Source organism: Nuphar pumila, chromosome 2 (assembly GCF_984573655.1).
Source record: "Nuphar pumila chromosome 2, dmNupPumi1.hap1.1, whole genome shotgun sequence".
Lineage (NCBI taxonomy): Eukaryota > Viridiplantae > Streptophyta > Magnoliopsida > Nymphaeales > Nymphaeaceae > Nuphar > Nuphar pumila.
In genome coordinates, this window is record NC_143250.1 from 147742487 (window position 1) to 147886665 (window position 144179).

The following is a 144179-nucleotide window of genomic DNA, read 5'->3' on the forward strand; positions in this document are numbered from 1 at the left end:
TTATCCATTGAATTTGTTAGATAGTGGTTCAGCCCAACAGTGGTTGTTATTTCTGTAGGTCTGATAGCATTAGATGTTAGTGCTTATTTTAATAGGTTATTGTAGCTAGTAGATTTCCATGATTTGTGCAACTTGCGGTTTGGCTTAACATCGAATAGTCTTTTTATTTTATGCAGTATGTGTGGCTGTAGCTTAGGACAATTCTTAATTGTTTTAGTTAGTTTAATGTATGTTGGGTTCATGTTAGTGATTTTAGAGTTATAAATATTATTTAGTATGCATAGGTAGTTAATCACCAATAGCTGATTGCCTTTTATTTTTAATAATTTGTGTTTTATCACGCATAGGTTAGATTATTTCATTACATAATTCTGTAATTTAGTGGGCACTAGGTCCAGCAGGTTCTGTTTGACTCACACGTTAAGTAATTCAGATTAGTTTTATTTTTTTTATTTGCAAGTAACATTAGATGTAGTGTGATTCAGATTAGCTTAGTTACTATTAGCCGATTCTTTTTTTTAGTTCTTGTTCATGTTATTGACTTGTTAATATTAGTTTAATTAAGTAGTTTGTCATGTTCAACTGAGTGCTTTCTTGATCTTTAGTTTACTTTTTCTTCTTGAAATCTTGTTTTCTTGAATTAGTCAGATATTGATTAGTTTGTTAGAAAGTTAGTTCTTGAATCCTTGTAGTTAGGTAGTTTTGCTATTTTGTCTTTTAGTGCAGTTTATTACAAGTTGATTTCTTGAAATAGTTTAGTTCATGTTTAGTTAGTTTAGTCAATTCAACTTTTGTTTTTGTTAAATTCTTTTTATCATTAGTTCATAAAATTGTGTTAGTTGTCTGCGTACTGCTTGTTTTGTGTTTTTGTTTTTTGCAGGGAAGTGTTGGAACATGCGGTAGAGCCCTTTTTGTGCCCTAAAAGCGCTCTTTGAGGTCCCTAAAAGGTCCTCTCAAGGGACCCTCAGACCTTCAGAAAGACCCCTCAGGGAGCCCACAGAAAAGCAAAAGTTCAAGAAAACATACATTACCTCAAGAAGGGACAAGAAGACTCGAAGCACTGAAGCCTTTTCTTTTCTTTTTAGATTAGGGTTTTATTTTATTTTATTAATTAGGTTTGTAATAAACCTATTTATTTATTTTGTTTAAGCCCTCTGCGTAGGGTCGTACTCCCTTAGTTAGTTAATTATTGAATTAATTCTTTTTAGTTTGGCAATAAAGAGTAGTTTAGCTTGTGTGTTTGAATACAAGTATTTCTCGTTCCCTGAGATTGACCCAGACTCCACCACTCATGTGAGCCGGTTTTTATTATTTGGTGTATGACTTTCACACTAGTTTTTATCAAAAATACTGTTTTAAAAATTGTTTTCATAAAACTCACACCAATTCTCAACAAAGGAGGGAAATTAGTTCGTTAGGCCCATCGATATACATAAATCTCCCTTTTTTTTTGGATTCTCATCTCAAGCACTACACAGAATTGAACCGATATTTGATTCCTCACTTGATTTCAAAAGAAGAACCGTACCTCAAAAATCCATGCTTTGGAGGCGATTGATGCAGCGAGAGGAAGGTCAGTTGAGCTTCGACAGCGCTGCTCTGAAGGGGCGATCGGGAAGGAGAGCAAGAAAACGGGGGAGGAAGACAAAATGAAATCCTACTTGTTCCGGCGAGATGTCGGTCATCGTCGATGGCTTGCGCAGAGGGAGACGAGGGCTTCGATGAAATGGAAGGTGACGCGGCTTGTCGGTTTCTAACGAAGCCTCACGCAGTCGAGAGAGAGTGCTTCGAAGGCACGGTTGGGCTCCGTGTCGACTATACAGACGACCTCTGCAAGCGATAGGGGGAGCGACGAGTTATGCTCCTTCCCAGGTGTCAGGGAATCGGGAAGCTTCTCCTCCAGTGGTCTCTGGCCATCGGAGGAATGCAAGTTGTGGTGGTGGTGGCGGCGAAGGCAATGTCGTACGCATGAAGCCGAGAGGGAGGAGAGAGAGGAGGAGGAGCAGGTAATGTCAGTCCTCTCTCCCCTCTCCATTGCTCTTAAAGAGCTCGGAGGGGGGGGGGGCGATTTGGGAAACCCTCGAAGGGTTTCCCTTTTCAATTGAGGGGGAAAGAGGAAAGTAGCACGGAAGAGGGGAGAAGAGGGTCTAAAATAAAACCCTTGACTCCCCCCTGTGTGGAGCATGATAACCCTAACGGGTTATTGGATCCGGGTCAGATCCGACCTGGGTCCGAAAGTTTTTTTTCGTTCGTTTCACAGGCACGGGTCAGATCCGGGATCCCGACACAGTCTGGTTTCTGGATCTGTGGCATCTTTGTGAAATGGATCCGCAGGTCAGATCCAACTTCGAATCATCACGCAGTTATATATATATATATATATATATATATATATATATATATATATATATATATATATATATATATATATATATATAAGAGTATACATATATATATATACAACTTCCACCTATATATATATATATATATATATATATATATATATATATATATTGGCTACTAATGAAGGTAAGGAACTAATGACTAGAAATCACTCTTTTATTCAAAAAATTTCAATTTTTTGTAGATCCTGTTAACTGATGTGATCTGCATGGTTTGTTTAGTAGGAAACTTGTTTTGAATCGTGAGATTATGACTAGTAATTAGTTTTTTAAAGGGGTCCAAAAATCAAGGGCTTATACTGTGTCAAAATTTCATCACTCAAAAAGCACATTTTTATTTTAGAAAAGCATGATCCTTATCCAACACATCTACGTGGTTAGATTGAGTCGATACAGCTTTCACCTACTATTTCTAGCTCATTAGTTTCATACCTTCATTAGTAGCAAATATTTTTCCTATATGTGTGTGTGTGATGGCTAGTGGCCAAATTTTTTTTTTTCGTGCTATGCATGCACCACAATACGTGTGTTTCTTTAAGGTTCATATTAGAAGGCTTGTTTAACAGTGGCCAAAATTTTTGATGTTCTTGTATATAACAAGTAGGATTTTCATGGTACAACGTGACATTAGACCTAAAATTCCCCATAGTTTTGATGACAGGAATAGTTTTCCCTAGCAATTACGTTACGTGAGTAAAGATTGTGTAAGTATGTTATTAGCGCTAGGGGTGGCAATCGGGTCGGGTTGGCGGGTTGGCGGGTTGGCGTGTCAGCATACCTCAACCCGAACCCGACCCATTTATTAAACGGGTCAGCTATGGCAAACACGAACCCGACCCGTTTAATAAACGGGTAACCCGACACGACCCGCCAACCCATTTAATAAATGGGTTGGGTCGGGTAAACGGGTTTTCAGGTTGGCGGGTCGGGTTGGCGGGTTGACGGATCGGGTTGGCAGGTAGGCAGGTTGGTGGGTCAGGTTGACGGGTTGACGGGTCGGGTTGGCGGGTTGACGGGGTTACACGGGTCGACCCGTTTATTAAACGGGTTGGCATAAGCCAGTGGCGGAGCCAGGGGTGGGCATGGGTGGGCGGTCGCCCACCCTAGAATTAGAAACCGAGTCGACTCGGCGGCCGAGTCAACTCGACTCAGTACCATCACGCAGACGCAGAGAAGAGTTCCAGCTTAGAAAAATCTGGAATGACAAGTTGAAGACTGAGGCAAAAGCACGCGGTGTGAAAATCAGCACTAAGCGACAACCTGAGGGTCCAAAACCTGGTTTTATGGTGGAAGCGGCGACACTGGAAACTGTAACCCCAATCCCACAGTGGCGGAGCCAGGGATGGGCGACCGCCCACCCCAGAATTAGAAAAGTGGCGGAACCACTTTGAAGCCAGGGTTGGCAAGTGCCCACCTTTACCAGAAAACCCCACCAATAGGGAGTTAAGGTCAGGGTGGGATGTGTCCACCCTGATCCAATGAAAGACGGGTTAGTGCCCACCCTGATGAGAGATCGGGTCATGGCACCCACCCCAACCTCTTTTTCGTGGCCCCTGCTTGACCCTGATTCCCCTCTCTCTCACCTTTGTCGTAGTTTGCCATTCAGTGGGCATCTTCGGTGCATGCCCCTGGTGGCTGATCATTGGGTCATCGTCTTCATCTTCTTCTTTTCTTTTGTTCCTTTTTGTTTTTTTCAAATTATGATGTTTGTTAGGGCTTAGGTCTTTATTTAGTTTTTTAATTTAAATAACATGAATGTTTAATGAAGATTTTAAAGTTTTTGTATTTTTTAATTAAGATTAGGCATGTAATGAATGCTTTATTTTGATTAGAATATTAAGGTTTTTTCTTTTCTTTTTCGGTTAGCATAAATCTATGAATGTTTTTGGACTTATGGTATTGATTTTAGATTTTTTTTTTCTCAAAATGACGTGAAAGTTTTATTAGGGTTTAGTTTTTTTCTTTTCAATTATCATTAAATATGATTTCATGAGTGAAATGCTTGATTTTAGTTTTTTTTTCTCAAAATGATGTGAAAGTTTTATTAGGTTTAGTTTTTTTTGTGTTTTTTTCTTTTCAATTATCATTAAATATGATTCCATTAGTGAAATGCTTGATTTTAGTTATCACTTATCAAACCCCTAAATCTATGATTTTTGTTAGGATTTAAGTTTTTTATTTTTATTTTTGAAATAAAATGAATATTTATTAGGTATTTTTGTGTTTCTTTTTCAATCAACATTAAAAATTATTCCATGAATGCATGCTTGACTTTGGTTAGAATTTTAAGGGTTTTATTTTTTTAATTAACATATGTAAATTATTTTTGTTATGATTTAAGGTTTTGAATTGATTTTTTTTATAATAATATAAATGCTTGGTTATAGTTTTGGAGTTTTTTAAAACTACCACTAGGCATGAATCTATGATTCATAAGTGCTTGTTTTTAGTGGAATATTAATGGTTTTTTTTATCAATTAGGATAAATCCATAATTTATGATGTTTGTACGAATTAGGGTTTCAATTTTTTAAAATTTGTATGAACGTTTAATTATGGTTTTAAGGTTTTTCTTTCTCAAATGCAGAAATCTATGAATAATGAATGTTTGATTTTGGTTAGAGTGTTAGGGATTTTTTTTTATATCAATTAGCATATCCGAGAGATATGTGATCTTTATCAATTACTATTTTTTTATAATTAAAAATAAATCAATTATGAATTATTTTTCAAATATAAAAAAATGATGATGTCAATTGTAAAAAGTATATTTTAAAATAATTGCTTGATTTTTCTAAAACATATTATTATTATTTATTAATATTTTTTTACTATATATTTTTGCCCACCCTAGTTTAAACTCCTCGCTCCGCCACTGGCTTAAGCCCAACCCGAACCCGCCTAAGAGGCGGGTTGGCGGGTCGTGTCAGAAATTGCCACCCCTAATTAGCGCTAAACATCTTCGATCTGCATATTATATGATTTTGATATTACAACAAACTTCTACAAGGTCCAGCAATTATTTTATTGAATGTGTCACAGGCTAGAGGCATCAAGTGCTATGATTCAACGTTCAATTTCCACTGCATTCGTAGGTTGAGGCTGTGAACGATATGGGGGTGGAACCGGACAAAGATGTGGTCCTATTCCCACTTCCACTCCTCTGTACACGGATCTAGTTGACCCGACCCGGTAGCAATGCAAAGTTGAATGGACCTTGGTAAGGGCAGATCAGGCTACCATCGTCCATCAGTAGGCATCTCAGCAATCAGTGGGCCAGGGGTGATATCATCAAGTGCCATTTAAAGTGGGTCCAAGTGAATGCTGCAGTGGATGGCCGATTGTTATTAGCCAAAATGGTGGAGAAAAATTGGAAGAAAAAAAAAGTTGGAAAGACCACCCCTCTTACTATAAGGGCAAAAAGTGTAATCAATCCCTTTTATGAAATACACTGGTATAGTAGGAGTCCTATGAAATCTAACGCAGGGGAACAAACCGTCCCCCGAGGGGACCACTTCGTCCTGCGTTTCAAACGTGGGACAATCCTGGGAGGGGCTGCATGTCCCTGTCATGTGGGATTGTCCCACAAATCAAACGTGCCCTTAACATTTTATCTCTTTGGATTTGTAACTGAGTTGTTCGGGTGGTTCGGTCCCAACTCGTTGGATATCAGCCAGAGTTTAGCCCCTGTGCTTTTCAGATCAAAGGAAAAATTATGATCCAAAATCAGCCCATGATTGAACAAGGCCAACCCACTGGCGTCTGGCTGCCTGACCCGATCCATTATATTGCTTCTGACCAAATCTGGATAGAGACAGAGATCCGTTTATGGCCCCACCAGACCAACCCACCCTCTCGGTGATGTCAGCACCATTGGGGCACGGCTGGACCGGAGGCCAACCAGGGTTCTCTGTATGATCGGATCGGACCTACACTGACCCGAACCCATGCGGGAGTCACAATGATCAACGTACAAAACAGCAGCGACTTCTGGACCACGAAAATAACGAGATTTTGCAGTTATTTATTTTTCTCATGTTTTTATTCGAAAAAGCTTAGCAAAAATAAATACTATACTACAAGAAAAATAAAATTTAAATAATTTGCAATAATTAAAAAAAAATCTTTTCTTAACTTTTTGCCTAAAAACGTAGCAATACAAATTTTCATGTTTTATGTGAACAATCGTGTCATGATAATTTGAAAATAACACGTTTTCAGCTGCGGTGATTAAAAATATCAGCAGGTTTTTCAGCATATCGTTGATATTCGTCATATAGTTGCGAAAATGGGATCCTGACAAATTTGAATATAACCGTTTCTTTGCAATATTGAACATGATCCATGCACGTGTCCCTAAACAGGTTGGATTCGGTTTGGATGTAGGCATTACTAGGGATGTCAATGAACCAGATTTTATCCTATATCCGACTGAATTCAATTCAGTTAGTTGCATTTGGTAATCCTAAACAATATCCAATTATAATCTAATGCGGGCATGCATGGTTTTTATTTTTTGCTACCCAAATCCAAGAAATATTCCAATTTGATGGATATCCGAATCCATTTACATGTAAAAAGGCAGATCTCGTATGAGCTTGTAACCATCCGAATTTGAATATGTTATTGGCCACATCCGATCCTAATCTGAACCATTTACATCCCTAGGCAATACTGAACCCGACCAAATCAGATTTTGCATATAATCTGATTCAGAGTCAGAATTGGATTCTTGTGGGTAAAGCTAAAACCGAATCTGGATCCAACTGGCTTAAGTAGCTAAGTGGATATAAGATCTAAATATATTCAGACTCCGATTCAGATTCAATTCAGGATTGAATTAGGGTTTGAATGTAATAATCTATACTTAACCAGGTTCCGATTATTAATTAGATACTAACCTTACCATATCTGACTAAATGGATTCAGGTCCTGTCGAATGTCCAATCCAAGTCCGAACAGTTGACATCCCTACGTGGACCGGACTGCGTGACATTACTTCCCTTTCCATATAAAAAGGTCCATGTCCTAGCAGTCTTATTAGTGCCACATCACGGGTAGGGCTGTCAATGGGACGGGTACCCAACCCATTTAGTGTATATTTGAACCCTCCCAAATAACTAATCACCGGGTTCGGGTTTCAGGATTGGGTTCGAGTTTTGTCGGATCATGAAAATGGAATCTCAGACCCAGACCTGCATAATTTCAAAAAAAAAATTAACTAAAAATACATAAAAAAAAATACTTAGGTCAGGTCAGGTACCTAACAAAAAATCATGACCCAAACCCAGCCTGCATTTTGCTTGGGCCAGGTTTCGGTCAACCCAAAAATTATTCGGGTCGGCATCTTTCATCCCCATACCCAGGAAGTCAGGTTCGGGTCGGATGGGGTACCCGCTACAAACCCGACCCTTTGACAGCCCTAACCACGACAGGTGGACGGTCCATACTCTATATCTCGAACTGGTCGTGATATTGAATAAGACCGGATCTGTTCTGTTCTCCTGCCCCGGTCCGAGCTGGCGCGTTGAATCCCGCGGGAGTATCCTTCTGGTTTCGGGCTGTACCTTGACCTCTAACGGAATTTCCCCCTCCTCCTACCCTTCTTGTATCCCCACCACAGTTTCTTTGCTCCTCTTAATTCCGGTCAGTTTCCGGCCTTTTTTCTGGCTTTTCCAAAACCTGCCATCTTTTAATTTCCACTCCTTTTTCCGGTTAATTAGCCGGAGGAGCAGTTGTTCGGCTCACCAAGTCTGCTTCATTCCCTTCTTTCTTTGCTATACCACCTTGCAAGAAATATCCAGAACTTCGGGAGATCGGGTTCTTCTCGTGTAAGTTGGAGATTTTTCCTCAGTTTCTACCCAAACACGGGTTTTCCAATATCTTCTTTTTTTACAAGTACGTGTCTGGATGTTGCACTTATCTCTTTTTCTTGGAGTTCATACCTTTTTTTACAAGTAAGTTGGGATATTGTGTATGCTCCATGGGGCAAAGAATCCCATCTTCTCACATTTTTTTTGATAAGTTGGTGCTTTGTTAAAACCTTTTGAACCCAACTTTTTTTTTCACAGAATATCTCATTGCGGCTGTGGATGTAGGCAATTCTTGCCCAACCATGTAAATGCTTGTTCTTCTTGTGATTGATTTTATTTCTCTTCTTCCTGTTTTTTTGTTTTTCCCCGTCTATTGATAGTGCGATCTATCAATAGGTTGTTGAATTGTTTCCTAACAAGCTGGAGTTTACGGTAGGCCTAATAGTCATGGATCAGTTCCTCCGGTGCTCGTTTGGAATTGAGTGAAACGGGACCAAGTTCACAGGCTAAAGCATTTTTGGTGGAAACTGTTAAGAGTTTGTGAACTTGGTCACGATTCACACAATGCCAAACACGGTTTCTAGTGGGAGGCAACCCAGCTTCGTCTGTACCAATTATATCCTGGTGTTCTTAGTGAAAAGAAGGATTCCTTAAAGTTCAGGGCCCATAGAACCTGGATCCGGATCTGGGCCTACATGCAACTGGTTCGTTTAGGGCTCTATGATCTTGTTCGCAATGGCACGATAAGAGTCCAATATCATGTTTTTGACGGTTGATGATTATTGTCCCTTGACTTTCACTGTTTCTGAAAATCCAGATGTTATTTTGGGATTTTTCAAAATCTTGCCTATTTCCAGAGAATCCCAAGAACGAGATTTTTCAAGTATGGTTTTAAAATAACAGGTTGATATGGTTCGATCTCAAAAGAGTATGAGGTTGGTTATTGAGATTGATTAACGTAGGGACCAAGTAATAACCTAATTTGGGAACTAAGTGATCACTTTCTGCAACCGCCAAAACGGACCTTGAAGTCACAGCGACTCTGTTAGGAACGTGTTTGGTCCTTTCTCAGTTTCTTGGAACATGACTTCTCAAGAAAAAGATTTCTTGAGGCATCCATGACCAACTTCGCTAACTCCACCTTTCTGCAAGTTACAAAAAGTCATGGGGTTCAAGAACGTAGTTCGTCTTTTGGTTCGATTCCTCTGTTATGATGCAAGTTGTTTCGATCAAATTTGACCTTATGAATGGATTCAGCAATGTTCATTCAATAAGAATCGACCTTCGTTGGTTGAAGCTGGGTGGACAGGGGGACCTCAAGGATTTTAACAATCTGAGGTTAGCCAATGTGCGGTCGTTGATGTGAGGGTTTTTTCTGGGATTATCCCCAAAAAAAAATTGATCTTAGGATAGTATTTTTTATGTAAAATATGATTTTTCAAAATCATAAAATTTTGCTCAGAGTACTTAAAATGCTCAGAGTACTTTGGTAATTCTCTTTATCGTTGACTGTCTTACTCAGGTGTGAGCGGTAGCCTACCGTCATCATTTACCGGCGGTTGTTTCGGGACGTTGTCGACTGGTTCCGGCCGGAATTCTGCCTCCACCCTACTTGTCCGCCTGAAACCCCCTCCCGGTAATCTCCAGCGTAGAATGGACCGTCCGGGGGGGCGGGCCAGCCAGACCGCTGCAGCAATGACGTTCGTACAGGCGGAGCCGGCGACCTTCCGCGACGTGGTGCGGCGCCTCACCGGCCCCTCCGACCAGAACAAGGCGGAGTCCGGCGAGGTCTCGACTAAGTCCGTCGGCGTGAAGAAGCCGGCGTTCAAGCTGCACGAGCGGCGCCAGAGGACGAAGCTCGAGATCAAGCCCGGGGTTCGCGTCAGCAAGGCGGCTCTCCTCAACCTGAACCTGCCGGCCAGCCCCCCTCAAGGCGGTTTTCCGTCGCCGCCGTTCGGGACGTCGTTCTCGACGCTGAAGATCGCCGATGGCGAGCGCGATGCCATCGGGTCCCCGTCTCTGTGCCCCGGCGAGGAGGAGGATAAGGCCATCGCGGAGCGGAGGTTTTACCTCCACCCCTCGCCCCGATCCAGACCCGATTTCGTCGAACCCCAGTTGCTCACGCTCTTCCCGCTCACTTCCCCCAAGGCAAAGGAATCGTGATCCGGAACGGATAATCCGATCCTATCCATAAACTCCCCGATCAGGCTGCTGTACTAAAAAGAAAAAGAAAAAGATGCTTTATTTTGGATCCAAAATAATTGGATTTGGATTTTTATTTGAAGACTTATCTTCCGAAGTCCACAAGCATACCTAAATAGGATGAGATCTCTCTCACAAATATCAGCACATTTAAAAGTGGTAATATTTTTCTTGGAAATCTTTAATATTCATATGGCATGAAAAGCATGAGATGTACCAATATGTAAATTGTTATCATTAGGGCTGGTAAAACAGGCAGAAGTGTTCAAGCTTGGCTCATTTTTGTGGTGGACCCAAGCCTAGTTCGAGCTCATAATCAACCCGAGTTTGAGTTAGAGCTTGCTTGTTTATAGAAAAAATACATTGTTTTAGAGTTTAAACATGTAGAATTATAAAAAAAAATACATGTAAAATATATTTCTTACTACCTAACGAGCTTATACAAGTCAAGCCAAGCTGAGTACTTATTGTTAATATTCAGCTTGTCGAGCCTATTTTATGAGTTTGAAAGAGTTATTTGCACCAGCCAAGTCACAAGTGGTTCAGCTTGTTTCGCAGCCCTAGTTACCATTACTTCTCCGCCTCTTTAGGAAGGCCTGGTAAACTAGTTGAATGAACTAAACAAAGGGTGTTCAAGCCAGCTTATTTCTTGTGTTGAGTCTAGCCGAGCACAAGTCAGCTCATTATTGAATTAGCTCATTTACAAAAGCAATAATTATTTCAAACTTGTAAGCGATAGGATTTGAACGCTTAAATTATTGTTGGCAAGCCAAACACTTATTCTATGATATAAAAAATGTAAAAATTTATTAATAATTAATGAGACAATATGAGGTAGATTAGTAAGTTAAAATATTGGTTGTTTGTATTCTGTTTGCTGTGCCTATTTCATGAGTTGGAACAAGCTCTTTACAAGCCTAACATGATGAGCCAGCTATAAGCAGCTCATCTCGTTTCCCAGCTCTTAATTACTTCAGGTATAAAAAATTTTAAATATATGGGAATAGTAAAATTTGGCAAAAATATGAAATATTTTCATACAGAAAATTTTTCTCTCATTTGAAAGTGCATGGAAAGATTTGTTTTCCCATTTTTGTGCAGATATTTCACAATTCTCCCACTTGCGAAGCATGCCTTAAATCTAAGTTATTCATAATCATAGAGTTTGGTTTTCAATTAAGGAATGTTTGATTCAGCCCCATGAAAATCACTCTCATTTGTACGAGAGAGTGATTCTCAGGAGATTGAAAACCTACCCAATAGAAAACCTCCTAAACCTATCCAATAAGAAACTACATTTATCAGAGTTTTGGTGTTTTTTCGAAATTCTGACATTACAGATGTGATCTATGCACTAGTTTTTATGGGAATCGGTTCTTGGAACATTTGGTTCCAATGGGTGGATATGCTTTTATAAGGTTTCAAAAATCAACGGCCTACAATTTTATCAAATTTTTAGGCTCCAAATACCATTTTTTTCATCCAAAATGCATGATTCAAGTATTGATTTATAGTAAATCAACCCAATATCCCTGTAAGGTTAGAATTTCAAAAAAACACCAAAAATCTGATAAATGTTTCTTATTAGGTATTTTTGAAGGTTTTCTACTGGGTAGGTTTTCATTTCCCGTGATTCTTGTATTAACCATTTTCTCATGACCAACCAAACATGAGAAAATGAAGCCCATGATTTTCAATCAAATGTGAATCCAAATCACCCCTATCCCATGAGAATTAGAATCCCACTGGGTTCTAATCACATGACTGGAATGTTTAACTAGAATACGTAATGCCACTAACTTATCACGAATTTATAGAAACTGCTCTACATTTTTTTGTTTACGTTCCAATACCCTCTTTTTCTAATGTAATTCAAACCACTGCATAAAATTATCTTTTTTTACTTTTCACAATGGAATAACCCGTATTTTGTTAAGGAAACAAATGTTCATGATATTTTAGATATTGTAAGTAGGGTGTCAATGGGTCGGGTTTACCCAGGCCCGACCCAAACCAAACCCTATAGGGTCCGAGTAGGGTGATAAATAATACGACTCGATTAAGACCCAGGTCCAGACCCAATGGTCTGATTAATACATAGACCCAGGTGTAATTTGTGAAATTTTATACCAGATAATACCCACATTTTTTCAATGTAAAAATGATAAAAGAATATGGTTTTACCGGTCTGGTTCATGTAGTTCTTATGGAGTATGGTTTTTCTTATAGTGGGCCCGATTAGATTTAGATACAGACCCGATACCATACCCGAAAACTGGGTCCAAGTCTGGTTCCACCTGGGTCTGAACCAAACCGGACCCGTTGACACCCCTAATTGTAAGTGATGATCAATCTGTTTAAGGACCATGTGTCTCTATAGGAAAGATAAACAGTTAAATGTGATACTGAAAAAAAATGAGCGGGTATTGTAAATTAGTGACAAGATTGACAGTTTTTCGTGTTTTACTAATCAGCCAACAACAATAGGATTGTAAAATCCCAGCTTATCTCAAATTTCTGGATAAGTAAGTGCATCTAAGCGCCCTTAGCCATGGTCTTTATATGAGTCTGGATTGGGACCCTTCCTGATGATCCGATTGGGTGCCCTAAGAAGGGGTGAGAATGGATCAGATTAGGTAAAATATCTGTTCTGATTCCAATACATTATCCTAGTATTTGGATCTTAAAATAAGATCCTAATGTAATTTCGGATCAGCTATGGACTTACATGATCAAAGTTTCAGCATTTTCAATTGGATAGAACTGGTTCGAACTGATTGCACTTGTTACATGCAAACGATCTTCTTTTTAAGCTTTTCCTATCGGATCCGGTATCGTCGTATCAAATTTGTATCTGGATTCGACTCTGCCATATTGGTTCTAACTCAAATCAAGTTCAGGGCAAGGATCTGCTTTATAATGTTTGTATTGGTGTTCGGATCTAGTATGATTCGTCCCATGCTGAGGGCTCAAAAGGTTGTTAATGGATCGGATATGGTTGGATGCTTGATCCAAGTCCAAATGGTATTTATGGATTTGAATCCTTTAAGTAAAATCCGACTGTGCATTCAGATCGGATTTGGATTTGCTCAGTCTGAAATTCAAATTGATTGGATACGGTTGGATATCCAATCCGAGTCCAAATGGTATTTCTGGATTTGAATCCTGTAAAATCCGAATGTGGGAATTCGGATCTGTTCAATCTGATTACTTTGGATTCAGATCACTATTTTATTTCGGATCTGATATTGATCCGAATCAAAATATGATCCGTTTGCATTTTTTTACATGTAAATAGCTTGTTTATTTTCTATTTTTCTGGATCCAGTATTATTATTTTTATTTGGGATTTGGATTCAACCTTTCCATATTGGATCTAATTTGGTTCCAGATTTGGGTACGGATCTACTGTTTGTATTTCAGTTTCGGATCTATCGGGATCCATTCCGAATCCGACCCGTTTGCACCCTCAAACGCCCCTCCCTCTCTCCTATAAATACCTTCGTTTAGTTTTAGGTGGATGATGATTGGGAAGAATAGCTTTCTGCTTTTGTTTATTTCACTTCATCCTCTCATTGACCTTGAAAGTTAATTCCTTTAATTTACCCTTTTTTTATATTCAAGGCATCAAAAAACCCTGTTTTTCTTCAACATCCATGACCCAACATCTAAAAAATCTTCAATATGGCAATCTGAATATTAATTGAAAAGAGGAAAAAAGGGGAAGAAGAAGAAGAAGGAGAAGGAGAAGGAGAAGAATGGCGTTCTTAAAGTCCGGTCCAATCCAATGGATCAATGTTAAGGTCGTTGATCCTTTCTTGCAGATTGTTCGAAGGTATAATTTTCGCTTTTTATTATTTTTCCTTTTTTTTGTCGGTTTAATTTGTTGGGTGCGTCTTAGTGTCGATTTTTATTAGGGTTTAGATCTTCCTTTGGATGTGTTTATTCTTCATGTATTGAGATTAATTCTGTCACAAATGCGATTTTTCTTGATTGAGTTCGTAGTGTAATATTGGGAACGTTTTGATCGAGTTTTTGGCTTTAGTGATCGCTCTTGGTGTTAGCTGCGGATGGTTAACGTGTTTCCTCTTTGCTTTTCTCTTTTCAATTTGAAAATGTGGCTGTGGCAGATGGAGGATGCATGTTTTTCATTTCTTTATGGTAACTAGGCTTCCATATGGCTGAATATTTTGTGAATTACTTTTTTCGGATGCTTTTTTCGATCGAGTTCATTATGTTATGGTTTTGATTTTATGGTTCATATATCATGTCATATTGGTATTCCTTTTGTGTTTTTCTAATTAAGAGATGGAGAAGTATATTGTTTGTATTTTGTACATGCGTGATTGAGTTTTTCATATGTATAAACTTTTTTTGTGCTATCATATTTGGAAATTTAAGTTGATATGTGTAAAATTCACAATGCTAGCTGCATATATATACTTTTTTTTTCATTTGTTTGTTTTTTTCCTTTTTTTTAATTTCATAGGAGCGCTGAACCTAAGCAACTCGCATTTTCTGCGGCTCTTGGAATCACATTGGGTGTATTCCCAATATGCGGTATGTCCATGCCTACATGTTTATGTGCGAGTTTGTTCATACTAATTGTTGGTACAATTTTTGCAATGCCTTTTACTTTCTCAAGCTTCTACTTTCTCACATGTGACCAAGGCAAACAAATGTAGAGAAATTTCACAAATTTAAAACACTCCAATTTACAGTGGAGAGAATAGCAAAGTTGTTGCAATGCCCTGTGATTCTTGGAATGCTCACCTTCCTGCGATTGCAAATCACAATCACAGCACTTTCTCAAGTTTAGTGAAGCCTGAGAAAGTGCAAGTTGTGATTGTGATTCTCCCTTGAATCCTGCAAAAGTTTGTCATAAGACTGACGTTGTGACCAACAATCACAGCTTTTGGATTCTCAGCTGTGATTGCTCATCCCACCTGTGATCAAAGCAAAGGTGCCCTAAGGATAATCAGCAACCAATGTCTGCAGGAAATGCCCCTTTAGTTTGGGCATAAGGTTCACAAATTCAAGGGGTTTTAAGTTTAAAACTTTTTATGTGGAAGGTGTGGGACATGCGTTGAATAAATGTTGCAAGAAACGTTGGAGAGGTGAGTTGATTGGTCATAAAAATAAGTGACAATGTTGACTATACAATCAAACAGGAAATAAGGAGATGCATCTCATGGTTGTTGGAGCAGTTAAACACCAGATTTGCTGTTTACACCATTGGAAGTGGAGACATGTTAACTTGTGATTGTTATTATTTGGATTCATGCACTAACAGGGAATGAATGGAATTACAAAGGGTTTTGTTGGTCAAACAATCTAAATTTGATCCAAACACTTATTCCAAGGCCATCCAAGCAAAAAAGCATGTCACTGCCAGTTTCTATTCATGGCAAGGCTAGATACTAGCACAAGGAGTGGCACTCTTTAACAGTTTAAAGTGGTGCAAACTCCATTTGTTTGCAGCATTATTGTGTCCGAAAGCCATTTGAGTGTATTAGTTGTAATATACGCTCATATGTAGAACATGAGCATAGATGTAGCCAATATGTTGAAAGTAAGACTGTTTGAGGGGCAGTGTCGGAGAGGAGAGGAGATGAGTGATGGGAGTTGAGAAAAAAATAGGTGATGAGACAGGAGTTGTCAACTACATCCTTGCGAGGATGTAGTTGAGATGAGGAGACGGGAGGTAATGTCCACTTTGGATCTCTACTCATCACCAATCACAAATAGGTGTTCATGAAATGTTTTTTTAATGATCTTCATTCTTTATTTTGAATGCATTTAAATTTTCTTTTAATTTATCATTGATTACATTACATTTCAAGTTTCAACTTGGATTTATTACTTGATGTTTCTGAGCGTAGTGATCTAGAATTGTTGTTCAAGAATCTGCACATAAGATAAATAATGAGTGTGGCCTAAATTGATGCTGCTGTAGTTCTTTCCCTTCTGATGGGGAACACCACCATGACCCTCTGTATTGGTTATTCAGCTGTGGGATGAATGCCCACTATATGATCATTCTTACTTTGTTTAATGATCTTGCCCTTTTCATTCTAGATGTTCTTCACTTTCTCTTTCAATAAGTGCCTTTTATGAGTGCCCACAAGGGCCACACACACTTGGCTAGGTGGGTCGCCTTAAGGCCTTGGGACAGTGAGTTTTGGGTGGGACATGTCTCACTCTAAGTTGCAGGAAAGAGGGGGTGACAATGAGAAAGCTTGGGAATGCCTTATAGCAGTAGTCTTCCGGCCATTCAAGCTGAAGAATATCAAGAATTCAATATGTGTCCTTTGCCGCAAGGCCAAAGCATCTGGCTTCCTGGTCAGTGAGGGGGGGGGGGGGGCGTCTGAGGGGTTTTAACTGCCTGGGGATTGGGCCATATGGTAGGGCATCATTCTCTCAGAAGCCCCACCAGCTGAACTGGGATTTCCCCTCATTAAATGTCAAAAAACAAAAAAAAATGTGGGTTCCATGAGTGGAGCATTGTGGCTTTCATGCGTATCTTTAGCTTTGTTTTCAGATGTTATTGTGTAGGGGTATGCGTAAATGGGGATTTTGTGGCTGTCACTGATCTGAGTTGTTCTGAAATAATCAGGTGTCACAGTATTTCTCTGTGGGATGGCCATTGCATTGCTTGGCAGTGTTTGCCATGCTCCTACGTTGATGCTTGCTAATTTTGTTGCCACCCCAATAGAATTAAGGTACCTTATTGATGCAGCTTTTATACTTATTTCTGCTCTTCATCAAGTTACTAGGGTGCAAGGTTGTGAAAAGATTGCCAATCATAGTTGCTGGGAATCCTTGTTTTTTTTTTTTGTTTTGTGTTACTGAATCCTTCATTGTTAACCTCCAATCTAGTGAGATTCAAGTGACAAGTTTTGGCTCATTTTGTGAGTCTGTGACCTTTAGAGATAGTATCCCAGCTCCTGTTAGTATTCTGTTGATGCTTTTCTCATTTCTTTTTCTTTTCCTCCTTTTTCCACCCAGTCTGGTGGTTCCCTTCTTGCGCTTTGGTGAAGTTGTTACTGGTGGTCCCCATTTCCCTCTAACCACTGATGCACTACACAAGGTTATCACTGGTGAAGCTTCGCGTGATGTTCTTATCAGCATCTTCCATGCGGTAATGCAATTTTTTTACTTAGATTTTGACCTGGAAACTTGGTGTGTCTAATATATGCAACTAGACTCCTACTTGAAGACTTTCCCCAGTCACAGTAGGCTTGGTTCTTCAAGTCTTCGTTGTCCCTGAGATGGACTTGAACTAGGGATCAACTCCCATTCTCAGACTTTTCTTATTCTTTTATCTTCTCTTCACAAGTTTCTATCAAATAACACTTGAATTCCAAGTTCATGTTTTTTGCAGTTACTTGTCTGGTTTATTGCAGCTCCTGTTATCCTGGCTGCACTATATGTACTTTTCTTCCCGTGCTTCAAGCTCCTTGTTCAGAAATCTAGGACTCCTCTTTCAGGTCCAAAGGCACCACTTATATCTCTCTCTCTCTGAAATCTATGTCAAAGTAAGAAATCTCTATCATATTGTTCTGCTTAAGGTATGTTTATTATATTACCTTCTTGGGGCAGTTCCTTTTTGTACAAGATCCATGTTGTACCATGACTAATAAAGTTCCATTGATGAAAGTATTGAAGCTTTCACGTTGCTCATAAAAAAAAATAGAAGCTTTCACTTTGCCTTGTCTTTTATTTTGTGAGCGTATATCTGCACACCACTGAGAGAGAAAGAGAGAAAGAGCCGAAAGAAATACAACATTACCACTCATGAAGATCAACAAAATGTTGAACCCATGAACTGGACAAGAGCAAAAGCCAAAACAAATAAAAGAAAGCAGAAGAGAAAAAGAACATCAGACAGTCAAAACGGGCTCACGCAGGAGCCGTTGGCCCAAAGGACGGCAAAAGAGGGAGAGTGTCAACAGGAGGCAGCGATAGATCACTAAGATGCATACGCAGGATCGCATAAACATTCACCAAGATTTTATGCACCAGATTATGAATGTTAACTGAAATTTGACGAAAATGAGCATCATTGTGTGCCATCCAAACAAACCACCAAGAGGTAAGCAATCACGTCTGCCAAATCAACCTCCACCTTGTGCTACGCCTAATACAAACCGGGCCCAAGATAAGATTGAGTGCAAATGACTCCTCCTTAACCAACACTTCTGGATGCCTCCAGGTCTTGTTAAAGAGTCCCACAAATATTGGGCAAGACCAGAACAAGTGAAACTTAGATTCTTTCGCAGGTTGACAAATCCCACACCAACTTGGTAGCTGAAGGCTCCACTTCTTTAAATTATTGTGGGTCTGAATCCTATCGTGCAAAATTAATCAAGCCAGGACCCAAGAACGGGGAGAAGGGCCCTTAGCCCAAAGCACACTCTCGGGCAACCAATAGAGAGAGAGAGAGAGAGAGAGAGCATTTGTAAGATTTAGGTTTCATGGGAAAGAAATTTCCTTTCTCGTGGATAAATTTTTCAACCTATGGCTCTTCTCAACCTTGAATGGGCAAAGTGTTTTGTGCCCCTTGTGATTTTCACCCCTCGTCTTTGGGAAGAATCCATGCTTTTCTATTAATCCCTATGAAGCACCTGCGCGAAAACTTTTTCAAATGCTGGAAAATATTTGATTTCCTTTGCCTTTTTGTTCACTATGGAAATAAGAATTATTCTTGGGTGTGTGTAAAATGGATGAATTCATGGTCTTCATTTATCACCTTTTCTCGACCATGCTTATGCCAGACATTTTGTTCACTATGTGTCAAAATGTCAATTCTACAAGACTGTTATCCTCTTTGGACAAAATGCATGTGCAATGTAAAGTTTACAAGTTTTCTCAAGTTCTCTTTTTGTTGGAAAATGCCTGTGTGGTTGCACTTTGCTTCAAGAACATGCCCTGCCTTTCATTTCTGGGTCATATTCCTGCATGAAATATGCCAGGGGAGTTAGATTCAGTCAGATCCGGAACAGCCAAAAATTGCAAAACTGCCATCTTGGATCCGACCCATTTGCATCTGGATATATCAGTGAATATTGTACTATTGCCATAATTCAAGACAAGTAGCTTGCAGCTTACCAATGTAAAGGTAGGACAGGCATTGGGGTTGTCCCTTTCAAACTGGTTCATTCGAGGCAATGGGCTTGCTCATTCTAATGCTCATTTGGGGCTTGGGCTTGTTGCAAATTGCAATCTATGGAGTTCATGTGTCTTGTTGATTTTGCCTATACTAGCGGATGTGCAGCTCAATTGGTGGTCGTCCTTAGCTCGGACTGAACCGGACTTAGACTCAGCCCATCCCCATTTATGGGCTGGGCCATAGCTAACCATAAATAGCTCATGCACGTGACACAACACAAAGCAATCAGTCGACATGGGCACATGCAGTCACACTTCCTAGTCTCTTAAGCTCATCTATCCAAGTTCACATGGATAAGCACTAGTTGCGCTCGCATGAAGCATCTCTGCATATGTCACCTTGGCATTCAAGTTTGCTTTGATAAACACTAGGGGTGTCAACGTGTAGAGTTTGGTTTGAACCCAGGTGGAACCAGGCCTAAACCTGATTTGAGATGATGGTATCGGATCCGGACTTGAGTCTTATTTGAGATGATGGTATTGGTTCCGGACCTGAGTCTGATTGGATCTTTTTCTTTTTTTTAAAGCCCAGCTGGGGTTAGGCAGACCCCTAACAGAACAACAGCCACCCCATGTGGTAGAGGGATTAAATCCTGGGCCTTCAGCTTGACATCGGATCTATCATAAGAGAAACCATACCCGGACCATACCTAATAAAATGATATATTTTTTATCATTTACATTAAAAAATTATGGATCTCAATTGAAACTTGGGTCAGGCCCAGGTATGGTATGAAATTTCACAAACTATACATGGATCCTATAAGGATTACATGAACCAGACCCAGACCATACTCGGTAAAATAATATTTTGTATCATTTATACATTGAAAATTTCTGGATCTTAATTGGAACTCAGGTCAAGCCTAAGTCTGGCATGAAATTTCTCAAACCATACCGGGCTTCATATATTAATCAGACCTTCAGGTTAGACGATTTTAATTGGGCCTTCTTATTTATCACCAAACCCTGATCCCCCACAGGGTTTAGTACGGACCCAACCCATCTAACACGCACTAGTTTGGGAAGGCAAACATGAGAGAGAGAAATTTGGTCAGGTCTTCCTTTGGTGCCATCAATGCTTTACACTACTTTTTATGTACTTAAATAATTGAATGCAATGAAGCCAATTATCTGTATGCTAAAGGTCAAAATGGTATAATTTGTTGCCAACCGTACTAGAACAGACTTCTTGACCAAGGTGACTATAAGCAGTAAGATTGATTTCAGTATGCCAGCCTTGTGCAGCTCTACCTTTTGTTGGCACTGAAGTCACCCAAACTCTTTCTAGCACAGCATAAAACGAATCAGATTCTACTCATATCGGTAACAGAGCATATTTAGTTATCCATACTTCCAGAGCCTCTTCAACCACAGTAAGTTCATATAACAGCAAACAATTCAAAAATCCATCTTGGGATTTACATCGCTCCTGATAATCAATTATAACAAGATTACGATCATTATGTTCTATGTGGTGGATTATGTTCGAGTAAGCAAGTTAGGCAGTACTCACTAGAGGGACGATAAAATTATTGGCATTTTCCTAGGAGCCGTGTAAATATTTTTTATTGTTTTATATGAAAAAATTATACATGTTGATTTTGATAAAAAAAATTTATTGTCAATAGTTACCAGAAGCTTCTTGCTACGTGGAGAAGCTCACTTTGAAAGCAGAAAATCCCTTGCTTCCCTAAAAATAGGAGAAGCTTGGGGAAACAGGCTTACAAAATATGGGAAACTCAAATTCCTTTAGTGTGAAACCTGCTTCCTAATCTTTCACAAATTGATCTGATTTCTTGACATTTCTCCACTTCCATCTCACTTCTTATGTTTTTCATATTTGAAATTAAATAAATTTTTTATAACAAGTTTTCATGTTGTGTTCATGTCATTTCTTATTTGCTTCTGCTCTTGATATTGGTTTCTATGTGTCTTTTTTGGTCATTTATCATGTGCTTGGGTAATTGTTTCAGAATTGTATTCGGTTTCTCGCTTTGTACTACTTTTTAACGGTCACTTTTTCGGTCTCGCTTCACACATTACTTCTCTTATTCATTTCAATTCAATTTTTAGAGAGAGAGAGAACACCACAAAGGTAAAAATATAAAAAATGGGATGTGCTTGCTTTCTAGTTTCCACTTGTAACCAAGTCAGGACAATTCTTTGGCAGTCATTGCTAACACCAAGAAAATGTCTTGACTCTTGACCTAGTTATTCTTTACGCGAACAGTCATGTGACATGTCCACCACCTTTTACATAAAAGTAGGTTCGGGCCTTTGGGAAGTAAAAGTGGTTGGAGGAAAGAAAGCAAATCAGTTGACAAAACTAACCACGTTGAATCGAAAATGACCTTCTAGCTACGGAAAGATGACACTACTAAGTTAAATACCGAATACTGGGTCCGGACCCGGACCCGTTTACCCTCAAGAGGTGAGCGAATCATCTGACTAATGTCATCCCCTTTCAACAGACTGCGAAGACTACAAATAAGAACGGAATTGCAAGCAATGCAAGAGATGAAATGTGGTTAGGGTCAAGGTGCAGCTGAATACGACCTTATTAGATCTAATATTATTGGACCTGAACTAGGGAAGGAACTATGTTACCGATACCAACCCTGGATTAGACTAGCTGTGGACATATTTTGGAGCCGTGGAGGGGCTCATTCAAGTGTCCATGGCTTGAAGTTGAATCATGGTTACCAGGAAACAAAATGAATACGTTAAGGTGAAGTGGAAGTGTTAAAAAGTAGCATGAATCACAAAGCAGGATTTGTTTTGGAAGGGACTGTGAATACGTGTGAGAAGCGAGAAAGGAAACGATGGATAAATGAGTTGGGGGAGGGAAGGAAAAATAAAATTTTAAATAATAATATGAAAAACACAAAAACAAAAGAAAAGCGAGGGAAGCAAGGAGAAAACAAGTGTAAAGTGAGTGAAAAGAGAAAGGGAAACGAGTGGCAAATAAAAACGACCCTAAAAGGAAGAGATTTGCAAAGCAAATGGGAAGCGTACTTACCTCAAATGAGAAGTTTCTTTTATTGGTGTTTTCCGTTTTGGAGGCGTGCTTGGAGGGTGCTTCCCTTAACTATGGCTTCAATTGCATTTATTGATACTGAGATGAACTACATCGAAAGAACTCCTGACTTGATCTCAATTCTTTTAGCCATAACCAGACTTAGACCCAAGGTTGCCAAAAAAAGGAAACAGAAAGAGAAAATGTCTTGCAAAATGAAAACGGAAAACAAGATTTTTCATGTGCATGCGAAACGGAAAATGAATGGAAAACGTTTTACAAGAAAAAAAAAATGTACCATAGGCGGAGCTTGGGGGGGGGGGTTGTAAAAGTCCAGTCCTAGCCCAGCCCTGATTAGGGATGGCAGTGGGGCGGGGGACAAGGTCTCCACCCCCGCCCTGCCTCAAGATTTTATCCTCCACCCTCGCCTTCATCCCCGTTTCATGTCCTCCATCCCCGGTTCAAACGGGGATGAGGCGGGGCGGGGATATTACGGGGAAAAGTGGTCGGGCGGGGACGGGGCGAGGCGGGGAAAAGTGCACGTCCATCCCCGCCTCCACCCCCGGACGGGGATGGATTTTAGCCTTAGTACCTGCCTCCATCCCCGGTCCAAACGGCGCGAGGCAGGGCCCCGCTTTCCCCCGGTCCACTGCCATCCCTAGCCCTGATTCCATATGAAATAGATTTTTATCCATTTTTTTAGCCCAGTCCTAGCCCAGCCCTGACTGCAGCAAATATGATTTGTCCATATGAAATAGATTTTTATTAATAATTGTAGCCATTTTTTATTTTATCTCCGACAAAAAAAAATCGGGGGCGCTGCCCCCAACCCTCTACTATCAAAACAGTTTTTTTGTTTTTTTTTTTCTACACTCCCAACCCCCCACACCCGACACACACACACAAATCCTAGCTACGCCACTGCCAGAAAAACATGTATCCCACAAAAGAAAAATGCATGTCAAAGCGTGCCCGGGAGCAGGAGGTAAGCCCATGGAGTTTTACACTGTCGGGACAGTGATCATAAGTAGGTCCAGCAGAGCGAGCGCGACTAGGTCTCTCTCTCGAGGGTGGTTTCTTCGTATCAATATAAAAAAAATGTGAGAAACACATAAAAAACTTATTTTCTACTATATGGGAAACGTGTTTTTTTTTGTGTTTCCCACGCATTTCTGTAAGCTGTGTTTATAGTTTTGAAAACGGTTTCTCGGAAACGCGTTTCCCGTGCTCCTATAGCGTTTCCGGTAACCCCGTCGGGGCCGGTCACAACCTGTAGGGTCCGTATTACTGTTAATTTATCAAAAGTTCAAGGAGGCTTCCGTAATTTCACCACACTTGTCATTTTCTCCCTTTTAGCCGTCTTCATCCCCTCTTTCTGATTGTCTGCGTTTTCTCGACCCTTTTGTCCTTGTTTTAACCTAGTTGGTTTCTCTCTTCTCTCTCTCGCTTGGTTCGCGTGTCTATAATTGGATAGTCCTTTTTCCAATCCTTTCAAGATATTTCTTGCTTTCCTCAATTGGGTATTTTCTTAGTGTCTTCAATCTCAGAATACAAAGCAAAGGATTTTTCGTTTTGTTTGCTGAAAGATCTTGGTAGTGTAGCCCTTGTTTTGAACCGTCTTACTTTTTTCTTTCCTTTTTCTGTTTGGCATTTGATTCGTTCATATGATTTTCTTACGAGTTCTAATGCAGTGATAGAGATCTGATTAAAGAATTTTGAGGTCTAGCAAGATATCATAGATTTTAGAAACCTTTTGGTTTCTCTTTCTCATAGCAGAAAAACAAGAAATCAATATTTTGGTTTTAGATTTTTTCTTCTGAAAAAGTATAACATATTCTGATCTTGGTTGGTAGATGGGTTTTCCTTCTGTTAGAGTAACTTGGGTGTAGACATTAGCTAAACTTTGCTCTTTTAGACTTTTGGGTGTTTTGAATTTTGGTGATATGTCCAATAACACTGCCCCACCGGGCTTCCTAGACGTTTCTCCGGAGCTCAAACTCTACCAAGCGTTCGTTTTCTCGGTGCCCATTTTCTTCACGTTCATCCTTTTGTTTCTGTTTTATCTCTTCTGTCTGAGGCGTCAAAGGGTCGATTGGTCGTCGTTGCGCAACATGAGGACTTCATACCAAGCTGGAGGGCTTTTCTCCGCTGTACGTTATCTGTTTCTGATTCCTCTGTTTGCTTGTGTGGTCATGGAGTTGTGTTCCTTTTCTTTTGTATTTCCTCTGTTCTTTTTTTCGACGACAACTGTTTTCTTTTATTGGTTTCTCAGCCTTCGGGGACGGGATTGAGAAAGGAGTTCAGAGAGATGCTTCCGATAGTCGTTTTCAAAGAGAGCTTCTTGATAAGAGAAACACAGTAAGTGATTTGTTGCCGTTGTGGGTATTGAGTTTTTGTGAGAATTTTATTGTAAGTTTGTTGTATGTGGCTTGTTCTCTTGATAAATTGAGATTATCTGTGTTGGTTGCCGTAGAGGACCCAACTTGAACCCTAGTTCGTTTGATCGAATGCATACTGGTGTTGTCCAATTTGTTAACGGTGTTCTTTCCAGGTTATGAAACAATGCTGCTTTGACTCATTTTTGCTTTAAAGTACTGACTGTTCAATGTTTCCCATCTGGTTTTCTCTTATGATGGTCACATCCTGCTTTGGTGAGTGTTGGTATTGTGTGTTTCTTTCTTTTGAGGGATTAGATCGGTCACTTTTTTTTTCAATTTATAACCGGAAGAAACCGCACCGGACATGAAGACCTGGTCACACTGGCTTAGCCTGCCATACCTACCGTCGTCATGTCAGGGGGCTTATGCTAGGCCTCAGCATGTGCAGAGGGGTGACACCCATGGGAATCGAACCTTGACCACGGCCAAGGCCCCACCCCACTACTCCAACCCCCCTTGTGACCGAAAGATTGGTCACCTTGATGACCTTGCATCTGGAAAAGAACTGCAAAGAAGTAAGCAATCTAGATTGAGTAGCTCAAGCTTATGAGATTGGTAATCTGATATCTTTTGCTCATGAATCAATAACGAGTTTTCTCTTTCCCTGCTTATTGCACTATGAGGGTAACTGATGTTATAACTGAACTGTCAAGCTCAGATGAGTCGATATCAGCATATAGGTAGCCAATTCGAACAACATCAGCCTAATTGTATTGTTCTGAATTGGTGGACTTAACTTTGCCCATGCAGCTGCTTTCTGAAATTCCAATAAGCTATATTCCCTTAGCTAGTTGACACATTATGCTGCAGCAGTAGCAGCCTTGTTTTGATTTCAGTTGTTCCCAACCAAACCGATGTAGGAGGCACAAGTGTACATCTGAAACATAACGTATTGGAATTACTGTACGTTGACCTGAAAGGAAAGAGATAGATGGGATGCTTGTGGACATCTGAAACAAAAAACTATTGTTAGGTTAATATTTCTCTTACGCATTGTCCATCGAAAAGCGCAATCCCTCTTTCCCAGCAGGCTGCCTTTTAGGGATGCCCCATGTGTCAAGGTCCTATCCTTTCTTTTTGGTTGGTGGCAAGCTGGCGGCATATTCCATGTCAACCACCAGCAATATCAATCAATGCTGATGCATCTGGTCTCTTGCATTGTGGACTTTATGAATCACATTCTCCAGCTTGTATCCTCAATGTGGTTTTAGAGTGTGTTCTAGGATTTAGGATTACCTTTAGCATGAATCCGAGTTTTTAGGCATATAGGCTTGGTGGCATTATTTATACCCTGAAATGATGCTCTCTTTCCACTGCAGATTTACTATCACCATAGTTCATGTTGAGGCACCAGAGGATGCTTCATGCTACTGGTATTAGAGTCATGACTCATGACTTTGTCTTTACTGACCATATCTGGGTGCATACCCAACGCAAGGTTTACAAATTAGCTTTTGATGTAGGTAAGCTAAGATTGGCGGCATTTTGTAGTATCGGCGGCGATGTGGCTTTATACCGCATGCATTACATCTCTTAAGAGGACTTCTTGAAGTAAAAAATTGGGGTTTCTCACATTGTTCTTATGTCTTGGAGCCTCTTCTTAGGCTTCTGGTAAGCGGTAGCGGTGCCTTGGGATGATTATTGAAATGGATTGGTGATATTTGCCCATGACTGATGGCGTGTGAACAATGAAAAGGTTGTAAAGGTGCTCTGCTATAGCTTTATAGCAGCGTTATCCAAGTTCTATTCAGCTGATAGGTGTTCAGTAAGCTGAATCTACTAGAGCCAAAAATGCAGGAACATGGACCAACTGAATTGAGATGAAATATTGAATCATTTTTATTAACTGTTGATGTGATGCAGGAGCAGAGCAGAAGACCCGGGTTCATAAGGATCCGTTTGATTCACTTTGATGTTTTTGAATTTTTTATCATTTGGATCATTTTATAATGGATATTGGATCCGATATTTAGATTTTATTAGATTAAGTTAATTAAGAAGAGTTAATTTTTTAGGAGTTTATCGGATTAGTTAATTTACTTGGATTGGGATTTGGAAGACATCATCTATAAAAAGATGAGACGTAGAAGGGGATGAAAGCTTGGTTGATTAATCATTCTGAACTTTCTATGAACTCTATTTCATACCCTCTTTTTCATAGTTGATAGTGTAAATCGTAGATCGTAACGTAGTTTCTCGTGAATCAAGCAACCAGTTTGCATCAATTGGTATCAGAGCTCAAGTTCTCAGTTCGAGGATCTGCGATGTCACAAGATTCAAAAAGCAAATCAATTGAGGCTATGAAGACACTTGTTGGTTGGTTGGACAACGGCGTGCATGAGATGAACGTGAACGTAAATCTGAGGCTCAATACTTTGATGTGTGACATGACGTCAATGATAATGATTATGGCGCGGTTAGGGTCACATACTGAACATCAGGGTTGCAACGGCTCTGCCCTCATCAATTCCACATCTAACAACACTGTTGAGAAGGATGCGCCCACGAACAACCCGAGCCTTCGGGGGTTTGAAGTCATCGACGCTGCCAAGACCCGGCTCGAGGCAACATGCCCGAACACAGTTTTCGTGTGCAACAACAGGCGGAATGCGAGATTATCGAGCGATAGGTCCAGATCTTTTATTCATGAACTTCTTCATATTGGATCAAACCAGTCTTAGAGTCATTCAATTCATTTAATTCATATCATAATTGGGACTCATATGACCATGGATGGTTTGGGAAGAATATGACTGGCCTTCCAACACATATTCTAGCAGTTTGGACCAGAGTTACTAGAAACGTCCTATGGAGTGGGGAAGCGTGAAAAGTCGTGCTTTCGAAATGTGTTGGGAAGCGCAAAAAAATTTTGAGCACGCTTCCCAATTTAGGAGAAGCTCGCTTCTTTTTTTTTATTTTATTTTATTTTATTTTTCTCTTTTTTCTCTTCCCCCTCGCTTTCGGTTCGCTTTTAAGTCGTCCCACGCTTTCCGCTTCCTAAAATTTTAAAAGTTCCTCGCTTCCGCTTTCTGTATCGCTTCCCGCTCTCGCTTTCTTGACTGGCAACTCTGGTTTGGACCATCGAATTTGTGGAGCAACACACAGATTCTATTCTGTATTGTGAGTCCAAAACCCACAAAGTGGAATAAGATTGGAAAAAGTACAAGCGGGATCCAGACTTGAGGGCAATTCTTCTCCTACCCGTAGAGAATAATGCAAGAGCAAAGCCGAAGACCCAGGCCCATAAGGATTTGTTGGATCCACTTTAATGTTTTTGGATCATTTTTATCATTTGGATCATTTTTTAGTATTTGGATCATTTTATAATGGATCTTGGACTTGACATTCAGATTTTATTAGATTAAGATAATTAAGAAGAGTTTTAATTTTTTTAAGAGTTTATCAGATTAGTTAGTTTACTTGGACTGGGATTTGAGAGATCTCATCGATAAAAAGATGAGAGCCCTATTTTGAAGGAAATGCCTGATTGATTAATTATTCTGAAGTTGATTTCTCTTTCCCTTCTCCCTTTAAACTCTAGTCCCTCATTTTTGCCTCTCCCTTCACTCTCTAAACTCTATTTTTTGTTTTTTTTCGTAGTTGATAGAGTAAATCTTTAGGCGAACGTAGATTTTTGTGAATCGGGAAACCGATTTGCATCATGATGGATACTTGAATGCCGCCTCGCCTACCTACGGTTTGAACCCACAGTTTGTGATGATTCTCATTGTGAACTTGATCTGTGTAGCTCTCCAGAGTCCTGACAATTTTCGTCGAAACACTGCATCCTGTGGTTGAGTTGGTCTCAGGGACTTGGAAGTCCAATGCTCATGGCATCTTTCTTCTTGGATTGTTTCCAAGTCGCACCTGTGGCGCTCAAGTACAGTGTTCTCATGCAGTTCCCATTTAAGAATCGTAAATTGTGTGTACAGAGTTTAGCATATGTAGTATCCTTGCACCATATTGCCACACATTACTTTAGTATGTATAGTAAAATACATGTGCCATTCCACCTAGCTTTTTCCAAAACTGCGCTGTGTATGTGCGAGTGTGTATACTTGGGCCACTAAGACCCCTGAAGAGATGGTGCAGGTGGTTGTGTGGTTGATAATTGACAAGATTGAATCATCTGAACTTTTGGTTACGAAAACCAACAGTCTACAACTGCATGTGGACATCAATAGTTATGCCTTTCCTGATCATTGTTTCAACTGACTGCTTTTGACGAGCTCATGTAGGCAGCATGAATATAAACTTGTGCCAGAGGAGACTATGATTCCACTTGCATTGTGTCAAGAATCTTTGTCTTGATCAAAACTATGTTGAATCTCTGCAGATGCTCTGTCTGTCTTGTGGACTATGAGTCCAATGACCGGCTCCAGCAGATACCATCTTGTGGGCACACATTTCACATGCAGTGCATTGATAACTGGCTCACTAGGAACACAACATGCCCGCTTTGTCGGACTTCACTCTTACCAGCATCCAAAGCCATGGCACCTTCGGCGTCAGATGCTGCTGAAGCTGTCAATGTTGCTGTGGAGAGAGAAAGCGGGGGTACTGCTTCTTCGCAGAATTCTGATAGAGTTTCACATATTGTGGTGAGCAGCATTGAATGTACTGATCAGATTGCACGGTCCTGAGCTTTATAAAGATTCAGGGAGGTCCTATAGCTTGCTGTGGTTGAAGTCCCTGGGCCGATTGACAGAAGTTTCTGCACCTCAATTGAGTCTTCTCACATTCAAATCCTAACGTTGGTTATCCCTTAGCTTGGCCCTCAAAACAACCATGGTCCAACCTGTTTCTTTGCATGCATTTATGCAGCATGCTTGTGAAAATCTTTCTTGTATCAAATGGAAATTATGGAATTCAGGTTTGTTTTCGCAATTGTTGCATGCCAAAATCTTGTATAAGTTCAGCGTGTGTGGGGTTTACCTCGCAGGGAGGTGGGCCCAATAAGTGATCCAGTTCTCAGCGAGGGCTCCTCATCATAAAAAAAAAAGTTCACACAAAAAAAAAAATCAGTGCATATGCGTGGACCAAGTGCGGCACACACACACACACATACAGGGGCATACCAGCGCTAATTGAATTCCAATGCCTGTGTCATGTTTGTATCTGTGTTTGTATCCGTGTGACGTTGATCCTATGCTGTTTGGGCCGAGTCTCTTGGAGCATTTTCAAATAAGGCAAGTCAAAGGTCAGGGATGATGCTCAGCTTGAGATTTTCGATCACTGTACTGACCCCAGATACTTATCACAGAGACACAAGTATCATGCTTCAATGACACAAGGCAATCTCTAATATATCAAACAATAATTATGGGAGATCCACTCTTCCTCAGGCCTCACCTCAACCAGCCCCTTCTTTATCCCCAAATAATCTGACCGGTTCAACCTCAAGAAACTCATAGGATACATATTCACAACGGTAGGATCTCTCTCTCCTATATATATATATATGAAAATGAAAACCTACCCATTAAAAAACATGCCAAACTTAACCACCATACGTTTTATTGGATTTTTTATGCTTTTTTCAAAATTCTGATCGTACAGATGTGATATACATGCTGTTTTTATAGGAATCAGTTCTTGGAGCATTTGATTCTGATGCATGGATAGGTTTTTATAAGTTTCAAAAATCAATGGCGTACAATTTTCATAAATTTTTGAGGCTCTAAATACCATTTTTTCTATCCAACATTCATGATCCAAGTATCGATTTCTAGTAAATCAATTGTGTTGAACACATTTGTACGGTCAAATTTTGAAAAAAAAAATTACTAAAAATTTTTCATTGGGTAGGTTTTGCATATTTTGGAGTGTGTAGGTTTTCATTTTCCTATATATATAGTCACTAGAATATTAGAACTCAAAATATGGGCATTTTCAATACTTTTTTTGCAAATTCAACATGTGGATATGCTTAGCGTGGTGAATTTGCTAGGAATCAACCATTGGATCATGCATTTTTTATGAAAAAATATGATTTTTGAATACTTGAATATTTATGAAGATTATGAGCCATTGATTTTAAAGCCTTAAAAAATCTCATTTATGCATCAAAATGAGATGATTCAAGAACGGGTTCTTGTAAAACCAAACATGTAGATCACATCCATACAATTAGATTCAAGAGAAAAGAAAATATATTCATGAAATCACGGTTCACACATTAGTTCTCATATTCTAGTGATTATATATTATATGGCTACTAGCGTCTTGCAAGTCCCAACATGACCCACAGTTACCTACGAGTTCCCTTAGTTTTTATGTTTTGTCACCAAGGGAAAGCCTTATAAAAACGAAAGTCACTTAATGGGGGCCCGCGTTATAAACCACCCAACTTTTCATGCCCACGTTAGGGCCTGAGTAGGCATGTGCCCATCATGGCCTCAAAAATCCCCTTTTAACAGTACCGGATGGTGCACTATAGTATGATTTTAAGATTTTTTGTGTTTTTTTTTTTTGCAATTGTTTGACCATTCAAATATTTTTGCAATGCAGACATTGAATTGATATTTCGTACTTTTTTTAATATTTACACGGACCGACCTTCCTTGAGATCAAAGGCCTAGTCGTCGTGCTGGCTGTGACTGCCGTTCTTACAATCAGTGTCATGACAACATGAAACTCTGTGAGCTTACCTCTTGCCCTAATGGGAGTACTAGAGATTTATTTTATTAATGATTTCATAACTATTTGATTTTTTAATATATTATTATAATTTATTAGTAATTATATTTTTCTTTTCACTGTGCATTTGTGCCCACACTAATTTAAATTTTAGGCTCCACCGACGGCAGGAGCTCCCTTATCCTAGTCGATATCACTATGCCGATAAAACAGAAGTTGGTATGATGCTCACAGTTGTTACAGTATAAAGGAGTGAAGTTGCTTTTGAACATTCTAAAGGACGGCAATTTATCCCCGGACACGATTCATTTGATTAATTAGTTACCAATAGAATCGTCGGAAATTATTAACACGGCCAAGAGTAAAACATCCACACATAATAAAAAGATATTGATCTGCACACAACTTTCAGTGAACCCAAATAAATGAAGGGTTGCTACCATAGTTTTCTCTAATCGAGTATATAGTAAGATTATATGAGCATTTAACTACTGTCCAAGTAATTAATAATCAGGTTTAAGTTTGGGTTTTTTGGGTCACGAAAATAAAATCTCAAATCCAGACCCACATAATTTTAGAAACATATTTTTATTAAAAATATATCTAAGATTTGAATCGGGTCAGGTACTTGGGGGTCGGCACTTTTCATTGCCATTATTACCTGAGAAATTAGGTTCGGATCAAATCGAGTACCCGACACAAACCAAACCCATTTACAGTATGGAGCCCAAGGCCCCATTGCAATCTCCTTTAGTCCGACCCCTACCAGTTATACAACTATATCATTGGATGGGTTTTGAAATTGCAACGTCCTAACACAAGGTGACGTGTACTAGGTGCTCCTACCAGACAAGCTGAGCTCCTGGGGTAAATGTCAATGAATCCTTATACCATAGGGCCCATCTTATGTCATATGACCCGATCTGTGTTGGGAAAGGGGCCAAGGTCCAATGTTTATCCATTAATGCGTTCCTCTCTCTCTCTCTCTCTCTCTCTCTCTCTCTCTCTCCTTATTTCATGAGGAAATATGTAAGTTCCTTGTTTCATAAGGAAATAAATAAGCCAGTGACTTACATGAGTAAACCATCACATACAAAGATTTTGTTCTCTAAGGCTTGAACCATTCTAAGAGGGCTAACTCTGTGGGAATTCGGAGACAGCCCAAATACATGGATATTCGGATCAGGAACAGACAAAATTTGCAAAAAAAACATCCTGGATCCAACCCATTAGTTGCACCCCTATGAATGACCGATCCAATATTGCCAGCGTCACATAAAATTCAAAGTATGGATTAGGAGGAAAGGCTTACCATGCCCAGATCCGATTTGCTTAAATCTAAATTTATATACACAGTCTGATCTTGTCAGATCCTTTATTGGATTTGGATTTGGACTATTGCAAAATCACAAAACAGTACCCAACCTGATCGACTAATCAGATACGATTCTTCAAACAGAACCTGGCTAGACGGACTAGAGCTCGGTTGGATATCCGACCCAACCCGTACCATTTACATCCTTGCTCCCCACAGGATGGGCCCAGCTCATTTAAAGTACCCAGTTGGAACTGGGCCCTACGAGAGCGGACCGAGTAAATCATGAAACCTGTCCTTTGTGGTGGGGCCCATTAGCTTTAGTATGCAAGCAGCATGATTACGACGCGGACGCACGGCTGCGATGGCTTGTTGATTGTTTCAAATTGTAGATAGGGGTGGACTTGGGCGACGACAAACTCCATTTTTTTTCGTTGCGGCATTTCGTCGAACAGTTTGCAACGACGGAGTACGCCTCTCTCTCTCTCTCTCTCTCTCTCTCTCTCTCTCTCTCTCTCTCTCTCTCTCTCTCTCCATTTTCGGAGATCGTCGTCCCTGGTGTCAAGCAGAGTTGGACGGCTAGTAGTCGCAGGTATGGAAATGAGCCCCCATCTGTCCTTCCCTCACCAAAGAAAAAGTCTCTAATATTAGTCGGGTTTCTCGTCAGAAACAGTTTTCCCGGATTCCCCCTCGTTATGCAAACCCGTAGATAGCGGGGAATCATCGGGGAAATCGAGGGTCGACGTCGTTTCTTTTTTTTTATCTCCTCTTTTTCATATTTGGAGATAACCTAAAACGTTCCTTTCTTGGTCAATTCTGGGAAAAAACTTGGCTTGTTGGTCTCATGGGAATTTTCTGTTAGGGAAATAGAGAACGATGGGAGTTTCGGTTTAGGTGTTTCTTTTTTGAGGTTTTTGAGCCTCTGGTTCTGAAAGGCTTGATGGGTTTTGATGAGAAATCGAGAATTTTCATAATCGAGTTCTCAATTTGATCAAGGATTGTCATTTATTCCTGAGTTTTGGAATCCCGCAAACTGAAAAGGTCAGTCCCTACAATCCATTGGGACTTTGCTTTTCTTTCTGGGATTTGAATCCCTGGAAACCAAAAGGATCGTTGAGTTTTTTTTCATGAGATTTTGGAACCGAAGAATTGCGGTTCCTTAGTTTTCTAGGGCTCTAGATGTAGAAACTTGCGGTACCCATGTTGGGATTTGTGGTTTTTGTTAAACCTTCTGGGAGATTCATGGGTAATTCGGATTCCCCAATTTCTCTTTTCTTCTTTTCCTGCCTAAACTGAAGGCGGAGAATTGGTTGCGGTTCTCGTTTGTATCAATTCTGCAATTGAGGATTTTGAAACCCGAGACCAAGATTTTAGAACGAATTTTTGGTTCATTACGAGGGCCTAGAAAGAGAGAAGACCCAGCCTTCTCCTTTTCTTTCTGGAGATTTTGTGCATCAGGATCAGAATCTGGAGATTGTAGTTTTCTCCTCCTTCCTTTGTTGGGCATTAACATTCCTCTGGGGTTTATACAGATGGGTTCCATCCCGAACACTGTCTACTATTGCTGTGTTTCTAAAGAAACAAGAGTTCTTGCTGCATATAGCCGCGGAGATCCGGAGATTGAAAAATGGGCACCTCTGTGCTTAGAGAAAACGCCTCCCTTTCATGCTTGTTACTTCCAGACGGTCCTGAACCGAATCTTTGCATTTCTAATGGAAGATGAGCATGTTTATTTCGTGATTGCTGATGAAGGCCTTGGAAAATCGGGTGTCAAGGAATTCCTCGAACGCGTAAGGGATAATTTTAAGAAAGTATTGAAGAAAGGTGGAAAGGGTAGTTTGCGCTTGACATCTTTATGTCTCCGCCAAGAATTGGTTCCGGTTCTTCGCCGCCTTATTTCATCTCTAGAAGGTGTTCCAAGAATGGATTATGATCGTTTGAAGGATCCTTATTCAAATCAATGTGCTACTCATGCAGATTCTGAGGATCTGTTTTTGAATATCCAGATGGATGGTTTGGATGGCAAGACCAATTTGCAGACATCTACGGAGGCGCCATTGTTAGGAAAAATCTGCAAGTCTGAGAAGTTTCCCAGGGAGCTAGCAGAAGTTAGGAAAGATATGGCAGAAGACCAAGAGAAAACAACAGATAAAGGGCGTAAGGTAGATGTGGTGGTCGATTCGAACAAGAACAGAATTGTTTTACCGGTATTTTCTATACAGAAGAGCGAAAACACCAGGGTCAGAGCTGAGCAACATGCGCGAAAGATGTGGTGGCGCCACGTTCGAATAGTTCTTGTTGTTGACATGCTGTTGTGCTTGATTCTGTTTGGAATTTGGCTTGGCATATGTAATGGATTTCAGTGTGTCAATGGCTGACAGGCAAAGTGGACAAGTTGGAAAGATGTTGCAGGAAAATCTGCTTATACCAATGGATTTTCTTCAAAGGATGCCTAGGCCTTCACCTTCCTCGAGGTCTTGTTGTAAATATTTCTCCAAGGATTTCTTCCATAGAAATCTCAGACCATTCAACAGATGAGATCTCAGAGGGTCAGAAACCATCATTTTCCTAGGCATTGTCTGTACCAGTAGTTTTGGTCGGAGTTGCATATCACATGCTTTGCTTAGAAGAGTTGATCCATAACAACTGAAGCTGTAAAACACACACCATAAAGGTAAATACAATCACTTGGGCTGGTTGCACAGCGGCGGGGTCAATAGGTCATCATTGTAGAGAACCTGGTATCTCTTGTTCTTGGCTCAGTCTCATGGTAGAAGTGATTTTCAGCTATTACTTTTATATGATCTTAAGCTTCATTGTCAATATCTTGTTCTTCTTTACCACCATCACAGTAACTTCTGCAACTGTTTCTACTCAGTGAAGGATGAAGTTTCTCTACGTTTAGTTTGTTTCCTTCTTTGTTCTCAAATCATATACATCTATTGCTGCTTATATTTTACAACTGAAACATCTCTTGAGCGATCTTGTATGAATGAGGCAGGGATATCAAATTTGATCTTGATTTTTGTGCTGAATTTCTTCCATGGAAAAGCCACAGGTGAAGAGTGACGACAGCTAACTTTTCTTGATTATCATAGTAGTTAGTTTTAATCTGCAATTTAAGGCATGTTTGTCTGCATCTCATGTGATTTGAGACTCACCTGTGATTCTATCTCATGTGATTCAAAATCGCACGGTGGACAATGTGATTTCGAATTGCATGAGGGCATGTTTGATATGCCTTCAATCACAATACTATCTCAAGGTTAGTGGAACGTGAAAAAGTATAATTTGTGATTGTGATTGTGATTGTGATTGTGATTGTGATTGTGATTGTGTTTGTCTTGAATCTTGTGAAAGTTGGTCACAAGCCTTGTGACCAACAATCACAGTTTCTTTCTCACCTGTGACCAAAACAAACATGGAAAAGTTAGTAAAACGGCCCCTAATGTGATTTCCAATCGCATGGGAATTCCATCTCATGCTTGCTTCCACATTGAAAAATGTGGCGAATGAGAATCCTTCTCTTATAATTGTGATTGAAGGATTTTTATTTGGAGCCAAGCAAACTTGGTAATCGAAAGAAGCATAGCCCAGTAAAGACTTTCAATGAAAATTGTTTGTTTATGGCTGCTTGGCCAATATAAAAGTTCACATGAAACGTCACCTGAAACCAACCATTTTGTTCCTTTGTGCATTAGCGGCCCTGCAGGATTTTGGAGCAAGAGTCCATATTCAAACTTGATTATTCTACTGGATATGTTATAAAATGTGACCTGAATGAACACTTAACCTAATGTTGATACGTTGAGTCTTTGAGCATGTACTGTCGCGTCTAGTCTCTCTCATAATCTCTGTTTTCTTATGATGCATCTAAAAGATGATTTTCAGTCTCTTTTTAACCATAGCACATGAAGACAAAGACATGAAAATAATTCAATAACTACCCCCAAGAGGATAGTGCAAGACCTGATGAAAAAACAATTAAGTTATCGGTTGTATCATAAAGTCACTCATATTTTATCGCCATCCTCTCCATGAAGGAATATGTGCTTGTGGAGGACCTTTTTTGCTAGCTGGTTCTGTACATGTGATCAGCTGCTACAAAGACAAATGTAATTTCTAAATGCTGTTGTTGCCGAACCAAGTATTTTTATTTTGCTAATAGAATTCCAGTCCTTTTTAGCCTCAAGGGCAATAAATATCATATCCTAATTGAGAATGTTGTTTCCAATCTGATTCTGACACCAAATTATGCAAATTACTAGGGACTGATCAATACTCTGTTATTGCTTTTGTGCTGGTCTTAGGATCTGCCTGATATTGATATGGGCTTGTCAGAAGTGATACAGTTTTTTTTTTTGGATAATCAAGGAAAAACCACCTTGTTCACCAAATTCTTTAGTGTAAAAAAATCCTAAGACCCCTTGCCCACCAGGGAAGGGAGCACATGTAGCTTCAGCCTCGCAATAACTGATGCACGCGCACCTGTTGGGTTTTGAACTCATGATGTCATGTCAACGTAGTGATATTCATAAACTCACCTGTGCCAAATGAGCAATCACGCTAAACGGATGACCAAGAGTGTTTTTCTTTTCAAAAGTTTTATCGAAACAAATTTTGTTGAGACAGTTTGCTAACCATTCTCTTGATTTATCTAATTTAAAACAATTTTCTGGAATTTATTCATTCAAGCATTTGAAGCCAGATTGTTGCATTTTTTTATGAGCTGATTTGATCCAGGGCACATTTAGGGGGCATTTCATCCGGAACAGGCCTGGACAAGGACACCCTGTCCTGTTCACAGACAGACCTAGACAAAGAAGGTAAAAAAAAAATCAAAAAATAACTGTCCTGTCCTTCCCTGTTCCCAGAGAGGACAGAACACTCCCGAGCACAAAAACACCATCCCAGAGGGATGCTTTTTCAACATTGTCCCACGCATCCGCAGCACCGTCATCAGCATGATCAAATGCCCCCTTATGGCAAAGTATCATCGTTGGATCATAAATTTTAAAATTATGATAAATCCAACTCAGACCTGGACTCCACCACTGCTTTCCCACAGTGGGAATTTGTTTCAGGGCCCATGGAAAAGAGGGTCAATTTCATACTTAAATGTCCTTTATTTGTCATGTCTTTTTTTTTTTTTTGGGGGGGGGGGGGGGGGGGGGGGGTGCAAAGGGCATGTTTGAAAGCGGAAAATTGATAGCACAATGCAAGTAGGAAAGAAAAACTGTTCCAAATGAGAAATTTTTTTGAAAAGTTTTTCCAAAAGGAGTGATTTTTATAGAAAAATTTCCTCCACATGGGGGTGGAGGAATTTTTCCTATCCAAAATTCTTTTTATATCAAGGCAATCATTCACCCACAACACCTCTCGTATCATGGGCTGCAAGGAGAGCTTCGTTCGTCTTCATCACACCCACCACCATTTCCAGGTCTCTCTCTCTCTCTCTTCCCATCCTGTTTTTCTCATGCTACACAAACAAGCAAAAAATCACTTAGAAAGGTTATCATATCAAAACTTCTCATAAACCAAATGGACTCTGCTTGTTTGGTAGGAGCAGCTAGTGCATGTCACCTTGTATTGGGACATTGCAGGTTCAAAACCCAATGGCATAATTGTATAACTGGTAACCCCAGCTTGCTTTTAAAAAAAACAAAACTTCTTTTCTTTTTCAGTTAGAACTTTTCCTATTCTAAACATGCCCCAACACAAAATAATTTTCAAGCCTGCAAACTGAAGAACAAACAGAATGCCTCGCAAAAACATGGTTGCAAACAATGAGAGAGAGAAATATTCTTTTATACATACAATCTGCCAATGTATCAAAGTCAGGCTTTCAAAGAACCAAACATGAACCCTCACCCAAGGTTACAAGAAGCTTCTTAGGTAGGTGGAAAGTGCTTTTCAAAAACTCGCTTCAGATGCATGATACTCACTTCCAAAACTTCATGAGCAGATGCGTGATACTCACTTCCAAAACTTCATGAGCAGATGCGTGATACTCACTTCCAAAACTTCATGAGAAGCTCGATTCCCTCACACTTCTTACACACACATGGTATGTGTTTCTTATGTGCTTCTCACATTTCTTTTCATGTATTTCCTTCCACCCTTCCACTCACTTCCCATGGACTTTCTCTAAATTGATAACAATCATTGTTAGATTTTAACAAAATATTAACTCTTTTAATGAAAAATCATGAAATATAAGAATAATCAATTTTATTTTAGTTTTTATTTGCTTCCTATTCAGTTGCCATGTTTTATTTTTTACTCATGTTTCGCTTTTAAATTGATACTTTGTTTCCCTTTTCTATTAATTTCAAAATACCTCACTTCTCGCTTCCGCTTCCTAGTTTGACAACATTGCCCTCACCTGTTACCATAAAACTGTCTGGATTTTAACACTAACCCCATGGAACCAAACCACTCACCAAAGGAGGCCACAACAGTCTTGAAGAATCGCCAGTCTACATTCACCATCACTCCAGCCAAAAAAAGAGTGGAAACTAAATCTGAAACCTCAGCTAAACAAACTGAGCAGGAAACCACGTATCATCTCTCCCACTCTAATTCTGGGTTCGCGAACTCTTTGTCTACAGATTTTGAATGTTTTACAGAGTGTAGACTTGAAAGGATTCGCAAGCATTTGGTTCTCCTGGACACTGATCAGATCCCAGCCCATAATGTGTGGCAAAATGTACTGCAAATCACAAGAGCTACATACTCCGAAGTAACTAGAAAATGTAATAAAAAAAAAAACATGAAAAGACATCAAGTTACAAATCACTACAAGACTACAAAAGCAGCATAGGAAATCACCAAGCATACCAAAATAATTAGTTCTACCATTTAGTTTAGTAAAATGCAACAATATATCATGGGCACTCCATAATATTTTAGATGAAAGAAAAAGTGTTCATTGCCACAGCTTCTAGCCCAACGTACAATATAAAAGCAGTGACGGTAAATCAGGCAATCTCCATTCACTCTCAAATCTAAAAACCAAAGTGATTGCAAACTGGGATTTGTCAATTAAGCCAAGCAATAAGTTTATCATGATCATCTACTTCATCATTCCCTACTTCCAAGTCAACAGCCTTGGTAATGATGTCACCAGCTATCACATCAATGCAGAACATATTGAGTTGAAAGTACCCTTCAAGAATGACAGCTAGCTACTCTGTCTATTCACCTACAGTAACAAAATTCTTCCAAGTTGGCAGGGATCAATGGCATGTTCTGCTAGAATGATTAATTTGGTATGACAAAAATGGTGTGGTTTAACAAAACAATAGAGATGATAAACTAAACCTTGCAGTGTACTTGCTACTTCCTGCATCGAGAGTAGTTGAGACGTTATAAATGGATAATATCATTTGGTCTAGAGCCCACAATAGTTCTGGTGAGGCCTGGTTGATCAGTCAACCTTTCAAGTTGCATCATGTCTAGGCTAAATTAGTTGATTTTAGCAACCTGGATCCAGGTTTGGAGGGGTTCGGTCCAGGCAAGTTGGCTTCAGTTGGATTGTCAGGCCTTGGCCCATACGAATGAGAAGGGTTTCCCAGATAATGTTTCACATTGGGTATGGTTTCAGCTAAATTAACTCCATCTTAACAAACCTAGATCCAGACTTGACAGCGTTCAGTCCAGGTTCATTGGCTTGGAGTGGATTCCTGGGCCGGGCCCCACTTAATCCTCACTAATTTCATATATGCTGTCTTACAAGTCTCTCTCTCTCTCTCTCTCTCTCTCTCTCTCTCTCTCTCTCTCTCTCTCTCTCTCTCTCTCTATATATATATATATATATATATATATATATATATATATATATATATATATATATATATATATATATATATATATATATATATGATCAATAACTTACAAAACAACTCATGGAACCAAAGGCTTAAAACAGATGCTGATAAAGCAGACCATTTATCATATCCAGCATATCAGACATTAATACGGTAAGTTTCCTCTCCTTCAATCTATCTACCAACGCAGGGACAGATAGGATTTGAAACAAATATGACTCCAGACAATAAGATTCTGGATGAAATGTAACATGGTGGTTCTGAACATACAATAGAAACAACTCATTAACACGCAGCATCTACCCACTTGTAATGTTCTAAAAGGCTCCTAGACTTCTTATTTTCATATCATGCCTTAGAGAGAGAGAGAGAGAATCTACAAGAACAAAGTCAAACCATTCAAGAATAAAAATATAAACACCAGTGAGAACATACACTGCATGTACGTATCACTGCAAACTCGCCCTTCGATACAGGAACTGAAAAGTGATCATTAGTTTTCAGAATGCTATTGGTCACACCTAAGAGGAAGAGAACAGTTATGGAATAGTTAGGAACAAATTAAACCAAGAAAAAAAAAGTTAGAATCACACATACACACAAATGTTGTGTAGAAATGGCTTACAAGGGAGAAAAAAGGAAAATTATGCGGATGATGATGTTGGTGTTCTTGCTTTTTGTGGTAACATGTTTTTTTTTACTTTTTCCCCCCTTGTAAGCCATGAGGTGTATATATTATTTCCCCCAAGTTTTTGACTGAATAAAGAAGACGTTGAGACGACATGGAGGCCTTTAAGTTTGTTTGCATGAAGGCAATTGCAACTTTTATATGCAGGCTTCAGTAATACCATTATGGGACAGGCCACAAAACTCATATAACTCAATATTAAGAATGGCCCAGGACAAACATAAATGCTCCCGAAACTAAAAATTACAAAAAAAAGAACTAAAATTCAGGCAAAATATTATGGAAATATAGACACTAGATACACACTGAAGATCAAAGAACATAAAGCCATGAGATAAAGCTGCTCTAGAGATGATGGCAATTGCTGTCAATATGCTTTACATTCTTATGAAAGACGTCATTCAAGTTGATATCTGCAACACTTGTTATCACATAGAGGTGAGAACTCAGCATTCAAATTGATATCTGCATCACTCCTGTTATAACGTAGAGGTGTTTGACAAAAAATAACATCTGTATCAGACAACAAAGAGTGAACATAAATGGGTTTTTTATTTTTTATTGGATAGTCAAGATGGGTCAACCCCAGCACTCCTTGAACCCAAGATCCAGAGGTGAACATAGTGCAATCCTAACTAAGCCAGCTATCTTATTTGGCCCCAAAATTGAATGGGCTTGGTTGTGCCAAATGCCAAAGCATGCATGTTGCTGGTTGCTACCTCCTAGATCTCCGTAAAATTAATCATTCACCCTAAGAAAAAAATACAGAACCACTACTAAGTGTGAAGTCTGACCAGTCCAATCAGCATTAGAATAGATGGGGACCATAAAAAAAACATACTCTAGAAGAAAAATGTGACAGCTAAAGCCAAGTACCCATAAAAGGAGATTATGCATTTACAGATTCCTTCACTATAATGAGGACAACAACAAAGCCCTCAACAAGTTGTTACATTCATATATGCAAATTAAGGAGATAGATTTCTTTTTCTCAGTACGCAAGCTGGGGGATAACACCATGGGATTCAAATCCGAGACCCCTCAGTTATGATAGTGCGACCTAACCATCCAGCTATCTCCTTCACCCCCTCTCTTGGCAGCAATCTTGTTTTCATGGTTTACCAAAAGGCAGCAAAATGTAACAAGACTAATCATAGTTGCAATGAGAGCTTAGGCTCACTATAGGAGCCTCATGTTTATCTTTGGACAAACAATTGGTGAGGCATAGTGGTATCATCATATCAGATGCCCATTTCCCATCTCCAGGAATCCAACTCTTTACAGCAACACAAAACACATCCAGATGGACAATCAATTCATTCATTAAGTCATTAATATATGGAAGAAGAGGAGAGATTAAGCTTGTTTCCACAACATAGTATGTTGTGTAGACATGTTTTTACAAAATTGAAGCTGAATGCAGATAATTCTTAAGGCAAAATCCTTCTGATATCACTAACTGAGCAAGATCTTGAGGTGGAGTTGCAAACGAAGTAAGCACTTAGCATCTAATCATAATCTGTTCCTTATCAAATTTGACTAAGACTCAACTTCATTATAATCCTGTTTTTCTTCCATTTGCCAATATTATTATAGTTTTTTTTCGACAGAGAAGGCTGGGATTAGGCAGACCCCTACCAGCTATACAACCATACCAATGGGATTCGAACTTGCAATGTCCCAACACAAGGTGACTTGCACTAACTGCTCCTGCCAGACAAGCGGAGATCCCGTTGGTGCCATTACTATTAAAGTTGGTATCAGTGTTATTAAAAACATGCCTCAAGGCGTAAAAAGCGCACCTCGCCTTGAGGCGAGGGGCTTTATGCCTTGAGGCCTATGTCACATGGGTGCGAGTGCGGGTGCGGATGCGGGTGCGGGTGCGGGTGCGGGTGCGGGGATTCGGCACTTCCAAAAAACCCGGGTGAGGGGGTGCGGCAGGGGAAAAAATGTAAATATATATATATATATATATATATAAAAAAGGGGGTCTGGGGGTTCCCCCGGTGCGGGTTGGGAGTTTGTTTGAAGACTCATTACCCACGTTCTGCTTGTTGTGTACTTTGAGGCAATGGGACAAAATTGATGAAACGAAAGGATGGGCAATCCCAACCTGCTGTGTTCTGCTGAATGTCATGATTCAATCATGTCTGAAACTCCCTGGTCTTCACGAAAAAAAAATATAAGCGCAAGGTTTGATGTGGTTTGTTGGAGAGAGAGTCTTCATGAGGCCTACCATTCCACTGCCACGCCATAGGATTTTTCAAATTTCATTTTATATACAACTGCACAGAGATGACAGCTAAAAGAAATTTATTGGATTTTGACATGTGAAAAAGAGAGGTCTACACAAGGCTACAGCTGGAGCACCGAGATACTAATAGTTTTTATTCTACACAAGGCTACATCTCGTCAGGAGAACAATGAATACTAATAGCCAGCAAGTCTACCACCATCATATTCATATAGCTTTGGCCCATAACCAAAAAAAGAAAAAGAAACCATGCTGGTTACATGGTCATATCATTGGTAATAATGGTTGGCAAAATCCGTAACTCAAATCTGAGAGCAACCAAAGTTGACATATAAATTGGAAAAAGACAAACATTTAGATAAAGACTCAACCAACTCGACTGAGTGAATGATAGAACTAATTAAGTTAATCTTGTATTATCATACCCTACTACTATTTCAAGAATGGAGCCTGCTGATAAAATACGAATAAAACCAGAGACTTAAATCAAAAGCAGGTTGAGTGTTGTTGCAGAGTGTTGTTGCAGCACACGATGGCACGACACAATTAACTGGACCGTCCAAGCAAATATCAACAGATAAAAGCAGAGAGAGAGAGAGCAACTTTCCATCACCAACCCTTCTCAACCACTCAACCAGGAATCCACCCGGTTGTTGAGGGCGCGGGACAGGAACTTCATGCAGATGGGTGGGTTGATCTTGGCAAGAGAGAGTATGGAGGCGGGCAGCGTCCATATCCCGTCCCCACATATCAATCCCGACGCCACTGCCGGCCCGAACGCCTCCTCCTTCGCCTTGTCCGTCCTCTCCCAAACGTACAGTATCAAGCTCCCCACACACATGTCGATGGTGAAGTAACCCCCGATGTAGAACGGGATGGCCATCGCCATCGGAATTGGCACGAACTTGGCCCACCTCTCGGGGAGGATCCTGTACTTGAGCAGGTCGATGATGACGGTCAGGGCGAAGAAGCCACAGCAGAGCTCGAAGCAGTGATTGGCAGCGCCGAGAAGCCCCCCACCCCCAGTATGGAGATGTTCCTGTAGAGCGTCGCGAAGGGCGCTTGGTACTCGCTATTAGGATTGCCCACTTTGAAGGCCTTGTAGAAGAGCCAGAACACGCTCGGCCCGATCACGCAGCCCATGGTCGTCCCCACCACTTGGCTTACGAACATGGACCGAAAGCTACATCTCGTCAGGAGAACAGTGAATACTAATAGCCAGCAAGGCTACCACCATCATTATCATTTATTATGGAGAGAGAAAATCCTTTATGAAAAAGAACGATCTGGATGGTTTTAAAAGTAGCAGCTGTCAACAGATTTTTTTTTTAAATTCCGCAGCCCATTTCACAGGGCAAATTTTAAAAAAAAAAAATCAAAAAAAAAAATGGACCGAAATGATCCTGGGTGCGGTCAACGCACCCAAGATCGGGTTGACCGCACTCGGTGTCGTACCCGCATCCGCGTCGAGTCGCGTCGACGCGGGTGCGGCACCCTGCTAGCCGAATCCCTGTGACATAGCTTGAGGCGCATATATAAAGCGCAAAAGCCCAGAGGCGTGTGCCTCATACGCCTTGAGGCGAGGCGCGCCTCAAGCCGAGGCGTATAAGCCTCGAATTTTTTGGTCAAATGAGGGTCAAAGACCCCTTTTGACCAAAAATTAGGGTTTTTCAAGCAGTTTTAAGTTAAAACTTTTAACTAATTAGGCCGATTTGCCCTTGCCGCTCCTCCTTCGCCTGCTTCATCTCCCTCTCCTCTCCTCTCTTGCTCGCTCTTCACGTTGTTCATTTCCCGCTTGCTCTTCACGCTTCGCCACCGTCACCACTGCGCCTGCTGCCACGGTTGAACCTTCACGCTCCTCCTTCGCTACCGTCACCACCGCTGCGCCCGCTCGCTCTCCCTCTCCCGGAGGTAAGGTGTGCTCTTTCCCCCCTCTCTCTCAATCGTTGATGCATTTTTGGTCATTTTTCTATTCGAGATGGCCCTGATTTGGTGAATTTTGTCAGTTCGATTTGTAGAGGGATATCTAGAGTTCCAGTTTTTCTCAACAACAACAACTACGCCTTCATCCCAAAACAATTGGGGTCAGCGATATGAACCAAAAAAGAAATTCATTTTGGGTCTTCCACAAGAATCCTTTTCCTCCAATCATTTCTATCCAATGCCATGTCCTCGGTGAGGTTAAAAGCATTCATATCCTTTCCTATCATCTCCATCCAAGTCTTCCTAGGCCTACCCCGACCTCTTTTAACTAATATATTTTCCCATTTCTCCAACCTTCTAACTAGAGCATCATTAGGCCTACGCCGAATATGTCCAAACCACCGTAAACGATTCTCTCGCATCTTATTTTCAATGGGTGCAACACCTACCTTCTTACGTATCTCCTCGTTACGAATCTTATCTTTTATTGTATTTCCACACATCCATCTAAGCATCCGCATCTCAGCTACACTCATTTTTTGAATATGATGTCTCTTGGCAGCCCAACATTCCGTACCATATAGTAAAGCGGGTCTAATAGTCATCCTATAAAACTTTCCCTTCAACCGCAATGGCATTCTACGATCGCACAGCACTCCAGTTGCACTTTTCCATTTCATCCACCCAACCTTTATCCTATGATTTACATCTCCATCAATTTCTCCATAGTTTTGAATGATGGATCCCAAATATTTGAAATAATCATTCACCGGTATTTCTTGCTCACCAAGCTTCACTACACTCCCATCACTACTTCGTTGCTTACTAAACCGACATTCCATATATTCAGTCTTACTCTTACTCAACTTAAAACCTCTAGCTTCCAATGTCTGTCTCCATAATTCTAACTTAGCATTAACCCCAACTCTAGACTCATCAATCAAAACAATATCATCAGCAAACAACATACACCACGGTACATTTTCTTGAATAGATCTCGTAAGCTCATCCATCACTATCGCAAATAGGAAAGGGCTTAAAGCAGATCCTTGATGTAACCCAACCGTTATCGGAAAATTGGTTGTCACCCCTCCACAAGTGCGGACATTGGTTACTACTCCTTCATACATATCTTTAATTATACTAATGTACTTGAGAGAAACACCTTTCTTCATCATTGTCCACCAGAGAACGTCCCTAGGTACTCTATCGTATGCCTTCTCTAAATCAATAAAAACCATATGCAAATCTTTGTTCCTCTCTCTATATCTTTCAATAAGTTGTCTAAGAAGATGTATAGCTTCCATAGTTGATCTTCCAGGCATAAAACCAAATTGATTCTCCGATATCATGACAACCTTCCTCAACCTAGACTCAATCACCCTCTCCCAAAGTTTCATAGTATGACTCATGAGTTTTATACCACGATAGTTTGTGCAATCTTGTATATCACCCTTATTCTTATATAAAGGCACCAAAGTACTCTTTCTCCACTCCTTAGGCATCTTATTTGTCCGCCAAATCTTGTTAAAAAGATTTGTCAACCATTCTAAACCATTCTCACCCAAGCATTTCCAAGCCTTGATAGGTATACCATCTGGTCCAACTGACTTTCTTGATTTCATTTTCTTTGAAGCCTCTGCAATTTCTTTCTTTTGAATCTTGCGCATGAAGTCACGATTTATCTCATGAAAAGGAATGGAGAAGTCTCCAAGATCTTGAGCATGACTATCATTAAATAGCTTATCAAAATAGTCTTTCCATCTCTCCTTAATCTCCTCATCTTTGACTAAAACCCTTTGTGTTTCATCTTTGATACATCTAACCATACCCAAATCCTTCGATTTTCTATCTCTCATCTTTGCAAGCCTATAAATATCCTTCTCGCCTTCTTTGGTATCCAACTTGTCATAAACCTCCTTATATACCTTAGCCCTCGCGTTTCGAACAACTTTTTTAGCTTCCTTCTTTGCTATCATATACTTCTCCAAATTCTCATTATCACGACTCTTACTTAGATTTCTATAACACTCTCTTTTAACCTTAATAGCTAATTTGACATCCTCGTTCCACCATGATGTATCCTTACCTAGTGGTGCACCGCCTTTAGACTCACCCAATACCTCCTTAGCCACTTTTCTCATGCCACCCGCTATCTTATTCCACATTGATTCTAAATCCTCCTCGAGACACCAATCAACTTCCTTAACTACCTGCTCTACAAACATTCCTTGTTTAGCTCCTTTCAGTGCCCACCACTTAATTCTGGGATCTATCCTATGTCTACCCCTTTTGCGGCATTGTCTAATTATAAGATCTAAAATTAAGACTCTATGTTGTGTAGCTACACTTTCTCCCGGTATAACCTTACAATCGATGCAACAACCCCTATCTCTCTTTTTAAGTAGGAAAAAATCTATCTGACTCGTATTAACCCCACTTTTAAATGTTACTAGGTGAGACTCCCTCTTCCTAAACCAAGTGTTTGCTAAGATCATATCATAGGACAAACAAAAATCTAAAATCCTTTCTCCACTTTCATTTCTTTCTCCTATACCATAGCCTCCATGGATACTCTCAAATCCATCCCTACTAATGCCTACATGTCCATTAAGGTCACCGCCGATGAAAAGCTTTTCTCCATAAGATATCCCTTGTACTACTCCATCTAAATCTTCCCAAAATTGATGCTTAATGGAATCATCTAAACCTACTTGAGGTGCATAAACACTAATAATATTAATAATATCCGTACCTAATACTAATTTAATAAGTAAAATTCTATCACCCTTCCTACGGACCTCAACTACATTATCTATAAACTGACGACTCATAACAATCCCTACTCCATTCCTATTCCTATTTATTCCTGCATACCAAATCTTATATCCCCAAGGTTCTATCACTTTAGCTTTCTCACCTACCCATTTGGTCTCTTGAAGACATAAAATATTAATCTTTCTCCTACACATAACATCTACTAACTCTACCAACTTACCAGTTAAAGACCCTATGTTCCAAGTGGCTAACCTAATTTTATGGTCTTGGACTAACTTCTTTACCCCCACCCGTCCAACAAAGTGAGGGAACCCTTGCCTATTTGACACCACACCCGGGCGTCGGTGTGACGCGTCGCTTCTGGGCGACGACCTAGCAACCCTTGCCCATTTATCACTGCCTCCGGGCCTAGAGAGTACAGCGTGTCGCTCAGTAGGGAACGCCCCAACGAAATTCTCATATTGGTTCATTTTCATAGGATATGACAAAGTTTTTATGCTGGCTGTCACAGGCCTACCGCAACCCTCCTCCTTTATCCGGGCTTGGGATCGGCAGTGTATAACTAGACAATTATACACAGGCAGAGTTCCAGTTTTTCTATGCTTTGAAAAATATGGATACTCTTTTCTTGTTTGCTGAATATTCTTTCATGTTTCTCTTGTTTTATTGGTTAAGATATTATTCATGATTGCTATTCATTCTTATGTCTTATCATATGTATGTGGAAGTATTGAGATTATTGGAATATGAATGAGTTTGTGTCTCTGCAATTGTGCATAGAAGTGTTGAAATGAGTGTCGTTTGCATTTCATTTATAATGAATGGTTTTTATTAGCATGTGCACACACTAGATTGCTGTGTAGTTTAACTTTCTGTCTCATGATGATCATTGATGGTGTGAGAAGTATAAATATAGTGAGATTTTTCTGCTAGTCCTTAGAAAATTCCTAAATTTTCATTGGATGTTCCTTTGTTGAAAAAAATAAAAAATCTGTCCAGTTCTATTTGAACAAAAAACTTCTATGAGATTCACTTTTTCCATGTAATTTTCTTCATCAATAAAGCATTTTTTATTTATTTATAATTTTAGATATTTTTTATAGTTTTTTTAAGTTTAAAAAAAAAATTTGAGGCTTACGCTTTACGCCTCGCCTCAGATTTTGGTGGGGTGTCTCGCTACGCCTCAACGCTTTTCACAACACTAGTTGGTATCAACATTCAAATGAAACATTGTGCAGTCACTGAAGTTAATAGTAGTCCGAACGATGGTAGCAAGTATTGGGGGAACATTGTCTGAAAACCCACTATGCTAATGTAGGTTCATTTGACTTTCATAGATTCCAATGTGTTATATGCTAGCCATGTTGATCATGAGCAGGGCTCCGGTCTCTGGGTATATAGGTACATCACATTTCCAAGGTAAAACTGTCATAATCTGAAAATATTTTAATAGAAATTAAAAACACAAGATTTTATTGTAGTGTAACCAACTTTTCCAAATTATGCCCTCAGTGCAAGTTCAGGGATGTGCTCTTAGGGTCTGTTTGATTACTTGTCCAAGATTGGACATAACAATAGAACATAACAGACAGAACACATTGTACTTTGTCCAGCGTTTGTTTCGACTCAAATAGAAAATCATATTTTTTTATTTAAAAATTAAATATAGAAGGCCCTAATCAAATCAAACCCTAATTCAAAAAGCCCTAAATAGAAAATCCCTAAATCTGAACCCTAATTCAAGCATCCTAAATCAAAATCATAAATTGAAAAGCCCTACTTCGAAAAGGCTAATTTGAAACCTTAATTCGAAAAAGAAGAGGAACAAAGAGAGGAACAAAGAAGAAGGGGAAGAAAGAGAGAAAGAAAGAAGAAAAAAGAGAAGGAGAGAGGAGATGAATGAGGGGGGGAATCAGGCTATACCCACCCACCCACCCACCCACCCACCCCGATTAGTTTTTTTAAGAGCGTGAACATAGTTCCGTTCCCGCCATTCCAGGGGGGTGGAACGGTGTTTCACATTCCTGGGACACACGTCCGCCGCATCAAGTGCGGAACACACAATCAAAAGCGCCCTTAATATTCCATAATAAATTTGGACCTTGTATCAGGATGAAGTGGTTAGACATATTAGGACAGAACTTCCAAGACATGTTTGAGTAGGGAATATAGTTTAGGAGTGGTAAAGAATGGCACCAGTTATACACTAGGGGTAGTTCAATATCACACACACCAGCACCTATTGCTACCACAGTGAAGGAACAAATGTTTTAATTTCTGTTCTACTTCTAGGCCAATACCATGTATCTAAAAGAGATCCCAACACAACATCTTTCTGTGGAACCCCGCAAGGAATTGGATTAGGCAATTCCCATTTTAACAAGTATGAGTCATAATGCAACATTAAGATGCCATGCATATGGCAGGCTCTCTTTCGGGCAAGACATTGGATCAACCTCCTCTTCAGATTCTCTCTCTTTAGAAGGGTTTTAGACTTTGGAGTCTCTCGTCATGGTTTGATCTCTTCAGATACTTTCACTCTCTCTAAAAGGGGTTTCACAAGTGTGGACAACATTAGGAAAATATGCTGTTAGGTGTGATCTGCAAGTACGGGTTGCAACAATGCACAGTCAAAACAGATATGACCTAAACATATCCCCTGCAAGCTTTTCTATGAAATTAACAGCCTAACCTATGGATAGCATACACTAAATGCTGTTAGGACCATGGTTGCCAGTTGAGGAAGCGGGAGCGGGAAGCGAGGCACTTTCAAAATTTTAGGAAGCGGGAAAGCGTGAGACTACTTAGGACCGATTCGGGAAGCGTCTCGGAAGCGACCTAGGAAGTGTCTCGGAAGCGAGGGGGAAGCGAAAAAAATAAAAATAAAAATAAAAAATACAAAAAAATTGAAAAAAACAGGAGAAGCGAGGGGGAAGCGTGCTTCCCATTAAAGGGAAATGCGTCCCCCATTAAAGGGAAGCGCGCTTCCCAAAAAAGGGGGACGCTTCCCCCCACGCTTCGGAAGCGCGACGTTTCGCGCTTCCGAAGCGCGCTTCCCCTTTTAGCTAGGTGCTTCCGATAACCCTGGTTAGGACTACCTTGAGCCAGAAGAATTGTGTACCATCGTAGAACCAAAGTGCATTTGAGTTCTTTCTACTGATCATTCCTAACCAGAGTTACCGGAAGCGCCTATACAGCAGGGAAAGCGCGCTTCCCCGATACGCGCTTCGGAAGCGCGAAACACAGCACTTCCGAAATGCATGAGGAAGTGCATGCTTATATCAGGAAGCGTGTACCCTATTAAAGGGGTACGTGTACCCCTTTAAAGGGGTACGAAGGGGGCAATTTACAAGTTTATCCTTTTTTTAAACCTTTTTTCCCCAAAAAAATAAAAGAACGAGTTTTTTTAATAACGGTAAAATAGAGATTTTGAAAAACCCATGAAAAACAAAACTCGAAAGGGCTTTAGGGTTTTTTTTACGTTGCAGCTGAATCCGAGTCTCCTCCTCCCTCTCTCCACTCTCTGGCAACCGATCGGTGGAATCCAGAATCCGGCGACATTCACCAACGTCCGGCAACCTCCACCGACCGGCGATGAATCCATTCAGGTACGTACTCTCCTCTCTCCATCTCACGTATCTCCCACGGAATACCCCTCATGCTCCGTTCTCCCTCACAAGTTCCCTGTATATATTATTTTCGTTGTAAAAGATAGGGTTCCGCTAGTCTGGTAGGAGCAGCTAGTGCAGGTCACCTTGTGTTGGGACGTTGCAGGTTCAAAACCTAATGATATAGTTGTATGACTGGTAGGGATCTGCCTAACCCCATCTTGCCTCTCAAAAAAAGTACCAACAGTGGCTCCGCGTGGTTGGTATGAGCTGTCAGTGCACGTCTCTTTGTGGTGGGAAGTTGATGGTTCAAAACCCAGTGGTACTTTGCATAACTGGGGTTCTGCCTAACCCCAAATTGCCTTTCCAAAAATAGATAGTGATGGGCTGATTTGTAAAAGTCAGACAATACATTATGATATGCTTTCAGCAGCCGCTAGCAATGCACTACAAGTCATAAACGTAGGCACCATTTTCAATTTCTTGCAAATTTATAACCAGAAATTTGAAGGCCATGATGACCTACTCTTGATGTATCACTTTTTTTAATATTTGCACGTTTTTTCATTTTTAAATAACGTTGTCATCTTAAATGACAGTTTTCTTTACATTATTGAAGAAAACAAAGTTTTAAAATTATTGTGGGATTTTCTCTTGCCAAGAAAATCGAGATATGTGATTATGCATATTATTAAAGGGTAATAAATAATTTGACAAAAACTTCTCAAAATGAGGGCATTATTTAAGTGTTGCACTCCTAAAGTATGGCAAAAACAAGTGGGTCATTGTTAGTAGCAACACGTGAAAAGGCAAAATATCATTAAATACTGAAAATGTAATTTAAAAGGTTTTGCACTAAAAAGTGGATTTAAAAAATGAGTTACAAAAAAAAACAGCAAACAATAGAAGGTGGATTAATATAAAAAAACAGAAGTTATTCATATCATATCTCTGTTATGAATATTTTTGGAAAACTTTTCATTAAGCAAAATAGAAGGTCAAATATTTTGGAAAAGAAAAGGAAAATGATTGAGGGTCAGGTGGAGATTTTTGGGGGAAAAGGGCTACTAATTAGGGGGATCCTTAGATGAAAAATAGGTACAACATTCAGCTAAGTAAATTTGAAAACATAGTTCCAATCAATGGTAAAACTTGAAGAATCAAAATTTAGTTTAATATATCTGAATAATATGATTCAGTTTCACAATCAAACTATTAGGCTGGTAAAACTTTTTATATGAAATTGTCTTTAATCAATATATGTAACGAGAATAGATTGGAGAGGAGAAGAGAAGAGAATTACCGGCGTAGAAAAAAAAATTGCTTCTTCCAATCATTTCATCAGACGGTTTTTCATTGTTGGCAGGTTTGTGTAGTGTGAAAGAAGATGGAACCTGCTTAAGACAATTAATTGAATGCTAGTATAATTGTTCAATTGAATTAATTGAATGCTAGTAGACTTGGAATGGCAAGTCCCATTTTGCATATTTTTCCCCTTATACCGAGGATCTCATTTACGGTGGTTTGGACATATTCGGCGAAGGCCTAATGATGCTCCAGTTAGAAGGTTGGAGAAATGGGAAAATATATTAGTTAAAAGAGGTCGGGGTAGGCCTAGGAAGACTTGGATGGAGATGATAGGAAAGGATATGAATGCTTTGAACCTCACCGAGGACATGGCGTTGGATAGAAATGATTGGAGGAAAAGGATTCATGTGGAAGACCCAAAATGAATTTCTTTTTTGGTTCATATCGCTGACCCCAATTGTTTTGGGATGAAGGCGTAGTTGTTGTTGTTGTTGTTGTTGTATACCGAGGATCTCATTATTAGGAGTTAGTTTTTTGTCATTTATGCAAGAGAACAATTCTCTCTGGTATATTTATGAGCTTAAATTCGCTAATTGAGCCTGATTGAGCTCATCATCCCTGTGAAGCATGATTTCTTTGATATACCAAACCTGGGCACATAGGCTCGGCTCATTTACTCTATCAGAAGAGTGGGGCAAATAGTATGCTGCAGCTAGTTGTTTAAAATTTTAAATAAATATCATTATCGCTAGAAAGAGTCGGCCAATATGAATTTTGTCGTTTTTCATTGTTATGGTGTCTTTCTTTAACATTTTTTCATAAATGCAAACTTTTGAAAGAACTTCCTTTCTTTGTTCTTTTTAATTTTGTTTGCTTCATCATAGTATATTATAGAATTATAGATCTTTCACCTCCTTGAATGATGCTTATTTTTTGTTTTAATAATTAGTAAATTATGAGAGTAATGATTTGTGTTCTTCACTCTCCATCTTGTTGTTAATAATAGCTTTTTTAAAGTGTTTTAAGTTGATTCCTATACTTTTATGATACAGGTATATTTGTTATTTCTTTGTTTCACTAATGACCATCACAAACTACGATCACAACAATTATGATGATGATGATGATTCTTTTTGCAATTTGGAGCATGAATTGTCTAGTAGTGTTGAGAATGACAATGCAAGAAAGGGCAAGGAGTCTTCCGATTGTCTTTATCAGTTTGAGCACAGAAAAGAAAATTGTTTTGATGAGGAAAATGAAGAACAATATGACTTGAATGACTATTATTCTGAAGATGACTAAGATGATGAACCACCTAGCATGCATAAAACAAGAGTGTTATGGTTGAAACAAAAGAAGAGTAGACAAGGAAAGCAAGGTGAAACTCAGGTTTTTATCTGTAGGCACTACAAAAATATTTATCATGGGTCATATACTCAAATTTTTTCACATCTCATGGGAGTTCCAAAAGGGACAAAGTGTTGGGATTGTTTTTTGTCCTCTAGTTTCAAAAAATACAAAGAAAAATTAAGAAGCAAATTCGACGAGCGACGGTTTCATCAAGTGCATTTGAGTTGAAGAGATTAAGAATTGATAAATCGAAGCCTATTAGTATGATTACATCTTCTAGTGGAAGCCGAAACACAGCTGATATTCGCAATACCTTTAAAAAGGTAGAAAGAGACTATGTAAATTATAAAATTATCAGGGTTTTTTGTGCAAATAGCATACTTTCAATGCGCTTTCATCACTATATTGGAAAGAGATGATATCGGCAGTTAGTAAAGTGCCTAGATATAAACTTTCATCATATGAAAAAACTCAAACAACGTTGCTTGACAGTGAGAAAGAGTGTGTTTATAGGAAGTTAAGTGAATTTCGAGAAAAGTTTGAGTTTGGAGTTTTAACTATCTTAGACGGTTGGACAAATATAAAGAACAAACACATGATAAATATACTTGCATCAAATTGTTTTGGCTCGATATTCTTATATGCGAGCAATTTTTCTAATGTGCAATAGTCAGCTATAAATATTGCTGAGTTTTTTAAGACGGGATTTAAACTTGTAGAGCCTTCTAATGTAGTGCAAGTTATTACAGACAATGCAGCAAATTGCAAGTTAGCCGGTGAAAAATTGAAACAAGCATATAAGTATATTTTTTGGTCACCTTGTGTTGTGCACACACTTAATTTGATCTTCAAGAATTTGGCACATGAGTTTCATTGGTTGGGAGAGACATATTTGCAAAGTAAAAAAATTGTGAAGTATATCATCAATCATTCGAAAGCATTAGCAATCTTTAGAAATAATTAAAAATTAATGGTAATAAAGATTGCAAAAACAAGGTTTGCTTCATATTATACTATTTTGAAGCACTTACTTAATATGAGGGAGAGCTTGAGGCTTACAGTCATATCAGATAGATGGAACGAGCAGAAGCAATCATGCACTGAGAAGACTATGAAAAAAAGGGTTGTTACAACAGAAACATCTGTTCTTTACGAAGAATATTGAGATTTTGTTCGTTTAGCATTATTGATTACAAAACTCATCTACAAGATGATTAAATTTTGTGATCAAAAAGGCCCTATAATTGGTGAAATGTATGAAGGCATGGACATGTTGGGGAAAATCAAAGACAATCTAAAAGGACAACCAGATTTATATGAAAAGATTCATAAGATTGTCTAAAATAGATGGGATAGAATGAATATGTCTCTCAATAGTCTAACCCACATGCTTACTCCAAAATATTACGAGTCAGAATATCTCAAGATCCCGGCACCAACGAATTTCTCATAGTAAAAATTTTATTCTATTTATTTGATAAAGTTTAATGATTTAATTATTTTATTATTTCATTTGCATTTTCTTGTTATAGTTAAACATTTTTTTCTGCAAAAAAGGACAATAATATCTTAGATGGTGCAATGCTTGTGCTAGAAGTCATATCTGCTGGAAATGAAGAGTTTTCTACACTTTATAGGTCACAACTTGTGGCTTTTGCATCAAGTGAATGATTTAGCCGGAATGCAGCAAGAATAGATGCATTGAAACCTACAATAATGATCCTTAATTGGTGGTGTTTTTATGGTGGTGATACACCCGAGTTGAGAGCATTAACCATTAAGGTTTTATCTCGAGTGTGGAGCACCTATAGTTATATTCACAATGTTAAAATAAATAGGCTCATTAAAGATTGTGTCGATACCTTGTATATTCATTCCAATCTTCGATTGATTGACAGGTATAATTAAAGTGTTGTACTTTTATTTTGCTATATTATAAAATATTTATCTATCATTGATTATTTGTTAGCAACTTAGCATTCATATTTTATATTCTTGTTATAAAAAAGTGCAAAAATCGCTACAAAGAAGGACCTAGTCAAAAATAAGATATCAATCCGGAATTTCCTATTGTAGAAAAAAATCTGTTGAGATTAAAAGACATGCGTTGGAGAGATTTGAATGATAGTGCACAACAATCAAGCACTATTTCCAAATCCAAACCCAAAGATAAACAACCACGAGCTCCATTGCCTCCAATAATCATACGTATAAATGAGGTTGAAGAGGATACAAATCAATCCAACAGAACTAGTAGAACTAGTGCAGATATAGTACAAGAGCGACCCTCAGCTCCCCAAAGTCGGATTGATCGTTTCTTTAGCAGGAGACCTAAGCAAGATATGTGTTATATGCATCTTGTGTTTTTTATTTTACTTTATTCTATATATGTATTTTTTATATTTTTGATTAAGGTTTTTGAACATTTTAATTTTTTAACATATTCATTATAAGAAATGAAGGAACATAAGGCATGGTCGTGGAGGGCAAGGAGGACATGATGATGCAGAAAGTTGTCGATCTATTGTTGGCCTGAAGGGGAAGATAAAGATGAGAGATTATTGATTGTTGTCAATGAAATGAACTCTTGAATTCTTAATTATTCTTTTGATGATGTAGTTGTAGTCCAACTTAGAAACTTTTATGCTACTTTTTTGTCATGGTCTTGTAATATTTTGTTTCTTTGATATGTACTTTTGTTTTGAAGCTTGTCATGGTATACAAGCTTGGATTATGTTAATTTTAAGTTTACAGTTTAGAACTTTATAGCTTAAAATTTTAATCATATCTCTATGTATTATGTAATCTTTGAGTTTATTGAATTTTCATTTTTTATGTTGCAGGGATTATAAGATTCACAAGAATCACAGCATCAAATAACAAGTCATTTGATTCTTTCATTGAAAAAGGTATATTTTTTAATCAAATTTATTAGTTTTCTTAATCAATTATTTAGTGCTTGCATGCATTTGTTAAATGGTTGCAATATGAATGTGAATTATGATTTTTTCTTGATGTATTATTTTTTAAATGCTTAAAAGTTACAATATGATACATTTGTTACATAATTGCAACATGTATTATTTATTGTCTTAGATACTTATGTTTTATTTTATCGATGATAACATAAATCTTATTTTTTGATAAATTAAAAATATATCATTACATTTTCGCTTCCCTTTCGTTTTTCACTCGAATCCTAGGTCGCTTTCTTCTTTGCTTCCTAGGTCACTTCCGGTTCGCTTCCTAAGTCGCTTCTGAGATGCTTCTTGGTCCGCTTCTAAGTCGTCATGCGTTTTCCGCTTCCTGAAATTTTAGAAGTGTCTCGCTTCCCGCTTCTCATATCGCTTCTCGCTTCCGTGACTGGCAACTCTGTTCCTAACAGAATTACCGAAAGCGCACATGGACTAGGGGAAGCGCACTTCCCCGAGTCGCGCTTCGGAAGTGTAAAACGCGGCGCTTCCAAAATGCATGGGGAAGCGCATGTAAAATGTAGGAAGCGCATCCCCCTTTAAAGGGAAGTGCGCCCCCTTTAAAGGGGGACGCGTACCCCTTTAAAGGGGGATGCATTTTTTAAAATGTCTAGTTTGCCCTTTTAAAAAAAATTAACACGTGAAAAACAAGAAATTTAAGAAAATGTTTTCTAAATAAGGGCAAAATGGATATTTTAAAACAATCATGAAAAACAAAAAGGAAAGAGGCCTCTCTCTCTCTCTCTCTCTCTCTCTCTCTCTCTCTCTCTCTCTCTCTCTCTCTCTCTCTCTCTCTCTCTCTCATTTTCGGCCACCGACGACCTCCTCCATCGACGTCCGACGATGTCTCTGTTCAGGTACGCTCTCTTTCTCTCTCTATTTCGATTCTCTCTCCTCTCATCCACTGACGTTCGAGTCGTGGACCGACCGTCGGACAGGGTAAGTTTTGACTCTCTCTCCTCTCACCCACTCTTGCCGGCAAGAAGCCCCCCTTGCTGCCTGACGACACAGATGGTGGGGGGGTGGGGCAACGTTGAGCCCTAAACCCAGTTGGGGTTCGAACTTGCAACGTCCCAACACAATGTGACGTGCACTAATTGCTCCTGCGAGACAAGTGGAACCCCCATTGGTTTGGATACTCTTGTTACACTGTTACACATTTAGTTTTGGGTTAGACCGAGTGTTAATACCCATTGGGTCAGGTATATATGTGTCGGTCATGTGCAAATAGGTTCACATGGATATGGTTGTAGATACAAGGACGTGGCAATTTTCATGGAGTTCTTCATTGAGAGTATTATCGAAGGGGATATGGAATAGGTGTAAAAAATGAGTATCCATGCAATATAGGACCAGATTGAAGGGGTAAACTATCCCTTGGCAGATTACAAGAACATCAATGTTCTCGAGCATTTTACGCATAAAACAAGTTGCTATAAGATTAATGCACACACCATTTGTCAAGTAGGTGTTCGATTGAATGTCCATGTGTTGTTTTATTTGCTTTACTTTGATTGGTTTGATACCAATCCAACTACTAAACATGACATATTGCTTGTGTCTACACAATCAACTTATTTTTTTATCTGAGTGCAATTATTTTGTATTTTTTGTAACTAATTTATTGAAAGGATGCATATTATGTAAAACCAAAAAATAAGAGAGCATAAATAGAAGGCTTCTCAGCTGCTATTTTACTAGAACAACATCGGACGAATATTTCAATATCCAATCCTTCCAAATCCAATTTTCAAATTGGTCCTTCCAAATCCAGTTTTCATACTGGTCCTTTTAAATCCAATTTTCAAATTGGTCTTTCCAAATCCAATTTTTCAAATTGGTCCTTCCAAATCCAGTTTTTGTACTGGTCCTTTACCAAAATCCAATCTTTGAATTGGTCCTTCCAAATCCAATCTTCGAATTGGTCCTTCCAAATCCAGTTTTCGTGTTGGTCCTTTACCAAAATTCAAACTTCGAATTGGTCCTGCCAAATCCAATTTCCAAATTGGTCATTCAACCAAATCCATTTTAGCACTGATCCTACCAAAATCCAGTTTTTACTGGTCGGGATTATCAAAATCCAGTTTTCACTGGTCAGGAATATCAAAATTCAGTTTTCACTGGTCGGGATTATCAAAATTCAGTTTTCACTGGTAGGGATTTCCAAAATCTAATTTCCACATTATTTCTTCCAAAATTCAGCCAAAGGTCCCATTAAAATTGATGTTGAGTAATTGTTTCACAAAGGAGTCTCGAACATTTTGCCAGTTTACTGAAATTAATTATTAATTTCAACATTTTACTGCACAAAAGAATCACCGCAGATTACCTCTAGTATCTTTTTCAAAAAGGTGAAGCTTTTTGCGAAGGATAAAATTCAAATTTTTTCCATGTTGATCAACCAAAAGGATGTAAGAAATATTTTTGGTATGATTAGCAAAGGAATATTCAATGATGTTGAAAAGCCATAAGTGAATTGATATTGATCATAGTTGCGGTGCATTTTTAAAGGACGATTCTTCTGGCAATAAAGTAGTGAAAATATTCTGAGCAATAAAGAATCCACTCAAAATTCTCAATAAAGCGAGTATAATTGATTATCTGCAAAAGGGATCTCTCAACTAACGTCAAGTTGAAGACTGATATGCGAGTTAGACCCCTAGGGATAAAGAAGGTTCGGATTATCTCCGAGTTGAAGGAGGGTGTGACGTGTCCTTCAAGGGAAAAGTTCAGATCATCGCCAAGTTGAAGGCCGATGCGATGAACCTCCCAACCAACCCTAAAAGATATTTGATTTATACTATCAAAAGATTTTAGTTAAAAGAGACATCATTGTCAATTCTAATTTCTGGGACCAAGGAAAACCCTGATCATCTCCGAGTTGAAGAAGTGTGTGAAGTGTTCTTCTAGGGAAAATTAGAACATCTCCAAGTTGAAGGCTGATGCGATGAAATTTCCCCCAAACCCCAACAAAATTCAATTCTATGTCTCAGAAAGTGCAAAAAGTATACCTCAGATATCAAACTGCCAAAATTGCCAAGAATCATCTTTTCTTATGCAAAATTCTTTTATCAATATATTTTCACTACTCGTTTTTATGAAATTAAGAATATTTCTTCTCTTTTCATATCAAGGAAATGGATAGCTTCCTTGAAGAAACTCAACAACATTAAAATTTGAATTTGACTCTTGAATCCATGGAGTTAACCTCATTGGAGGAAATACTCTAGGTAAAAAGGGAAATATTTTTTGCACATACGTGCACATTTTCAAGTTTTTGAATCAACTACAGTTTTATCTTATTGGCAAAATTTTCTGGCTATCCAAATATAAAATAAATACTCGATATTCATTTTGATGAAACCGGGCATTGCTTACCTCTTCAAAAAAAGAGTTGCCTCATTTATTTTCCAAGTTGCTCTTACAACATCATATTTCTTCCCTTTCAGGTTAAGGGTTAAACCTGAATCTCATTTTTGAGGTATTTTCTATCACATTCAGGTAAGGGTTAAACTTGAACTTCATTTTTCGAGGTATTTTTTTCCATTCAGGTAAGGGTTAAACCTGAACCTCATTTTTCGAGGTATTTTCGTCTCATCCAGGTCAAAGGGCTAAACTTAAATTCTTCTGCATTTCAAAAGCTCATTTTGTCTCAGTCTATAAGCCATCTTCTATATTTTCCTTTTTTTTAAGCTTTAGAGATTGTATTTCCACATTTTTTGCAACCTCACTTCGTGAGGAACATTTCTCAAGCCAATTTTCTTTCTTCTAAATTTGGTGTGTTTTGTCTTTGCCACTAAACTCGACTTTCAACTGGCTTAGCAGCAAAGAGGGGCATCTATAAACACCTCAAATTTTCCAAGTTCCAAAAATTATCCTATTTGACCTTGGGTCCCACCTTCTGAGTAATTCAGAACGGCAATTGGGTTAATTTCTAATCATTTCTCGGATTCACTTCCTTATTGAAGATCTGAAATCCAATTTCATTTTATATACTAGACTCAACCTCAAATCCAGACCAGACATCCAAATCCAATTTTGAGCCTGATTCTTCTATTTTCAATCCAAATCTAAAAATCCAAAATCAATTTTCGGTATGGTTCAGATATTCTCATTCAGATCCAATCTTTATTTGGATCCATTTCTCTCATTTTTTTCTCAGTTCGAGATCCAAATCAATCTTTACTCAAAATCTTGGATCCAAATCCGTTTTTAAAATTCAATTTTTAAAATTAATTCTTCTATTTCAAAAGCTCTCCTTTGCAAAATCCTCAAACTTTAAATTCAATATTTTTGCAAAAATCTTAATGGATTTATTTGCAAGATTATGATTTACCTCTTTTAAATTCCAGAAAGAAAAGCTATGTTTCTTCATTTCTAACAGGATTTATGATGATATTATATAAGATACTTAAACTAAAATTTCTCTCCATTCATATTGAAAGATGGCGCAATTATGGACCTGTTTGTTGTTTTCCTTGGCTTATATCTAATCCCTTGAATCTATGGTGTTGTTTTTCAGTTTTCCAAATTATGATTCTTGTATAGATTTCCAATGCTAATGAAAAACTAGAAAGTTGTTATCTTTGACTAAAAATATCAGCAATCACGGACGGGATTAATTAGGCAAAAGGCTAGAAAATTTGGATCATGTTGGTTGTGTTAATGTCTTTGTTACCCCGTTCCTTTAGTCTAAAATATCTTAGTATGTGGATGGAGGTTTGTCAACAAAATATACATGAATAAATTATAAAGAGTTCAGTCTTTTTTCTTAATGAGCTACTTTTGGATGTTGGCATGCATTTTGGTATTAGGAAGATATGTGGAGTAGCTGCTTTACACAATTAATTAGATTAACACATTGTGTTTCCTATGATGTGAAGGAAAAAAGTCAAGTTGATCATGAATGTGGTCTCATTGTTACGAAGCCCACGAATGCTTCAAGTTTAATTTTTTATTTTTGGTGTTTAAGATATCTATTGATTGTTTATTTTTGGTGTTTAAGATATAGATTTATAGAATCATAGATATTTCACCTCCTCAAATGATGTTTATTTTTTTTGTTTTAGTAATTGGTAAATTATGAGTAATGATTTGTGTTCTTCACTCTCCATCTTGTTGTTAATAATAGCTTTTTTAAAGTGTTTTAAGTTGATTCCTATACTTTTATGATACAGGTATATTTGCTTTTTTTTGCTTCGTTAATGACCATCACAAACTACGATCACGACAATTATGATGATGATGATGATTCTTTTTACAATTTGGAGCATAAATCGTCTAGTGGTGTGGGGAATGATAATGCAAGAAAGGGCAAGGGGTCTTCTCATTGTCCATATCAATTTGAGCACAGAAAAGAAAATTATTTTGATGAGGAAGATGAAGAAGAATATGACTTGGATGACTACTATTCTGAAGATGACTAGGATGATGAACCACCTAGCATGCATAAAACAAGAGTGGTATGGCATGCATAAAACAAGAGTGGTATGGCGTCATGTATTGAAACAAAAGAAGAGTGGGCAAGGAAAGCAAGGTGGAACTCAGGTTTTTATATACAGACACTGCAAAATATTTATCATGGGTCATATATTCGAGTTTTTGCATATCTCATGGGAGCTCCAAAGGGACAAAGTGTTGAGATTGCCTTTTCTCCTGCAATTGCAAAAAATGCAGAATTGGCAAGAAAAATTAAGAGGCAAGCTCGACGAGTAGAGGTTTCATCAAGTGCATTTGAGTTGAGGAGATCAAGAATTGATAAACCGAAGCTTATTAGCACGACTACATCTTTTAGTGAAAGTCTAAACACAGTTGATATTCGTGATACCTTTAAAAATGTAGAAAGAGATGATGTAGATCATAAAATTATCAGATTTTTGTGCGCAAATGGCATATCTTTCAATGTGCTTCGATCACCGTATTGGGAAGATATGATATTTGCAGTTAGTAAAGTACCTGGATATAAACCCCCATCATATGAAAAAGACGGTTGGACAAATATCAATAACAAACACTTGATAAATATACTTGCATCAAATTTTTTGGCTCGATGTTCTTATATGCAAGCGATTTTTCTAATGTACAGTCAGCTGCAAATATTGCCGAGTTTTTTAAGACAGGATTTAAACTTGTGGGGCCTTTTAATGTAGTGCAAGTGATTATAGACAATGCAGCAAATTACAAGTTAGCCGGTGAAGAATTAAAACAAACGTATAAGTATATTTTTTGGTCACCTTGTGTTGTGCATACACTTAATTTGATCTTCAAGGATTTGGCACATGAGTTCTATTGGTTGGGAGAGACATATTTGCAAAGTAAAGAAATTGTGAAGTATATCATCAATCATTCTAAAGCATTAGCAATCTTTAGAAATAATTAAAAATTAACGCTAATAAAGATTGCAAAAATAAGGTTTGCTTCATATTATACTATTTTGAAGCGTTTGCTTGATGTGAAGGACAGCTTGAGGCTCACAGTCATTTCAGATAAATGGAGCGAGTCGAAGCAATCATGCACTGATGAGACTGAAAAAAAGAGTTGTAACAACAAAAACAACTGTTCTTGATGAAAAATATTGGGATTCTGTTCGTTTAGCATTATTGATTACAAAACCCATATATAAGATGATTACATTTTGTGATCAAGAAGACCCTATAATTGGTGAAGTGTATGAAGGCATGGACAACATGTTGGAAAAATCAAAGACAATATAAAAGGACAACCAGATTTGCATGAAAAGATTCCTAAGATTGTCTTAAATAGATGGGATAGAATGAATGTGCCTCTACATAGTCTAGCTCACATGCTTACTGCAAAATATTACGAGTCAGAGTATCTCAAGATCCCAGCAGCAGGAGGGGTCAAACGAGTTTCTCCTAGTAAAAAATTTATTTTATCTATTTAATAAAGCTTAATGATTTAATTAGTTTATTATTTCATTTGCATTTTCTTATTATAGTTGTTAAACATTTTTTTTCTGCAGAAAAGGATCATGATATCTTAGATGATGCAATGCTCGCGCTTGAAGTCATATCCACTGAAAATGAAAAGCTCTCTACACTTTATAGGTCACAACTTGTGGCTTTTGCATCAAGAAGTGAAAGATCTAGCCGAAATGCAACAAGAATAGATGCATTGAATCCTACAATGACGGTCTTTAATTGGTGACGTTTTTACGGTGATGATACACCTGAGTTGAGAGCATTAGTCATTAAGGTTTTATCCCAACCTATTAGCACATTTTCTGCAGAAAGAGTGTGGAGCACATATAAATATATTCACAATGTTAAAAGAAATAGGCTCAATGAAGATCGTGCAGATACCTTGGTGTATATTCATTCCAATCTTTGATTGATTGACAGGTATAATTAAAGTGCTGTACTTTTGTTTTGGTATTTTCTTTTTCTCTTTTTCTATCATTGATTATTTATTAGCATTCATATTTTATATTCTTGTTATGAAAAGGTGCAACAATCGCTACAAAAAATGACCTAGTCGAAAATGGGATATTAATTTGGAACTTCCTATTGTAGAAGAAAATACGTTAAGATTAGAGGACATGCGTTTGAGAGATTTGGATGATAGTGCACAACAATCAAGTACTATTTTCAAATCCAAATCCAAACCCAAAGATGCATAACCAAGAGTTTTATTGCCTTCAATAATCATACGTATAAATGAAGTTAAAGATGATACAAATCAATCCAACAGAACTAGTAGAAGTAGTGCAGATATACAAGAGCGACCATCAGTTCTTCAAGGTCGAATTGATCGTTTCTTTAGCAGGAGACCTAGGCAAGGTATGTTGATCTTGTGTTTTTTATTTTTACTTTCTTCTATATATGTATTTTTTATATTTTCAATTAAGGTTTTTGAACATTTTAATTTTTTAACATATTCATTATAGAAAATGAAGGAAGAAGCAGAAGGCATGGTCGTGGAGGACAAGGAGGACGTGATGATGCAGAAAGTTCTCGATTCATTGTTGACCTGAAGGGGAAGAGAAAAATGATAGATTATTGAATGTTGACAATGAAATGAACTTTTAAAATTTTAATTATTCTTTTGATAATGTAGTTGGAGTAGTACAACTTATAAACTTTTATGTTATTTTTTTTGTCATGGTCTTGTAATATTTTGTTGGTTTGATATGTACTTTTTATTTTGAAGGATAAAGTGAAGTGGTACATTATGTTAATTTTAAGTTTACGCTTTACAGTTTCAAACTTTATAGTTTATAGTTTACAGTGTAGGACTTTATAGCTCAAAAATTTAACTATATCTCTGCGTAATCTTTGAGTTTATTGATTTCTCATTTTCTATATTACATATATCACAAGATTTACAACAATCAAGTCATTTGATTCTTTGGTTGAAAATTGTATGTTTTTTAATCAAATTTATTAATTTTCTTAATGCATTATTTAGTGCTTGCATGCATTTGTTAAATGGTTGCAACAGAAATGTGAATTATGATCTTCTCTTGATGTATTGTTTTTTAAATACTTGAAAGTTACAATATGATGCATTTGTTAGATAATTGCAACTTATGTTATTTATTGTCTTAAGTACATGTTTTATTTTGTCAATGATGACATAAATCTTTTTTTTTAAATAAAAATATATAATTACATTTTCGCTTTCCTTTCGATTCTTATTCGCTTTCCACTCGAATCCTATGTCGCCTCCTTCTTCGCTCCCTAAGTCGCTTATGAGACGCTTCCTAGTTCGCTTCTAAGTCGCCACGTGCTTCTCGCTTCCTAAAATTTTAGAAGTGCCTCGCTTCCCTCTCCCACTTCCTCGACTGACAACTCTGGTTTCTAACCATCATATAAGTATGCATCCATCAAGTAACAAGTAAACATGATTGTGGTTTCTTGATAACAACAAGATAGCTATTTTTAGAGACTGAATGAACAGAAAAGAGAGAGAGAGAGGAAGAGGCAGTAAGCATGGACGTAAAACTTACTCAGGTTAAACATGTGACCATCACCAGAGAGTGGTTGAACTAAAAGGGGCTTCATTGATTGGCTTGAGATACTAGTCAAGTACCAAGAAGTTAGTTCTTAAATAACAACTCTCCCACGAAAAAATTTAGCTTAACAAAGCACAAGTGATGGTTCAAGACACTGCTGGTATTTGGTCATATGAGATTGTTCATAAAAGAATATCATATACAAACCAGAATCTCAAGAAGATAAAAAAAGCAAATAATTACATTCAAAAGTCATGCATTTGAAGATGTGTCAAAACCTTGCGATTTTAGATGTGTCATGGAAAAAATCACATGACTCATCAGTAGCCAAGCTTATCAATGACCCAACCTCCATAGGTGACAGAGAAATTGCCTGCAAAAATACAAGGGACATACAGACAGCCCATTTTTAAGAACCATACATGAAACAAACCTAGGGTGCAAGGAAATATGAGAAAAGCAACCTAACGTAGAAGCCAATATTCAAGAATTATTTGGAGGTCCAAGATAGCATGTTTAAACAGCATTCACATTTTGCTGACCGTTCGCACAGATACAACACATCGACCAACCATAGTTCTAATCCCTTAAACCAAGCTGATTATTGCTCGCGACAATATAAAACAAGCCATCTTGGGATGTTCAGTAACAATTCGAATATCAAAAGAGAAAAAGGTGAAACAACCAACTTCATTACCTGCCTTTTCTGCCAATCATATTTGCGTGTGCCAATGGCAGGCCAGAATGTCAGTAGCACAGCACCTGGCTTCATGACTCGGATACTAGCCTGAGAAGGAGAGACATTCCTTAAGCATTGGACGACTATTAAGGAGAAGTAAGAACCACGGCTAAAAAAAAGCATCAAGGTGATAACATACATCTATTTGGTCAAGCTTGGGCCCAAAAGGGTACAGGCTGAGTGCAGCTTTCCCCTTAAAAAAGGTGTGGCTCGCAAGGACCTTGCCTGCAGAAGCATTTCCAGCATTGGCTTTATGGGGCTCAAATCCATAAACCACCCAACACAGCTATGCGCACCATAGCATCATGAAACGACCAATAGAATATAGTATATGAACACAAATGATTCTCAGAAGAAGCAAAATAAGCCATCCTAGTATAAACTCATACCAATCTTGCCCAACGTCGAAAAAACAGTAGAAGAAACAACCTCATGCCCCACAAAACAAATTCTTTCCTGCTTTTGCTGTAACCAGCCTGCCAGCCAATGTATTCCTGTGAAAACGGCCAAAACACGAAGAGGCAAAGATGAAAGCACGAACATGGTTTCACCTCTTTCCCCGATAAAGTAGACTAATGAAAACTGCATTGAAATAGAAAGGAAATGGAGGAAATTTCACGGGAACGCTCACCCTGAGTGGTGAAGACGAGAGAAATTCATCGTTCCCGTATGATGGTTTCAGAGGGCGGGAGGAGGAGCGATTTTCAGAGCCACCAAGAAGTGTTTTCCGAGAAATTAGGGCGAGATGAAAGCAGTGGAAGGAAACCCGCGAAACGGGAAAATGCATGTACAGAGGGAGGGCGGGGGGTACGAATTCTGGGTGAAATAGCGTACGAAGGCTGCGTCACATCGACATGGACAAAAAGACGCCGGACACGAAATTTTTTTGTCTAGTACAATACTGAAGAACGAATGCATAAGAGGATGCGACACGCAAACAGATCGGAGTATCCCATGGCGGAGGGTTCAACTCGCGAGTTTCGAGATTTTTTTGGAAAAGATGACACGATGCTGTGAATTTTTCTAACTTTTTAATTATTAAATAAGTAATTTTTTGATATTTCAATATTATAAATATATATTTTTGTAAAATAGTGCTTAAAACATTAAAAATACTAAAACAGCGTCTATGGCCACGTGTCACTATGGACACAGCACCAAAATGTCGTGTCCCTGTGACATATATCCAAAATGGCTAGTCGGGGTGGAATTAGCAGCGGCCTTGTACCACTAACTCCCATCCCAGATTCCAAACAGCCACCAGGCGGTATAGTTTGACCAACTTTTTGCCAAATGCATTAACAACTATCCCTGTTCCTCGATTCCAAACAGGGCTTAATGTGCCTTTTCCAAATGGAAGAACATGATTTACAAGTGCAATGCATCTTCCACTCTGTTGAGGACTGAGATAGCTTATATTTTTTTTTAACAAGGGCCTGCTTGGAATCTATAGCTGGAATGGACGTTTATGGAGTTTATACATTTTAAGAAGTGGCAGCTGCCAAATCCATGATTTAGTGTAAATAGAAAGGAAGGAGAAAGGGCCTCACTTCCCATCCCAAATCCCAGCGTCCACATTCCAAACAGGACCACCAAGGTAGTTTGACCAAGATTTTACCTCGGGACCATACAAAACCATTTGCTACAAGGTATGGCTGTTTAAAATCTTAAAAGTGAGTCTCATGCGGTGCCAAGAAGAAACCCACCATAGGCTTGATGAATTCTTGATGCGTAATAGGTAATACTGAAAGATCTATCAGCCGATAGAACCAAACAAACAACAAGAATGAATAATAGAAAATACAGCAGCACGTAAAAGTAAACTTGCGAAAGAACTTTTATAAAACCACCGCATATGGTTTTTAACTCCACTAAAAATCAACAACTACTTTTAAGGAATAGACGTGAACATAGGACGCCCACCACGACTCCTATGCTTGAGCATTAACCAGCATTACCTATTTATAAGGACTCAGCTAGACATGAACATAAGATTCTCGCACCCGCTATATTCAACACATGACTCTAACTAAACGTGAGCATTTGATGCTCACATCCACGACTTTAACATTAACCAACATTTCTCATTCTTAATGTGAAAGTTCTTGCACACTTACGGATTCGCTGAATGACAGAAATTTTAGAGATGTCAAGGCTTTTGTAAAACCACCAACAACTTTCATTTGTAGAGACATGCTTTAGCATTGTTTCACCTTTTTCAATTGCATCGCTTATAAAATAATATTTAAGCTCGATGTGCTTTGTTCTAGTACGAAAGGTGAGATTTTTTGCAATAAAATTAGTAGACTTATTGTCACAATAGAGCTTAGTTGAAAGCTTTTGTTCTATATGTAAATCTTTCTAAACACGCCTCATCTAGATCGCTCGACAAGTAGCAGATGTAGCAACAATGTATTATGCTTCTGAAGATGATAAAGCTATTGACTTTTGCTTCTTTGAAAACCATGACACGAAGCCTGGACCAAAACCAAACACAAAGCCACTTGTGCTTTTTCGACCGTCCACTGAACTTGCCCAATCACCGTCAGTATATCCAAGTAAATTAAAGTCAATAACATGCTTATAAAAAATTCCATAATTAGTTAATATCCGAATATAACAGAGAATCTTTTTTGTTACGCCTAGGTGTTGCACGGATGGATTGTGCATAAATATTGAGATCAAACTGACTCAAAATACAATGTCTAGCCGAGTATGTGTTAAATACATCAATCCACCAACCAAGCTTCTAAAATATATTTCATTTGCTCATGCAATTTCATATTCCAAATACAGTTTTTTATTTGAATTCATTAGAGTTGCATGAACTTTGCAATTCAACGTATTTTATTTTTTGAAACAATCCAACACATACTTCTCTTGAAAGATGAAAATTCCTTCATCAGATTGCACAATACGGAGGCCAAGAAAAAAACACAACAACCCCAAATCCGACATTTCAAATTTCTTCGTCATACTATTTTAAAATCCTGCAATAAGTTTAGATGAAGAACTAATGTAGATAATATCATTTACATAAACACTGACTATAAGCAATTATTTCTCATTCACTTTGACATGGAGTGTAGGTTCACTGTCACTCCTTTGAAAACCATTTTGATGAAAGAAATTATCAAGATGACTATACTAAGCATGAGGTGCTTGTTTTTAGCCCGTATAAAACCTTTTTTAATTTATTTTTTTTTAACAAAAAATCCAGGTGATTGGTCAACATACACGACTTCATTGAGAAAACCATTTAAAAACGCAACTTTAACATCAAATTGATAAACCTTCTATTTTAATTGTGTTGTAATTGCAATAATGGTTTATTGAAGGATTGATAAACCTTTTAATTGATAAACCTTCTATTATACACTGTCGGTCCCAAGCCCGGATAAAGGAGGAGGGTTGCGGTAGGCCTGTGACAGCCAGCATAAAAACTTAGTCATACCCTATGAAAATGAACCAATATGAGAATTTCGTTGAGGCGTTCCCTACTGAGAGACGTGCTGTACTCTCTAGGTCCGGAGGCAGTGATAAATGGGCAAGGGTTGCTAGGTTGTCGCCCAGAAGCGACGCGTCACACCGGCGCCCGGGTGTGGTGTCAAATAGGCAAGGGTTCCCTCACTTTGTTGAACGGGTGGGGGTAAAGAAGTTAGTCCAAGACCATAAAATTAGGTTAGCCACTTGGAACATAGGGTCTTTAACTGGTAAGTTGGTAGAGTTAGTAGATGTTATGTGTAGGAGAAAGGTTGATATTTTATGTCTACAAGAGACCAAATGGGTAGAGGAGAAAGCAAAAGTGATAGAACCTTGGAGATATAAGATTTGGTATACAGGAATAAATAGGAATAGGAATGGAGTAGGGATTGTTATGAGTCGTCAGTTTATAGATAATGTAGTTGAGGTCCGTAGGAAGGGTGATAGGATTTTACTTATTAAATTAGTATTAGGTACGGATATTGTTAATATTATTAGTGTTTATGCACCTCAAGTAGGTTTAGATGATTCCATTAAGCATCAATTTGGGGAAGATTTAGATGGAGTAGTACAAGGGATATCTTATGGAGAAAAGCTTTTCATCGACGGTGACCTTAATGGACATGTAGGCATTAGTAGGGATGGATTTGAGAGTATCCATGGAGGCTATGGTATAGGAGAAAGAAATGAAAGTTGAGAAAGGATTTTAGATTTTTGTTTGTCCTATGATATGATCTTAGCAACACTTGGTTTAGGAAGAGGGAGTCTCACCTAGTAACATTTAAAAGTGGGGTTAATACGAGTCAGATAGATTTTTTCCTACTTAGAAAGAGAGATAGGGGTTGTTGCATCGATTGTAAGGTTATACCGGGAGAAAGTGTAGCTACACAACATAGAGTCTTAATTTTAGATCTTAGAATTAGACAATGCCGCAAAAGGGATAGACATAGGATAGATCCTAGAATTAAGTGGTGGGCACTGAAAGGAGCTAAACAAGGAATGTTTGTAGAGCAGGTAGTAATGGAAGTTGATTTGTGTCTCGAGGAGGATTCAGAATCAATGTGGAATAAGATAGCAGGTGGCATGAGAAAAGTGGCTAAGGAGGTATTGGGTGAGTCTAAAGGCGATGCACCAATAGGTAAGGATACATCATGGTGGAACGAGGATGTCAAATTAGCTATTGAGGTTAAAAAAGAGTGTTATGGAAATCTAAGTAAGAGTCGTGATAATGAGATTTTGGAGAAGTATATGATAGCAAAGAAGGAAGCTAAAAAAGTAATTCGAAACGCGAGGGCTAAGGTATATAAGGAGGTTTATGACAAGTTGGATACCAAAGAAAGCGAGAAGGATATTTATAGGCTTGCAAAGATGAGAGATAGGAAATCGAGGGATTTGGGTATGGTTAGATGTATCAAAGATGGAACGCAAAGGGTTTTAGTCAAAGATGAGGAGATTAAGGAGAGATGGAAAGATTATTTTGATAAGCTATTTAATGATAGTCATGCTCAAGATCTTGGAGACTTCTCCATTCTTTTTCATGAGATAAATCGTGACTTTATGCGCAGGATTCAAAAGAAAGAAATTGCAGAGGCTTTGAATAAAATGAAATCAAGAAGGACAGTTGGCTCAGATGGTACACCTATCGAGGCTTGGAAATGCTTGGGAGATAAAGGTTTAGAATGGTTGACAAATCTTTTTAACTTGATTTGGCGAACAAATAAGATGCCTAATGAGTGGAGGAAGAGTACTTTGGTGCCTTTATATAAGAATAAGGGTGATATACAAGATTGCACAAACTATCGTGATATAAAACTCATGAGTCATACTATGAAACTTTGGGAGAGGGTGATTGAGTCTAGGTTGAGGAAGGTTGTCATGATATCGGAGAATCATTTTGGTTTTATGCCTGGAAAATCAACTATGGAAGCTATACATATTCTTAGACAACTTATTGAAAGATATAGAGAGAGGAACAAAGATTTGCATATGGTTTTTATTGATTTAGAGAAGGCATACGATAGAGTACCTAGAGACGTTCTCTGGTGAACAATGATGAAGAAAGGTGTTTCTCTCAAGTACATTAGTATAATTAAAGATATGTATGAAGGAGTAGTAACCAATGTCCGCACTTGTGGAGGGGTGACAACCAATTTTTCGATAACGGTTGGGTTACATCAAGGATCTGCTTTAAGCCCTTTCTTATTTGCGATAGTGATGGATGAGCTTACGAGATCAATTCAAGAAAATGTACCGTGGTGTATGTTGTTTGCTGATGATATTGTTTTGATTGATGAGTCTAGAGTTGGGGTTAATGCTAAGTTAGAATTATGGAGACAGACATTCAAAGCTAGAGGTTTTAAGTTGAGTAAGAGTAATACTAAATATATGGAATGTCGGTTTAGTAAGCAACAAAGTAGTGATGGGAGTCTAGTGAAGCGTGGTGAGCAAGAAATACCGGTGAATGATTATTTCAAATATTTGGGATCCATCATTCAGAAGTATGGAGAAATTGATGGAGATGTAAATCATAGGATAAAGGTTGGGTGGATGAAATGGAAAAGTGCAACTGGAGTGTTGTGCGATTGTAGAATGCCATTGCGGTTGAAGGGAAAGTTTTATAGGACAACTATTAGACCCGCTTTACTATATGGTACGGAATGTTGGGCTGCCAAGAGACATCATATTCAAAAAATGAGTGTAGCTAAGATGCGGATGCTTATATGGATGTGTGGAAATACAATAAAAGATAAGATTCGGAACGAGGAGATACGTAAGAAGGTAGGTGTTGCACCCATTGAAAATAAGATGCGAGAGAATCGTTTACGGTGGTTTGGACATATTCGGCGAAGGCCTAATGATGCTCCAGTTAGAAGGTTGGAGAAATGGGAAAATATATTAGTTAAAAGAGGTCGGGGTAGGCCTAGGAAGACTTGGATAGAGATGATAGGAAAGGATATGAATACTTTGAACCTCGCCGAGGACATGGCATTGGATAGAAATGATTGGAGGAAAAGGATTTATGTGGAAGACCCAAAATGAAATTTCTTTTTTGGTTCATATCGCTGACCCCAATTGTTTTGGGATGAAGGCGTAGTTGTTGTTGTTGTTGTAATTGCAAGAACGATTTTACTGTTTCAACACTTGCAACATGTGAAAAGGTTTTGGTAAAATAAATTTCATATTTTTGCACAAACCCTCTAGCAACTAACTTTGCTTTGTACTTTTTTGCATTTTCATCAACATCATATTTGACCTTATAGACTCACTTTACTCCAATTGATTCTTTCCCGAGTGACAAATTGAGACATTCATTTCTTCTCTTCTTGTATTTATCTGATTTTTATTTGTGCATGCTTTATCATACAATGATGGTTTTATTACAACAAAAGCAAAAGCACATTTATAAATATATTTCAGGGAGCGTGCCTTTTTTGGAGGAGTTTCATCATCAAGCGTGTACTCGATGTTTTATATATTTTGATCTTTTGTAAATTTAACTCCAATTCTTGACGCTTCTGATGGTGATGCTATATTGTCATCAAACTGATTTGATTTTGTTGTAACTTTAAGATTTCGTTGTTTGCCCATTTTCAACAATCTTTTTTCATAAAAAATGATGTATCTTCTTATAATCAACTTCTTATAATTATAATTATAAAGATGATACCCTTTAATCTTATTACTATATCCAAAAAAAATACATTTTTTTACTCTTTTTATCTAGCTTGGTTCTATCAGAAGAATCAATCAAGGCATATGTTACACATCTGAACGCTCTTAGCATACTTACATTTGGTTTTCGATTCCACTAGGCCTCATATGGAGTTTTGTTTCGACCTGTCTTTGTTGGAGAAACATTAGGAATATGCATTGTTGTGTTAACGACTTCTGCCCAAAATTTGTTAGGCACTTTTTTTTTACTTAACGTGATGCATGCCATTTTCACCACTATACGATTTTTTCTTTCAGCCACTATGTTCTATTGTAGGATCTTTCTTACTATCAACTGCTTGCGAATGCCATGATCTTTGCAAAATAAATCAAACTCATCAGATAAGAAATCTCCCCCTCTACCTGTGCATAATATTTTTATAGTTTTCTCTCTTTCATTTTCCACAAGGGGCTTGAATTCTTTAAATTTTTCAATTGCATGATATTTATGAGTAAGAAAGTACATCTAACTCATTCTAGTAAAATCATCAATGAAAAGCAAAAAGTATTTGCTATCATTTAATGAAGTACTCATGCGGCCACAAATACCAACATGAACCAATTCAAGAGGTTGCTTAACTATCCATGCCTTCCCAACTGGAGATGATTATTGGTGTTGTTTACCATAAACACAATATTCATGTATTTTATTTGCAGAATCAATGGTTGACAAACCAACCACCATATTTTTCTGATGTAAATGTTTCAAACCATTAAAATAAAGATGCCCATACCTTATATGCCATAACTTAGATTGATCAAGACCGTTTGTCATAAAGGTACAACCATCTATCTTGATTGTTTCAAGTGAAAACATTTTATTTTGGACCATGTTAATTTTTACAAAAACTACACCATTCATTTTTTTAATCTCACAAACACCATTCTTCAAATAAAAGAGTGTAGCCATTTTGAACCAATTGACCTACACTAAGTAGCTTGTGGGTCAAACCAGAAAAATAATACACATCTTGAATAAATCGTTCATTACCTTATTTTGTTTTGATAGCAACTGTTCCTCTGTTATTGCCGTCTACTTTATTATTGTCCCCGATCCACACATTTAATTTCACGGACTCATTAATACTTTCGAAAAATACTCCTATCACCAGTCATATGATTACTGCAGTCACTGTCTACAAACCACATTTCACCTTTGCAGTTGTTAGCACTCATGCATGCAAGAAACAAATTTTTATTTTCATCTGCAAAATTTGCTTGTTGCTTTGCCATGTCCAAACATTTAGCTTCAATATGATCGTACTTCTTACAAAAATAACAATGCTTTCCTCTAAAAATTGATTTTGATTACCTTTTTCAGTAGCATCATTCATTTTAACAGTATCATAAAATCTACCTCGACGTCTATCGCTTCCACGAAAGGTTTCTCTAAAACCTTCGCATCCATGACCTCTTCATTCCCTTGATCACAATGGCTATTATTTTCTTTTGAATTTTTTAGTTTTGTTTGAAAAGCCTACTCTACTATTTTCTTTGATGTCCTGTTTATGTGATGTTTATGGGTTAAAAGAGACCCCACTAGTTCATCAATAGAGTACACAAACAAATCCTTAGACTCTTTAATTACAGTAACAACATGGTCAAGTTTAGAAGGGAGACACCTCAAAGCTTTTTATACTACTTTTTTATCATTTAGGACTTCACCAAAAGTCTTCATTTGATTTACAATAGTGGAGAGCCTAAAAAAAGAAATTTTGAATAGACTTACTGTTTTTTATAGACAATATTTCAAATTCTCTTATTAAAGTTTGAAGTTTAACCATTGTGATCATTTTATCCTTATACTTTTTTTGCTTTAAGAGTAGTCAAGCATCTTTTGACTTTATAGCACCGAGAGTTGTTGGAAAAATGGTCTTGGACACAGCTTGTTGTAATACTAACAATGCCTTCACATCCTTCATTCGAGATTTTTTTACATAAATTTTTTCTACTTCATTCATTCCTTTAACATTTGCATCATTCTCAACCAACTCCCCAAAGTCTTGTGAGATAAAAAAAAAAATTTCATTTTAATGTTCTAGAATTCATAATTCTCACCATTAAAAATCGGCACTTGATTGGGATAAGCTGAGAGAAATATAATTATTTGCCTTACTGGTTTTACTTAGAGATCATCCTTCAAAAAAACCCGAGTCTACAAGAACTCCTTGCTTTGCTAATGTTCCCACTGTGTTTTGAAACACCCAACTTTGATTGCAACCTGACTTTGATACCAAAATTGAAAGTTGTATCTGCGATAGAACCAAACAAAATATCCCAATTGCAAGTCCGTGGAACAGACACCCCTCATCCGAATCCAATGATTTTGGATTCGTTGGAAAGGTGTGTGAGTCACACACAACTTTCCTTTGGGTCACCTTTATCAAAACAAAGTGCATGGGTTCCAAAAACCTTGTTTATCAAAGTCCTATTCATACTCATCTTAGTAAAAGAAACTTCCGCATGTATTGATATCTGTTTGGATCTTGGATCAGTGCTTACCGAGTCCACATCCGTTACCTTTGGTCGTCTAATAACAAACAACAATCCATTCTGCCATCCCGTGTGAGGGTTTTCAATTATTCAACCTTACATGTTGGCTTTGTGCGTTTGGTTTCTGTCTGATAGTGCAACAAAATTTTTGAATTTTGCCATGAACTCACACGTGATCATTGTCACACTTAAGAAGAACAATGTTTTTTCTATCAATCCTCGATTCACACTTACCACTACATTTTTTAGGGATGACTGGTAAATAAAATATTGTTCATTTTGCAACATTGTTTGTCGATGTTGTATGAGTAGTACCAAGCGCATAAAAAGGAAACAACAGTAGCAGATAATGACTTTGCAACACCATCCGCTTCCGTTCGTATAAAGAAATTATTGTGCAGGGCTGGTCAAGCAAAGGGGTTAATGACCGTAGTATTGAAAAAGTAGCCCCTTCGGTGGGATCCAAATGGTCTCCAAAACCAAGTGGTCTTTCTAAACTGGTTGAACTCGTTCGATGAGACCAATCATGGTTTCAGAAACCCAAATTTTCTTAAAAAATATTGGCCTGACCTCATTTGATGACATCTAGATGGTCCCTATAACCCATTGGTTATTCAAATTGGCTTAACCTCGTTCAACGGTACCAAGCGAGGTCCTGACAACCCAGTTATGCTTTAAAATTTTGGCATGTTTATTTTTGTGTCATAATCCGAATGACATCGATTAATGACAAAAAGAGACATATATAGACACTAAAACTTTATGATGCCCAAACGCTAATACTTTTCAAGATAAGTGCTTGCATGTACAAAAATTGAAAACTCTCACACAAAACTACATAATGGATTGTCGTCCATTACTGGATGACCTAAAGTTAACACCATCCGTTGCTGCACGGCAGAACATATAGTGCCATCCGCTAAAGGGATGACTCAGTCGTTTCGCCGTCTGCTGTACCGAACATGTGTAGATAAGTCAAATGGCTTATCCTTATTTCCTTCCAATCGCCCTGTGCATTTTTTTGGGCAAAAATACTTTTCTTGGATGAGTTTTAGTACTCTTTTAGATAAGTGTTTCGAGTCCTATAATTAGGGGCTGAACCCTAAGACTCAGGCATTTCGAAATTTCCTATTTAAAATATGGTATTGAAGAGAGCAAACCCTAGCTTATTCATAAAATCATCTTGCAAATTAGCCTACTTGCACCTAAGTACTACCAAAGCTGCAACAATTTTCATTCTAATGCATGAGCATCACAATGATCGAAGGAGAATGCAAAAGCTTAACGGGTTTTGTGCCTGAAAAGGTGATTTTATATCATTCGTTCTTTTATTTTGATTTTTTATTATTTTAAAGAACATAGACTAATACACTTATATTTTTTGCATATTAGAGCGTCTAGATGGTGCAAATCAGGCTACAAAGATAAAAAAAACTTGTCTCGTTTTTTACCTTTTCCCCAAGCAAAGGACGATCTAGACTCTTATACAACATTCTCCACATTTTCAAAAGAATTTTGTATAATCCGAGTAAGTTCTATTATTCCTCATTCAAAATTCAATTATAAATAGATGATGTTAAAAAAACTATATTTCATTTATATCATAACAAGTGATTGACGCATATATGCATCGTGTTGCAATTTTAGCAAGTTTTAATATCATAATAACAAATTTTTTTATATATACACTTCAAGAGCTTAAAGTGTGAAAAAAATTGTTTGTATTAACTGAAGAGGGTGATAATTACACTCCCTTTTAAAAGGAAGCCTTTTTCCTTCAAAAGAGCTAGTGTGGAGAAAAAGTGGGTTATCATATGTATAAACTTGTTTTGAAAAACAAACTATTCTTTGCATATATATTATTTGAGTCCTACTATATATAAATTTGTCTAGACATGTTTGTTTGATTCTTTGCAATAAAAAGACCTTATTTCTTATGAAAAAGAGCTCAGAAAACAACAGGCAATAAACAATCTTAAACGTTTAAAAATAAGTGTCAACCTTTAGTCACATGTCAGTCAAGCCCGGATATTCATGATTTAAGTCACACGTGGCAGCAAGAAAATTTACCAACTTGTTTTATCATCATGCTTTCGCATCGTACCCTGGTCAAAATTTGTCCGGGAAGGGAAAAATATCTACGCAGATGAAGAGTGTGGTGGAAGTAAAGTGGGTCCCTGAAACAGATCATCATCCGTCGATCTCTAGATCCAACCGTCAAGATTCCACGACGTTTTGATAAAATCCAAGAGTCGTGCTCACGCTGTAATTCTTCTTTTTCCTTCCCCCTTTTTATGCTCTCCCGTCGAACACTCCCCCTTTCCGTCACTGCCTATAAAACCTCTCCCCCTTCATTTCCCCTTCCGGACGCCTCTCTTTCTGGTCTCTCAGATCCAATTCCCGAGCGAGATCGTTCGTCGCTAGATCATCTGATCGACGTACACAGAGATACAGAGAACAGAGAAGAAGAAGGAAAGGCGGAGGAAAGGGGAAGGGATGGCGCCGACTGCATCGGGAGCTGTGCAGCAGCAGCAGCGGCCTCGTCAACCGCAGCAGCAAGGGATAGGACAAGCGATCACGGGCGTCATAAGGATGGCGGTCTTCTGGTACTTCGCCATGAAGTTCTTCTCGCCGAAGAAGCCGCCGGCGCAGCTCTCCGAGCTCATGTCTAACCTCTTCTCCAGAGGCGAACCCCTGGTCTTGCCCTGAATCCGAACATTAATTCTCCGATCGGCTTCCTGCCGTGGCTTATTGACCGGTTCTATCTGTTTCTGTGTTGCCGTTTATTTGTTTTTTTATTTACTGGTTTAACTTCTCGAGAGAACTTTTTATCGGCTATCTCGACGGCATCTCTAGCGTTTTGATAATCTTTTGTCGCGTGCGTGTGATGATTGTCGTTCTCTAGTGTGAGTGTTTTGTGTAATCTGAAGAGAACTGTGGAGATTCTGTGGGAATTATTATTGTTCGATACTGCGACCGTGCAGATTGATTGTTCGCGGCAGAATAGTTTCTCAATACGAGGATTTGAACGTTGGATTGAATAAAATGATGAGCTTGGGGATGTAGGCGTGTTAGGAACTGCATGTGTTTTTTCATCCGACGTTGTACCTTGAGAACCTTTGTGTTACGATTACGTGTACGCGGTTCAGTATTTCCTTTGGGTTATCGATCGCTTTAGCTCAGGAAAAAACCGTTTTTTGTTCATAGAAATGCTGAGCTTACAATGAGTTTAGGAGTTAGGCGAAACGAGCTTTTGATTCGTCGGGGTTTATGCTGCAAGTACCTATATCTACAAAAAAAAAGAAAAAGAGTGCATCCAGCATCTCCTCGAGTTCATTGCTTGTTTCAATTCGGGAAGCTCAAGAATTTAGCTTTAGTTTGAACCTGTAATATGGTAAAGCCCTCATATGGGTAGGCGCGACACTCTTTCTTACAATATAGTTGGGCACTATAAGTTTGATATTAGCCTTAGGGAAAGTAGGCCCAAACAAGGAAAGGGCCGAATGGGAACTCATGATGAAGAAGAGAAGGCAAAGGTAAACATAGCTGAAAGCAAACCGGAATAATGAGAATTTGACTAAGAAACCACCTGCAGTCCCCGCCTGGTGAAGGTGTTGGTTTCAGCAGAAACTACTGAAGATGTTATCTGTTCTATGAGTGGCACGAATTGGAAGAGACTTGTAAGTTGGCATCACCCAAGACTAATGAGAGCGGGTCGACTGTTCAGATTTGATAACGTATGGCCTTAAAGCAGATTTTGATGTCTCTGTCGTTGGATTTTTGACATTGAAGGAGAGATGAAAAAGCGAAGTTTTATGAAGGAAATATGTATGATGGGTCAAAGTGGAAGCAACACCTTCAGATTATACAATAAAGAGGGATTGAAATAAGGTTGAATTTAGAAACAACATATTAGAAGCAATGAGGGAACAAGAAGGGAGAGAAAGGAAGATGAAGAGTGGGAATAGAAGAAGAGAAATAAGGAAAGACGTAGGTACCTTAATAGACAAGGAACTGCAGATCAATATGAATGATTTGCTGTTGAAGCTCTGATACCATGTAAACCTTGTTACCTTGCTGTTGATTGAAGTTAATTGGGGTAAAGGAGGTGCAGCAGTTGTTGGTGGGCCTCTATAACAGTTATCAGGGTGGGAGGCTGCAGTTCTTCTTATTTTATGGTAAAGCTCCAATGTGGTCTGAATACAAATAATCATTGAAACAAACAAAAATTAGAAGGATATGCCACATGCACAGCTCCTATTACACATCAAACAATAACTAAATTACAAGATATCTGATACTATAAAACCAATAGCTGAATAGACTAAAATATGCCTAGCAAGAAGATGGAGTGCGTTTTTTGGAATCAAATTTTTGGGGATCGGTATTTATTTATAAATTACATATTGAAGCTTTAATTTAGTTAAAGCTGGGGTCTGTGATAAACTTTACCATCATGGCCATTCTTGGGTTCTAACCTGAGAGGGGCTACCCCTATAACTTGACCATAATAAAAAGTGACCACCTTTCAACAGCGTCAAGGTTTATCATCTTTTTAATAATTACTATTCCAAATACTGTTTGTTCAGCCTTATGGTCAGGCTCAAGACACTTGAGCACTCTCTAATAGTAAACTTAACATATAAAGTACGTGATGTTATTTTTTTTAATATTTGTGAAAGGTTAAACTTGTAATATGAAGAAATTACTTTTCCACGTCATTCCCAACTCTTCTCTGTCTATTTTCCTTCTATATGTCATCATATCTCCTTCATTCAATCAGTTGATAATGTTAGACGATGGATAGTGTGAGACTTTTATACTGTAACATTAACATCATCCTTCCATCCACGTCTTTAAGCCCTGACACGAAAATCTATTTTTTACTGTTTTCTTCATGCAGTTAGTGTCTGGAATAAACAAAATGGAGCCCGTTTTGGAAATTATTTTTTGCTATGAATGGGTTACATGCATCTTCTGATCTTCATCAGTCACTATTTTTTCTTGTAGATAGATAAAATATCTGTAGATATTGCTCCATATGATTTCATAGGTTCATTCATTTCATATTTTATGTGAAACCTATCATATTTACTTCAATCAAGTTTTCTTGCATATGTTTTTTTTTTTTAATTTTACAGATTTTATATGCCTGTCATTTCTAGCTTAATCTTTCAGCTAATAACACTTTGAACTTTTGCAACTTGATTTATTTAACAGCAAGCTTTTGTATGATCAGGACATGTGGCTTTATCTTTCTGAGCACGAAAAATTTAATGATTTCGGCAATGAGGGTTCCCTAGTTTGGCACGAGGCAAACATTCCGTATGCAGTTTGGGGACCACAGAGCTGTAGATCATATTCATTCATGTACTCTCCATCAGAGGTATTGAATTGATAAATGACATTCGCTAATTGCCTTTTCATTGGGTAGATACTGTTTGTAAATGATAATTTGCAATTTGCTTAAAACTCAACTTTTCAACCATGTAGATGTAATAAGAATCTACTTCATTTAATCATTTTCACTTTATTGGATGGTATCAACACATTTATTTTCATCTGTTTGATGTGGCTTACATGTTTTATTTTTTTGGTTAATGATTATATGAATTTATTTCAGCCTCTTAAGCATAATGGGAGCTTATACGCTCATGTTTTCTTTGCTCGGTCTGGTTACCCACTTGATCCTAATGATCCAGAGTATCAACCTCTATATGCGTTTGGAAGAACACATCGTAAAGCCCTTCTCTTTTTTGTTAAATTTATTTTTTACCGTTGCTATGTTCTGCTATTAGTTGCTTTATTTACTGCTTGGGAGAAACATTTATGCGTTATGTTGCTCCTCTGCAGCTGTTGTGACATACTTGCCCAAGTCAAAGGTAGATAAAAAAAGGAGCTTGCTTAGTGATTCAAAAAGTTCTGAAAAGGCTGAATTGACATCTCAGGTTTGCTTTCTCACTTCCATAGAGTGATTGGTCTTATGTTTGATCCTGTCATCTTCTTCCCTGTAGATTGAACTGTTTGAGGGTGGGAGCCTTTCACTTGATTTAATCTTTTTATTTGTGGTGGGGGATTTTCAGCTATTTCTTTGCTCTTGCTTTCCCTCTCTCGCTATGTATTCACTTATATATATATATATATACATATACATACATACATATATATTGTGTGTGTGTGTGTGTGTGTGTGTGTGTGTGTGTGTGTGTATGTGTGTGTGTGTGTGTGTGTGTGTGTGAAAACATTGGCTATCCTCATGGGTCCAAACCAAGGTTGCCAGACTAGAAATCGGAAATGGGAAACGATACGGGAAGCGAAAGTGAGAAACTATGCATTTTAAAATGTATAGGAAGTGGGAAGCGAAAAATAAAAAAGCAATATAAGAATTGAATGAGAATAAAAATGGAATACAAATAAAAACTAAAATAAAAGTGACTATTCTTAAATTTCATGATTTTTTAGTGTAAGAATTAAGTTTTTAACAAAATCTAAAAATGATGACTGCCAATTTAAGGAAAGCACATGGAAGTGAGCGAGAAGGTAGAGAGGAAACACATAAAAAGCATAAAAAAACAGAGTGAGAGAACATATAATAAGAATAGATGAAGCATGTGAAAAGCATAGGAGAAGCATAGGAGAATCGAGATTCTCATCAAGTTTCAGAAACAAGGAGAAGTGGGTTTCTGGGAAGCGGGCTTCCCACCTATCTAAGAAGCTTCTGGTAACTCTGGCCCAAACCTCCTAGGTAACTCATTGGACAAGGTTGTTTGGACAAATTTGACCCCACAAACGTGTTCAGCATGTTCAAAATAGTAGGAATAGACCATTGGATCATATTTTTCGATGTAAAAGTACAAATTTTTGAGGGTTGGAAATTCGGTACAATGTCAGCTGTTGATTTTTCAACCCCTGGAAAATCCGACGTACATGTAGGAAAAACATGATCCAAGGGCCATTGCTTTCTACTAAACCAAATATGTAGATCACATCTACAGGGTCAAATGTGCAAAAAGGAATAGCTTTTCTCTATTGGAACCCACGTGGGTAGCAAACATTATCCCTATATATACATATCACATATGCTTGTATATTTGTTTGTAAGCTTATGTTGGGGCTTAGTTCCAAGCATAAGCTGGAACTGGTAAGATGTTAACCCAATACATGTAGGAAAAATATAATCCTAGGGCTGCCGCTTTCTACTAAACCAAATATGTAGACCACCTATAGGATCAAATGTGCAAAAAAGAAAAGTATAAAAAAGAAATAACTTTTCTCTATTGGAACCCACGATGGTAGCAAACATTATCCCTATATATACATATCACATATGCTTGTGTATTTGTTTGTAAGCTTATGTTGGGGCTTAGTTCCAAACATAAGCTGGAACTGGTAAGATGTCAACCCATGTTGTGACCTGACTTCCTTTTGGCCTCAGTTTCTAGTGGATTATTCAGACTAGATATGAATTGGGGCAGGTAATCTAATACTTGTTGAGACTAGATATGAACTGGGGCAGGTAATCTAATACTTGTTGAAATCAGGGTTATTGGAAGAGCCACAGGACTTGGGGAAGCGCATTTCGTGGCGCTTCCAAAATGTGTTGGGAAGCGCCAAAAAAAATTGGGAAACCCACTTTCCCATTAATGGGAAGATCGCTTCCCCCTCGCTTCTCCTTTTTTTTTTTGTTTTTTCCTTTTTTCGCTTCCCCCTTGTTTCCTAGGTCGCTTTTTGGTTCGCTTCTCTTCTCGCTTATGAGACAATTCTTGGTTTGCTTCTAAGTTGTCCCTTGCTTCCCACTTCCTAAATTTTTTGAAGTGCCTCGCTTCTTGAATCTCTTCCCGCTCCCGCTTCCCTAAGTGGCAACTCTGGTTGAGATACCTTACACCCCATGCTGGTCTTGGAAAGAATATGGGGCAAACAGTTGATGAGGGTTTTAATGTGTGCATTTGGAAATGACTATATGTTGGGTAAAAGTCCGATGAAGCAAGAAGGTAATTAGATGTCAGTATAACATAATAGCAGTAAATGACACATCAAAACAAAAGGCTGCATTTGATAAAATGTATCTTTTTATGTTGAAATTGCAAATAGTGATGGATGAGAAATTAGAAAATATGCTTCCATAGGAAAAATGAGGCAAATGTACACTATGTCAGTCAATAATAATCAAACATGTAAGTAACATGATATTTAAAATATCTAGTTTAAGCATGTAGAGTGTTTGGATCCACATTGTTACTGCAATCCAGAATCTCTCTCTCTCTCTCTCTCTATATATATATATATATATATCTGCCAAAAAAAAAGAAAAATTGTGCGAGTCTGAACTGTTTTTACTTTCTTGAGATGACTATGGTATTACTTTGGATGAGTTGGAGCTGGACATGTTTCCTGATTTAGATGTGTTTTAACTTGGGACATTGTCTTCCCTGGTCAAATGAGTCTGGCCAGGTGCATAGTTTTTTGTTCACATTGTTGTTGTTTATTAATTGAGGTTGGAAAACATAGATGAATAAAAATATTTGGAAACTACACATTTTTTTAAGTGTCATTCTTTTGCTGTAGTTTTTTCATTTCACTTTTCCCTTCATAGTTTTACATAAACTAAAATTTGTACCGCTGCATCTTCATATCTTTCTCATGGTTGCATTAATATAATTCAGCAGATGAATGATTTAAAAATTATTTTTAAGTACAGGTGAGTGAGAAAAGTTCTGTTACTGAAGAAGATAATGGCCCCACAGAATGGGTTTCATATTGGAAGCCGAATATCACAATCAATCTAGTCGATGATTTCAATCGGTAAGTGTGCTTGGGATTATTTCTATTTTAAGTTTGTAGAAGCCAAGTATGATTTCATGGGCGCTTTATGCATTATGGGAAGTTAGACTACTACTCTCAGGGAAACCTGTTCCTTAAATGATTAGCTTTTTTTGTGGTTTAGGTCAGGATGCACACAGGTCAAATTCTGTTGGGATGTAGTTAATACCAGATCTGATTGTTCATTCTTTCATTCAGTTTTGGATTCAGATCAGAGTTGGATGTAAAAACACTCCAACTGAACCTGAATTCAGTTTTTACGATAAAGCCTTTTTGAATCCAACCTTATATCATTTATTACACTTAAAATCTGAATGGACACATGGTAAAACAATCATTAAAACAGTGTCGTCTTCATTGATTGAAGCTGGGACATCATCTGCATTCCAATTGTATAGTTTTTAAAAGCAAAAGTATCCGACCGAATCAGCATATTAAATTGAAACCAAGTCCAAATCCAATCAGATTTTACCATGCAATACTGTATCCAACCTATGTTACACGAATACTCCATTTTGACTCATGTTCTGTATCCCTTTATATAAAAGTCACATTGAGAACTTTATAAAAATAGCCGTATCCTCAGCCATATCCATGTGACATAATCCGACCTGATCACATATTAGGATTCAAGATTCTTTTTATCAAATCTGACTAAATGGGTTCTGTTCAGTTGAATATCTGACCCAGACCCATGCCGTTGACATCCCTTGGTTTAGGTGTGGCCATAACAGATTGGTATTTAGGCTTCTAGATTAAGGGCCATTTGTTCAAACAAGTCCTTGGAATTGTAAGAGCTCAAACTAACAGTTTTATATGTTATATAACTAAAACAATGTAAAAAACCCCAGAAATAGGAAGGTGTTGATAGAGGGGTTATTAAAGATCCATAAATGTATTTATTGTTTCTCAAATCAACTTTATTCTCGTTATCTTGTATGGATATGGGTTTGATTGTAAATATGTCTAAGTTTCTACACACACACATATATATATATATATATATACATATACTAAAATTGTATTGTTAACCTGTTTTCTTGAAACCACGTTGTCATCCCGTACCAATGGAACTAGCCCATGTATAACATGTAAAAACAAAAACTATAATAATAAAAAAGAAAAAAAGAAACACCTGTTTTCCTAGAATATTGAGGTGCGCACACAGTTTTCCCAGTTATATGGACCCCACTGTTAATTAGGAGTCTAATATGCTCCCAATAGTTGACTTATCAAAGTCATTTCCTTACTCATGCATACACGTCTTTGTGTCTATTTTTAGAAGGCTGAATAAAAAAGGAGTTCAAGGGGTCGATCGACCCTCACACACAAACACACACACACACACACTTTCTCTCTATTTTTCTGTAAATCCGTAGGTACAAATGCTGAAACGTGTTTGAAGATGGTATCAGAGTTCAGATGAAATAGATTTGGGATGGTTTCATGTTGAACTGCTAGGGCTAGATGACATAAGCCATGGGTGAAATGATTATGAGTATTTCAGCTGCAACTGTTTTTGTGTCATATTGCCTTCACTAAAGGGATATTTCAGAAAATTTTATAAGTGGTTCTCAGGTCATTCGGTTCAGGTATGTCTCAGCCACTTTAAAAAATTTTAGCTGCCGCCAATCTATGAGTGTACAGATTGGAAGACATTGGTCGTATGATCTTGTGCCTGGTTGGTTTTGCATCTGAATAGGGTTAGGTAGTGAGAAATAGGATACCACCCATCTTTCAATTTTAAAGGCTGGCAGCACTCATATTGAGAAGTTAATCTGTGTGTTTGGTGAAAGGAAAAGTGAGGTGAGGTACCCTTTGGCTGGCTATGAGGCTGATTATAGATGTTATGAAGGCAGTTGTGTGGCAGGGTGTTGTTGGCAGTCTACTATCAATTGGAAACGTGAGCCCTAGTCTTTAACATGAAGTCTGCATGTGCACAATTCTTAGTGTGTGCTAGGATTGTGAAGCATCATATACTGTTGTAGAGGGTTCAAAAAGGAGAATGGATATGGAATGACCAAACGAGATGGTAATCACTACTCCCTTCGGGGACCCTTCAACTAAATCTAAGTGTTCTAGTGGAGGGCCCACTTGTGGAAGTGAAGGATCCTCCTTTCAAATTACAAATGTGAAGTTTGATGGTAAGAACTACGAAGAATGGCCTCATTCTGTGAAGATAGCCACTGCGGCAAAGAGGAAACTTGGATATATTAATGGTGGAGCCAAAAAACCTTAGGAAAGTGATCCTACTTTTGCAGATTGGGAGTGTGATAATTATTTGGTTGTGGCATGGTTGCTTCATTCCATGGAGCCTTCAATTGGAAGGACTCATAAACTTTGAAACTGCTAAGTGTGGGATGCAGTTTCTAAGGCTTGCTCGAGGAAGACAAATGTGGCTAAAAAATGTGATGTCATGGAGAGAATTCACAGATGCAAACAAGGAACCCGGTCTCTTAGTGAATATTACAACGAGCTTCGCCAGTTGTGGGAAGAACTGAGCCTATTTAAATCAAGTTGCACTTATTATGCTAAGTGTGCTAGTTGCACCAAGCAAAAGACAAGAAGAGTTGGAAGAGAGTATGGTATTCAGTTTCTTGTGTGGTCTTGGTGAAGATTATAAACAGTTGAAGGCACTTATTATGGGGTGTGAGGAGTTTCCTCTCTTAGGTACAATTTATATGATTTCTCAAAGGGAGGAAGATATAAGGAAATTGACCACCTCTCATGAATCAAATATTGAGAGGTCGGCTTATGAATGAAGGGTACAACCCAAAATGGAGTGGTGAAAGAGGAAAGGGTAGAGGGGGAGCTTCTATGCGTGGACGTGGTAGGGGCTCCCACTTCTCTGATGAAAAAGAACAACTCAAGTGCAGTTATTGTGGCAAACCAAGACGTACACGAGACCAATGTTGGGACTTGATTGGTAAACCCAACACTCAAGGCAATTGTGCATTCAATGCAACCCCTGAAAGAAGGGAAGGGTCTCATGGAGAGGAACCTGAAGTTTTGAAGAAAAAAATTGAGGATTTGGAATTGAAGAATTGCTGAGTTGATGAAAGGTAAAGATGTGATGTCTACTTCCACCTCCTATCATGTGCACCAAGGTACAGAAGCTTCCGCTCATCTTGCTTCTAGTGAGTGGGTCATAGACTCATGTGCCATTGATCACATGGCTGGTATGAGGTCTCTATTTGCAGATGATTGCACTTCTCCAAATAGGAATCTAAGATTAGCCCATGGGTCTCCATCTCCAGTTTTTTTAAAAGGGATCATTTATACTCCTGCCTTTCATCTACATTCGGTTTTACACACTCCAAAGTTGTCAGAACTTGACTGTCCAGCCACGTCAATCCACTTTCAGCAGAAAAGGAGATAGAAGAAGACAAAAGGGCTGCTGCTTGCTGCACAGAAAAGGTCCACATCGTGACCTAAAAAGGCTCTGTTTATATAGAATGTTTACAACATACTGTGGACGATAATGTCCCTGAAGATAAAAATAAAATACAAATATGTGCACATGTGCAAATTAGAAATACAAAATATGATATATGGATCTGGAGCAAACGTAGATCTAGAACCATATCACGACTTCTTTAACAAAAGTTTCCTGTGAACTTACTTTCAGTTAGCTCCATCACTAAACATCTTAACTGTTTATCGCCTTCTTTCCCTCTTATTATATCTTTCAGGACCTGAAGACGGGAGATCTTTGATTGTGGGCATGAAGATAAAGGATTGTACATGCTGGAGGCCACTAAGGAGTCAAACCTGAGTAGTCACCATGTGTCACCTAGGATATAACCTGTTTTGCTTTTGCACTTGAGATTGGGGCATCTACCAATCTCCAAGTTGTGAATTTTGTATCCTGACTTAAAGGAAAATGGAAGATGTGCAGTCTTACATTGTCATATTTGTCAGAGAGCTAAACAATGTAGGGTATCATTTTGTTAGAGTCAGTCTATTAGTAGTAGACCTTTTGAATTAGTCCATTATGATGTATGGGGACCAGCCCTGGTGACCTCTCTTTTTTGGTTACAAATATTTTGTATCTATCATTGATGACCACTCAAGATTGACTACTGTTTAGATTATGAAATCCAAAGATAAAGTTTGTCTGTTATTTCCCATATATCACAAAATGATTGGTAACTGGTATCATGCATCTGTTAAGATTCTTCGTTCTAATAATGGAGATTGGAGAATATATATCTCAAAAACTTTAAAATTACCTTAGGGGGCATGGCATAAAATCACAAACCACTTTCTCTTACACCCCTCAACAAAATGGGGTTGATGAAAGGAAAAATAGGCATCTGTTCGAGGTGACTGGAGCACTCGTGATTGAAATGAATGTACCTAAAAGTTATTGATCAGATGGGGTTCATACTGCAACTTATTTGATCAATAGGATGCCTACTGAAATATTAGGTGGTAAATCTCCACCTAATGTGTTAAAACCCTATGAGCTTCTGTTTCATGTCACTCATAGGGTTTTTGGATGTGTGTTATGTCCATTTTCCTAGTTATCCAGGGATAAGCTTGATCATAGAGCTTCAAAATGTATCTTTATTGGGTACCCTTCTTCTAAAAAAGGATACAAGTGTTATGACCCTATAACTAGGAAAAAGTGTGTCAATGGATGTCACATTCTTTGAGGAAATGCCATATTATACCAAGAGCGATTGAGAGCTTGCAAATTGGGAACATGAGAACTTAGGAATACCATCTTCCCAGGGTTCCTATTTGATAACCCTACCAATGTTCAGCCTATCCAAAAACCTGTAATTACTAAAACTTATACTAGGGTCCAAAGAAATGGTATCCTTCCTTCAGAGGTCCCAGGTGATTCAGAGACAAACAAACTAAATACTCCCATACCTACTCCCAGTGACCTGGACATGCCTATTGCTCTTCGCAAAGTTAAAGGAATCTGTGTTCATTTTCCTTTAAGCAATTTTGTTTCTTATAATCAAGTTTCTGAATCCTACAAGACCTTTATTGCCACTTGTGACTCCACTCCTATTCCCAGAATCACAAAAAGAGGCTATGAAGATTCCTCATTAGAGAGAAGCCATGATTTGTGGAAATGGAGGCACTTCAAAAGAACTATACCTGGGATCTCGTGGCACTGCCTCCTGGAAAAAGGGTGGTACGTTGTAAATGGGTCTATACTTTGAAGTTTAAGGCAAATGGGACTATAGAGAGATATAAGGCTCGACTTGTGGCTAGGGGGTTATGCACAAACTTATGGGATAAACTATCATGAGACATTTGTTCCTGTGGCAAAGATGAACTAGATATGAGTGATTCTAGCATTGGCAGTCCATGATCAACTAGATGTAAAAAATGCTTCTCTATAGCGAGTTGCGAGAGGAAGTATACATGGCTCCTCCACCTGGTTTTCTACCCAATGCAAGGAAAATATTGTTTGCAAGTTAAAGAAGGCTATTTATTGGTTAAAACAGTCTCCTCGGACTTGGTTCTTGGTTCTCTAGGTTTAACAGGGTGATTATGGAGTTGGGCTACCTTCGTGTAAATTGTCTTCAATGAGACAATACACATACAAGCACTAAACCCTCGCAAGAGATGTGCACAAAGGCACTCAAAGAACACTTGCACTAATATGCACAAAGGCATAAAACAATACGAACATGCACAAAGGCATGAAATGCCACAATATATTAGAAGAAATGAGAAGAGCTTGAGCTCACAAGCTTGACAAAAATACAAGGGGAAAACCCCTATTTATACACCACAAGAGGAGCCACCTAGGGGGCTCCCAAAGGAGTCGTTGGGAGCCCCCAGGTCACATTTGTGACTGTTGGAGGCTCCCCAACGACTCTTTGGGGAGCCATCCTAGGTGGCACAAACCACGAAAAAGAAAAAAGAAAAGAAAAGAAAAGAAAAGAAAAGAATAAAAAGAAATACAATCATATTCCAAATGGAATATGCATAAAATAGAAAATTACAGAAATACCCTTTTCGGGTAATAAAGAGAAAAAAAGATTCTCTCTATATGTCTCTCTCTCTCTCTCTCTCTCTCTATATATATATACATACATACATACGTACATATGACAAAATTAAGGATTACATTTTAACACTTCGATGAGTGAGCATCCTTATTGTTTATGTTGATGATAGTGTCGGGGGCGAAGAGGAGTTTTCTAAACTCAAAATTTACTTGAAACAAGTCTTTGATATTAAGGACCTGGGGATATTGAGGTACTTTCTTGGAATAGAGGTGTTGAGATCATCCAAAGAGCTTTTGGGGATGATAGATATATTCACCCCCAACTTGAGGGGGAGTGTTAAAGAGGAGTCTAATATGGTCCACAATAGTTGACTTATCAAAGCCATTTCCTTACCCATCTATACGCGTCTTTGTACCTTTTTTAGAAGGGGGCTGAATAAAAAATAGAGTTTGAGGGGTCGATGGACCCTCTCTCTCTCTCTCTCTATTTTTTTGTAAATCTCCCGGTACAAAAGCTGAAACGTTATTGAAGACCCACATCCTCTCTATCTGTCTGCCACGTTTAACCCCTTCAAATCCAACCTTCATCACCTCTCTCTCTCTCTCTCTCTCTCTCTCTGTGTCGATCGCCACTTCAAGTCTTCTTTGTGTTGTTTGCGCTTCCCCTTTCAGATGATGTTGTAGCAGAGTGGGGCGTGGTTATGATACTTGCACAGCCATGCTAAGCTCATGCATCACCACCATCCCCCCTTCTCTCTCTTCTTGCATCAAACCCAATCTGCCCTCTCTCTCTCTCTCTCATGCGCTAACCCCAACCCACCCATCTTCTTCCGCTTTCGTCTCTCTCTCTCTCTCTCTATCTCTCTCTCTCTATATATATATCTTTTGGCTCCAACCCCGCTGGCCCCTCCTTCCGCTTCTCTCTCTCCCACACACGTGCCCTAAATTTTCTCTCTTTGGCTCCTTTCCCATCCACGTGCCTGAATTTCTCTATGCTTTTCTCTCTTCCACAACTTCCTCCCTCTCTCTCTTTGTGATGTAATCGGGTTGGGTTCAATTCTTGTCTTATTAGATCTGTTTTTAAATTGGGTTTAAAAGACCCAAACCTAGGGGTATCAATGGGTCGGGTTCGGTTCGGACTAAGGTCCAAACCTGATTTGAGCTGATGGTACCGGTGTTAAAATGTATCTCTTTATGTAAATATTTACATATATATATAAAGAGAGATACATATACATATATACATCACGTATATATGTATATGTATCTATCTATATATATATATATATATGTAAATATATATGTTTCTATTTTGTAAAACCCGCAAGGGTATTTTAGTCTTTTCTCTTCATTTTGCGCATATTCATAATTATGAATATGTTGTAATTCTTTTTGCTTTTTTACTTTTCTTCTTTTCTTTTTTCTTTTCCCTTTTTTGTCTTTATTCATTTTGTTGACTCAAAGTCAACCTTGGAGGGCTCAACACTAGCTGTTGAGCCTCTCCAACGGTTAGAATTCTAACCGTTGGAGGGGCTCCAACAGCTAGTGGAGCCCCTCCAAGGCTCCTTTTCCTATTATAAATAGGGGAGTTCCCCCTTTGTAATCTTGACTTCTTGGAGCTTTTGTTCTCCATTCTTCTTAATAAAATTCTTTATATTTTGTATGCCTTTGTGCATTTGAGTTTCTTTATTGTACCTTTGTGTACATTTGTTCTAAGTGTTCTTGTGCATTTGTGCACATTGGCGGTGTTGTGCTTATCGCACACTTTATCTTTTTTTTTGAGATATTTTCACATGGTATCAGAGCTAGGCTTAAAGGAAAAGAAGATCGTGCTCTTTTCTCTCTTCGTTGGAGTACCTCGAAAAGCGTGCCATTAAGTTGTGGTGGTTGGAGTGAAGACTCGGCTCTTCATTCTATATTTTAGAAGCTTCCTACATCAAGAAGGGACTCGTTTCGCATTGTGGTACGCATTTATTTCTCTTTGTATCCTCTCTAATGGGCGAAAAGGATTCTCACTTCTCTCTTGGCTTCAAATTGAATGAAACGAACTATCATGTATGGGCCGAGAATATGGAGGCCCATATAAAAGGTAAGGGTCTTTGGGGATATGTTCAAGGAACTATTCCCGAACCCGAACAAAAAATTACTACCCTTCAGAGAGGGGAGATCAAGGTTCTTGAGGGAGAAGAAAGAGAAAAGGCTTTTGAAGATTACAATAAGAGGCATGAAGAGTGGGAAATGAAAAATTACAAAATACTCTCATGGTTCTTCTCTTCGGTTGAGACCACAATTAATGCCAACATTCTAAAGTTCAAAAAGGCATATCAAGTATGGGAATATAAAGAATGAATACCTCAAGAGATTTATCCCATAAATACTATCTCCAAAAAAAGGCTTTAACCCTTCAACAAGGAGAAATGTCCGTTAGAGAGTATTTCGCCGAGTTATCCACTATTTGGGATGAGCTTGTCCTCCAAGAACCTAAATGGAGTGGTGAGGCTATTGAATTGAGGGCCAAACAATTAGAAGAGGATCATTTCTTTAACTTTTTAAATGGGCTTAGACCCGAGTTTGAACAAACTAGATCCTCTCTCTTGTCTTCTTTCTCTTCTCCTCCATTGGAAGATGTGCTTACCAAATTAAGTGGTGAAGAAACTAGATTGGGAATGAATAAAACCAATCTAAGTGTGTTGGCCGTTCCCTCTAAAGATGATGATGAGGGTGCTTATGCCGTCTCAAGACCGGGGAATAATGTTAAAACCTATAAACCCCCTCATTTTAACAAAAATCAAGGAGGAAGAGAAAATGGTGGGCATTATGGAAGAAGAGATTATAGTAAGATCATATGCCATTTTTGCAAAGAACCGGGTCACATTAAACCGGTATGCCCTAAATGGAAGAAGATGGTGGCTATGTCTACTACTTTCCAATCAACCAAGGAGGAAGGTCCATCAACTTCCAACCATGCTACTTTGTCTCTCAATCAAATCATGGAAGCTCTTCAACCTCTCAAGGGATCCGTTTCCGGAGCCGCCATGACCACCTTCTCTCCTCCCGATAAGTTTCTTTGGCTCTTAGACTCGGGTGCCTCCTTTCATATGACTCCAAATGTTTTTGCACTTTCTAAATATTCAAAAAATTTGTCACCCTCTTTTGTCTCTACCGCAGATGGGGCTTCTCTTGAAATAAAAGGAATTGGTAATTTTGAAAGACAAGGTTTTTCTATCCCTAAAGTTAGATTTATACCAAAACTAAATTTAAATTTGCTTTCCGTCTCTCAACTATCGGATCATAGGTGTGATATCAAATTCTCATCAAATAAATGTTGGATACAGGATCGCCGGTCCGGGAAGTTGATTGGGGAAGGCTCTAGGAAGGGAGATCTTTATCTCATGGAATTTCTTCAAATTCCAAAAACCTCTTTTTGTAATGTTGCCCAACATAAAGATATAAATGTTTGGCATAAACGCCTTGGGCATCCAAATATTGTCAAGCTTTCTTATTTACATTTTGCTAAAACTTTATGTAAAGACAATTTCAATTGTAATGATTGTATTCTTGGTAAAATGAGAAGCTTACCTTTTGGACAAAGAACTATGTTTTCAACTAAGCCTTTTGAAATTGTGCATTCGGATGTTTGGGGACCGGCACCCGTTGTGTCTAAGGGAGGTTTTTCGTATTATGTTATTTATGTGGATGATTTCTCAAGGTATAGTTGGATATACTTCCTCAAACATAAATATGAGGTTTTCTCTACTTTTAAGGTTTTTCACATGTTAATACAAAATCAATTCAATAGTAAATTACAAATTCTTAGAACCGATTCCGGGGGAGAATATCTCTCAAATGATTTCAAAAGTTATATTGAAAATAATGGGATTGTTCATCAAAGGTCTTGTCCCAAAACTCCTCAACAAAATGGGTTGGCCGAATGAAAACATAAACACATAATTGAAACTACAAGAACTTTGCTAATTTCTCAAAAAATTCCAAAAAGATTTTGGGCCGAAGCGGCTCTTGCATCGGTTTATCTCATCAACCGACTTCCATCCAAAAACTTGAATCAAATATCTCCATATGAAATCTTGTATAAAAAAGAACCCGATTACAATAGATTAAGAATTTTTGGTTGTAAATGTTTTGTTCTCACTGATAAGAATGATAAATTATCTCCCAAAGCTATTCCTTGTGCGTTTTTAGGATATTCGAAAACCCAAAAAGGTTTTAGGTGTTATGATATTAAGAATGATAAACTATATGTTTCAAGAAATGTAATCTTTTTAGAAAACATAAGTGGTTTTGAAGAACACAAAACTCATGAAGATAATGCCGATTATTCTTTTTTGTTTGAACTATTATCTAGAAATGAAGATTTTTTTAGCGATGATGAATTAAATGAGAATGAGGATATAAGTGAAAGTATTCCTCAAACCATTCATGATGAAAAAGAAATGATAAATGAACCAATTACCTATACACATAGAGATAAAAACACTTTTAAAAGTGCAATAGAGAAATATAGTGACCTTAGTGAATCTTCCAACAACTCTCGAAGAACTGAAAGATCTAGGAAAAATCCTTCTAGATTTATATCCTATGAGTCTTTTTCTCCAAAGCATAGGGCATGTCTTAGTGCCATTCACTCATATCAAGAACCTAGAAATTTTAAAGAAGCTAAGGAAATGATAGAGTGGAGGGATGCCATGGACAACGAACTTAGAGCCCTCAACAAAGCCAAAACGTGGGTTTTTCAATGTCTCCCAGAAGGAAATAAAACAATAGGATGTAGATGGGTTTTTAAAATCAAAACCAAGAGTGATGGCACTCTCGAAAGATATAAAGCCCGTCTTGTCGCAAAATGATATAGTCAAGAATACAACATCGATTACGAAGAAACCTTTGCTCCTGTTGCACGAATGGTTACTGTAAGGTGTTTGATCACCATTGCATCTATTAAAAAATGGAATATTTATCAAATGGATGTTAAAAATGCATTTCTAAATGGGGACCTTAATGAAGAAGTCTACATGGATGCTCCTCCTGGTATGAACGTACCAAAGGGGAAAGTCCTTCGTTTGCAAAAAGCGCTTTATGGTTTAAAACAAGCCCCTAAGGCTTGGTATGATCGATTTAATGATGTAATGGTTCAAAATGGTTTTTCCTCATGCTACACTGAGACTGCTCTGTTCGTCAAAAAGTCTGATGCAGGAATTGTGATTTTACTATTGTATGTTGATGATATGTTGATAACAGGTAGTGACATAAAGGGCATCAGAAACATTAAAACCACTTTAAAAGAAAAGTTTGAAATGTCAGACCTGGGGTATCTGACTTACTTTCTTGGTATCGAGGTAGCCTACTCTCATAGAGGCTATTTTTTGTCTCAAACTAAACTTGCTTGTGAGATTCTTGACAGATCAGGTATTACTGATGATAAAATCTGTGAGACCCCAGAAATTGTGGGATAAAAAATGAAGATCGATGATGGGAAACCTTTGGAGGATCCTACCCCCTACCGGCAACTTGTGGGATCTCTAATGTATCTTAGCATCACAAGGCCGGACATCTCTCATGCCGTGCATACTGCAAGCCAATTTCAGCATGCTCCTACATCCGTTCATATGAGTGCCATTCTCCGAGTTGTCAGATACATAAAGGGAACTTTAAATAAGGGAGTTTTCCTTTCCTCATCTTCTGAGTTAAATTTAATTGCATATACTGACTCTGATTGAGGAGGTGACCCAAATAATCGTCACTCCACTACAGGCTTTTGCATTTTTTTAGGTGAATCCCTGATCTCATGGAGATGTAAGAAACAACAGAAGGTGTCTCTATCATCCACCGAAGCAGAATATCGAGCCATGACATCTACAACTATGGAGATTGTCTGGATTCATCAGTTGCTGCAAGACATGGGGATTCCAATTCAAGAACCCACAAAGTTATGTTGTGATAATAAGAGTGCAATCTATATTGCTAAGAATCACACGTTTCATGAGCGGACAAAGCATATTGAGATGGACTGTCATTATGTCCGAAAGGCATATCTACAAAAAGTCATCGATCTTCCTTATGTAACGTCAGAATATCAGTTGGCAGATTTCTTCACCAAGGCGCTTTGCTCTCCAGGATTCAACTTTCTCCTTAGCAAACTTTCGGTCATTATGCCCTAAGTTTGATGGAGGGTGTTAAAATGTATCTCTCTTTATGTAAATATTTACATATATATATAAAGAGAGATACATATACATATATACATCACGTATATATGTATATGTATCTATCTATATATATATATATATATGTAAATATATATGTTTCTGTTTTGTAAAACCCGCAAGGGTATTTTAGTCTTTTCTCTTCATTTTGCGCATATTCATAATTATGAATATGTTGTAATTCTTTTTGCTTTTTTACTTTTCTTCTTTTCTTTTTTCTTTTCCCTTTTTTGTCTTTATTCATTTTGTTGACTCAAAGTCAACCTTGGAGGGCTCAACACTAGCTGTTGAGCCTCTCCAACGGTTAGAATTCTAACCGTTGGAGGGGCTCCAACAGCTAGTGGAGCCCCTCCAAGGCTCCTTTTCTTATTATAAATAGGGGAGTTCCCCCTTTGTAATCTTGACTTCTTGGAGCTTTTGTTCTCCATTCTTCTCAATAAAATTCTTTATATTTTGTATGCCTTTGTGCATTTGAGTTTCTTTATTGTACCTTTGTGTACATTTGTTCTAAGTGTTCTTGTGCATTTGTGCACATTGGCGGTGTTGTGCTTATCGCACACTTTATCTCTTTTTTGAGATATTTTCACAACCGGGTCCAGGACTAGTTGGACCCACCATAAGAGAAACCATACCTGGGTCCTATAAGGATTACATGAACCAGACCCGGACCATACCCGGTAGAATAATAAATTTTTTATCATTTTTACATTGTACGGATCTTATTCGAAACTTAGGTCAGGCCCGGGTCTGGTATGAAGTTTCCCAAACCATACCTGGCTCCATATATTAATTGGACCCAAAAGTCCGACCTGGATTCTAATCGGGCCTTCTTATTTATTACCAAACCCTGTCCCTATAGGGTTTGGTATGGGTCGTGTCCGGGTAAATCCCGACCCATTGACACCCCTACCCAAACCTGACCCAATCTAATTCAGGTTCGAGTGCAGCTAGAAATTGTGGATCCATATGGGTTAACGGGTTCAGGTATGTATCAGGTCAGGTCTTTAACGAACCCGTTTTGATTCGGGTTAGGTTCGGGTTTGGTATGGCTGAAAAAAGTTGATCCATATGGGTTAAAGAGTTCGGGTCTTAACGGGCTCGGGTTTCTGCGTGGGTCTTGATATGATTGGTATTCTAGACCTGATTACCCACTAATAAAAAAATATGTAAATTATTGCGATCAATTATTCATTAAGAAGATTATATGCTCACAAATAAGAAACTTATTAACTATTCTAAATAATGCCAAAATCTAAATATAAAAAGAGTATTTCCATACCAGCCAATAATTTCATGTTGAAATAAGAAGAGATAAATTCTATATCATATTCAAAATGTTTCACAAGTTTGGGTTCGGTTCGGGTTGGTTTACATATAAAACAGGTTTAGGTACATAATTTGTTCAGTTTGGGTACTAAGCAGGTATGGGTTGGGTCTGTTAGAATAAAATGGGTTCGGGCCAGTTTGGTTTTACAATATGAAGAATCATTTGGGTGGGGTATAAAATGTGGGTTGGTCCAAACGGGTTCAGGTGTTCATTTTCAATACCCAAGACCCAACCTATTTTCATTTCGGGTCTATACTTTTGAACCAGACATGAACCTGTGGGTCCATTAAAATTGGGTCGGGTCGGGTATACCCGACCCAATTACACCCCTACCCTCTCTCTCTCTCTTAGGTATGGCTGGGTTAGTTTGGGTGTGGGCTTGTCGGACTCATTTTCGAATTCAGTCTAAAAATTAGATCCGAGATTATAAAATTATACACATATATTGACTATTTCAATGAGATTATAAAATAAAAGTTAGTTCAAATATTTCAATGCTTAATAATTTTTAATGTCGATTATATATGAATATATATTACTATAATAGGTTGGGTTTAATGGATCAGATTATAAATCTCCCTTTTATTTAAACCATGTTTTGTATGGAAAGAAGTTCGATTAAGAATTTGACTCGGACTTATAAGGTTCAATTATATGGACTGGATATGTTTATAAAAATTCATACCAGACCTGTGTTTGACGTGTGTTCCAATTGAGAATGCAATTTTTCAACGGAAAAGCCATAAAAAATTATTTTACCAGGTATGAGCTGGATCTGGTTTATATATTCTTAATTGGATCTGGGTGTGGTTCCTTATCTATCACCCGGGTACGGGTACGGAGGGTACGACATGACAATTCCAAAAAATGTGGGTACGAGACACGGCTATATATATGTATATATATATATATTAAATATCACATAAATACAAAATAAATTCAAAATAAACTGAATATAATTTCAATATATATGTTATATCTAAAATATATATTATATACTGAAAATGTAAAGTTATAAACTGAAAATATAATTATAAATTATAAATTGAATACAAACATGTATGTACGGATGGTAAAATGGCTTGTCCAGGTGTCGATGCCTGTTGACACGGGTACAGAGAAAAAAATGGAGTGTCGAGGTACCATAGTTCCTATGATACGTTCAACCAGACCCTAGTTCGGATCCACTACAAGCACCTCTTAATTGGATCGAGGTTCAGAGCCAACCATTTCTGGCAACGGTACCCATTGACACTCGCGATCCTCATCATATTTGATGAGGTAGGATTGATATATGATGAACCTGCGGTTATGCTTAGTTAGCTTAGGGTAAAGTTTTTTTTTTGAAGAATAGAAAAGGATTCCAATATGCCATATATCAGAATCAGATGATTAAGAGCCGATTCCCACAAAATCAAACATGTTGACTCATCCTTATGTTCAGAAATAAAAAATAAAAAATAACCTTCAAAAATCCACTTTGCTTGGTTGGTTCACATTTTCATCACCCCATGTATATTTCTGTGTGTTTAGTACTAAATAATTACTTATAATGTGTTTTTATTATTTATGTTGCCATGATATTATACCCTATAATATTGTTGTGCAACATTATTTCCATAAATATATGGCCTTAAAATACATAAATAAGTACTTTCAGGTATAAATTGGATCAGGTATAAACAAATCTAAATCCAATTTGATCTGGATTTAGGTTCAAGTCTAGATATAACAAATTGTAGCTGTTATGAGTTAATGAATTTTGGTATAAGCATGTCTTGACCCAATTTAATCTAGATTGGGTTCTAGGAATGACAAATTGTAATAGGGCCAGTTTAATGGATCGGATTTTAAATGGATCATTTTTTAAATTAATTAGATATTTATCTTCTAACAAGGTTATACATTAACAAACTTCAGTATAAACATTGATAGAATGAAAACCCTACAAAAATGATAGTTTTAAAAGCATGTAAAACTTAGATATCATAAAAAATGTTCTATTAAGGGGCTATTTATTTCACCCTGAATTGAGAGAAATGAACACCTCAAGTGGAAAGTAGCATGGGGCCCACTCATTTGAATGGGCGGACACACAAATGGCCTGGAAGTCGAGTTTCAACCCTCCTTGCTTAGGTAACAAGTTTGACAGCATATTGCCTCTTTCAAGGCAACAGAACAAACGAACCCTTAGGATTCTTTTTTGAGTTAGAAAGGTTAACTACCCCAAAGGAATTTAGAAATGAAACACGTTTGGGTATTGTAAACACCCAATTTTTCCTTAAAATTGCATACGGAAAGGAAAAACATATAGATCCCACCAAGCATTCTGGGATGTGCCCCCCCCCCCCCCCAAAGGACGGCCAAACCAGGACGACCGTCCCCACTTGGACGTTCAAAATTAGGCCATCCCACACTGATAATTCGAAGGTTTTTTTTTTGGGTCAGTCCCATATCCGGGGATAAACAAGGATCTGTTTGGGATCAGATTTGAATCCAAAGATCTCGTGACTCTGATCTTGTTCAAAAAACTATAAATAGGGGCTCACCTCGAAGATTTGGGGGTGGGAGGCGAACTTTAGATGTCCGAGCGTTGACACGATAGAGAACGAACACGGGCTTTGCCGTCCCTCTTCTCTCTAAATTTCAGTGCTGCCAGAACCATCACAAGAAGCTACCATATCCTAACGAAGGTGCTGTCGGATGAAGGAGAAATAAACTTAAAGCTAAAAAAATAGACTTTTGAGTCTGAAAAAGGTACTTTCTAGTTCAGTTCATTTATATTTTATTTATTTATTCAGTCATTATTAACTTAGAATAGATTCTTATTTCTTACACATTCTTTTGTTTTATTTGCATAACCTAGTTGTGCGATTCGTGCTACGAGTTCAAAAAACCTGTCTTGGCTTTACTTTCCCTTTGGAGGATGATAGAAACTTCAACGACGTCCCCACATCTTTTAAAAGTAGTTTTTAGCCATTAAAGGTAAGTCTCAAATTTTTATCAACAGTTTTTGTCCATCACGATGAGATGCCTTAGTTTTTTTGAGCTTTTGTAGTTGAAATAGCATTTTTGTTTATTTTTTTTTTTAAATTCTGTCTTTTCGGATGGCTAAACCAGGTTTGGTCGTCCCATATTTAGCCAGCATTGGGCTCTGCATTCCGCAATCTGCCTTCTATTTTTTTCTTTTCGTTGTTGCAGGCATAACCGTCTCTGCCTCCAACCTCTTTTTTTTACAGGCTCAGCCGTCCCCCTTTTGCTGAGATTGCACCCCTCAGCCTCAGTCGTCTGGCATCTTTGGGCTGTCCAGCCCCTGCTGCCTCTTGATTTGGCCGTCTGAGGCCCTTTTTGCTGAGACTGCAGCCTCAGCCGTCTGGCACATTTCGGCCGTCCATGACCTCTTGTTGCCTTTTTGGGTTTAGCGGTTTAGGATATAGCCTGCTACAGGGTGTACAATGTACCCCAAGTTTCGACTTTCTGCAGGTTTGACCGTCTGAACCTTAATCATTTTGGTTACGTGGTTTAGACAGTGCCGTTTCGATCTGTTTGGCCGTCAGGGACTCTGCCTGTCTGCCAGCTCTGTTGTGTGGCCGTCAGATTTTCTCATTATCAATACATTTTATTTTTGTTTTAGGGTTTCAGTTAGTTGCTTTTTTTTATTACCTTATTTTTTTATTTTTTATTTTTTGCGAATATAGGCCTTTTTTGCATTAGTTTCATGCATAAATATTAGGCATGGTTTTATCATATTTTACAAACACTTGCTAAAGAAATTTGTGACATTTAGAATTTAGGAAAACACAACCTCCAACAAGATTAGGGTTTTGTTTGTGTTGATAAAAGTTTGAGACTTACCTTTAATCGCTAAAAGTTGTAAGGAAATAGAACCCCAAACAGAACTTCAAAAAGAAGCTCACAAAAGACCTTTCTCTATGAACACAAAGGTTCATTCAACACACTCACAAGAACCGAAATACTCAAAAGAGTGCACACACCAAGAGAGAAAAAATTATCTCATTAAGGTGGGATAAACCCACAAAAAGTAATGATAAAACAAGAAGTAAAAGCCCACATTTATAAGGCTGAAAAGAAGCTAGAGAGGGGGAGTCATTGGGCTCCCAACGGCTCTAATTAGAGCCGTTGGGAGTCCAATGTCTCCTATTGATGCTTTATGCTTTATTGACTGAAAAGTCAATAAAGGCATTAAGCCTATTTGAATGTCCAAAAACAAAAAATAGAAAGTATAGAAAGTTATTCTAACTAGCCTAATTCTAACTAAACTAAGAAACTAAATAAGATTACATATGATGGAGGTATCTCGCATATGAGATTACAATTTTTAACAAAAACTCCTTTTAATAGATGCAGGGACTTCGTTCAAGTCTCTGTCGTCCTTCTCCAGATGGAAGGTAACCTATGGAAGGTAAAGCCAAGACATGTTTTTGAACCTATTAGCATGAATCACATGACCGGGTTATGCAAATAAAACAAATGAATATATTTAAGTATCTATTCTAAGTTAATAATGTCTGAGTAAATAAAAAAATATTAATGAACCTAATTAGGAAGTACCTTTTTCGAACTTGGAACTTCATTTTTTTAGCTTTAAGTTCTTTCTCCTTCGTTCGACAAGACCCTCGCTAAGATATGGTAGCTTGCGATGGTTCCGGCAGCACTCCCGGGCAGGTAGGATATTTAGATAGAAGAGGGACGACAAAACTCACATTTGTTCTCTATCATGTCAGCGCTCAGACATCTAAAGTTTTCCCCCCCAAACCTTCGGACTGAGCCCCTATTTATAGCGTTTTGAACAAGATTCGGGTCACGCGATCTTTGGTTTTGGATCCAACCCCAAATAGATCAATGCCTATCCCCGGATGGGGTATGAGACTAATCCAAAAGAGCCCTCTTCCTCGAAAATTCAAAAAAGGGGTGCAGAATGGGCGAAAAAGATAAGGATAAGCCATTTGGCTTATCCGAACCCTCAGATTATGGGATGACTAAAAGGGTTTGGCCGTCCCAGAATGCTTGGTTGGATATATCTGTTTTTCCTTTCCGTATGCAATTTTGAGAAAAAAATTGGGTGTTTACAATTTTCAAACCTTGTTTAATTAATTGCGTGCTTTTTATCTTTCTTTATTCCCTCTTTTAGGATTAAAACCCTTTTTTTTGGATAAATCTTTCGGTCCTATTATTTGTATCTTTGGATCCCCCAACAGTACTCTTAAGTTGTTAGCTTGGGTATATCAGTGACAATACCATTTGGAGTCGGACAATGCATACCAATACCCTTAAGTTGTTGTTAGCTTGGGTGTATCAGTATTGGATTTGGAAGGAAACTTTGACTCGTAGACCCCGAAGAGACCACAAATTTGTGGAGTGCTTTTTGAGGAAAACTAGGGTATCCATTTGTTTTAAAAATCTCTTGTTACTTGTTTGAAACTGTCTTGAACCATTTATTTGGGGTATCATGAATACCCGATCTCGTGCCCAAAAGCTCAATCCTCCTTTTTATGAGGAACAACCTCCGAAAAATCCCACTTATGGGATGCCATCTCACCTTTTTAAACCCGCATCCGGGATGCCACATCCTATGGTGCAGAATGCTGCTTTTGAGACGAATCTGGATGAAGAGACTCACACCGATATCCCCAGAGAGCTTGAAGATGCTATGAGAAAAAAAGAGTCTAGAACAACTGGAGTCCAGCTCTTGACGGTATTCCCGAGTTCCTTGTAACATTTCTCTCATGGATTACGAGACAGACAACTTCAGTACAAATGAGTCAGTCAAGAGACGAGTTCCCAAAATTCCCTGGGTTGGATCCCCCACCAAGGAGAGATGACTTGGTCAAGATAAGGCATTACATGAGAAAAATGGAAAAGAAAATGATGAAAATGCAACAGAGAAAAAAACTACCAACAAGCCTAAGAGACATGGGAAGATGAAAGAGGCAAAGATGCCCATGAACAAGAATATTGGGGCGAATCTCAAGCGTCGATCTGGAGGAGAGAGCTCACATACTTCGGTTTACCCACCCAGTCCACACTAGATCTCCAGAGTCGGACAAAAAAATCAAATCCCTTGAGGACATCATCCAGAATCTCAACATCAGAATGCAATATGTGGATATGGATCGAAGGAATTATTCTGTGGTGGACTTCTTGCCTGAAGGCTATGTTGATGAAGACAATGAGGCTCTCCTAAGTTTTTAAAATTCGTCGGGAAAGGTAACTCAAGAACTCACCTAATATTATTTATGAGAACTATGGCTAAATATCAAAATAACGATAAGGGTTGATCAATTGGTTCCCCAGGAGCTTGAAAGAGGAGGCATTAGATTGGTTCGCCACCCTAAATCTTCAGAACCTCCAAGAGTTAAAGCAAATTATCAACATGTTCATGGAGCGGTTCCGTTTCAACATGGAGGCCCTACCCACCATCAACCAATTGTATGATCTGAAATATATGGAGGAGGGTGCCCACGAGTTTATAAACCAATGGGGGTCTATGGCCAACAGAACGAAGGAGTCGATCTCAAACTAGCATGCGTTGATCATAATCATGGATAATTTTTCCCAACCATCAAAGAACCTGATCAACATGGCTCAAGTAGAGACATATGCCGTGCTCGTAAAGAAGGCACCACCTTTAAAGTGGGCATAAAAAGAGAGAGTGTACGATGGGCTATTTAAGAGCAACAAGAACAACAATATCTACAGGAAGTCAGACTCGTCTAAGGGCAAAGTCAATGCAGTCCGAGCCTCGGGACAGGATCTCCAGAAGGAGGGCTACGAGGGCCAAAAAACATGAAATCAGAGAGGTGCCCCCAACAAGTAGAATCAGAATGAAAGCGAATATGGTGGAAACCCGAAATGGACCAAGGATTGAAGGTTCAAAAAATTCAAACAACCCCGGTCACTGGTCCTCCTATTACAAGATGATATGATAAAATTGCTTGAGGTGCAAGATCCACCACAAATGAAGGGGAATGATCCATCAAAATACTGCCAATACCATAAGAGTGGGTCACGATACCGAAGAATGCTTCGTCCTCAAGCACATCATGCAAGACAACATTGAGAGCGGGGAACTAGTCATTGATGAGGAATAGTTGAATCGAAGAAACAATGGCCAGGGCATTTTTACATAGCCTTTTCCATCACATGATACAAAAAGGGAGGCCCAAGTTTGTGAATAGAGGAACAAGTGGTCTCTAGAATAGACCATTGAGCAAGGACCACCTACCGACACAGTAGTCTGTATTCCCCAGTTCCTTTAAGCGAAGCTCATCAGTTGCCAATCGTTAGACAAGTATGCCATCAAGGAGGAAGGAGGGTGCATGAAAGTCAAGTTTCATGGAAAAAGAGTAAAGATATCTCACAGGACACCTCTTAGATAAGTGTGATTCGTCTGGACCTATCAGACAACAATTACACTAGGGCTCCACCCCAGCATCCTACAACAAGGGCACAAGTACCAAAAGGGACAATCTCTCATTGCTCTCTCTCAAGAAGAAGCGGTCGGAAGGTGATGTGAGTCAGGTCACGTGTTCAGGGAAGACCTATCAGCCTGAAGCCTTGAGGAGACCAGCTCCTCTGATGCCTCACCAAATTACCACCCATCCCAAGATTAGCAAAGAAGTCCCAAAGAAATCTAGGGAAATTGAAAAGGTGAAATACAATATTGAGACTCAGCTAGCAAAGACACCTGCCAATATTTCAATATTGGATCTGAGAGCATAGAGAAGCAGTAGAGGAGATTCTGAAGAAGGTCAAGGTTCCTCCCAGTACTCAGCCAGAAGAATTGGCGGCTCTAATTTCACAAGTCACGACTCATATGCCAATTTCATCTTCGGAGGACGATGTGCCTAAGCCTATGACTTCCCATACTAAGGCATTGTATATCACTGTACAAATTAAGGGGATGTCAGTTATAAACCATCTGGTGGATGGTAGGGGCAGAATGAATATTTGTCCAGTAATTACCACTAAGAGACTGGACATATCAAAATCAGAACCGGGGAAACATGTGATCCAAATCAACAAATATGACTACAATGCCACAACTAAAATGGGGACCGTGATATTGGATGTGGAAATTGGCCCCATGGTACAGAAAACCCTCTTCCATGTGGTAGATGTGCCATCTTCCTACAACTTGTTGGGTAGACCTTGGATTCATGATTTTAAGGTTGTCCCTTCCACGTTCCACTGGTGTGTGAAGATACCGTGCCAGGATTAGATCGTGATCGTGGTAGTGTATATTGATGACCCTACCATTTGGACAATACAACCCATGTTGTTTAGACCCGAAGGACAAACTAATATGCCGATTTTGTGGTCAAAAGAAGAAGCAACCTCATCGTCCAGCTCGGTTCATGAATATGGCATCATCCCGACCAAGCCAAGTATCAATCACGAACCTTTCTAAAAGGACCAAGGTTTTCAGTCTAAAAGGCAGGATAGATGACTCACATCTCAGATCTCACTCAAGTATCAACATGTCAGGAAATATATCAACGGGTGAAAGATTGCCTTGCATATGGGATATGAACCTTTTAAGGGGTCGAGGAAGCACCGGTAAGGAATAAAGACACCCCTCACTGCAACACCAAGAGTGGAAACTCGGGGTTTGGGTTACAAGAGGCCTAGAGAGGAGAAAGATCAAAACAAGCTTACATGGGTCCTGGGGAATCTCTTCAAGAAGGTATCCACTCTAATCAGCTCAATAGAGGGTCCAACAGTATCTTACCTGAACTCTATTGTCTTTCCTCCTGTAGAGAATTGTCGCCCTCAAGGCAAAGTTGCTATAAATCGGAGTAGATGTATGGAAGGCAAAGGACGTCCAACGTGGATCATCATCCATTGGCCTCAGGTGAGCCTCCAAGACCTAGACTTTGTAAATAGTTTTTTCAAAAAAATGAAAAATCCCAACAAAATGAAAAAGTTTTGAAAATCCAAAAAATAAAAAATAAAAAATTCCAAAAATCCAAAAAAATATTCAAAAAGATTTTTCTTTCTAGGGTCTAAGCCATTCTTTTCGTTGCAGTACTGTTCCTGATGACAAGACTGAGGAATCTTTTGTCAAACCCTTTTCTTTTGTTTTTTCAGACAATTTTTAATGATGCCTTCTGTCAAAATCATGTGGGGGCATGTCAAAGGAGTCTGAACCTATTTAAAACCCTGAGATAGGGTATTGTAAAGCCGTCCAAAGTCCAAATCTCTTAGGCAAGAAGGGACCCTTATCATCCAAGCATGCACATCCCAAATTGGCTTGACCTCATTTGGCGAGATCCAAATGGTCTTGAAAGGCCGATTTACTTCTGGACACTGGCCTAACCTCGTTTGGCGGGACCCACAACAGTCTCCACATCTCAGTTGTCCTTGAACTGTTCCGACCTTGTTCAGCAAGACCCAAAACGGTCTTGACAGTCCAATTCACCCGGACTCCAACAGTCATAGGAGGAACATAGAGCTTCATCATGATGCTAGACACATCAATGAAAAATTATTAAAGGTCAGACATTTTGTCTCAAAACAGATCTAGCTCTCTTCAAGATAGTCCTTCCTACAAGTGGATCCCTACACACGAGAGTATATCACATAGGACATCCAATTCTTAAGAGAAAATAAGGCAGCGATACAGTGAGGCCAAGGGACTTTAACCCAATGATTCTAGCTCATGAGCCCTATAATGATGAATTATAGGGGCATGAGATTATTATCAATGCATGAGAGTAAAGCCTATGGAACCCACCTAGGTAACCAAATCTCCAGGAAAAGAGTTAGGTGCTGAATACCTTCGATGCAAATCTGCTTCATAGGTTGGTCACTTGAGGAGTCATTTTCTTTTATCTCGATAGGAAAAAACATTGAAAAAAAGAAAAAGGAGAAAAGTATAAAAAAAGAAAAAAAATGTAATCGGATCTAATAATTTAAACAACACCCAATCAATTTTTAGTTGCGTATGGGTTTGCCTTTGAGTGTGTTTGAATGGCGGGGCGCACACTGCTGTAGGAACAAAGCCGCCCATGCGCACATCTCGTGTTTGATACACCTGGTGAGGCGCATTCCGTGTCTCTTTATTTTCAAAAAGGCATGTGGGAACCCTTGGGTTGCACCCCTAGGGGTGGGACTCATGGGTCCTTAACAAACCCCACCCAGAGTGTTCATACAACATTTGCTCAGTGATTCAAACACATTCTTAAGGTATATAATTGGTTTGGGTTTGGGTTGCATTGGCTATGAAACACGGTTTGGTATGAGTTATTGGGTCTACATATGTATTGTCTCTAAAAGTCAGACCCAAACCCTACCTATTCTAGTTCAGGTTTGGGTCTGAGTGTTGATATAGCTCTAGAATATGGAGTGATATGGATTAGCGGGTTTGAACAAATCCGATTTGAAATCGGATTATGAGAAGTGTTTAAAGCGTCCAAATAATGACAATAAAAATCTGGTGAGAAATAGATTTTTATTAAATCTTGCATTTTTGGCAAAATATTAGCAACTATGGATAACTAAAATTTTAATAAAAATAGTTTCTTGAAGAAATAAAAAATAAAAACATTAAAAAAATAAAAATATGTTTTTTCATGATAAATAGTAGTTAAAAGTAAAACTATACATATTGTGACCGGGTGTAAGTCCGGGAAACCTGACTAGTTAATAGCTAAATTCTTAAATTCCATGGTTGTCATCTAATTCATAAATTTTAAAGTTACAAATAGCGGAGATGGTGGTAAAGGTACAACAGACAAATAAAATATGCATTTGAACAAGTTGCCCTCTGTCCATTATGCCCAGACTAGGGGCTGTGAAATAACTCCAGTTGACCCTACACTATCCTTCCCTCCAGACTACTCAGAGATCGTCGTCAGTGGCCCAGAGGGGGAATGAGTCAGTTTGATCTGTATAAATGCTATCATTGACTTCTTCATGGTACTTTGCAAATAGCGAGAGTTTTCCTGACCACAAAGCTCGGTGGCTCCCTAGACTGAGATTTCTTTCTCACTAGTTTATTTATTTTACTATTATTTTCCTTCTCTTTATCTGTCTCAGGGTGTTCGAAACATAATCTTGGATTCTTTTTGTGTACAGTGGTTGGCTTTCCTCGATAGGGCCTAATTGCTCAGTTTCTGTAGATTATCTGCTTAAATTATCATATTGACTTCCCAGACTTTCTTGGTTGTTGGCCTTGAGTCCAATTTGAACCTTTCAGTCTTCCGTAGCAAGACAGAATAATCATCCATAATGAACAGTTCTTTCTTCCTGGATGCTAAGATGCATCATATGCATGGAAGCTCCTTTCGACATATTAAGTTCTTGTCAGTCGGTCATGTAATGTAGTCAGCCTCTGATTAAATTATATTACCTTTACCCTCAGGTGTTGGATGAATGTGTATAGAAGATGTTTCATGATATAGCTAGCTTCTAGAGTAGACTGCTAAATTGTATGATTTACCAGATTACTAGATAAGAAAAGGCATGGACATGGATGCAGGCTATCTGCTGTTGTATTGTCTTTATTTAGGGTACGCTTGGAAGAGAGAGATTCTGGAAAAGTGATGCAAAATGGAAAATCCGTACGGATTTTTAGACCCTTCCAAACGCGAGACTTTTTCGCTGACAGAGTTTTTCTAAAAAGTACATTTTTTGATAGGAAACATTCCTCCATGGAGGGTGGTTGAGGAATGTTTCTTACAACAACAACAACAACAACTACGCCTTCATCCCAAAACAATTGGGGTCGGCGATATGAACCAAAAAAGAAAATCATTCTGCGTCCTCCACATGAATCCTTCTCCTCCAATCATTTCTATCCAATGCCATGTCCTCGGTGAGGTTCAAAGCATTCATATCCTTTCCTATCATCTCCATCCAAGTCTTCTTAGGCCTACCTCGACCTCTTTTGACTAATATATTTTTCCATTTGTCCATCCTTCTAACTGGAGCATCATTAGGCCTTCGCCGAATATGTCCAAACCACCGTAAACGATTTTCTCTCATCTTATTTTCAATGGATGCAACGCCTACCTTCTTACGTATCTCCTTGTTTCGAATCTTATCTTTTATTGTATTTCCACACATCCATCGAAGCATACACATCTCAGCTACACTCATTTTTTGAATATGATGTCTCTTGGCAGCCCAACATTCTCTACCATATAATAAAGCGGGCCTAATTGTTGTCCTATAAAACTTTCCCTTCAACCGCAATGGCATTCTACGATTGCACAACACTCCAGTTGCACTTTTCCATTTCATCCACCCAACCTTTATCCTATGGTTTACATCTCCATCAAATTTTCCATCATTTCGAATGATAGATCCCAAATATTTGAAACAGTCATCCACCGATATTTCTTGCTCGCCAAGCTTCACTACACTCTCATCACTACTGCGTTGCTTACTAAACCGACATTCCATATATTCTGTCTTACTCTTACTCAACGTAAAACCTCTTGCTTCCAATGTCTGCCTCCATAATTCTAACTTAGCATTAACCCCAGCTCTAGACTCATCAATCAAAACAATATCATCAATAAACAACATACACCACGACACATTTTCTTGAATTGATTTCATAAGCTCATCCATCACTATAGCAAATAGGAAATGGCTTAATGTAAATCTTTGATGTAACCCAACTGTTATAGGAAAATTGTTTGTCACCCCTCCACAAGTGCGGACATTGGTTACTGCTCCTTCGTACATATCTTTAATTATACTAATGTACTTGAGAGAAACACCTTTCTTCATCATTGTCCACCAGAGAACATCCCTAGGTACTCTATCGTATGCCTTCTCTAAATCAATAAAAACCATATGCAAATCTTTGTTCCTCTCTCTATATCTCTCAATAATTTGTCTAAGAAGATGTATAGCTTCCATAGTTGATCCTCCAGGCATAAAACCAAATTGATTCTCCGATATCATGATAATCTTCCTCAACCTATGCTCAATCACCCTCTCCCAAAGTTTCATAGTATGACTCATGAGTTTTATACCACAATAGTTTGTGCAATCTTGTATGTCACCCTTTTATCTTATATAGAGGCACCAAAGTACTCTTTCTCCACTCCTTAGGCATCTTATTTGTCCGCCAAATCTTGTTAAAAAGATTTGTCAACCATTCTAAACCATTCTCACCTAAGCATTTCCAAGCCTTGATAGGTATACCATCTGGTCCAACTGACTTTCTTGATTTCATTTTCTTTGAAGCCTCTGCAATTTTTTTCTTTTGAATCTTGCGCATGAAGTCACGATTCTTCTCATGAGAAGGAATTGAGAAGTCTCCAAGATCCTGAGCATGACTTCCATTAAAAAGCTTATCAAAATAATCTTTCGATCTCTCCTTAATCTCTTCATCTTTGACTAAAATCCTTTAAGTTTCATCTTTGATGCATCTAACCATACCCAGATTCCTCAATTTCCTATCTCTCATCTTTGCAAGCCTATAAATATCTTTCTCTCCCTCTTTGGTATCCAACTTGTCATATTCCTCCTTATATACCTTATCCCTCACGTTTCGAACTACTTTCTTAGCTTCCTTCTTTGCTATCATGAGAATTTATTTTTACACTCCCCACCACCCATCTCACCACCAGCACCACCATCCGCCATCTCACCACCACCCACCACCATCACCCTCTTCCTCTTCTCTCTCATTTTTTCACATTTTCTCACTCTGTTTTTCTCATGCTACACAAACAGGCAGAATTTTTTCTTTTGGAGAACTTCTCGTATCAAAAACTCTGCAAAACTTTCTTTTCTATGAGAGTTTTTCTCTCTTCCAAAAGTGCCCTTAAATGACTCTTTCTAACAAATGATGCAGTTCTGATTGGTCATGTTAACCAAGTTCCTTAAACAATATATGCAATATATCAGAGTTGATGAACTTTAGATCTTAGCATTATCTCTTATTTTCTCATCCGCTTGTTGAAACAAATACATCTGAAGAAGATATGAGTCCACTAGCGCCCAAGCAATTTGGCCGAGCTTGGTGCATTGGACTGACCCATTCAGGAAACTTTTGGACCCATTTAATTGTTAATATTTTTTTATACAACCAAGTCTACAAGCTTAATTAGAATGTAACAAAAATATCTATTAGAGATAGAAGTAGTGAACTCAACTATTCGGAGGGAATCCGAGTTTCTAACTTAGTCATCATAGATCTGATGACCAACACTTGTGTATAAGAATGTCAACAGTTTACCACTGGGGTTTTTGCTTGTCTGGTAGGAACAGCTAGTGCACGCCACCTTGTGTTGGGACGTTGCAGGTTCAAAACCCATGGTATGGTTGTATAACTGATAGGGGTCTGCCTAACCCCAGCTTGCCTTTCAAAAAGGAAGAAGATGTCAACAGTTCAGATTTGGTTTTGATATCCGACGGAATTGGATTCCACAGACTAATCCAATTAATAATACTGTTTTGATTTGGTTAAAAGGTTTACATGCATATAATCATATCAAAAGTTGAATCCAAATCAAATTGTGAATCCAATATATATTTTTAATAACCATTTAGTTTAGGCCTCATAACACATTTGAGGCTTAGGTCTCATCGTGTGTCTTATATTATTTTTTTTCTCTATTTTTTGCAGATATCCTCATAATGCGGTTCCTACAAACATTGCTGGCTGTATCCTTGTGATCATCATATGCTCTATTGATTTTTCCTGTGTGTGTAGGTGTGCATGGGTGTGTGTGCAAGTGTGTGCACATCCTTGTGCACATGAAAATGGGGATTTGCGTGATAACCCACACAGGGTGCTATTATTGTCCATGACTTTTGATCGACATAACAGGAGGATGTTTTTTTTTGCCAATACAATTTATAGAATATCATAGTGTGCCTTGCATTGGTTGGCCAGGCACTCCGTATTGTTTTATAATTGTTTAGGAGGAGAACAACATGGTGAACATGTTAGTAACTCTTTTGCATCACTTGATGAAAAGTGACTTTGTCTAGTTCTTGACCATGACCATGCAGACATAAACATAGAGCCTTCTACAATGAACTACTACCCCACATTATACTTCAACGAGTTTTGGCTACTCAGAGAAAAGCTGATTCCAATTAATGAAACAGTCTCAGAACTTCCTCTAAATTTAGAGCTGGGTCCTATCAGTCTGACCAAGTGGCAACTTTTTCTACAGATTGATCAGTCATTCCAGATTCATCATAATTATGGAAGTATGCTTGATGGCGAGGCTGATGAACTTAAGGTTGTTATTTTCTAATTAGCAAGTGAACAATATTTGGTTTGATCTGATCGATCTGGAATTGAAAAATGCTAGTGATTTTTTGATGTGAGATTTTAGATGTACTCTTAGCCTGTCACTAAATAATTCTTTGTGTGAGCACTACAACTGGGTGAAGATTATATGAAATTCTGTCATTTGGATTTTTAGAAGACTTTATGAAAACAAATGTATAATGAGTTTATAAGTGGAGCTATTGAACATTTAACATTGAAGCTTGTGTGATGTATTTATATGTTGTTCCCTGCTTTTGGTTCATCTTTAGTTTTGTTTGTACCAATTCTGATGCATTTGTCTCTAATAACTCATAGCAGCTGCACCTCATCTAGCATGTTTTTAAAGCTAAAGAGATAACATGATGTTTGTTTGACAGATTCCTGTAATCTTCAGATGTTTCTTGCTTGTGTTATGGAAAATTTCCATATACTTAACCACCTTGAGAGAGATTGATTGAACTACATAATGTTGGTGGGAAAGTTTAGTTCATTGTCTAATTCGAGCTATATATGTCTACAAAGTTCCTTTAGATTCTGATAATGAACCCTTTTTGAAGGCCTAGAACTTCAAATTTTAATTTTATCCTTACAATTTCCTTTGGTCATTTTCTAACTCCCCCGCCCCGCATATCTGGCACCAACTTGTCCATTAAATAATGGATGCTGTTGAGGCTTGCAGACTAGCTTTTTCATGCTTTACTAGGAATTTTGGTTTTGGTGGTACTATGAACTCTAGATTTTAGGTGGGTTTCTTGTAGGAAGTGAATTTCCTTTTTTTCATGTTATTTCATTTCATCTGTTCCTCCATATTCTTGTTTATTTCTATTTGAGAAAAGCCTATTTTAATTATTGGTCATAGCTATGGATGAATGCTCCTTTTCTTTTCCCCTTTTGCTTTTTTCATGGTAAATTGGATTAGTTTCTCCTGCGTTTTTTCTAATTAGTCTGACCTGGATTATTTTCAATGGCCTTATCCTTGTTCTTTTATCTGAAGTATGAACTTTTTAATGTATCATTCCCGTATTCTTTACTTTTTCTATACAGAGGGTTTTCTTGGAAGGGAATCCATATCTTCTGGTTATTACAATGGTTGTATCCGTACTCCATTCTATCTTTGACTTCTTAGCTTTCAAAAATGGTATGTCATGCATGCTTTTGTTATGCTTAAGTTGCTGGTTATCTATTGCCTTTAATGATTACTTTTGTGGATTCGAACCATCCTGTATTTTCTTTTGTAGATATACAGTTTTGGAATAAGAACAAGTCTATGGAAGGCTTGTCTGCAAAGTCGGTGGTGCTGAACTTTGTGTGCCAGTTGATTGTGTTTCTCTACCTTCTTGACAATGAAACGTCGTGGATGATTCTTGCTAGTTCAGGCATTGGCTGTTGCATTGAATTCTGGAAAATTGGAAAAGCCATGCATATCGAGGTGATATTTGGTTCTTGCTGAGTAACAATCTGATTTGACTCTTAGACTCTTAGGCATGATTATTGAGTCTGGGAACCATAATAGCATATGCCTTAAATTAATTGATTAGAAGGTACTGTGATATGCTTGCAACGTCTTGTTGCCATCGGTGTCATAGTGGGATTGTGCTTTTGGAAGATTTACTTCTGCTGTAATGTTATGGTTTGTAATTCTTGAGAAGTGTTTGAAGGTCTCTTCTTAATTTAGCTAATATATCTGTCTTTACAAAATCCAAACCTGCTAAAATGTTTGGAATTCCTTATTGTGCTTGTTTATTCTAAAATAGAAGCACTCTATGGCTTGGCAAGGAACCATAGAAGAAGTTTTGGACTCCCAAGTGTTGAGGGACTAAGCTCTGACTTACAATTTCTTTCTTTATTATTCTGAATTCAAAATCCTTTTGAGAGGAGACACTGAAGCTCTCTGTTTATTGTACTTGATTGATGTAACATTGGTGCTTGTCATGTAAAATGGACTCTGCTGTTCTATAAGACACGTAGTTCATCAATTTTGAAATATTAAATGTAATTTCTCAGCTGTGAGAGGAGGCAATTGACAAATACATGCATCTGTGCATATCATCAAATCATAAACATGCTAAGTTTTGCCCGTGCCATATTTTTTTCTTTTGCAGATTGACAGGAGCAGAAGGATACCTTTGCTGAGATTCCGAGACCGGGAGTCTTATACAAAGAACAAAACTAAGGAATATGATGACATGGCGATGAAGTATCTCTCTTATGTGCTTTTTTTCCTTGTAGGATGTTCTTCAGTCTATTCCCTTATGTATAAGCGCCATAGGAGTTGGTACTCATGGATCCTCTCTTCCCTTACAAGTTGCGTCTACATGTTTGGTAAGCTTCTCTTATTTTTACCATTTACTAATTTTATTTTTAGCTGAGACCTACAAGGTTTCTACTTTTGGAGACTACTTAAGTTATACTTTTGATTATGAAAAGAAAGGTTTATGGATGAACTCATTTTCTCTATTACATTGGTTATTATCATGCCATCTATTCTTTGTTTTTGATGGATAGATGGAATGCCCATCCTTTTTGGATGTGGTTCTTCTACACTTTCTGACCCCTGGGACATAAAGGACCTCTATTTTAGGTGTTAGTTGGAGCAGGTGTTAAATTCAGTCCGATGAATGCACCCTTACCATTGAGGAACTTGTGATCTTCTGCGCTACCATTTTCTGATGAGGGATGTACTTATTTAGAAGCAGGTGATATACATACAGGAAGGACTTAAACAACATGATTGGGGTTGGTTAATTCAAGAGATACATGTGATCCTTAATGTTCTGAGTGGCATAGACGATTTCATTGTTAGCTTATATGGGGTTTGAGATGGGTAGTGACTGAAGAATGAAGACCTAGCCCAGCTGAGAAAGTAAAATGGTCTTGGTATATCATTCTAGCACCCTTGGCAGGGAAACTTTTAGCCAAGCAGAGAGGTTAGATTGATAGTATACCTGACCATCCTGTGGTTGTGGTTTCATCGAATGTTTTGCCATTGGAGCTTTGGACCATATACCTCTTCTGACAGCAAGACCAGATGACTGTTACGTGGTCATTCCATCACCCATGCTTAACAATGGCAGTGCCATAATACCACTAGATTATACAACAGGGCACTCCATAGTCTCGTAGGTGTCTGTTCTTGAACATTATCCAACAACAGTTGTCCACAAGGGCCAGACTGTTGATATTTGAGCAGCCTTGACATTTTGATACTTGTTCTTTTCTTTAGACATTTTGGTATATATATATATATATATATATATATATATATATATATATATATATATATATCGAGTTGCAGATAGAAACAAGTTGAATATCTGGTTCTATTTTTTTGTTGCAGGGTTCATCATGATGTGTCCTCAGCTGTTCATTAACTACAAATTAAAGTCGGTTGCTCATTTGCCTTGGAGGCAGATGACATACAAATTCCTCAACACCATAATTGACGATCTATTTGCTTTTGTCATCAAAATGCCAATGCTACACCGCCTGTCTGTCTTCCGAGATGGTGAGTTGATAAATGAAAATTATTGTTTCTGCTCAACCTTGCATGGCCTCTCTGAAACTCTGGTGATGGGTCTCAGGTCAACCAGAGTCCTGCGTTGGGCTGCCTTTTTTTCCCTTAGGTTTCCTGTTTTCCTGCAATAATTCTGTAGAATTGTTTGCAGATGTCATATTTCTGATTTACGTATACCAAAGATGGGTTTATCCAGTAGACCACAAACGTGTGAATGAGTTTGGTTTTGGAGGTGAAGACCCCGTTGCTGATAGGTCAGCTGTTGAGCAAGCTGAGGAGCAGCAGGGCCAAGAAGAGGATAAGAAACAAAAATGATCTGGGATTGACCATGGGACACAGGATTGCTGCAACTGGCTGCTGCAGGCTTTACTGGTGCTGCTTGAGGATCAGCCTACATTTCTTCCTGCCTAATTGTTTTCAGGTTGTCTATGTCCCAAAGTTAGCCATCTATGCCACACGGCATAAAATTTTATGGCTGACCCTGTGCCCTGGAGCTATGGTTATTTTCTTCTTGCTTATTGCGAATTTTCATTTCTTGTCTTCTTTTTATTTCCCGTACTTTATTCATAGTTCAAAGAGAAACGTTATGGTTCTCCATCTGGCTCTGTACAATCGGTTAATGCATTTGAAAATTAGCTAGGGTTCGTTGAGAAGGGCCCTTGCAAGTGAAAAACTAAAGCAGCTGACATCGATAATCTTCTCTACCATGCATCGGCGAGGACTGTCAACTTGAAGCGAAGCCTTCACGTGCATGTGCATGTAAATAATGAAAAAATGTTGGCTTCCCTCGACTGTACCACGATCTCTAGCAGGAACTCTTAGGTTAACTATATCTAATCATTCGATAACGAATTTGGATCTAGTGGTTTCACCGGCCACAAACTTTTTAATTTCAAAATGTTGGTACTTTGTAGGCTTGATTTTTAAAGCTCTTGACAAACTTTTAGTACCACACGATTCGAAGGTTGAAAATGTGTTTTAACAACCCATGTTGATCATGTCTGTAGGGTTTAGGTATGATGCAAAAAAATTTAAAAAGAAAGCATAAAGATGTCAAAAAGCAATTGGTGCACTAGAAAGTGAATGTTCCTAAAAGATAATTTGTTTTATAATTTTGGTTGGATGGGGTCCAAGTCCAACGAGATAGTTCGACCTGTGAGAGCTGAGGGATCGGCTTGAAACTCGTTGAGATGGCTCCTGACTTTTTTTTTTTGATTTATAACCTGAAGAACCTGCACTCGAAAGCTTAAAACTCTAAAGCTAGGACCCCTGCCCCGAGGCCTATGCTTGCGCAGAGGGGTGACACTCATGAGAATTGAAGCTTGACTGCCTCTATCAGCCAAGCCCCCACCCCACTACGCCAACTCCTTTAGGGGCAGGTAACCCTTACGTGTTCCAGAAAACTCTTATTTTCGGCAGTGCCATCTTAGTGCGATAGGGAAGTGAACTGTTCTAGTGCACGTTATGGTTCTCCATCTGGCTCTGTACAATCGGTCACGTGCATGCCCAAGCTCTTTCATATTTGAATGTCCAAGTCTTTTGTGCCAAACATTTATATCTTTATGTTGGGCAACAATACAAAACGAGGTTTTTGGTATTTGAAGAGAATCCACGTAGTATAAATCTCCCTTTCTAGAGCCTTCCCCAATCAACTTCCCGGACCGGTGATCCTGTATCAAGCATTTATCAGATGAGAATTTTATATCACATCCATGGTCCGATACTTGAGAGACGGAAAATAAATTTAAATTCAATTTTGGTATAAGTCTAATTTTAGGGATAAAAAAATTTTGTCTTTCAAAGTTTTCAATGCCTTTAATTTAAAGAGAAGTGCCATCCGCAGTTGAGACAAAAGATGGTGTTGCATTTTTTGAGTATTCGGAAAGAAAAAATATTTGGAGTCATATGAAAAGAGGCACCCGAATCTAAGAGCTAAGAAGTCTTATCGGGAAGAGAAAATGTTGAGGTGATGACTCTGAAAATAGCTCATTTGAGAAAAGGTTGAAGTGCTTCCACGATTTGATTTAAAGAAAGAGTTTCATTGGTGGAAATAGATGAACTTTCTTCTTTTTGTGGTTGAAATGTGGTGGACATAGCCAACAACTTCTTCCATTTTGGGCATACCGATTTGATGTGCTCCGGTTCTTTAAAAAAATGACAAACAATCTTGCTATAATCTCTTCTTCCGCCTTGACCACTATTTTCTCTTCCTCCTTTGTTTTGATTTTTAAAATGAGGAGGTTTGTATGTTCTCAAGTTGTTTCCCGGTCTAGAAACGATATTAACTCCATCATGTTTTTCTTGATTGCAAGGGAATTCAAGAACACTTGTATTATTCTTGCTTATGCCCATACAAGTTTCTTCCCCACTTAATTTGGTAATGACATCTTCAAGAGAAGGAGAAATAAAAGAAGATAGGAGAGGATCTAATTTGTTCAAATTCGGGTCGAAGCCCATTTAAGAAGTTGAAAAATCGATATTCTTCTAATTGTTTGTGTCGAAGTTCAATGGCTTCTCCATTCCATTTGGGTTCAAGCATGTCAAGTTCATCCCAAACAGAAGATAGCTCGGCGAAAAACTCTCTAATAATCATTTCGCCTTGTTGGAGGGTTAAGGCCCTCTTTCGAAGATAATATTTGTGAGACAAATCCCTTGAGGTGTACATTTTTTCAAGATATTGTCATGCTTGAGATGATTTTTTGAACTTTATAATGTTGGCATTGATTCTAGTTTCAACAGACGAAAAAAATCCATGATAGGATTTTGAAATTTCTCATATCCCATTCCTCATGCTTCTTGCTATATTCTTCAAGAGCTTTGGTTATTTCTTCTCCTTCAAGAATTTTTATCTCCTCTTTTTCTACCAATGTGATTTTTGGCTCCGGTTCCGGTATTGAGCCTTGGACATACCCCCAAAGCCCCTTATCTTTGATATGAGCTTCCATGTTCCCGGCCCAAACATGGTAATTTGATCTATTGAGTTTGAAACCAAGAGAAAATGAGAGTCCCTTTCCACCATTTGAGAAGAAAGAGGTTTGAAGAGTAGAGGCACTTATCACAATAAGTCTTTAAGGCTTACTTGAAGTGGTATGCTTCTCAAAAGTTGTATTGCAAGATTTTTCCACGCCAAACACCAAGGATGAGGTAGGGGCACATTCTTCGAGGCACACGCCGGAGTGAGATAGCACACAATCCACTCTTTTGTTCTACACTTTGTTATTAGTGATTCAACTTATTTCATTACAGTCATTTCATCTTTTGGGTGCTTCCAATGAAATTGCATATTTCTACAGCAAAAGGGACTAGAAAATTTCTATTCATGTCTTGGAACAGAAATTTCTAGACAGTTTGCATTTCAAGAAGGGGATCTCCGCACTCCGGTGTCAAAATCGAGCAATTTTTGTTTCTTCTGAAAGATAATTCATTTTTCCACATTTTATCTTTTGTGAGCTTTTTCAAAAAAAAAATGTGTGTTTCCCTTGAAACTACATATTTGTACCCCAAAAGTGCCTAGAAATTTTTTGTTCCTGTTTTGGAATAGAAATTTTGGGACAGTTTGCATTTCGGTAAGGGGATCTCTGCACTCCAATGTCAAAATCGAGCGATTTTTGTTTCTTCTTAAAGATAATTCATTTTTCTACATTTTATCTTTTGTGAGCTTTTCCAGAAAATGAAACTTTATGGGTATAAATCACCTGAAAACATATTATTTTTCATTTGGTAGCAGGTAAGGCTGCATGACAGTTTCTGTTCCGGGAGGCATTTCTCTCTACTCAGATGTTAGAAGTTGACAAAATCAGTCTCTTTTGAAAGCTATCCAAAAAAATTTCTGATATTTTGAAAGCAAAATATGGAAAAATATTTTTCTTGACATAAATCTTTGGTTTAGGTTATTTTTAGAAACACTTGCTGGAGAAAATTCATGTCACTTAGAAAATAAGAAAATACAACCTCCAACAAGTTAGGGTTTTAATTGAGACCTTGTTTAATTCATTAGGTGCTCTTCACATTTTTATTCCCAATTCTTTTAGGATTAGAGCTCCCTCTTTTATTTGGGTTTTAAAAAATCTCATGTCCTATCATTTGGATCTTCGGAAACTCCCTAGTACCTTTAAGTTGTTAGCTTGGATACATCGGTGGTGGTGCCATGAAACCGAATAATTCATACATTAGTGCCTTTAAGTTGTTAGCTTGAGTATATCGGTGGTGGAACCGAGAGGAAAACCTGATCAATAAAACCTAAAAAGACCTCACAGATCCAGGTCAATGAGAGTCAATAACAGTTGCAAATTCATACCAAGTCAGCAATACAAATGGATAATGCTTCATGAGATGGTGCAGCTTGCATAACAACCTTTAGAGTCATCAACTCCTCCTCTTAAGAAAAGCCAACATTAATACTCAATTGTTTAAAAAAAAACTAGCCTGACCTCATTCAGCGAGACCGAAACCGCCTCGACAACTCAGTTGTCCCAATATTTGTCCGACCTCGTTCAACGAGACCCAAACAATCTTGACAACACAGTTGTCCCTAAACTGATCTGACCTCATTCGACGAGAACCAAACGGTCTCGGCAACCTAGTTGTTTTTAGATCGGTCTGACATTATTCAACGAGAACCCATTTGTTGGTCTGATCCCAATCGGCAAAATCTGAGAGTGTATTTCTTTGTCATAAATCGAATCACATTCGATTAATGACAAAAATGGACATTTGTAGACACCCAGTTTTTTTCGATGCTTAAATGCAAACATTTGTGGGAAAACACTTTCTCAGGTTCTAAGGCGAAAATCCCAAAAACCAAGTCATTTCCTACCCTGGCTTAGGAAAACCCCCAAAAGTTAGGTATAATCCTTAGTTTTTTACAAAAATCCCACCCAAAATGTCAAAATACCCAAATTGTCCAATGTGGGACGGCAAATAGGGAGGGTTGTCGTTTAAAGTATGGGACGACAAACAGTGTTTGTCGTCCAAAGGGTGGGACAACATTCTTGGTTTGTTGTCCAAGGTTGGGACGACAATATGCTTTATCGTTCGCCACGGGACGACACTCAGCTTTATCGTCCATTCCCAAGATGACAATCTAGTTTGTTGTCCGTCCCGTCGAGGATAAAAATAAGCCTCAAAAGAGATGTATCCCAATAAGAACCAAACTCTTCCTAAGAGTTTAAAAACAAGATTCTTCATGGATAAGCCTTATCTCTCATTGGGATAAGCATGAATCTATTTGAGTTGGATTTGAATATAGAAAACCCTTCATCCATATCCCATTCATGATTCTTATAAATACGGGTTAACCCCTTCATCCATATCCCATACATCTCGAAATTCCCTGTCTAAGTGTGGGCCGTACAAAGAACGCCTACCCTAGCCTTGCCCTCACTCTGCCCCTCCCATCTAGATCCCCAAACTGTCATACCTCCGTGGAGGTACTGTCAGAGAGAAGAGGAGCTACTCTTGAATCACCATAAAGGATCACAATAGCCTTCGTCATGGTTGGATTTGTAAACCAAAGGATCACAATTCACCAGAAACAAGAAATAACATCTTTCCTGCATAATTGTAAGACAAATTGGACATGCAATTGCAGACCATTAGAAAGCAGTCTCTATTGCACATACGCTTTTAAACAGTACACAACACATGCACTAAAGCTCTGTTTTAGACTTCCAGAATGAGAGTTGTAGTGTAAAGTAAATTTATTTGCCCATTTTCTCCTCCCAATTGCCAATGAGAGTAGCTTACAATACTCGACTGCTCTAGGTAATTGCTGATTTTTTCAAATGAAAGGAAAAAAGGAAGAAGAATGAGAGCATGTCCTCACGAATTTAGGGCATTAGATGATTACAATAATCATCTACAGATCACTGTGGCTAAATTTAGGCAATGTTACAGTTCACAACCCGCCCACCCACCCACCCACCCACCCAAAAAGAAAAAAAAGAGGGAGGAACACAAGAAGGGCCATTGACCAGTGGAGCCTTTCTAATCAATTATAAATATAAACTGCCTTCCATGCCTAATTGCTAATGGTGAAAAAATAATGACATTACAGACCGTTCCAGCATTCAATTCAAGTGTTCAACATATACTAGGATCCAATGGAAATAAAAGAAGATACCTTATCATCTTCATCCTTATCGAGCCAAGTATTTTGAATAACAACCATCGGGGGCCAAACAATTTCATGGTCAACTGATTGCTCTTTTAGACCTTTCCATTTTCCAAATGTTTCACCTGCAGGTACTAATGAGGTTCCTCTCTTGGCTAACTCCTTCTCTAAGAGTTCTGCAAGTTTCCGATGTAGCTTCACCCTCTGGGTCCCCTTCGTCTTGGCATGGGTCACGAGAGGCTGCATTCCCTTGTACCAATCAATAGCTCCCGGTCCACCCTGGCATGCTGGGCAGTGCCACTGCCTTGAAGGTTCATTTATCTGTTCCACCGTCAAAGAGTCCAAAGATTCAAAAAATTTCCTAAACCACTTACTGTCCTTGAAGTTCTCATCATCCATTTCATTAACATCAGAATCATATTCTGCATCACTCAACAAATCATAGTCACTGTCATCAAGCACAACATCATCTTCTTCAGAACTAGTGTTTAGGTGTGCCCCAGTGTCAGGTTCAGAAACACCTGCTCTGTGTGATTGTTCCTCAGAAAGAGAAAGAGCATTATCCTTTGCTTCAAAAGGTATGCTGGAATTAGTTGTTGCACCTGGATTCTCTCTCTTAGCCCACTGCCACCCATTCTGCAGAGGAGGAGGAATGCTGGGAGGTGCAGGCATGTATGCAGACTGCCATTTGCTTCCAGAACTGGATGATTGTGCCCTAACATTTCCTCTAGCAGCTTGTCTAAAAGAGTCCACTGGTTGATGCTGCCGATTGTACCCAGCCCTTTGTGTTGAGTCATGCTGGGTTGTAGTTTTAGTTGTTGCAGAAGGCACGGATGGCTGTTTTTGTGCACGCCTAGGCTTCCTATATACTTCCCACTCACCATCTTGAGAATCATTACGAAGATCAGCTGTACCACCACTCAACTGATCACTATTAGGGCTGTTACAGTCATAAACAGCAGTACCAGATCCAGACAATCTAACCTGGGAACTTGTAAATTTTCCTTTTGGGGGAGATGCCACAGAAGAGGTTGGGACCTTGCCCCTTTTATGGTTATCTCTGTAGGAACTCTGCATAGTTTCCTTTGAAGAGTCGGACCAGAAATACACAAGATCCCTACAAAACCAACAGATATCTGAAGGATCAGATAGTGAAGTTTAGAAAAGGTAAACATATTATAATTGGAATATTTGTACGAAGGTGGCACCTTCATTTCTATATGCATTTCAATGTAATCAGTAATAAATCAACATGTAAGATTAAAATCAGACGTACAATGTACATACTTCAGTTCACTATGACAGATTTCACATCATGAAAATCTATATGTATTAACGAACCCTAAGCAATTCTGACTTCAGTAAATAGGACATTATCAATGAAACTGAATCAGAATACATTAACAAGCAATCAGCTTTCATAATGTTCAAAAGAACATGGTAATAATTCACAATGACAAGCAAAACAATTTTGGTAACGTTCATTATTGATCAGCAAAACAGGTTAACTTTGTGACTGTCCATGGGGAACTTGAGACCCAAATTTGAGCTCAATATCAAATTCCTTCGAGAAACTTATCCAGGATCATGATATGTGGAGTTTGTCGTTCAAGTTATCCTGGTTCAAACATCAAATCCACAATGCCCAATTATCCATGATATTGATGAAATATTTACAGTAGCTCAATTCGAGAGACAGAACTAAACTGGAAAATCACAATCAGAGTGTTCCATGTACATTTTAGTGCTGAAATTTAGGAGAGAGACAAACAGTTGTGATTACCTAAACATCCTAGAAAAATTGGACTAGACTTCATGTTGTAGCATCAAAATCTAAAATTCAATAGCACATGGATGGAGAATGTCAAGATCATATAATGATACTGATAAACAATTTGACAAAATCTAAAGCAGGATAAAACAAGGTCTAATCGAAACCCAGAAAATAGAACTCCTAACCATGACTAACCATTCCCACATGCAAAACATAAAACTAAAGTGGTCGCTTACAACCTCATGCGGCAATCAATATCAATTTCTAACATATTTAAACTCGCTATCTCTACAATATTCATAAAGAAAATGATTTCCAAGGAGACAAAGACCAGACTAAGTTCTCCCTAATGTGAGTTAAACTGCAACACCTGATAGTACATATCACATCTCTGGCAACATCCTTATTGACAAAAAGAGTAACCAGAACCCAGAGGCATAAAGACATCCATGCACAGGAACGTCTAGACTTCCATATGGCTCTAGGAATATAAACAGATATTCGTGAATTTAGATGCAAGCAAATTAGAAAAGAGAGAAAAGGCAAGACTGAAGGCCCCAATTAGGAATTATTACAGAAGAAAAACAAACCAACATAATTCCACAACTTAAGAAGTTCAAACATATAGAAGGTAAGCCAACAATAAAACTTTTACTAAAACACAATCACAACAAACATCAAATTAGAAAACACGACCAAAATACATAGTGAACATGTCAAACTGACTCAAATCTACATCTATCGTAGACACAGATTCCGTAAGATGGATACACGGAGTCGTTGACTTCAAATTCTTTATTATTAAAGTCAGGCATCTGTAGCCTTCAGACTTAGAGGCATGCAAGGAGCCAAAACTTACTCCCAGCCGGGATACTTTTGCCGGTTACCTAGCTAGAAAGATATTTAAGCTATCTGAAAGCATTTCGTATGTCCAGTAAAGAGCTAACCTGTTTTTTCTTTTTGCTATTTCTCAATAGGAAATGAAAATAAGAAAAACAAGGGGAAAAGAAAGAACAAGAAGAGATCGGCGTCAAATTAAGGGAAGAGAAGAAAGGAATCGATACCACAAGATAAGCAACTAACAGAAGCCGTTTAGAAAAATTACTCAATAATCTAGAAGTGCGGTACATATTCCTAGTCTAAGTAAAAGGCCGAGTCGCATTTTCGTCCTTACAATGAAACGAAATGGGCTAGGCTCTAAGTAAAGCGGCAGAGTTGCAAAATAACTAACCCTGAAAAGATAAGGCAAGAGGGTTTAGGTGTTAGAAAACGATTCCTTTTCAATCAAAGAGGAGATCCAATTCGAAATCGCGGACAAGAAATTAAAAATCCACCGTGCACTTCGTTCCAGCATGAAGCGCTCCTTGAAATGAAAGGAGAGATTGGGCTTCCACGAACATTCTCCATTTCGATTTTCTGGAAAGAGAGGAAAAAAAGCGACACAAATGGTACCCATCACCTGAAACCCGGACGGAGATGGGACCCACAGGAGTTGGGGCGAAAAAGACTGAATATTAGGTTCAATAGAGTAGAAAACAAAAAAATCAGCCGCAAATCTCGTCCGTCAACCTCGTATGCCTGATCGTTCCAGAAGCCCGAGTTCAATAGTTCATCATGGCAGACTTTATCCGTTTACTTGCTTTCTATCTCATTTTGGTTAATTTAAAAGACGGGTAGAGCTCCCGAGAGCGGACAAGGTCAAGGGTGCCATCTGACGGTTGGTACCTTGAATGCCGCTCATCTTCATGATGAACGGCATTCATGGCAGCCCTGATGGTCTGTGCCCCTGACCTGATCCGCTCCCTAGCTCCCAGTGCAATAACTCCGCTTTTAATGTCCCCACCGCCAGCATTTTACCAACGAAAAAACAAAAAGATAGATGAAGAAGGGAAAAAAAAAAGCAAGAATCCTTCTTGCATGTTATTAATATATAGAAAGGCAACTAAGATTACGCCCATTCTCAATATACAACAGCCACAAATTACGGCCGTTCTCAATATACAACAATACTACGATCGAATCGATCGACCATGTTAGAGGTAATTCCATATACTGGAATAAAAATAAAAAACAAAACATACAATATACAGAGTAAAAAGGCCTTAATTTCTTACTTTTTCTTGCTTCCAAGCTTGGGCAGGGGCCATTCTTTTTTAAACATGAAGGATATTATGGTCTTCCACCAAAATACAATGATGGCGAGCTGCTGGATGCGCACGTCCCTCGAACGAGGCCAAGAGTTTGCCGCCAAAAGTTTTCGAAAAAGGAACATTTTGGACAGACGGTAAAAAATGCAAAAACTTAAAAGTATGAGACAAATCCGTACCTCCCTATCAAACCGGATTGACCCACGCGGAACGCACCGCAGGCTCATCGGATGCGCATGAGTACCGCCCTCATGGCCTCAGCACTTTTTTTTTTGTTCACGAAGAACAGGAATACAGCTAGCTTTGCCGGCCGTACTTACAGTAGTTTTGCTCTATAGACGGTGAATACAGCTAGCTTTGGCACAATTAAAGAACATAATGCCCATGCTCATTCTTACAGGCAGGCTAATGAAACCCTGATCAACCAATTCGCAGTCAAGGCCCACTCCCACTACGTCAAATCCCTCGGGGCTGCCTTCTCCATATTATGAAAATTGAAACACAAAAGAAAAACCAAAAAATGTGCCCAATATTCCGCAGTAAAATTGTTATTTAACCATTAATCTTATTAAATAACAAAAAAAGACTGCAAACTTTTGGGGGTGGTACCGTCTTTTCATCTCCAAACGCTAAGCAAAAAACGCAAATATCCTTAAAGAAAAATCCCAAAAAGGATGCCGAGCCCGAAGCGGGCCCAATTAGTTGACCATGGAGCATTGCAATTGCAAGTGATGTGAGATAACATAAAGCCAACTATACCCCTATGAAGTTCCTAAACAAGTTCGTAGAAACTTGGAAATGACGAGAGTTCTAATAGGGACAAATGGACAGTAATATCGTTGAAATTTTGAAATCACCCACAAATAATACCGAATTCCGTAAAAAAAAAAATCAAAAGTAAAATCGGTAGAAAAATTCAACGGAAAGCGACTCTATCATCGCACCAAACTCAAAGCACAAAGCATTCATCTACCAGAGATTAAAGTCTAATATGCGGTTTCGAGATCAAATTTCCACCTCCATTCTCTAATAAAAAACGGAAAAGACCACAGATCAAACTTCGCGTTTTCCATACGAAATTCTAAAAAACAAACAGACAATTTCTGCAAGGCAATCCCGTAACACATCCAGCACAACAGAACAAGAAAACTACGCCGTAAACAGAAGCAAGACCCTCGAGAAGATCCACTGATACAGAAATTCCAGGAAGAAAAACCGATAACATGAAATCGCAAAGAAATCAACCATATAAAAAAATCCCAGAACTCTTTATCAGAATCAAAATCAATCCCTAGCATTATGCACACCACAAACATGAAAAACAGAACTCATCAAGAAGATCAATCATCGGCTCCAGCATCAAATCTCCAATTTCTATTCTTTCAAATAGAAGCCCCAAATTAAGGGGAAAAATTCACAAGCAGATGTTTATTCTCGCATAGAAATCATGAATTTCTATCAAACAAGAGTGCACGGAGGATTCCTCACGACAGGATCAAGAATTCGAAAAAGACAAATGAGAAATAAACACAAAACATCGATCGAAGCGCGAAACTGGGAAGAAGATATGGAGGAAAAAAAACAAATCCTAACTCGATCCTCGGCTAGAAGAAGACGCGCTTCTTCATTCTTGCGCAGCAAGCGAGAGAGGGAGAGAGTGAAAGAAATGACGATATCCCACTGTTTTTACAGGAGAGAGACAGTGGGTCAGTGCGTGAAGAGAGAATGACGAAAATCCTTAGACCGTAAGATTACTCCTCCATGCCATCATATGCCCTTGAAAATTTTAAAACTGAGGTAAGAATCCCCGTCGAGAGGCGGTCCTAAAACGTAGGAGTGTCAACGGTTCGGGTTTACCCGAACTCGACTCGGACCAAATCCTATCGGGTTCGAGCATGGTGACAAATAAGAAGACCCGATTAAGGATCGGATTCAGATTCAAAGGTCCAATTAAAACATTGACCGCGGTATAGTTTGTGAAATTTTATACCAAACCCGGGTTCGACCTGAGTTGTGATTAAGACCCATGATTTTTCAATGTAAAAATGATAAAAAATATCATTTTATCAGGTATAATTCGGGTATGGTTCATGTAGTTCTTATCAGGTCCGGGTAAGGTTTCTCTTATAATAGACTCAATTAGACCTGTGTCCTGACTCGATACCATACCAGAAAATCTGGTTCCACTGGATCCAAACCAAACCCGATCCCTTGACAACCCTATTAAAATGGTTTCATATAGTACTAACTTGTAAACATGATGGGCAAAACGGTTTGGATATGCACTTTTTAATACATCTTCATAACCCCACACCCTAAAAAAAAAGAATGTGAATCTTTCATATGGGGCTAACTTATTTTTTTAGTTATGCCATAGATGAACATGTTTTCATTACCACTCCCAACTGTCTCGGGCTGATCTTTCGGAATGGGGCATTTGCAGTGTGAAGCTCTACTGAGTAGAAAATGCATCGAGTGTAGGAACGCGCAGTATGCATTCACTTGATCGGTGATGTACGGTGGTAGCACGAAATGCAATAGACATCGGTATTGTCGTTAGTGCATTGCTTTATGGCGGCACAGACGCGGAGCATTGTTCGGTTAAGCAGTGTCAGCAGATCACATGATGTTGCCTTTGAAGATTTGGTTAAGGACCTCTCGCCTTGCAAGAGTTCTCTACGCGTAGTGATTTGATGCATGGAGGTACGCGTGGGTTAGGGCTAATTCTCTCAAGAATCACCTTAGGTGGTTCCAATCGAGTATGGTGACTCGGAGCTAGGTGAGTGAATGCCTAGGCGCCGACGAATGAGTCTGGGTGGTGCTCTTCGCTATGGTGTTCAATCATCAACTGATCTTCAAACTGATGGCCGCAAGGTCTTGTTCCTTCGGTGGTATGGTTTTGCAGTGTTGTGTGCATGGAGTCACAATATGTTCCATGACATGCAAGGCTAAGGCAAAGTTTGTGCCTCTTTCGAAAGTGATAGTTGGTATGGGACGACTATGCACTAAGCAGCATATACTACATGGAATGCACATTTGAAAATGCGCTTGATCAGCTTCCGCTAGGCAGCTGCGCACGAGGTGGTGCGCAGGGCCAATGAAAATGATTCAGCACATGAAAAGGTGTTGGTATGCGGCCTTTGGCTGTTAGGCTAGGCAGCTTGGTGCGTCACGGGTTTGTGAAGCATTCTATGCCCGTGACAGAGCGATAGAAAGGCTTGCAGCGGTAAGGAAGGACTATTGCGTTGCACTGGCTTATTGAAAAAAGTTAGCCCATGACAAATTGACATCATAACAGAAAGATTCACGAAGACCTTGTTCTTCATTGTGTGCGACATTGTAGAGGACATTGATGGTTTATCTTGGTTACGTAATTTTGTGCAGTTGAAGTGTGGTTGATCAAGCACAAAAGCAAGATGTTGGCGTGATGATATGGAACAACTTGTCGATGATAAGCAAAAGTGTAAGGTTGCTATTCAATTGGCTAAGGGAACGTAGATAAGCCAAATATTTTTACCAGTTGTGTGTTAGGCTCATAGGTGGAGCGTGATGTTTGCCTTATGCATGCAGAGAATGCATGTTGGATTCAACTTGATGGATTTACACCTTTGGGTATGAGAGACTCAATTAAACTTCTAGATACTCTTCCAATATCGTGGGTTAGCGGAGTGCCCACGTTGAGTAGAATGCTCATTGTTTTGGTCCTTTGAGTTGACAGTTCCTCAATGAATTGTCTGTGAAGAAAAAGTTATTGTTCGTGGCTCTTTGGTTCTTGCTAGAACGTTTTGTTGACTCTGAGAGATAGTACAACGTGCTGGTTTCAAGAGAGTTCCAGCATTGGGCCAAAGGTGCCCATGTGAGAACGGGTTTCCAGGAAGACGCTTTGAAGGACCACTTTAGAGTGATACGCAAGAAGACGTCCTTCACTTGAGGACTAGTTTGGACCAGTGAAAAACTGTAAATTGGTGCTTAAGGGAGTTGATATCCCTATGACACGCATTGGTGATCGTCTTTCTCTGTGAGGACCACGAAGGGCTTGGACTTGCCCTTGTTGGGATTGAAAGGCATCTCAACCATGAGCATGAAGATGTCAAGTTTGTCGTAAAGGCGAGGATGACCTGTTTGTGTTTGAGACTGCACTGGGGTCTCACGAGTAGAGAATGCTCAATGTTGATAAAGCAGAAGACCGTTGTCTAAGTGATCGAAGATGCGTTAAAGGAATATGACTTGACGCGTTAAAGGTTATGGTGATATTGGATGTAATCCAGAACAAGTGGAGTAGGGTGAAGAAAAGAAGTAAACCAAAGATAATTGTAAAGGAAAATTGGCATATCAGTGAAGACTGTGTTCTTACCTGCATCAGCATTGTCGAGGATGACAATGATTTTGGGTGGGGAAGAATGTCTCGTGCCGATCTTTCAGAATGGGGCATGTGCACTGCAGAGCTTTACTAAGTGAAAAATGCATCGAGTGTAGGAACACGCGGTGTGCGTTCGCTTGATCAGTGACATGCGATGATAGCACGACATGTGATAGGCATCGGTATCGTCGTTAGTGCATTGTTGTGTAGCAGCACATACGTGGAGCATTGTTCGGTTAAGCAGTGCCAGTGGATCAAGGGATGTTGCCTTTGAGGATTTGGTTAAGGACCTCTTGCCTTGCAAGAGTTCCCCACGCGTAGTGATTGAATGCACGGGGGTGCGTGTGGGTTAGGGCTAATTCCCCCAGGAACCACCTTAGGTGGTTCCAACCGAGTATGGTGACTTAGAGCTAGGCAAGTGAATGCCTAGGCACCATCGAATGAGTCTTGGTGGTGCCCTTCACTATGGTGTTCAATCATCAACTGGTCTTCAAACTGAAGGCCGCAAGGTCTTGTTCCTTCGATGGCAAGGTTTTGTAGTGTTGTGTGCATAGAGTTGCAATACACTCCATGACACGCAAGACTAAGGCAAATTTTGTGCCTATTTCGGAAGTGATAGTTGGTATGAGATGGCTATGCACTAAGTGACATGGACTACATGGAATGTGCATTTGAAAATGTGCTTGATATGCTTCTACTAGGCAGTTGCGCACGAGGTGGTGCACAAGGCCAATGAAAATGATTTAGCACATGGAAAGGTGTTGGTACGCGGCCTTTGGCTGTTAAGCTGGCCAACTTGGTGCGTCATGGGTTTGCAAAGCATTCTATGCCCGCGACAGAGTGATAGAAAGACTTGCAGTGGTAAGGAAGGACCATCGTGCCACACTGGCTTATTGGAAAAGTTAGCTCGTGACACCAACTACTGCTCCCAAACAGAGCTTTAGAGTTTGCAAAAGAGCACAAATACAAGGATTGTTTAAGTGCCTGCCATATGACAGAGGGATTATATAATACTGTCATATGATTGGCCTGTGTCACTTAAGCAAGCACGTGCTTAAGAAATCTTGAATTTTGTTTGTCTGCAAAATGAATAGCTGAAAAGTTAGATCAATCCATGGTATTTGGAATGATGTGCATCACATGGATGAACGACCTCACAAAGCTAACTTTCACATATGATTGTCAGAGCTCATTATGACCTGATATAGGCTCTCAAAAAAGGAAATCCCCTTCTTCTTATCTTGGCAAAAGAGTTTTTGGATAAACCCAACGGGTTTGGCATAGTGAGATGGGGCCTAGACGTACAACCTAGGTTTAAATCTCATGGGTGTCACCATCTTGCGTAGGCTGAAACTTGGTGACTTCAGGAGGTCGAGGGTTAAGCCCTCAAAGTTATAGGTCGACATGGACATGGACATGGACAACGACAATATGTACGACAAGGTAGGCTGAGCCAACGCCGCTAAGTCTTTGTCCCTAGGATAGTTTCTTCGTGTAAAAACAAGTTTTGGGAGAAAGAACATGAACGTTTTATTAAAAATACTTTCCAAATTATTTTATTATGGATCTAGTTTTGTTGGGTCTTAAGATTTAATTCAATTTTATCTAAAACATTTATTTTAAATCTATTGGTTTCTATATCCTACCTTGGTTTTCAAGGAAAAGTCTTGCATATAAATTTTTTACTTTATTTTATAAAATTAAACCTCGTGTATCATTTTATTGATGTTTTAACTTTTTTTCACCAGTCTTTGAATGTAAAATGTTTAACTCATGTATTCATTTTTTAGGACACGTTTGGAAGCAAGAAAAATGCTCATAGAAGAAGAAAATTTTGCACATGAGAAGTTTTGATATGATAAATTTTCTAAAATAAAAAATTCACTTGTTTGGGTAGCACAAGAAAAATAAAATAAAAAAAACTTGAAAAAATGAGAGAGGCGGGGGAGTGGTGGAGCTTCTTTGGCATAATTTTTTGAGAGGTGCGTGTGGTGACATCGATGGTGGTGGTGGAAAATCGTCGTGAGGTGGTGGTGGAGCTTCTCTGGCACCATTTTTTAGGATGTGGGTGATGGATGGCGGGGAAATCGTTTTTTCGAGAGGTGGGTGGTGTTGAGATGGATGGTGGTGAAAATTCATTGTGGGGGTGGTAGTAGTGGTGATGAGATGGTTGGTGGGGAGTGGACCTCACCGTTTTCTCTTTGTACGGAACATTGCTCCACCTCTCCCCATGGAGAAATGTTGTCTATCAAAAAGTTTACTTTTTAGAAAAACTCTTTTAGGAGAAATTTTCTCTCATTTGGAAGGGTCGGAAAAACTATATGGAATTTTCAATTTGTATCACTTTTCCTACATCTTATCTACTTTCAAACATGCCCTTAACTTTTTTTGTTGACATATTGCTAACTGGCTTGTGCCTAACAAATGTTGTGATTGGTCTGAAAGAGGTAGATGGGTTAGACTTAGGGCTTTTTTTATTGTATCACATGAAAATCACTCATTAAAATAAGAGTGATTCTCACATGGACCCAAATCTCATGCTCAACCGAACATGGGATTGAGAGAGTGATTCTCACATGGACCCAAATCTCATGCTCAATAAAACATGGGATTTGGGCTCACGTGATTTCGAATCACATATGATTTGAAATCATGTCAATGCATGAGATTTTGAATCTCTCGAGAGGGGTGTGATTTTGAATCACACGATTCAAAATCACACCTGTGGAACATGTGTTCTACAAAAATAAAACAAAGTGAACCCAACGTTTACTTTGCTTTTTTATACCTCCTCATCTTCTCCTCTCTTCTATATGAAGAAGAAGAGCAGGGAAAAAGGTAAAAGCAATCTTCTTTAGAAAACCCAAACAACATCGAAGAACCCCAATATCATCGAAGAAAGGGGAAGGTCACTAGAAAAAACAGGTAAATTATTATTTTTCCTTTTGTTTGTTGCTAAAGAGGGTAGAGGGTGCTCGCCGACATCGATTTCGACGGGCTTCACTAGTTGGCTGCCGAGGGGGCAGAGAAGCCCAAGGGAGAGACATGACTAGAAGTGTCAATGGGTTGGGTTTACCATTTAACACCCCAAGATTTCAAACCCAAAAAATGCATGATTTTTTTCATCAATGAAAACCTTTTTAACTTTGGTTTAGAAGTTTTGACAAGTTACAAATCATACAATAACGATAATAATGAATTTCAATGCAGATAATATTTCTAAAATGTTTTAGTTATAGTAACTAGAGTATTTTTATTCTAGAATAAACTAGTTTTCGGGAAAGAAAAAATGATTGGCTCTCGATGCCGCCACAGTTTTTCACTCGCGCTACAATATACTACTCATTACCTGAAATTTTGTATGGGGTCAAATATCCTCAAGCCCTTAATAGACGTATAATGACAAAACATATATGCATAGAAACAAGCAAATATAAAACACATTCATTTCATATGCATATGATAAATTAATAATTATCATCACATAACTGGTTAACAAATAATGGTAATACAATAGTTTAATATCATATGCAATAATCTTACTCATGTATGATCATTCAATTTATGCATGATTTATCACTGCAAACAAAATATTCACCTTAGGCATGAATAACTTATAATTCTTTTATTTATATTTTTCTTTCTTATATAATGCATGGTATGCTTCACTAAATGCACAATGTACATTTATTTTTCTTTCATGATACTCTATGCATGTTTGTGTTTTCACCCTTAGGAAGGTCTCCATGTGGCTCATGGTGGTGTTAGGAGGCTATTTTAGGGTTCGTAGTTTGTGTGAAATGGCTGAATTATGCGAAAAGGCCCATCGGTTCGCGAGGAGCGGATTTTTCATTAAAAGGTAAGGAGATCTATACTTCTCTTATGAAACAAAATTTGTAGCATGAATTCCATTGATTTTTTTTAAGCATAGACCCGAAACCAAACCTCACATACGTGGGTTTGGCTTAGGGCTATCAAAATATGGAAAAAAAATGATTTTCTGAGAGAAAACCTTTATTGAAAACACGTTTTTTCCAAAAAATGGTTTCTGAGAAATTAAAACCATAAATTTTCAAAATACATAAGTTAGGCTATGATGTTTTTGCAAAAATTGATTTGTGTCAATAGTGTATGATACTATTGATGTTCTGTAAAAATTTGAAGGATTTTCATAGTCGAAATCCTTGAATTTTGTGAATTTAGTCTTAGCGGGTTTGTAAAAAAAAAAATTGATAAAATTGGTAAAACTGTGAAATAGTTAATGGATTCCCTACAAAATTTAGTTGTAGTTGGTAGAAAAGGTACATGCTGATATTCTGAATTTATTTTTTATTTGTAGAGAAATTTTGTGTGTTAATTTTTAAATCGTGTTATTTTCCAAATTTATTTTTGAGAAAAGTAAGTCATATGTAAGATGAGTCTAGTTTTTTGGCCAAACGGCTGAGAAAAAATAGATTTGTCTACTGTGGATTATGTTGAATTGAAATATGTGATTTGAGTTAATTTTTTAAGTTAAATTACGTTAAAAAAATATGGGTGTACGGATTCGAGTGACCCGGTTTGGCACCACCCGAATGCATAGACCCAGTATTACAATTTTTTAGCTTGACACCTGACCAGAAAAATGCTCATAACTCCCTCATCAAGCGGAGTTCTGATGAGCGGTTTATTTGTTAGAAAGCCATCATAATTGTGCACATGCTGTGAAATTTTGGGCTCTGTTTATGAAATAAGCACAATTCTGTGATAGTTAGAACAAAAAAGTGCATGTCTGTAATAAAATATTCGCAACTTCTTCATACAAATGAATTTTTATGAATGGTTTGCGGCTATAAAAAGCTAACAAAATTTTCTTCAATTTATAAAAAACTCAATTCTGTTTACCAAATAAAAATTATTCTGTTAACTCTGTAACAATCGGAAAAAGTTGAGAGTTTTGCAAATTGGAATCGATCTAAGGACCGAACATCGATACTTGCATAGTTTGCTTATGCTTTGCATAAATTCTTTTTATGATCAGTTTTTTGAATGTGTATGCACGTATAAGTCTGATTTTATGCAGGGTATGATATGCCTACCCTCAGGCATGAATGTATGTTGCAATATTAAGATATGATGCCTAAAAGAGGGCTACAAATTAAGTAAGGCATCAAGAGTTCTGATTTGCGCAATGTAATTGAGAAGGGTTAATGCTTTATATGTTGTTAAATTATGCAAATTCATGTGATGTTAATGATGTGGTTGATGACATGAATGCATGCCAAGGTGTGTATGAAACTTGCATGGATGTTCTATTTCATTCACACATACGTTTATAAGCACGAATGAGTAAATCAAGGTCAAGATTATAAGTGCATCCATTGACCGATGAGGGGCAAAATCCTTTTGCTAGATTCGAATTACCATGATTGCACAAAATATATTAATTAATGTAAGCAAAATAATGTCACATCACAAGTAAAAAATGTTTGCGAGGAGAGTGATAAGTGGTACATCTGACTTCGTGGGGCAAGTCATGTTTCGAGCACAGAATGTTGCTCCTTCCCACCTATGAAGATTGGGGAAACCCTTTGCATTAGACTACAACTTAGGAAAAAATATATTCATGAGTGAAATTCTGATGCATCGGGATGGAGGTGTTGAGAGTCTCTCTCGAATTGTTGTCCCCCACTCGGGACTGGTGAAAGGTGCCCGACCACGACAAAGCCACCCATGTATGTAAAATACTGTCTGAGCCACGGTTCTGATCCAGGTTCATGCCTGTGTTGCACCCAGGGGGCTAAGAAGTGAAACAAAAAGTGTATGTGCATTATTTAGGCATAACATGCATCATTTAAGAAAAAAAATATAATCAAAGATAAGAATTGGTTTACGCATTAGACGACTTCTGCATTTGGTAAGTTCATGCATTTTATCTGCTTTGCTTGAAACAATTGATGCATACTTATTTAAATTAATGAATTGTATGCCCATATCAGCTATGCAAATGTGTGATTTGTTCTTTAGTTAGATTATGAAAAGTTGGATAAAATTCTTGTTTTGTATTTCTGATTTACGAGTTTAGTATAATCTACCCTACTAAGACATGCTATGTCTGACCATATCTAAATTAAATATTTTTCAAGAAGTGAGTAGATGCTTACATACGAAGACAGAAGGTTACGACGGGGACCAAGCCTACCCTTCCTATGCTTCCATGAATTTTGGACTCTGATTATTTCTTTAATTTTTATTGTAAATGGATAAATATAATTATTTATGAACGGTTGTGGACTTTGATTTATTTTATGCATGTTTGAATTTATTTTCAATTTCACAATTGTATGGTTATGAATGATCATAAAAAGTAACATGCCAAATTTTAAACCTAAGGAGTTTTTTCGTTGTTATTTGTTAAAGTATTTGGAAAAAAAATCCACCATTTTTCAGGTTTTAAAAATTGTGGTGTTACAGTCCAAGTGTACCCCAATTGGACTTTTCAACCCTGAATTTATACAGGTTGATTCTCTTGGATCTCCTATTAGGATCCAAACCCAAATATGTCTTCAAACCTTATAAATTGAGATTTTTTTGAAAATCTTACAGATAATTGGATGAAATTTAATTTCATCATCTCTTAGTCATTAATTTATTTGTGAGCCTCATAAAAATATGAATTAATCTTTATTTACCAAATAATTATAAATAATAATTAATTGCAAAATAATTGGCGTTCACTTGAAAATGTGCCAATAAATTATCAAAGAAGGTAAATAACAATTAATTGTGAATGAATTAGAAATTCACTAGTATTTAGGTCAATATTTTATTCAAATATTCTTCAAAATTTGCTGGTCTTACATACCTGGAGCCGACCCGGAGCAAACCTTATAGGATTTCGAGTATGGTGACAAATAAGAAGGCATGATTAAAACCCCAGTTCAGACCAGATCATTCGATTAATACATGAACCCGAGTATAGTTTGTGAAATTTTATACCAGACCCGAGCCCAACCCGAGTTCCGATTAAGACCCGTAAATTTTCAATGTAAAAATGATAAAAAATATTATTTTACTGTGTATGGTCCGGGTCTGTTTCATTTTGTTCTTATCGTTCATGTATGGTTTCTCTTATATTAGACCCGATTAGACTCGGGTATGAACCCGATACCATGCTTGAAAATATGGTCCAAGTCTGGTTCCACCCGGGTTCGAACCAAACCAGACCCGTTGACACCCCTAGACATGGTTGCTGAAGAGAGGCTTAGAGCATAGAGCCTCCGATTTAATTTTTTGATTTTCTGTTTGCATCTTTTTTTTTTTGCGATACCATTCCTCACGTTAAACAAACATGAGAATTGGAATCACATGATTTCGATTCTCATGTGATTTAATTTCATTTTTTTGAAAAATGCAGATCACCCTTTATATGGCATTGAAGAAGACTGAATTCTTTAGAATATTGATCAATATGTAATTTGGAGTAGCAATCATGGCATGCACGATTGATGAATGAAGATTAACTAGAATTTAGAGAGTTAAGAACTCTTTAATTGTTCATTTCAGCTTTTGTAACAATGCTTGCCATGGTTAGTCAGATTACTGCTCCAAATCATCATATCATGAAAAGGTGAGGGGAGCTTGTAGTAAATCAATTAAAGTGAAGCGCATTGTGGCATCTTCGTAATTTTATCATATTCCTGTGGCGAAAATAGAAGAGTACGGTGCACAGGGTTCGTGAGCTTCCGGTACAGGCGGGGTCTTGGGGTTTGGCTAGGGTTTGATTAGAAATGAAGATTCACCCCCTTCTCCTGTTGATGCACTACATAATTCTAGAAGCAAAAATCAGGTTATGCCTCTACACCCCTAGATTATAGCACCTCCATCACAGAAACAAGAAGTTTAGATGCATTTATAAAATAAGAAGTTTAGATTATAGCACCTTGATTTCTGATTAGATATGTGTCCAAGTCTAAAACTAACTCAGATGCACATCGAGTTTGGATTCAGAATGGTTGAATTCCAATTTGATCATATCGGAGTTCGGACCTACACTTTTAATTTCAGAACCAACTAGCTTCCGGAGCTTGACCAATTGTTCAGACTCATATTTGAAACCAACTGACTATCACTTTCTACTGCTTTACTTTTCATGGTGTACTTCAATCGGCAAAGCAGAATTGCAGCTCTGCACATTTCAATTATAGCTGAGATTCTGATTGGGTAAATCTGGATTGGCAGATGCCTTGACTGATCCATTTTTATAGATTAGTTTTTAATAATGCTCAATGGATGCAATTTTCCATGTTATTCAGACCCTTTTTGTTTTAAGCAATTCAAATGCTTGGTCTAAAATCAAGGATCTTAGATCTTTGATATAAAGAGCATCGAGGAGAGATCCAAGGATATTTCATCCCATCAGATTCCGCGGGATCTCCAATCCAAATACAATATATCCTTTTTGGATATGGACCTTAAAATTGAATCTGGAATTGCTTTTCACCTGAATTGAACTCGTATATATATCTGGATCCTTTTAGGACCAAGTCAATTTTTTTTCATTGGATCTGTATTCTGATTTGGATAAAATCAGGCCTTTTGTGTTCTCTACATGTAATACACGTACTCAAACTATTTTTACCAGATCTAACAGCACGATGTAAAATTCAGATGCGGGTTTAGACTACTTCAATGGATTTGTTATGGATTTTATTTACGTTTATACTTCCTGCTTAGAGTTTGATTTTGGATTTGGATCAACATTGATCAGCTTGTACTTACTTTATCTGTTTGCACCCTTTTCCAGCATCCTTTGGAATTTCATGGGTTGGATTTACACTTACATTTCAGAATTGAAAGGTCGACATATTCGCATTACTTAACAAATTTGCAAACAGCACCAAGGAATCCTCTTTGCTATATGTGCTAATAAATTAACATACTTGTGCCCTATTGATTTTGACTATGGTACGAAAGCAAGTTAATGAAGAAAGAAAGAAAAGAAAAAAGGTTTGGACATATTTGCATATCATAAAACGTAGTTCCATGGACGCTATTGTTTTGTTTTAATTTTTTTATTTTTTAGATCTTCAAATTCTTTAAGTTTGAATAACATATTGTGTTTGACTGCACTTTAAAATCTGAAATCTCTCTCTCTCTTGTTATAGTGCTTCCTTCATATCCATCTTAAATTAAATTCAGTTTATAAATATCCCACAAGCTTCACTCATCTGGCAAGTTGACGGGATGTCATGAGTTCGAAACCCACGAATGTTGTCCATTGCCACAGGTCAAAGCTGAGTGTACTTTTCTGGTGGGCAAGGAAGACATCAAGGGCTTTACCAATTGGTGGCCAGCTAATGTGCGATAATGAAAGTAGGGATGACATTGGACCAGGGCGGAGGCAGGGGACAAGGTATCCACTCCCGCCTCATCTCAAAATTCTGCGCTCCATCCCCGCCTCCATCTCCATCCCTGCACAGGTTTTTATTCTAACCTCCATCCCTGTTTTATGTCCTCCATACCCGGTCCAAAAGGGGCGAGAAGGGGCCTCGTTTTCCCTCGGTCCACTGTCATCTCTAAAGAGTATTTTAGCATTTTACTAACGGGGATCAGGGCGGGGGACAGTGCAAGTCCATTTCCGCATGAGTTTTGATTTTAACCTTCATCCCCGCCTCCATCCCTGGTCCAACCGGGCAAGGCGGGCCGGGCCCCCTCTTTCCTCCGGTTCACTGCCATCCCTAAATGAAAGATTTCTCGTCTTAGAAAAGAAAAACAAAAAAAAAGGAGGTCCATCTTCAGTTTTGCTCTGTCCAAGAGCTGGCGTTGGCAGTGAAATGCCAACTCTCATTGCTGTTTGGGGTCAGTATTGGGCCGGAGCTGGCATCTCCTTGACAACTCCAAGCACCTGAAAAACTAATAGAGCCAAAAAGTAGACTAAGAGTCTCTTTGGGAACTGGTAGCTTAGACGGGAGTTTATGCATTTATTAGAAACATGGTCAAAACTACCTTAATGGTAGATGTTTGGAAACCGGCATCTGGAATAGGAGTTTATGCATTTGAAAAAGGCAGTAAGATTATCTACATTTGTATTATTGCCAAATCATAAATTTGATAACTACCAAATCCACGGTTTGGCAGATGTCACTTTTTCAAATGCACAAACTCTATCTGACTGCCAGTTTCGAAACAGAGCCCAAATAAAAAGAAAATTTGACCAAATTCAGTACAGGGTATGAAATACCAAAATATGCCCACAATATATATAGTAGGAATGACTTGTGAATGTTACCAATTTGATGGGATGTCACAAGTTCAAAACCCACAGGTGGCATCCCTTGTTGCAAGGTTGAAGTTGGGTGTACTCTTCGGTGGGCAGGGATGACTTCAAGGGTTTTGTCAACCAGACGCCAGCCAATGAGCGGTCAGTGATGGGTTTTTTCACTTGGATTATCTAAAACAAAACCACAATATGTATGAAGTGTTTTTATATTCGTTAATTGTCATCAACCAATTTCAATGCCAAACATAATGTATATCAAATTGCCCATTTGGCCTGGCACCAGTAGTGTAAAACAGATGAATATGTCCAGCATCACAAGAAAAGTGACCAAGTTCATGAACTCATACTTCTTGCACTAATTATGTTAATTGGAGTTCAAGAACTTTATGTCATCTTTGCACTAATTACGTTAATTAGGTTTTTCCCTTGGATATAAATGATAATAATAATAATAATAATAAAAGAAAAGAAAAGAAAAAGTGATGGCAGAAGTTTGTCCTAACCATAAAATAAATTCTTAATTATTACAGCACAAAGTCCGAAAGTACTACCGAAGGAAGCAAATTAACAAGGTCCAAGTTATATTTAGTACAAAGAGGAGGCACAAAAGGCCTTAATTTGGACTACTAAAGTCTTCCAAAACATGTGGTGATATGAATATTAGTTATGAGGAATGCAGTGAAGGATGGTATGCATCTACTACCTAAGCGGATGACTGGTAGGGTTTTTGAAAGGTGGTCAGAGAAAATGAACCCAGAGACCCAAAAAATCTCTCCCTAGGGTCACCATCAATGGTGTGGGGGGTGTTACTACAGACAAAAAAAAGGAAAGAATTAAATGACCTATGGTTTGTGAACTCCAATGCCTTATTGGAGCTCTTCTAATTTTCTAACTGAAGTTGGGGGGACAGAAATAGCAAAGTTGAGTGCCAAAAACAAACATCAACTTTGGCCTCCAGATCTGTCTGACTCGGGGCTAAACTTCCCGGAGTTAGCCACGAATGTACAAAACGAATTACCCAGGAATTAGTGGAGTATCTTCCCTTTTCCTCAGGGATGATAAGCGGTTACACAAAGGTTTACAAAGTTTCTTTTCCAGTGATCAAAGAAACACGCATGGTTGTAGGGGAAAGGATAGCTAAATTTAGAGTTAAATTTAGCCTCTTAATCACAAATTTGGGGCTTGGAGGGTCATGCCAAACCTCGATGAGCAGGTGGTTAGTTCCCTAATTGTACCTTGCGGCACACCGACGTGCCGAACTCGAGCGATTTTGACTGATAGCCTGTTGTGAGG

At 38.3% G+C, this 144179-nt stretch overlaps 5 protein-coding genes, 1 long non-coding RNA gene and 3 pseudogenes across 11 annotated transcripts in view; 5 read left to right on the forward strand and 4 right to left on the reverse strand.

Moving 5' to 3' along the window:
- The first annotated feature begins 8046 nt into the window (after positions 1–8046).
- LOC149847581 (VQ motif-containing protein 31 pseudogene) lies at positions 8047–10457 on the forward strand (annotated as a pseudogene). 2 transcript variants are annotated; one of them, XR_016430629.1, is made up of 2 exons: positions 8047–8232; positions 9737–10457. The product of XR_016430629.1 is annotated as a VQ motif-containing protein 31 pseudogene, transcript variant X1 (transcript). The 2 variants fall into 2 exon arrangements; XR_016430630.1 differs by lacking the exon at positions 8047–8232 and adding an exon at positions 9415–9552.
- A 3495-nt stretch (positions 10458–13952) lies between these two features.
- Positions 13953–18103, forward strand: LOC149847582 (uncharacterized). The gene is made up of 5 exons (XM_089998465.1): positions 13953–14251; positions 14906–14976; positions 17033–17138; positions 17425–17557; positions 17801–18103. The coding sequence occupies exons 1-5, from the start codon at positions 14175–14177 to the stop codon at positions 17939–17941; spliced, it is 528 nt and encodes a 175-aa protein (XP_089854591.1). The 5' UTR covers positions 13953–14174; the 3' UTR covers positions 17942–18103.
- Positions 18104–23488: 5385 nt separating this feature from the next.
- LOC149847583 (RING-H2 finger protein ATL58-like) lies at positions 23489–29931 on the forward strand. Its single transcript, XM_089998466.1, has 3 exons — positions 23489–24756; positions 24879–24964; positions 29381–29931. The coding sequence occupies exons 1-3, from the start codon at positions 24550–24552 to the stop codon at positions 29685–29687; spliced, it is 600 nt and encodes a 199-aa protein (XP_089854592.1). The 5' UTR covers positions 23489–24549; the 3' UTR covers positions 29688–29931.
- A 3471-nt stretch (positions 29932–33402) lies between these two features.
- Positions 33403–35910, forward strand: LOC149847584 (phytolongin Phyl1.1 pseudogene; annotated as a pseudogene). Its single transcript, XR_016430393.1, has 2 exons — positions 33403–33590; positions 34531–35910. The product of XR_016430393.1 is annotated as a phytolongin Phyl1.1 pseudogene (transcript).
- Positions 35911–44391: 8481 nt separating this feature from the next.
- On the reverse strand, positions 44392–52130 carry LOC149847585 (putative metal-nicotianamine transporter YSL14 pseudogene; annotated as a pseudogene).
- Positions 52131–66865: 14735 nt separating this feature from the next.
- LOC149847586 (uncharacterized) lies at positions 66866–68183 on the reverse strand. The gene is made up of 5 exons (XR_016430394.1): positions 68053–68183; positions 67811–67915; positions 67561–67646; positions 67380–67469; positions 66866–67055 (listed from the first exon to the last, which is right to left on the reverse strand). It is a non-coding gene; the product is annotated as an uncharacterized LOC149847586 (long non-coding RNA).
- Positions 68184–79472: 11289 nt separating this feature from the next.
- On the forward strand, positions 79473–118905 carry LOC149847587 (uncharacterized). Its single transcript, XM_089997108.1, has 12 exons — positions 79473–79805; positions 82348–82494; positions 82732–82846; positions 82962–83056; positions 85807–85910; positions 114062–114099; positions 114451–114686; positions 115763–115856; positions 115957–116147; positions 116821–117040; positions 118056–118223; positions 118384–118905. Exons 1-12 carry the CDS (start codon positions 79605–79607, stop codon positions 118545–118547), a joined length of 1773 nt encoding a protein of 590 aa, XP_089853234.1. The 5' UTR covers positions 79473–79604; the 3' UTR covers positions 118548–118905.
- Positions 118906–124323: 5418 nt separating this feature from the next.
- Positions 124324–129925, reverse strand: LOC149847588 (protein SUPPRESSOR OF GENE SILENCING 3 homolog). 2 transcript variants are annotated; one of them, XM_089998468.1, is made up of 2 exons: positions 129859–129925; positions 124324–125461 (listed from the first exon to the last, which is right to left on the reverse strand). In XM_089998468.1, exon 2 carries the CDS (start codon positions 125419–125421, stop codon positions 124324–124326), a length of 1098 nt encoding a protein of 365 aa, XP_089854594.1. In that variant the 5' UTR covers positions 125422–125461; positions 129859–129925. The 2 variants fall into 2 exon arrangements, with proteins under 2 accessions (XP_089854594.1, XP_089854593.1); XM_089998467.1 differs by lacking the exon at positions 129859–129925 and adding an exon at positions 127350–127566.
- A 13761-nt stretch (positions 129926–143686) lies between these two features.
- Positions 143687–144179, reverse strand: part of LOC149847589 (uncharacterized) — a 15570-nt gene continuing 15077 nt past the window's right edge. Inside the window, exon 6 of one of the 2 annotated variants that reach the window (XM_089997109.1) lies at positions 143687–144179. This exon is cut by the window's right edge and continues 460 nt beyond it. The gene's annotated coding sequence lies outside the window, so the exon portion shown is untranslated. The other variant, XM_089997110.1, reaches the window with a different exon arrangement.

Coding starts and splice junctions, on each gene's coding strand:
- LOC149847582 (XM_089998465.1), top strand. CDS start 14,175: ATGGCGTTCTTAAAGTCCGGTCCAATCCAATGGATCAATGTTAAGGTC. Junction 14,977..17,032: donor GGGTGTATTCCCAATATGCG/GTATGTCCATGC, acceptor TGAAATAATCAG/GTGTCACAGTATTTCTCTGT. Junction 17,139..17,424: donor GCCACCCCAATAGAATTAAG/GTACCTTATTGA, acceptor TTTTCCACCCAG/TCTGGTGGTTCCCTTCTTGC.
- LOC149847583 (XM_089998466.1), top strand. CDS start 24,550: ATGTCCAATAACACTGCCCCACCGGGCTTCCTAGACGTTTCTCCGGAG. Junction 24,757..24,878: donor CTGGAGGGCTTTTCTCCGCT/GTACGTTATCTG, acceptor TTGGTTTCTCAG/CCTTCGGGGACGGGATTGAG. Junction 24,965..29,380: donor TTCTTGATAAGAGAAACACA/GTAAGTGATTTG, acceptor GAATCTCTGCAG/ATGCTCTGTCTGTCTTGTGG.
- LOC149847587 (XM_089997108.1), top strand. CDS start 79,605: ATGGCGCCGACTGCATCGGGAGCTGTGCAGCAGCAGCAGCGGCCTCGT. Junction 82,847..82,961: donor TGCGTTTGGAAGAACACATC/GTAAAGCCCTTC, acceptor GCTCCTCTGCAG/CTGTTGTGACATACTTGCCC. Junction 115,857..115,956: donor CTTCTTAGCTTTCAAAAATG/GTATGTCATGCA, acceptor TTTCTTTTGTAG/ATATACAGTTTTGGAATAAG.
- LOC149847588 (XM_089998468.1), bottom strand. CDS start 125,421: ATGCAGAGTTCCTACAGAGATAACCATAAAAGGGGCAAGGTCCCAACC.